Here is a 144,179-nt window from a genome sequence, read left to right as displayed (position 1 = left end):
GACAGGAGAGGAGATCTGGGCTCACATCTTCTACCTCTCTGTGAATGCTTTAACCAGCAAGCCATTGGGTGGAGTATCTTAATCCCCAAATATTTAGCTGCTTATGATTTCGGCAATAAAGCGTTTACTATTGGCACCCATGTCCTAACAGGCCAAAACTGAACACTTTTATTCCATTTTTACGCATACCTTATTCAAGCAAATTCCCATCAACTTCAAAGGAAGCCTAAAAACTTACAGGCATTCAGTTCTCACATTATCTAAGGCTGTGTCTATATTTATGTTCCCATGCATGCCTTGGCACGCCCCAAGGTCCTGCTCCACAGAGCGTTCAGACCAACGCCTGGTTACAACATGCCATGGCTCATGCTCAGGCTCTGGGCTTGAGCTTTCCTTGGCATGGGAACTGGGCCAGAGAGGTGTGGGGACAGGGGATTGGCGCATGGCTGGGTATTGCCCCAGTAGAGCAGAGGCATTCAGCCTGCATCTGCTTGTGAGCCCAGGGAAATGGGAAGGACTCCCACATACCATGACACAGAAGTAGCCTACCTGCTTAAGAAGTCTCCATGGGCATTCAGCAGAGCACAGCTCTCAGAAGATACTAACTGCAGGAAAAAGGCAAACACTAAAAAAAGTGTACCTGAAAAAAAGTGTACGCAGCTTGGTTTTGGATAAAGTGGAACTATGATAGAAACCCACTTAACTGTCATATTCAAAATCAGTGTATGAACCAAGCCAAAACACAGTCACTCATTAATTTAGAATGTAGGGCATGCTAATTATTCAGAGGGGCTTATTTCTTTAGTCCTTACCATACATTTTCTCCCTAATAGAGATGCTAAGTCTAGTTAGGTAAGATGTGTGTATTGGACTCATTACAATAGCATATATATGTTAAACATTGGGAAGTGTGCTTTATTTCATTAATCCTTTGAGGTGGAAAAGTGCTGTTACATCCACTTTTATCAAAGAGGCCTAGAAAATAGTGACTTGACGACATGACATAGGGAGTTCCCTGTGGACAAGAAATTTTTAACAGGTTGCAGTTTAGCTCTTTGTACACTCAGTTGTAAATGCGCGCTGAGAGAACTGGGCCATTTTTCTTCTTTGTAATGAACGTTTGTTTCTAAAATCTCCAAAACATATAATGGATATCATGATCACAGATAGAAAGTTTCTTTAATCATAAACATATATTTAACAACTTCTGATCTTTGTTCTATGTTTTCCTTAGTGTTCTCTTACTACTTTCATTTTCTTTTTTCTTTGTGAAATTCACCTTATAATTTTTTCTTTGCTGTCTATATCTTAATTTAGTTTGGGGGTTTTAAAATCTTTTTTCTTTCTACCTCCAAGTGCTTCTGGCCTTCTAGCTTATACATTCTCCCTGTGAGATGAAGTACCACACCTATTACCAGCTTCTGTCTCCCTCAACAATAAGTAAAATTCTATGTTTTCAAGAGACTGCTTTGCAATTACATTTAGTTTGTATACAGCTATTATGGAACGGAGTTTGTCACTGCAAAACCTGGTCTTTTTCGTTTGTATTCAAATTGACTAAAGATTTCATATTAACCTGAGTATCAATATCCAATTTATAAGCAACAACAATTCCATTCATGTTCAAGGGGTCATTTCAGTCATCTGAAATAGCTCTCTGTCTGAGCAATTTCCACAGAACAATCTTCTTCACTGTGCAGAATACTTACACTTAAATTTCTTTTAGGTACAGTTTCCCGTGGGTAGTTTTGTTTCTTCCCAAAAGAGTAGCTCTACTGAAGGCCAGGCATTGTTTTGTTCCCCATTTTTTCCTTCAGATGTAAACTTTCACATTACTACTTGCAAATTCACTCCACATGAGAATTGATCTGTTGAAGTTTTTTTTTACTTGTCGATCCATTTTTTTTTTAACTAAGACTCGTCTGTCAGACAAATCTACTGTGCCATCATCTCTTTTCTCTCTAAAACTTGTGTTCTCATCCAAGAGTGTTCTGCAGCCTGGCAGACTTGCACAGCTGCTCCTTAACATAAGTCAGAATCTCACACAATGTTTCTCTCAGTTTTGGTCTCTCTACTGCATTCTGATCTCAAAATTAGGATCCCATCAACAGGGAAAGAAGCATGGGAGTTTACAAATATTAATAAATTTCTCTTTTGGGTATTTCACATGCAATTAATCCTCTCAGAATTTCATTCTTTCAAAGAGTGTGACTCTCTCAACTTTTTTTTAGTGCAAACGGGTAATTAGACTGCTCTTCTTTAATTGGAGGTTATTAAATAATATCCACTGCCTCTGGCCTGAGGTTACTGGAAAAATGAGTAGCTAGCTTTTGTCCACCTTTCTCTTTAGAAACTTTTCTTTTTGAAGTGACAAAATTCTCCTTTATTCCCTCTGCCTCATGCATTTCTTAAGAACCCCAGATGCAATAGCTGTAGTCCTTAGCTGCTATTCCAGGTCCTTCATCCCTCACATTTCTTCTATTTTTCTGACACTGAATGCATGTTTCTTTTTCTGTCTCTTCTTCAGGTACCACAGAGTGCTCTCGGTGGTAATTAATGCAAGTGCCCAGGTTGGATCTTGTAACTGTGATGAATTTTTCTAATTATAAAGGGTAAACTGACAAATACATATTGGGTATATGTAACACTGGAGCTTGTGAGGGAGGGAAGCTGATGCTTCTCTTCTTGTTCCTCTTGCTGTTGATCTGTTCTGGTTCAAAGCAATACATTGCACAGGGAACATTACACTTCTGCCTAAGACTATTCAGGGTCAAATTATCCTTAAACCCTTGCTTCAGCCTGAGTCTAAAATAAGCTTTGTGGCCATAGGAAGGAGATTCTTATGAGCAGTAAGTCTCCTATAAGTGAATGGGGGGAGTTAGCACTTTCTGAAAGGAACCCAAAGTGTCCAGTCCCAGAGCCACCAAACATCACACATTTGGGGTACTGATTCTTTGAGACCCACCTACAAACAGCACTACCCATGTGGGCCAGTGCATTCTGATTCCTGATCCTGGTGTTATCACTGTATGAACACAAAGAAGTGCCACATAATAAGCTAGGCCCTTCTAGTCTGTTTCAAACAAATTTATTAGAAGTCCTGTTAAATCCACCATCTTGTTTATACTGATTATTTTTGCTAGTATCAACAATACACAGGAGGTGGGGTTTGGCCAACAAGTGCTATCGGAGTGCTTCATGCCAGACCACGGTCTCCAGTTCTAACCAGTACTTAGTTCTAGTCATTGGTGATCCACAAAAGTTACCCCAAAGAGAAGCAGAAAAGATGGATTGTGTCAGAGGAAACTGGAATAGCTTGACTCACTTATTCTAGCAAAATGAAGGCTAAGAAGACATCTAAGAAGATCAATCAAAAAGACTTTTTTGAGCTAATGGATCATGTTGGCACAAAACCAAAACCATTCTGTGAATAAATTTTGGCTGGAAATCACAGAAAGCATGAGAAGAGCCAGCTTCTGGAACAAACTCTCAATAGGGAGGATGAGAACAAAAACCTAACATTGTAAAATAGAGGCTGGTCAATTTATAAAAAAGATTTATCTGACATGCTGCCTGCAAAAACAGGAGATTGGTCTCAGAGCCTCAGTGAAGAGATGGTCAATCTTCCTGACCTCACAAGCCACATTCTCCAGTCTTCACAGAGCCACATAGACTTCAGAGAGCTGTGGGGAGAGTGGATAGCTCAGCAAGTCCCAGATCTTTTACTGTTCCCTTGTGGATTTGGGCTGGATGGCCTCTGCATCCCAGACGAAGTCATGTGATTTGGCTCGTGTCCCCCGGCAGCCTCCAAACTGATGCGGCCCACTGCCACGTGAGCACTGTAACCCCAGCATGGGAGTTCATTTGGCATGCAGCTCAAAAAACCCGAGACCTTCATCCTAAACCCTTTCAGTCACACACACTGAGATGTAACATTCCTCCAGCCCAAAGCTCTCAGGTATCAGGCTGTCCCTTCTCCAGACTAAGGAGAAGAAAAATAATCTGGAAGAATTTATTTTAAAATAAGCATTTTTTTTTAAGAACTTGTTCTCTGATCTCCCATATTTTTAGTGACAGTAGCACTAAGAACCACAGTGAAAATCGAACATTTTTATGCTAAGTTATCATCATCAGGGTGAAACACTGTGCTGATAACTTGAGAAAATTTGAGATTTAAGAGGCAATAATGGTGTCCTGGACTGCATGTTCTACCAAAGCCAAACCACTTGCAGCAAGTAAGTGTCAAAGCCAAGTATATGTGCCATTTATTAATAGAAGATGAAGCTATTGCTGAGTTAAGAAGTAGCCTCAAGTTACTAGTGTAATTAAAATTGTGATTAAATATTAAGATGAATGAAAAAATTTAAATTGTGAGCTGTCAAAGTGCCAAGTAAATAATTTAAAGACAGATTTAAAAAGCAGTGGGAACACCCTTTTTCTGCTTTTTCTACTTCATATTACTAACCCTTTTTTACCCTTTCTAATATAATCCTCACACTCTTCTCTGATATTTGCATAGGTTAGCAAGGTTACTTTCCCCTACAATATAGTTCTGTTTATAATACGTGTTTGGAAATCACAGAAGAGGCTGTGCTTGTTCCCATGTGAAATAGAAAAAATGTCATTGTGAATAGGAGGACAACCCTTACTGGGGCAGTCACAGGGAACAAAATATGTGTTTGTGGATAGAGCTAGGAAAATGAATCAGAAGAGTGGGCATGGGCTGACTGTGGGTTGTTCGGTTATCCAAATGTTTTCTTTTCAGGATTTTTCCATCTCCATTTTTTCTGTTGTTAAGATTTATTCTTCTTAATTTGGGTAAATAAAAACCTTTCTTTGATTCATCTAAAGGGCATCAGAGGATGATATGACTTATTTGCTGCTGAGGAGGATCTAAGACCAGGCAATTGCTGAAGCTAAACTAAGAAGGCAGCGCATGCAGTGACTGCACAGATAGTCAGAAGCTGGATCTTCCCACTCATGTGAATGCCCTCTTCCACATATTGTGAGAATGAAAACTTTTTAAAACAATTTTTTTTTTCTTTTTTTTTTTTTTGGTTAAGAACTAAGTAAAAGACCCTCACACATCCTGCAAAAGCAACTAAACTGTAGGCCAGGACTCTCAACTGGAATACGGAAGAGTCAAGAGACAGCATTAATCTGCTTGATCCAGCACCTTAACTAGCCTGGCAGTATCAAGTAGTTGCACTATTGTGTCCATGGTGGAGCCGAAATGTAGGTTCCCATGGGAAGTTTCAGTTAGACCGGTGCTTTCCTGTGAGCAAAGGGATTTCTTCTTGAAGAACTGGCTTCTGTCATCAAAGACATTCTATTACACTTCAAAAAAATTTCTCACCATCTCCAATTCATGGTAGCAAAGAATAGTAACACAGCCTTGTCCCCCCTGTGTGAGATGTGCATTCCTGCTGTCTAGTTCTGTCTGCCACCAACCTGGATGAAGGCATTAGTCTTTCATGAGTGTTGTACATCCCTATTACTATATGCTATCTGTGCGGTGATGCAAATAGACTCCCATAGCTAGAGTACAGGGTATAATTACATCCATGCACAAAAGCTGTGCATGGCTAAGACACTGTGCAGTGTTGAATAAACTCAGTAAAAATAAAGTTGCCACCCCATCATTTTTCCCATAGATTATGGGAAACAGCTCTGATGCACACTTTAATGTTAATTTAAAAGTGAAAGTGTACAGTGCCCAATGGATCAGTGAATACATTTTGGAGAAGCCAATACTGAAGTTCCCAGACAAATGCCTACCTAGTTGGATAATTTCAAAAGGATGACTGGGAGTTCAGTAGAGGAGACAGTAGACTTCCCCATCCTTAACTCTGAGGACTGCCAACCTGTGCCAGGAACAACCCTCAGCTTAAGAGCTGATGATTTTCCATCTAGAGATCTGTCATACAGGCTGCCTTACAACACACTCTCAAGTCATACAGCTGGAAGTGTCCGCAGTTGTACCATCACTGTCCTGTTACAGTCCTGTTTCCCCATAGCTTTAAATATACTTGAGTTTTTGCAAAGAAGTTGTTCACCCACAGCTGAAACCAGGATTTCTGCAGTGTCTGTTATGGTTTACCTGAAATCCCAAATGCTTTTGCAAAGTCTGTTGATAAATGTGTTTCCTGGATATAGCTGCATTCTTCTTTCCTGTCATTACATCTCTGTTGAGAAACATTTTATATCCACCAGTTTTCAGTTTGAACTTTTAAGCCACCCTATTCCATGGCTTTGCGCTTGTGTTAAGCACGTTTGCATTGTGAAGATGTTCTCCTTGCACAGGTGCTTAGTTCTCTATGGAAGCAATAGCACTGTAACTTACAGAAAACTTCTATACAGAATTTCATTCCTCATCTGTGTGCCTTCGTTTTACCACACAATAGCAGTCTGGGTTAGCTCTTTATGGTGGTGTTCCCTTCTGCTAGATACTTACTTCAATTGAATAGAAACCCAAAGTAGATATTTTAAGTATCCCAGCCTCCTTACAGTCTGTGTGAGGACAAGATTAATGGAATGAAGTATATGAATGACCAAAAATGTATATTTTGCAAGGTCAGTAGAATATGGTTTCTTCTCTCTGAGGATGTTACTTACGCTAAAACAGTTTTTTTCGCCTTATATTCTTAAAGGATAGGCTTTTCAGATGCAATTTTTATACATATTGTATATTTTTCAAGAATACCAGAAGCATACCATTGCTACCAATTCCTTGTTCATTAAATTAGTCTTTTCTTACTCTTGGTAAAAAGGCACAGGTTATATATGAGCTTCTTTTGGATTTTTTAATATCAGGTTGCATTTATGTAACAAGAGAACCAAGACACTTCCAGCAGCTCTAAGTAGCTAAAGAAAAGATTCCCAGAACACATGCTATACAGGCAAATGGCAACACAGTTCACAGGTAGCGCCCAGGCAACAACAAAGAAAAACTGTCTAGTTAAATGTCTGCAGTGAAACATTAGTTTCACTGAGTTTCAGTATTGATTTTGATGGAGTTTTATGCTTAATTTTACTTTTGTATCATACACTTTGGTAAAGGCAAGAATTGTGTCCCACCTTGAAGAAGACAAGTAGTGTTACTTTCTACTTTGGTTCAGTGGCCTTTATTGCACAGATTGAGAGCTGACCATTTCTCAGTAAGTCCCAGAACCACCATAAAGCCATTGCTGTCACATTAGGTGGTAACTGCCTCAAAACTGTCTCAAAAAGAACTTAACTCTAAGCAGCATATACAAAGAACAAGGGAAGCGTTAGCATGCAGCATCTCCCAAGTGTCTTGCCTCTCTGTGTTTGCTGACAGTATGAAGAGAGATGATTGTGGCCCAGAAGACAGATGGCAAAATATAGCTCATATTCTGAAATACTGACTACAGTGGGACTGAGCTACATCAGCCGAGCTCTTCAGTGAGGCCCTTCTCTGCCATTTTCTTGCAACTGTTCTGTTCATAGGAAATTGCATTCCAGAGGTCATCAAATCCAAGCAGCAGTGACTCATACATTAATAGGATTTTACTTTCAGTCTCCTACAGTTTAATCTTTACATGGGTTTACTGCCTGCCTGGACTTCTTCAGAAGCAAATGCTTATTCATGTTAGAGATCAGACTATGTACACCAGGCTCAGCCAGCAACATGTGCACACTACAGATGGACCCTGCTGATCTGCCTCCCTTTTTACAGGAGAGTTGGACAGCAGCAGTTTGGGCAGCACTGGTACTAGAATAGTCAAATACAATCTCTTACTCGAATATGTAACCAGATGTTCAAGGCTCTGCTTTCTCCATGTGAGAGGAACAGTGGGGCTGAAGGCAGATCTCTTCCAGAATATGTGTGGGTTAGCATGTATGGCCAGCAGCATGTACCGCCATGGCCTCACTGACTTACACCATGAGAGTGCTCCAAAAGGGGGGTGAAGGTTCAACTCTCAGAGCTATTGAGGCTGCACAACCTCAAGCCGTGTGTTTATAGATGGGGATGTAATCTGAGCTCCTGTCTTCCCTGTGACAAAGATCACCTGCATAACCTCTGGTACGGTCTCAGCATCCCTCCTGACACTTCTGGTATGGTGGTAATATCTCTGAAGCTATCCTCATCAATGAAGGAATGGGGGCAGAACAAGACTTTGATGGGATCCTGCAGCAGCCTCTTAAGAGTCCTTTGGAGGTAAAGTTACAAGTCTGAGAAAACAGAGCATGGTGTCAGCGCCTCCTTTAGCATTCTACTAACTTTCCTCTGTGTACATAAACACACACAATACACTAAGTTGTGCAATTATAAAGCAAATGGTAGGTGGGAAAATTGAAAGATCTATTTGAGGTAATAATGGCAACATTAGCAAGATAAAATCATTATGTAGGCATGTCTCCCAGTGAGGAGTTTTTGTTTCGTATACATGTTTTTGTGAAGAGTGGGGGGAAAAAAAAGAGGTATTAGATGCAGCAGAGAAGATCCAAACTAATACCCTTACCCCAACCAAACAAGAGCTCAGCACACATCTAAAGGCAGGTCAATGGGAATTTTGCCTTATTCATCAGTGCTACAGTCCCAGGCACCCTTAATTATAATGTTCTTTATTTTATAAATTATATTACAACCCATAAGTTTTTTATCTCTGATCATATAATGTGGTTTCTATATAAAGTTAAGTTATGTGGTTTTACCAGTTTGTAGGAGATTTGACCTTTCACTTGCCTTTCTCTATTACCTACCAACACATTTTTAGACAGTGATACATTCCTGGTTTGGAACATGATGAAAATGAAAACAGAACAACAAACAGCAGGCATTTCTCAGTGGCATAAGGGATAATAAAACTGGAGATTCTGTGATTACTCTGCAACTCAATGAGTTTTCAAATGAACAGTTCAGCAACCACCATTCCATCATTCAAGTGACTGTTAAGAAGGATATTCTTCTGGTATTAACAGACACTTGGTTTATAATATGATACAGCATCTATTACTCCAAATCTTTGAGGAAGAGAATGAATCAAAATAACTTTTTCCTAAATAATCTACGCATAACGTTTTTAGTACAAACATATGAAATTAAAATAACTTTTTTCAGCTTTGGTGCAAGGCTTGGTCCATGTTAAATACAGAAATAAGCACCATATTTTGGCTTAGAACATAGGATTGGCAGGGTTTCTTCTATTTGTCAACCAGTTCTGAACAGATTGCTGCTATGCTTGTATAGAATCCCACTGATTTTATATATGGAGACATATACTTATCAGGTAGCAGGAAAAAGTGAGGTTATGAGCTCACTTAAGTTGCTTTCCAGCTGATCTATCTGTGTCCAATATATTGTTCCAGTACAACAAGTCCTAAAACTACTAATTCATTTTGTGGAAAAAAATGTTATTCTTCTCTGGGCTTCTCTTCCCACCACATATGATCAGTAAAAAGTATTACATTATAATCTTAATCCTGATCCCAAAGTAACTAAAATAGTTTCCTAATTAAGTTTATGTATTTTGAATCATTTGATTTTGCCATCAATCTTTTAAATAAGCGATTGTTTTAACTTGTAAAGAGTCCAAGACGAAGACAAAAAGTTAACTGAGATCCAGAGAGATATTAGGATATATTTGGAGCTTTTAAATTGTTTTATATGCAGACTCAAAATTAAAAAGAAGTGGCGGGTTTTTGTTACATGTAACCAGCAACAGGCATTCTTCATCTAACAGAGGTCAGGTTAATGTTTCAATAACTAATGTGGGATATACTCATCTCCCTGAAAATCCCCTAAAGTAAGTAAAGTAAATCCCTTTAATTTGACCCAAAAATCAAACCTGGAGTTTTTGATGACTATCATTTTACCAACATATATTTAAATTCCAGGAATCACAATTATTCGGGGTATTAATTCCAAGAACAAATATCCTGTAGTAATGAAAACAACCTTTCATTCTTCATGATAGTTAATTTTTAACATATTTCAGATACGTTTTTTCATTCAGAGAAAAAGTGATGTTCATGAATCTATAAATATATTAAATCATTTGTCTAAAATCAAAACAGTATCCCTAAAATATCTCCATTTTTACCCAAAACAGGCAGAGCACATGAACCAAGCTCACATGCAGGTAGCTTTCCTGTTCCCTCTTTCCTGTGCTGGAGTTTCACCAGCCCTGCGGCCTCACACTTGTACAAATCCCTACACAGACAATGCATTTCTAGAACACAGTTTCTTGCCTGCTGGAAGCAGACTTTCAAGGTAGACTTTTGGCATTGTTGCTTGTTTGTAAATTCCTTTCATAAGCCAGAATCAAAGATGTGGCTTCAAAGATAAAACTAGAAAGCTGACTGAAAGTGATACTTCGTGGCCCCTGGTCACATGCAAAGTTACCTGCTACAAAAAGACTACTCATCCAGGAAAAGAATGAAGCTCTGCAGTTTTAGCTTCAGTTTAAGAAAAAAGGGGCACTCCATCTACCTCAATATTTACTATGCACCCTAGATGGGGAAGAAAATGACTTCCTTTTAACTTAGGCGTTAGTTAAAACATTTTAGATATTATGGAGCAAAGAAACTATATTTATATTCTTTTTCTTTTTCAAACCATCTTGATTCTCCTTCTACTTTTTTTTTTTTTTAACTAGAACTTTGCAAAATTTGATGCTTCAAGCTCACTGGTTGGAAATGTAACGTTTTTGCTGTTTCATATGGGTTCCTGCATCCCGAGTTTTGGTTTTAATTTCATTTTTTTCTGAAATAAATGTAGTAGTTAAAATTAATTTCTGCTTAAAACATTATGGGTTGGCAAAGGAATTTTGCTTTTATGCCTAAGAACAGTGTGTCATTATAGATCTGAGAGTCCAGATTCTTGCAGAATATGTGAAAAGCATATTTTAGAGACCAATATTTAAAATCTTTCTCAGTGTTTCATAACACATGAACACATGAGTCTTTAAAAAAAAAAAAAAACCCAAACAATTACTTAGCTAGGTGTCCCTGCAATGTAATGGATTTATTTCAATAATTAAAAGACATAGTTTTCCCCTTGGAAGGCTAATTTTACTAAAGTTTAAGAAAGAAAAAACCTTATTGTTAATGCTGCTCTTTAAATTATCAGCATTTCAGCAAAAGGATTAAAGTAACAATCCAGAACTCAGTCTGTCACAATTGTCTCTTATTTTACTGAAGTGGGATTGCTTTAGTCTAAGCACAAAAAGGACTTCAATTCTTTGAAGCATACAGGGATGGAAAGCTGCAGATCTGTACTGGGGTCAGTTTGATCTAGTTTGATAGAGGTGAGAGTTAAAAAGCTCCCTGCAGAAAGGTCTATAGCCAGGCACCCTCTTTCTGACAACGGGCTCTCTCTTGTACGGATTACTACTCGGTTCTTCTCTCTTCTTCCCCAGTCCATACAGGCTGAGCACTGAATGTCACAGCCTCATTGCTGCTGGCTCTTGGCCACTCACTTTCTCTTGGTCCCACCACTAGAACCCCTTGCTTTGACAGTGTATCCTTGCACAGCTGCAGAGCAGCATTTCATCTATCACAGTTACATTAATTTACAGAGAACACAGCATCTGCTTAATCCACTAAATGCTAGTCATGCTATTTCAAAGAATAAACAGTGACCAAAGAAAGCTGATCTCCATCTCCTTCCAGAACACTAGCAACAGAAGCTGAACACTGAAGGCAGACTGATGTTCTGCAACTGTTGACACTGATTTTGATTTAACAGGGTGCTATTCCAACAATGCTTCAGGAGGCCAAAACTCAAAGCCGTGGCTATTTTTACTCAGTGCTTATTCAGAAAAATCACACTGGACTCTTTTACCCAAACATTTTGGATTGTTTGTATCAATGGGAACCAGAACCTGCCCAAACTTTATGGGTTCGATTAGTCAAAGTGTGCAGACGGAACAGTTAGGAAAGGAATTTTTAGATCCTGGCGTACAGTCCTGGGGATGTGAAAGAGGATGTATTAAAAAAAAAAAAACCAGCAAACTTGTGCTAGACTGCTGTGGAACCCTGGACTGAAGTATATTTCATTTCACTGTGAACTTACATTTTATCTCTACAGGAAACACTGCATGAATAAAATCACCCCTTTCCCAGCAAACTCTGACCACCCTTTAGAAAGACGTGCTCTCTTTGAGCAACTCAGAAATCATGCATGGACAACACTATGCATTTACTGTAATGTTTCATATAGTAAGTATTGTCTCAAAACATGAAATTGATAAAAAGTGGTCATGACTACTTTAAATCATGTCTTTTTTTCCTCTCCACGAGTCAAAAATAAAGAAGGATGTAATAAATAAAACCGTGGAAGGAGGCCAAAAAGGTATTTGTCTTCATGTTATTTTGTGGTTTACCGCATCATACTGAAGATCTCAGCATTATACCGTGTTGAATGTTATATAAATTTGCCTGCCAGCATAGAGTGGCTCCTTTCTCTTCCAGAAGTGGATGTAGGAAGTAAATCTTCTCTTTTAATTACAGATTAATTAAGATGGGAAGTGGTTATACATACGGAAAACTAAAATACCATCTATTTTATCTATGTCAATCAATCACATTAAAATAAAAGTATGAAAAGTCTACTTAATCTCAACATGATGCCTCTCAGCTTCTCAAACATGCTTTGTCAGTACCGCTTATCTTTTTGACTTCATAATTTACAGGTATTAGGAATTAATTTCCATCTATTTTTTTGCTGTCTTTTTCAAACCCTGTCTCATTATCTTCTCCCAAACAATTTTCAGCTTTCCCCTGTTCCTGCACTTGGTATACTTCTAAATTTAAAATCTTGACCACAGTAGAATTCTCACCAAGGGCCAGGAGAAACAAAAAGCATACATACTAAGCACACATAAATCTAAATAATCTCTGCAAACTAAGTCCTTACAGCTGTAGTGGGCTGACAAATGCCTCGCTATAATTATTGATGCAGCTCCTTAACTAATGTAGAAAACTAGAAAGTTTGAAGACCAATGGAATAATGGAACGGAGGATACAGGAATAAATCCATTTGGCTGGAGCATGATCTAGAATGTACCAAAAATATTTGCAGGTGAACAGTTAGTCAAACAATGAGTGCCACTTCTGGGACAGCCTTCTACATTGACTGCATTGACTTCCCCCTGCCAGGGAAGGTCATGGAGCAGGTCATCTTGAGTGCCATTAAGAGTCATATAATGGGCAACCAGGGGATCAGGCCTAGTCAGCATGGGTTTATGAAAGGCATGTCCTGCCTGACAAAGCTGATCTCCTTCTACGACAGGGCGACCTGCTTATTGGATGAGGGAAAGGCTGTGGATGTTGTCTACCTTGACTTCAGTAAGGCCTTTGACACCTTTTCCCACAGCATTCTCCTGGCAAAACTGACTGCTTGCGGCTTGGATGGGCACACGCTTTGCTGGGTAAAAAACTGGCTGGATGGCCGGGCCCAAAGAGTTGTGGTGAATGGAGTTAAATCCAGTTGGCGGCCGGTCACGAGTGGTGTCCCCCAGGGCTCGGTTTTGGGGCCACTCCTGTTTAACATCTTTATTGATGATCTACACGAGGGGATCGAGTGCACCCTCAGTAAGTTTGCAGATGACACCCAGTTGGGTGGGAGTGTTGATCTGCTCGAGGGTAGGGAGGCTCTGCAGAGAGACCTGGACAGGCTGGAGTGATGGGCTAAGGCCAACTGTATGAGCTTCAATAAGGCCGAATGCCAGGTGCTGCACTTGGGCCACAACAACCCCCAGCAGCGCTACAGGCTTGGGGAGGAGTGGCTGGAGAGCTGCCAGTCACAGAGGGACCTGGGGGTGTTGATTGACAGCCGGCTGAACATGAGCCAGCAGTGTGCCCAGGTGGCCAAGAAGGCCAATGGTATCCTGGCTTGTATCAGAAATAGCGTGGCCAGCAGGGACAGGGAAGTGATCTTACCCCTGTACTCGGCACTGGTGAGGCCGCACCTCGATTACTGTGTTCAGTTTTGGGCCCCTCACTACAAAAAGGACATTGAATTACTCGAGCGTGTCCAGAGAAGGGCAACGAAGCTGGTGAAGGGTCTGGAGCACATGTCGTATGAGGAGCAGCTGAGGGAACTGGGGCTGTTTAGTCTGGAGAAGAGGAGGGTGAGGGGAGACCTCATTGCCCTCTACAACTACCTGAAAGGAGGTTGCAGAGAACTGGGGATGAGTCTCTTTAACAAAGTAACAAGCGATAGGACAAGAGGTAATGGCCTCAAATTGCTCCAGGGAAGGTTTAGACTGGGTATTAGGAAGCATTTTTTTACAGAACAGGTTGTTAGGCATTGGAATGGGATGGCCAGGGAGGTGGTGGAGTCCCCATCCCTGGAGGTGTTCAAGAGTCGGGTTGACATAGCGCTTAGGGATGTGGTGTAGTTGGGAACGGTCAGTGTTAGGTTAATGGTTGGACTAGATGATCTTCAAGGTCTCTTCCAACCTAGATGATTCTGTGATTAGGAAAAAATTTTTCACAGAAAGAGTGGTCAGACAGTGGAACAGGCTGCCCAGGGAGGTGGTGGAGTCACCATCCCTGGATGTGTTTAAGGGTCGTTTGGATGTGATGTTGGGGGATATGGTGTAGGGGAGAACTTTGTAGAGTAGGGCTGATGGTTGGACTCGATGATCCCAAGGGTCTTTTCCAACCTGAATGATTCTGTGATTTTCTCCTCTGTTTTCAAACGTAATACCTATTTCTAAGGCATTTATACATACCAGAAATATTTTCTCTTTTCCATTCTCTTAACAGACTTTTCACCTCAGCTTCTCTAGTATCCTCAGAGAAAGAAGTTGAGGTGCTCTTTGTGTTATTAAATGGTTTACAATTCTTCCTTATTTCTGCTCTTAGTTTACCTTTCTCATTTTAGATTATGGCTTTTCTGGCAACACCCATCTTGCAAATACTGAAACAGCATCAGTAACCCTAAAAATGTACAGATTAAATGTCTATTAGACACAACCTTCAAAGCAAATCATGTCTGATCTTGTTGGCTTGTTTGCATCATGCTTTGTTTTTCATATGAAAAGGGTTTTGTGCTACAGCCCATGGCTAATATTTACCTCCACCTTCCTCTTATATGTGGTGCACCAACTCTCTTTTGGCATGTACTCTAATGTGCCCCTCAGATTTGATGCCACAGATAGATTCAGAAAAGGATTATGTCCTACTAATCCAAGCCCCTTGGAAACTTTCATTTCAGAGAGGACAGAGTTGGTACTTCCTTCCCTTTTCTTCTGAAAAGTACTTTTTGCTTTTAAATATTAAGTTGGTACAATTTCACCCAATAGACATCAAATAACTGAAGTTATATTCACACATTCTATAAAATGCAGATTGCATAGTATATAGCATGATAGCTCTGTTCTATTATGTTTCATTACAAGGTTGAAAATTACTGACACTGTACATTTTTCTCTTTAGTATTCTATCATTTTAAATTATGACTGCACTGTAGGTTAATCTATGTAGTAAATAATCTAAAAACATTTCCTGCCTGGCACCCTACTAACAACAAGCAACACCTTCCTTCCCAGGTGGTCCTGCGGCCTTACTTAAATTCTACCTAAGTAATTACATTCTGCCTGCCTGAGGTCTCCTTTAAACTTCACAAATGTATTCTTCATTTGTCATGAGTTTGTAATGGTGCTGCAGGCTATGGAACAGCTGCACTCAGGTACTACAAGAGTCTTGGTACCTCAGTGTAATTTACCTCAGCTGTTTTCCATACTCTTTAGAATCACGGGATAAAAACTAATAGAAAATAACTTTGTGGTGGTGATGGTGGTGCTTATTTTCAGTATTTAAAAATAACTGAGTTCATCAGCTTCCCAAAGATTCCTAAGCAGTCTTCCTAACTACTCATTCTTCAGCTGTGATGTTAATGGATGACAGGTTATCTAAAGCCTCTGACATTGCTTCAGAGAGCAACCTTAAACTATTTCTAGAGAAAAGTATGTAAACACTGATACTCTGAGAGAGCAGAGAAGGCAAGAAATAAAACAAGGAGAAATCACCATAGGCTGGGCTTTTTAATCAGTAATTCCAGCCTGAGCATCCACATCTATGGTACATGCCTTAAAGCAGTAAAAGGAGTATAAGGTAAAGGATTCAATTAATTCAAGGAAAAGTGGTCCTTCAATAAAAAGGGTTAAGTATTTTGGGAGGCAACATTTCAGCATAATTAATGATTTAAAAGAAAGATAGATTCTAGTTCACTTACAGAAATGTTGAACAATAGACAGGGATCCAAAGGAGACACATAACTGTGCAAACAACAGAACTGCATCAAAGAATAATGTTCCGTTACATGGCACTAAAGGTTCCATTATGAAGGTGATAAATTGTTTATCCCCAATCCAACACAATTATTTAAGATTATATTTACCCTTATGCTCACTGAGGACTACAGACAACCAAACAGAAGGAAAAAATTCCTGCTCACAGACAAAAAACCACTCATAGATCACATTGGAAGGAAGCAGACATTTTCTAAAGTTTTTGGGGAAAAAAGAAAAAAAAAACCAACAAAAACAAACAAACAAACAAACAAAAACAACAAAAAACCCAAAACAAACAAACAAACAAAACCCAAAAAAAACCCAAACCAAAACAAAAAAAAACCAGAACAAGAGTACACAAAAGCAAAGGAAATATTCTAAACCCAGAACAGCTCCTTTTGTGGTGGCGCAAAAGACTCATCTCTAATTCAGAAACCTACACTGAAAGTCCCTAGTCTGATAGAGATCTGCAAACAGATTTTCCTCTTTCATGTGGTCTAAGCACTAGAGCATTAATTTTTTCTTTCTCTGATTTTGTCTAGGATTTTCCTCAGGGCCTGAGAAAACTTTCTCCAGTCAAAACTTACATACCTGCTGATATTCCCAAATAAAAAGACAAGGACATCCAATATCTGATTGCAGTAGGTACTACTCACACTAATGTGTTTAAGTGAAAGCATGTTGTAAGGGATTTTTTTTGTCTCAAAATCACTATTCAACAGTTTCTTAGTAGCCAGGCTCCAAATTAATCATCACATTGTTATATGTAAATAAATATGCCCAGTATTTAAACGATATTTGTGATCAGAGCAAAGTTAAGTATATCTCCAACTTCTCAAATAAGCATTCTCAGTAACAGCATACTGGATAACTGATGTAATTTGCCTAAATTATGCCATTCACATACAGCGAATCTTCAATACATACACAAGTGTTGTGTCTAGCCAGACCTTACTACAAAATCAACATTTCAAAAGAAAGGCCATTAACTAAAATAAGACACCTTTATTTAGAACAGACACGTATGTCATTGAGCCATTTTCTCCAATTTAATTATTAATAAATTAATCTAATTTTACATTCTAATCCACCATCTCAAGTTATGGAAACTGATTAAAAACTGTAAAGTTCAACTAAATTAAGTATTTGTCTATAGTAGTGGTACTTACAGTAAAAATTATGTCTTGCTTGTGGGTTCCTCATTTGGTGATGTAATATTCAGAAGTCACCATGCTTTTGTTCTAAGATAAAGCATTTTCTTTACTGCTGTCTTTAAGGAGTCTTCTGAACAAGTCATTTCCTCATAACATATTCTCTTCCGAAGTACACGTATATTCTCTCTCTGTATTTCCTGTCCAAAATACTCAATGTACACATAAAAGTAAACTAGTAAGTTACTAATTATGATACATGGCATTTATATCATGTTTTATATTTTCATAGTACTTTACTAAGGGCAGCGGATTGAACAGGTTAGGAAGTACTTAGAAACCTGAACCAAAATCACCCAGCGTCCCTTAAAAGATTGAATAATTGTACTTCAAATGTTCCAGAAGGTTTTAAAAGACCACAGCTTCTTTACTATAAATGAATAGATGAAAATCAGTGTTCCCATGAATTCTTCCTTTCTTATGCATCATTCACATGAAACATGCATATGCATCATGCAGTCTAATTGCTGCTGAAAGATCCCCAGTATGTTTTAGAGAGTCAGGTGTGCCTGGAAGTGTAAAATTTGCTCCATTGTTTAAAGGAGGAAGACTTACATTGCTACAATTTCTTTTTTAACTTATGAGTTTCCTAAGTAGCAGTCACAAAATAGGCTTTTAAGCATCTTTTCTCAACTGTATCAATAGTTATTGATTAGGACAAAGGAGAAGGGAATAACATAATCTTTAGAGTTTGATTTTATTTTCTGTAACTTTTTTTAGAAATTTAATTCTTCTTGTCTCCCCCACCCACTTTTCCTCCCCATGGGCTGCAGAATTATGATTACCCCAATTTTAAATTTTTAAAAAGGACCCTGATCTATTTAGATCCCTACCTTCAGTTGCACACAGATTTGCCAAATTCAGATGTCAGTAATTTGAGGCATACTGTTTATATTTTTACTGAATTCCTTAAAAAAAATAATATGGCATAGTTATTACATATTCTAAAAATCAGATCATATAGGATCTTACACAGAAAAAATGGTCTTTTAGTCATAATGTTTGTGAAAATGTAATTGTCACAACAGTCACCTAACAAAGTAGACAAAGAATACATTTTAAGTAATGTGATTGTATGGCAGTTATATAACCTTATTCTTAAATTTCTGATATATCATTTTAAATATTTGAAGATGTAGTGAGGGGTTAAGAGAATGAATGTAACTATCTATCTCTGAAACATTCTGTAATCCACTTATATATGCATCCGCAAAGGAATATTATTGTTGATAAAAGAAAGTCTGACCCTTGAGAGTTTAACAAGTAGCCAAACACTTGTGCTTGCTTGATTTCCAATCTACTACTTATAATCCCAATTCTTTTATGGCCAATAGATGAACTCCTTTAGACAAAAAGAAAACAATCTGAAAAAACTGTTTCTGAAGGCTGTGTCACAGAGAACTCATTCCCACTCTTACTCAATTAAAAAGGAACTCTTTCTCCTGAATTCACAGGTTAGTAATCTGGGCCCAGCCTCTGGAAACAGACCTATATGTGATAGCATCAAAGCAATTATAGTGCTTATGGCCTGTCACATGATGTCATTTCTTAAGATTTTCATAGAACCTCTTAATATAGAGATATACTATATGTGAGTCCCTGTAATAGATACTTCAGTAGTTTCACATATCTAACTTTCAAACTTTCCATCAGGAGCTCTAAAATAGTTAATATTTTACTTAAAGCCCTGATGTCTGAAGTCAGGCAAATATTTTAGAACATCAAATATTTTTCTTTGATTTTTTGTTCTTTTGTTTGCATTGAAGAGCTGGAAATATGAATTGTAGTTGACAAAGACCAAAAAAAATAAGATCATAGTAGTATTTTTTATTAATTTTAAAAATTTATACTTACCAAGAGCATGACAGTTACGATGAAGATGGAGATGCAAATTAAAGGAAAATCTGCCTTGCAGCAAGACTTAGCTATGTATTATTTGTTAATAAGTCACTAGTGCAAAAAGTTCTTTAAATTAGAGAATGTTTTCTATTTTTGTATATTTTAAGTACAGGATCCCAGCTACTCTGTAAGCAACTGCTTACAGTAACAGTTCTGATAGACAATGCTCCTCTGTTCCTATTTAATTTGAATTGATATAGATCTTTTGATCCAGCTTTCTGTCTCTCTGCAAAAACAAACATGTAAATGCTGCCACCTAAGAACCAACAAAGATCAATCCCACAGAAAAGCAAGCCCCAGGAATTTTAGGTCAAAAATAAGTACTAAGTTCTTGGAACCAAAAGAAGCATCAAAGATGGTCAAAGCAAGCTTGACACTGTGAGCTGAAAGCATAAATTATCAAGAGATTTTTCTACATAGCATGTGTTTCTGCTCTAATTCTGCAGAATTTTGATTGCTTGGCTTTTTTTCTATAGGCAAAAACATTTTCCTGGTGTGCACGTCTATGAAAACGCTTTCAGATGATTAATTCTCTTTATTTAGGCCGGTTTTGATCATTTGGTTATTACACAAGCACACGAATTGCCTGTTCTCAATTCCCATTTCTGTAAGTTGTGTACCTCGTTTCTGTGAGCAATTGCCACAACTCTGGAAATCTAGTGTGCCTGCACTTGGGTACTGACAATGATTAGGAATGTATGAAATTAATTCACTTAATATGAGTCAGTTAATGAAGATCTTTGACTGTAAATCCAGAGTGGGGGAAGAGTCAGACTCAATGAATCAGAGATTAATTAACAGGTTTTCTTGGAATTCCTAGGGGAACAGGAACTCTGCTGGGTTATCCCCTGAGAAATAGGGCAGATCAAATTATCTTTTCTTTGATAAAATAATGCAAATCTCATTTGTAGTCCAAGATTATGCAGCCATATCTCTGATATCATCTCTCTCACAATCTTCAATTGTAGTCATCTGAATTTTCTAGACACTGAAAATATATTACAGCTAGTAGATCTTACATTAATTTCCATTTTGTCCTTACTGTCAATTTCCTTCCTTTCTTTTCTTTACCCTTTTCTCTCCAACCCTATCCTCAAAAATGTTTTTTTCAGGATCTTTTTAGTCTCTGCTGTAGAATACACTTATATCAAATGGCCCAGAAGACCTTCGTGTCACATTGGGCAGTTTCAGATTAAAAAAAAAAAAAAAAACAGTAATTATTAGTTCCATAAGTTTTTCTGCTTCATGAAGTGGTTTAGCCGTATTTTTTTTCTGAATTTCATATTTTGTCCATTTGTCTGTAGTTTTTTCCTGTGTTGACTGCAATTTGCAGTTGTAAATATATTCCCCAAAAAGCCCAAATTATTAATTTGAGTTCAGTAACACTCTTAAACCCTCAAAATTGCTTTACCTCTTTCTCCTTTTCCATCAAAAATTCCACGAATCAATTCCAAGTTTCTGATGGAATTTTAGAACCTGAAAATGCAGTCAATCTTGGCTGGTGTACCACAAACACAACATCTCTCACTCACGTGCAATATGCATGGTAATCTATGCTTTTGAGCACTGTAGAAATATATGCCTAGTGTTGCAATAGACCCCAGAAGAATTTTCCCTAATGTATCAGAGAAAGTTTTGCTGTGCTATACTAGCTGATAGAAGACAACACAATAAAACATTCAAAGTTTCAAATGCCTTTCTGGTCTTCTACCATCAGACATAAACCTGTTGATATTGTGTAACAAATAAAACAAATTACTCAAATTGCCCTTCTCTGAAGAAGGTAGTAAAAGACTTTCCTGTTTACAAAGTTCAACAATGTTCAGATGCTTGTCTCACACCTAAGGCATGGAAAGCCACCAAAAAAGGAGCAGGAAACGCTTGTCCCTTTTCACATCACAAGACAATTAACACCCACCAGTTACTGTAAATGCTAGGCTAAAGACATCCACTTACTTCCGCACCTGGAGTAACTGGCCTCAGTTCCCAGTATCTGAGAAAATAGGCCAACTCCAAACATGGCCCAGGTTCAAAGCCAGTGCACAGGGACAAAGGTGCCCTGAGGGCATGGAGTGGTTGCCCACGCAGGCTTCAAGCTCCCATGGGCTCAGCTCGGCACCCCAGCACATGGCAAATTTGTTTACTCAAAGTTTCATCCCATGAGCACTCTCTCTATTCCAGAGGAAAAAAACCCAGTATCAGTCCTCAACATCTTCCTAAAGCCTCTCTCACTTGTACCTGTGAAAATGTATGTCCTTTTCCTGCTTCAAGACAAAGTCAAACAGATGAGTTTCAGGAATTGCTGAAGTTGATTTTAACTAAACTGTCTGACTTTGACCTGAAAGAGTGAGGAGTGCTCACACACTGCCTTTTAGTAAGCTGTTGTTTGCTACCTCTTACCTTCTAGCTATCAGTTCTCATGTCAGACACAATGCCTGAAAATAGTCCTACAGGTAGGCTGTAAACCTGCTAATCCATGAAATGTAGAGGCAAATTTAGCATTTTAGCAAGCAAGCCCTAAATGGTCTTGGGTAAATAAACCAGTAGTGCACTCTTTCACTGAATCTGTGGCTATCTTTAAACACCAAATGTTTTCCTTATTTAGATAAAGACATCAACTCTCTTGCCTTGTGAAGATGTAACTTTCCTAAAAGTGTAATGTTTTATATATTCATACCAGATATGCCATTTATAGGTATAAAGAAAAAGTGCACAACTGAAAGAGTGACATCGTTATGTCATTAGTAAAATATTCAAAGTAAGTATTTTTCTTATAAAATCTTATCAGATTAATTCTTAAAGAGTTGGAAATATAAACTATTTTCCTGAATAAAAAATTATCTCCTTTCAAAGACGTACGAATCCTACCTAACCAATCCTCTCTATTTTTTACAGGTTCCATAATGTTTCTCTATTTAATCTCATATCATTTTACTGAGGTAATATTGACTCTATTCTATTATACAGATACAAATACTTGGGCAAAATAAGGTACCTTAACTGTGCAAGAACTGAAAGAATTAGGGATAAAACTGTTCCTGCTCTATACTTCAGTCCCTGAATTACACATCAATTACAGAAAAGTCATGCAATGCTTACAGAATGCTGATCTACTGATACTGTTGGAAGGTAAAAGTTTGAATGTATGTGCCTTCAACAGCATCACAGGCATAACCACACTAGTGGCATCATCGATTTCAGGTATAATTAAACTATTATTTGAGTTGATGATTTTGTTTTAATGTAAGAAATGGGAAACAGGTCCACAGGAATTGAATTGTGGGTTTTAGATGCAAAATCATATTTTTAAAGGCACAGACATCTATGTCCACACATTGACACAAAAAGTATTGCTACAGAATAGGAACATCATACTACACTGACACACAACCACAGCTGCAGAGAAGGTGATGAACTCAAAACTGAAGAGAAAATCCTTTTCACTCAGTATAACAAGAATTTACAAGATCAAAATTAATTTAAGCATTTATGTAACTACTTTTATGTAGAAGAACGTCCAGAATTATGTACTTATTATAAAAGTTACAAAAGAAATTAAATAATTCATAGCAATTCTTAATAAAATTTCTCTTTACTAATATTTAAGATGAGGACTTATTTAAAAAGTGTGAAAAGGCCACAGGACGAAGGATGAATATGAAGAAATAGCACTATGCAATAACAGTCAGAAAGGCTAAGAAGCAAAATGAGTTTTAAAAGCAATGATAAAAAACAAAAAAGCAACCAAGAAAAGGTTCTATTAATACTTCAAAATTAAGTAAAAACCAAAGGAAAGTACAGATTCATTACTTCACAAGGGAAAAAGCAAACAACAGATGACTCAGAGAAGGTTGAAGCCTAAGGTAATTAGGTAGACTATGCAATTAACATTGTTTCAGTTTTAACACAGTCTTACTCACCTTGCTAAGCTGGAGTTCCCCCCAAGAATAAGACGCCCCATGTCTCCATGGAAAATCTATGTAACTGTGAGGTAAGTATATTGGCAGTCACAAAATTGGTGTTAAAATAACATTTATGCCGTGGCCATAAAAAGGTCTGGGAAGGAAAAATGAACCATTACAGCCATCTTACAGGGAAAGTGTGGCATGCAGATGTATTTGGGTTTTAGGGGAAAGGATAGGAGTATGACAACAACTTGTGTTTCTAAGAAAAGCACTCTCATCCTAAATGATATTGCATCAGTCTTAGAAATGGCCTCTTACCAACAGTTAGGGGAAGGAATGAGTGTGTTCATGAAAACAGCTGCCAATTTGGAGGAGAGAATGGAGCATGAGAAGGGAGAAATTTGGGACATCAACAGTCCCATTCTGTCCTGTTTTAGTCTGGCGCAGCAGCTTTCAGCTATTTACTGCATTCATTTTTTCTTGTAAGATCATCCTCCTCCAAAGAACACAGAAACAGCCTTTCCTTAAGCAGTTGATCCCTTCATACATGCTTGCAAACTGCCAACTTCAGCCCAGCCAAGGACGGATTTTAAGAGCTGGATTCTGTTCCTCCTGGATGAACAGAATCAGATGGATGCTGTCTGCAGCTAGATCTGCAGTAACTTGCTGTGCCCAACAGGTCTGCAGAGACAGGATTAATTTGAAGACTGTGAGACTGTATCACTGGAAAGAGACAGCATAACTCAATATCCCTAGCATGAAGATGGAGTTATTTACTGGCACTTTTCAGAAAATGACTGGAACTTTTTTTCAGTTATAAAAGAGCACACTTGAGTTTTAGAAAATATGGGTGCTTTTGCATACTTGAGGCAGATGGATAGCTGCTGCATCTTAGAAAAACAGAACTGCATGTTAGAAAAACAATATCCCATAAGTTAATATTTAAATATTTATATATCAAATAGGTGACACCAGACACTCAAACATCTTGCACATGTTGTTCACATTCAATTAAGCTGTTTTGCTTGATGATGGGAATGTGACATTAGGAGATGATAATGAGCCTTTCTGATGTCTGACTGCCATCCGTGTAGCATCTCTAGAGTAAGACTGGCTTCATAAGTTGCTCACATCCCCGCCACCCACTCAGCATTTCTGCCATAAGGCTCAAATCTACATTGGTATTATAGAGAGGTGAGAAATCTTACCCAAGAAACATCAACACATAAATGTGTTGAACCAAGAGCTAGTCTAATAGTTACATTTCACTTTCAGTGCTGCTGGGCAGTGTATTTCAGATGGTGTGGGTGCTGTGAACATCTCTGACTGCTTTCATCTGAAGGAAGGCAAAAGCTCCATAGTACTTTGGAACGGCCAAGAGTAGTAGCTCTCTCAGTAATGGCGTTAAGAAAATCCAAGCCTGCAAGTTGCCTATTATTAAATATAACGATTATATTAATGGACAGCCATTACAGATGTACCTCAGCCTTTCTAATGATTTCATAACTATGAGGAACAAAATGATTTCTATTTCCATGGAGTACATATGTCAGATCTAATGGCCTGAAAGATAAGAACTGAGCTGCTAAACCCATCCTAGCATTCAGCATCCATGAAAATCAAAATGTTCTCCATTGCACTTAAACAGAAGGCATTAGATATTTTCAGATCATAATCTGAAACTTAATATAATCTTTGCCCAGAAGGCAACAGGAGTAAACAAATATTTCCAGTCATTTCTGTACAAAGTATAGAGAATCACTGCTAAAAGGTGAATTTGCTTAAAATTGTACCCAAACTACTCAAAAAGACAAGGTACTTCAAAGTTGCTGTGAACTGTATTGTTCTTCTTTGGACTTATAGACAACTGGGCTCTCACGGATATTTGGTTTCTATAAATAGAGTGTTGAAAGCATGGATTTCCTCCTACTACGAGACAGTGAGATGCTGCTGACTGGTATGCTTGAGGAAAAAGAGAATTTATTCTCCAATTCACCAGGTGAGGGAAGAGTCATACCAAAAATAGACCCTGTTCCTTCTTCTTCCTGTCATGTTAGTTCCAGAGTCAAGAAGAGGTCTTATAAGGATACAGAGGTGTCCTCCTACTCCTGTGCCACATAAACACATTTCAAGGCCAGCAACAATCAGACTGGATGGGAATGAAGAAATACAGGCAAGGGTGAATACAAGAGAGGACTCCATCTCTATTATGTGGACTGCAGCAACTCAGAAAAGTAAGCTGAAGGCAGGGCAGGAAAACTGCAGAAGCTTTCATGCCTTTTGTCTAACCCAGAGCCTTTGTAAGCTGAGATGGTTGCAGTTGTCCCAGGGAGGGTTGGGGAATACGTTGAGAGGGCAATTGAAGTAACCAAACTCAACTCAAATTTTCTTGCTACCACCTATTATCATCAGGACAGGAGCAGTTAACCCAATTCTAGCCTTAGCCTCAACCACTAACTTTTCCAACAAATAAACATTATTTCCCACGTTGCTGGAAAGCTTTGCAGCAGCTCTGTCACAACACAAGTAGCAAGAAAAAAATGGTCTCCAGCTTCTTTTAGCCTATATGTTCTCTCGATGTGAAAATTACATCTCTCTGACCTTCCTTCTCACCAGCCTGTCATTTTACACGTTATTTCTGCATTTCATCCAAATGTTGTCAGATTACCAGAACAAAAAAAACAAATCATCACACATATTCCTAAATCCACTTGAAGGCACTAAATGTAACAATGTAATAAAATGGTACCTATTACATTACATTAAAAATCCAAGCACCTAAAAGCATGAAAATGAATAATTAAGAACATCAATCTGCTGCCCACAATATAGCCACATTATGCCTATTTCATCATAACACCATTTACTGTCACACCTTGATTGTTTTTAAAATGTATGATTTTGTTTTCTTGGTGTCAGTAGCTAAATGTGTTCACTGAAAGGAGTGGGATCTGGATGGAAGGTACATAGAAACATTAAAAAAAAAAAAAAAAGATTACTCATCTTTTAGAAATAACATGTATTGAATGTTGCTCCTTGGCTTTTACTGATGTCTAATAGGGAATGAAAGACATGAGGCACGTTAACTTGAACCCATAATGTTATGGAGGTCTAACAGAACCAGAAAAAGTAAACCCAAAATACAAAGGTCATCAAATGGTCATCATCAGGATGGTCATTTAGTCCAGATACAGGACTGCTATAGAACAGCTACTCCAACAAAGACTTTCTAAATTAACAAACAAATGACCATTCCCATCACTTAATCACAGCATTTTCCACCAAGTTGCTATTGCATCTAAGCAGACATGTTTTTAGAAAGGGGGAATGAATTGTCTGTTATTATTTTACTCCAGGTCATCTGAAATAGAAAACTTAATCTGACCTCATTAATGTAAAGAAGTTATATTTCAACCAGACCAACCTGAAGTTTTTTGCATAAAACCAATATAAAAGAGTTTGAATATGCATTCATACAAATATATACAATGCAACTATATCAGTCATTCTTGCATTCTCTTTCTTTAAACTGACAAGAGACATTTCATAGAGCTGAACATGGAAAACACATTTCAAAACTGCATTTGCAAGTCCGAATTTTACATTCTCACATGCAGGAATTAGGATCTAGTCTGAAACCATGCTCTTATCCAAGTGCATGGGAGCAGTGCCATTCAGTTCAGCCTTCACTTCACTTTCAGAGACCGAAACATCAGGACTGAATTTTGCAGGTTTGCCCTTGCGCAGCCTTTTTGATTTGTTTCTGTTTAAGCAGAAATCTTTGCAGAACTGAAAGCCTGCTCATGTTATCGGAACCATCATCCTGACGGGAGACAAGCACAGCTTTGAAAGGATTCAGGTAGTATCTGGATAAATACATGAGGGAGTTGAAACCTGAAGATGGATTTCACAAGCTGAAAGAGAATAGATCAAATTGAATTATTCATCCAGCTCCAAACATTGATTAAATCCATAGCTGGTGGCTGAGGGCTCAAGCCAACACAGATTTACAACTGAATAAAATTTAGTACCAGAAATAGTTCCATCAGTAGTGTTTGCAGAGCAGGCTGCAATTTCCCCTTCTCTCATTTTTGAGATACACTCAGTTAATATCTTATTATCTTGCTTATGGAAAGGAGGGGGGGAAGAGGACTTACATTTTTCTAACCTGCAGTTCAAGGACAACAGATGCCTCTTTGCTTTTACAAAAGAGAATTTTCTATAAAATTGTGTTTAATTTTTTGTAATAACAGAAGTATATAAATTCAGGAACTATTTGGAGCCGTTTTTAAGATCAACTATGGTTTTTAAAATTAACTAACAATCAATGAATATGGATGGTTTGTGTAAATTCTTGAAGCAGTGATAGGAGGACACAGAAGTTACTTTCTGTCTTTAAGTTGGCCACATCTGAATAGTTGCTATTTGCAACTGTGAAGTATTAGGTTGTGACCATTGTAGGAAACAAGATATCTGACTTGATCAGTCAATACTCTAATGTGATTCAGAAAGTCATATGTCCCTATCTCCTCTAAAACTCACAGATAGAAATGTTACACAAGTAGACTTGATAAAATCAGGCTACTTTCATGGTCTATTTCTAGTGCACAAGGCAGACTGGTGCACCAATCATAAACTCAATCATATCAAATGGTTCTTGAAAGATGCAGATTGTTGTTTATGTTCTGCCTATTGAGAGTTTTGTTAAGAGAAGGCAGGTACTGATGAAATGTCATGGCGTTGCAGGCTCCCCTTTTTCTGATTACTATTTCTTCTGAAGTCTAAGTCTGTCAAACTGGAGGAGTAAGAGGCAGCAGAATGCCCTGCAAAGTGCTATGATTTCTGTACCAGCAGAGTGTATGCATATATGTAATTCATACTGAAATTACATTTGGCATGCCACACACTCTCCTGTGTTGTTAAGGGCACAAAAATAAACCAACGAGAGGCATATTTGTTTTGCTTTATTCAACACAGAAAATAGAAATGTCAGACTTGACATGTGCATAAAGCATTCCAAAGGATAAGATTCTCTAGGTTGATTCTCCTCCTATTTACATTTGGTTTTCTACTGGCAGAATTATATTTGCTCAAATAGAATCACTCTTGATTTACTCAAGAGTGAGAACAAAAGAATCTGATTCCTCTGTTCCAAATCAGCATTGTTGTGATACTCCCAATTCTTTCAACACTTTTATGATTTTCAAAAAATATCCTGGTCTTCCAAAACCTGGTCTTCTTTAATCTGTTTTATCTTGGTCAAGTTCCAAGCTTCATGTAATTTGTGTTGCTAGTATTACCTCATTTCAAAATAAGGCTTTGTACATTTTTTCAGCTCATAACCCTCCTTAATATAATCGCTATAATTGTAGTTCAGCAAGAGCACTTGAATGGTTGAGAAAAATATCTTATTAAATCTATGATAAAGTAGGGGCTGAGCAATTATATGCTGGAAGGGGAAAAATCACCAGCAACTGCACATTACAAAGGTTGCAAAGTGCCTTGATGAGCTGACTGTGGCTCTCTGATGAACAGCAGTAGATATGCATAAAAGAGTGTGGGTGCCTCGAGCATGTCCCTGCCTTCAGTGAAGTCAGAGAAAAGGGAAAACAAAGTGCTATACAGAAACTCATTCTCTTGCTTGGACTGATAAGCATACAAAATAAATAATATACATTAAACATAAGTGGAATGCAGTGAGTATATGTCCTCAGCATATTAATCCAAATTAATCTCCTGTGCTATTTCTGTGGAGCTATTTAACACAGGACAAAGGTGGCTCACTATTGACTTGTATTCTGATCTGAACCAAATTAGTGACAATAGCTGTGTGAAAACCTAGGACTGAGATCCAGTCACTTAATCACTTGTGAAGAAGTGGCACAGTTTGAGGTGAAAGGGTGCCCAGTTACCCTGTCAGAAGCAAGCAGGGACATTACTACAAGTAGCAGAAAACATGTAGACCCAATGGCAGAAGACACCGGCAGTGACATACACTCCCTCTGCAACTGTACAGTCTTTGCAGAGGCAAGTACTCCACTTATTTCCTAGACTCTGTGGGAAAACCAGATGTCAACCTCACACAACTTCAGCCACAACAAATGTGGAAAAAACTTAACTATAAGAATTCAGCAGGAAAGGAGAGCTGTGAGAATCTGCAGAACACAAGAATCACATAAAACACTTCTCTCTGTAGTATCTGTATACACCAGTGCCCACCCTGCAAAACACTCCCAAAGAGCATCCCCTAGAAATGGCATTAGTATCTGCAGTTGCTAGTAGAGTACCTTAGTCTTTGCAACTGGTGTTTTTTAAGGGGTACATGGCAAATATGACTACAAACTTTGCCCAGTATATGAAGGAGATGTGAAAAACAGCATAGGAGAACAAGTTTTTAAAGTTTAGGGAAATAAAATGTTATAGAATTTTGGAGGGAGGTGGGCTATTGTTTATTTGTTTGTTTTGGGAATGAGTAAAATCAGATGATGGAGAACGGATATTTGAACTCTTCCATGTTAAACTTTAAACATACCCACTGATTTCTTACCTACATTCTGCTGTGTTTCATAGAAATCCCATGCCAATATTATTCATCTGTAGCAGGCTACATTTTACCCACTGCTATAGCAACAAGTCCCACAGTTCTCTCTCCTCCGATAATTCCTACAAGGAACTGTAATTTTCAGCAACACACAGTTGTTTTCTATAGTTCCATCTTACAGGTCATGACTAATTACACGCTGCATCAATGGCAAAACTCCACTGACTGGAAAACAAGGTACCAATACTGAGTTCCCTGGAGAAAAATCCACATTTGTGTTGGTAAAGAAATAATCAAGTTCAGCATCTGTAGCTAAGGCAATACTATTCCTTGCTACTATATCACACAGAAATTCCCACTAAATCACTCCTGTAGCTTAAAACTTAAACTCTATGGTGACTCAAGGAAACGGAGGATAAAATTTTCACACCTGTTACATATCAGCAATGGAAGAACCATTCCTGCCATGTTTTTTGATCAATATCTTTCCACTACTGTGTCCTTCTGAAATTATAAATAAATCCCTGTGAAAAAAACACATTGCATACTGGTTCTTTTAGATTTTACTATTTGCAAAGTTGTATATCAGATTCATTTATTTTTAGCACAAGTTGTTTCAGTGTTTAACTGTGATCTGACCCAGATATCACAAAACCTAAAAGTAGCTGCATTTATCAATGCATGGTCATGGAAGAAGCATCACATCGAAATAAAATTAACATGCTTTCAGTTGCATCCTGCCTTAAAACTCAAGAGCCCAAGCAACTTCTAGACCATCACAATTGAGTGGACAGCTCTCACCCTCTTGCACTCTCCACTCCTTGTTTCCCTCCATATGACCTTGCAGATGTTCCCACAGAAATTTATCCTAAAAAAAGTCAATTATCATCTAGGAACTTATATCTAGAACATGGTCCTTTTGTGCATGGATACAGTTCAAGGAGGATATCAGCACGCTGTAGTGCAGCCATGTAATCAAAGAAGCTCTTTCGTTTGCAATGAGATCAAAGGTATCTCAGCTTTGGCATTTAGAAATCTGGATACTGAATAAAATTCTGGAATACTCTGACAACAGCTGCTTTAAACAGAAGTTACCAGATGGTAATATTTGTGTGGGTACCACGTCGTCTGGCAAGGAACAAGCTAATGATGCACAAAATGCTTTGATGCACAGCCTTCAAGCAGTAAACTTAAAGTGATATAAGGCTTCATACAAGGACTCAGCTATGCTGCTTTGCAATTATGTGTGATACAAATAATTTTTACCAATACAAATGTACAGATAAGGAGGCACAAAGTTATTTGACGCATAAGTGTTGTTGGGATTAGAATGAGTATCATCCCTCAAAATTACTACTATTTGGGAACTTCTGCGTAAATTTGCAGAAAACTATAGATCATATTTTAAATGTATTGCAGTTGGGGTGTTTGGAATATAAAAATCCAGCAGTCATACAGAGATTAGAGCACAGGCCTCTTTTAGTCATATTTTGGAAATGGAACACGATGACAGCCTAAAACCCAAAATCCAACTAAGCCTGTCAAGTTTAAGGAAAACCACTGGAAAACTCGGGAAATACTATTCATATGGGTATATCATCAACACAAACAAGACTAGAGCTGTTTCCTACAAAGAACAACTTTGTATTTCAAGGCAGCTAATTTCAGAGCTATCTGCTACATGTATATGCATAAAAGGCTCTGATTAAACTCCTTTGGTATGACTGATATGATCGATAACAGAAAACTCACAGAAACAGTAAGAGGATTTCTTCCACTAGTCTTGAAAGGATGTGTAAAGACTCCGAAGGCTCAAAGCATCATCACTATCCCGGTTTTTTATTTACTGAAGAAATCCACAGAGCATTGTTCATGCAGAAGTAAAAGTAGCAGTATCTATTAAACTGTGTGCTATTTCAAGAAATGTGTGGTTGTGGCCTGCATTTCCACTCTTACTCTAGAGTTCACACACTGTATTTGCAACCAACCTGGCCATGCAAAATGAAAAACTAAAAATAGACCTTCACATGTACTTTGATTTCACTTTTTCATTTGACCCTTAAGCACTTGCACTACAAAAATAGGAACCTATTTAAAGCATATACTTTTACAGATCAGGGCTCAGTTGGAATCTCCCTGAAAATCATGTTGAACAGGTACCCTGCTGATTTAAATTGCAGTGTTGAAACCTTTATCAAAGAACACAAAATAATGTTAAATGATTAGTTCAACATTTTTGTGTGCTGGGAAGCTCACTGAATTTGTTGTGAGTCTTTTTGTTTGTTTTGCTGGAAAGTAAGTGTGGCAGGCTTGCTTTGAATTAAATACTCTATTTCTCATAAAATGTATTTTTCATAAAATAAGAGAAGTCTGCTGACAACAGATAACCAAAGCTTGACCAAGGTCAGATAAATTATGTTCATGAATATATACCTCTATAAAGCACAAATATATTTCTCATCAGTATTATTACTTCTCTTAGGAGAGTTCCTTAAGTACATATATGCTAAACAATCAATTGTTTAAAATAAACTAGAGCAAAATTCAGTCTAGATGGTCTAAGTCAGTTACTGGTCTGTGACTCTGTTGATCATCCTTTGTTCCTCTATCTTGCTATTTAGGACTTCTGAGAAAGAAATTAGAGTTATAATTGTTGTCCCTAGAAATTTAAGACAGAATAATCATATCAAATCATATAAACTTATTTATGTATTTTTTTATTTGTTCTGTTGGACCATTTCTCCAGGACAACTATTATATTCAATATCCTCAGTATATTAGCATCCTGCAGTAATGTATTTAAGTTGGGCATGTTTATTATATTTATTAACCAAAGGACAAAAATAACAGAATGAGATGTAATAGAACACATACATCTTGTGTGTAGTTAGCAAGCAATATATTTAATTGTTTCTCCTTCATGTTTATTGATTTAAATGAAAGTCAACAACAGATTCTAAATTCACTACAATTTACTTAGTACAGACCAAACTCTGTTCCAGGAGTCTGAGCAAGCCTGAACTTCAAGTACTACTGTAGCCCTAGGAATTTCTGCAACAACAGTGAGGAATTCCCACTGGAATGCATCTGCATGTCTGCACTGGGGAAGAGAGAAGTGTCCTACACAGCCCTGTGTCCATCAGCAAGAATGTGGTCACATAACGTCCTGCCTACCTGGTGTATGTGGCACTGACACATGAAGAAACCTGGCCCACGTACTCCATTTTCCCAACACCTGAAGTGTGAGAGCAGCTCTTGTGCAAGAGTGAAAAGCCAGAGTGCAACTATGCTATCTGGAATGAGCCAGGGGAATAGACAAAAGTAAGTGAGAGCTACAACTCACCCAGAATACCAATGGCAGAAGGTCAGGAGCTCAGTATCAGCAGAAGCAACAAGTGCCTGAGGTCACCATCACTGTCCACCACGCCTGATGTGAAGCTATCAGGTCAAAGATGTGATAGAGTGCCATACAGCAGAGCCTATTCCCATACGCAGAGGGGAAAGGGTGCAGCTCCCGAAAACTTCCACATCCACCCAGACTAAAGCTCCAGCCAGGTCAGTATCTATCTTTGATAATGGACACAAGTATGTACATGGAATGGAGTACAAGAACAGGGTAAGCAAAAATCACCTCTCTTGGCAGACCCTCACAGATCTATCACAATACGGTTACCTGGTTTTAAATGGGTGAGTTGTCACTGTTTTACCCTGACTTATTCCATCAACACTTCTACTTTCCCCAGAGATGGGTTTAAGCCACAAATTTCACATGCAGCTCTAAATTCCCCTGAATTTTCAGATGAAGACATATGCTGGGAATTTTAAATTTATTTTCCCGTAGCTGGGAAATTATTCTTCCAAAACAATAGTTCTCTCCTGTCCAAATACAGTAAGCGAGCACAGGTTTTATTCTCCTAAACTGTGCGCAATTGTACAATTAAGCTGTTCCTATGCCATTTATTTGTCATGATTTCACTTTGATCACATCCACATACTGAAATATTCAGCTGACACAACAACTGGCTTTCTTTTTAAGTAGTGGATGAAGTGAAGTAAGTAGAGAAAATGTGCATCTGACACAACGCTGGAATTTAGATACATGGTAAAATACCTAAAATGATAGAGGATGTCAGGGCCTAAGGAGCTTTTTTGTCTCATGAACTATCATAGGACTTTTTTAAATGTTACATGGAACTGGGGTTGGAGACAACACCAAAAGTAATTTAGACCAGGCATTGCATTCTTCAAATAAAATGTAGATGAAAATTGTAGAAACTCTGGAGGTCATCCTACCATCATTAAAACAAATTGCAAAACTGTTGCAAGACAGGGGGAGCAGAAGCCAGCTATCTGAAAAGTTATTAAATACTGAGCCCTATTTAAAAGTATGAAATTTCTTCGATACTCAATCTTCAAAGCAATTTGTCATACCCTATCTAATTAACCTTCATAATATGAGCATTGGTTCTACATTTTGAAAATAGGGTAACTAGGGGTGATTTAGTGATCCTCTAGCAAAAGTGGGGTAACTGTGCCTCAGGAGCTACCTCATTCTTTCTGGCTCTGAGTAAATGTCAGTATCAGGATTTAAAAACAGAATTTCTTGGCTCTTCTTCTCAGGACAATATCCAAAATGCTATCTCACTTTCTATGCTGCATGAAAGCAGAATTAAAATAACACCAGTATCTTCCACCTTGTACTACACATATCCCTTCATTTTAAAAATATTTCATATAACTCTATGCAAGCCCAAAGAAAAGAACCTGTGACCTGAATCAGAAAGTACCAAGTCGAGTATTCACTAAGGTCACACCCATGTTAGCTTTATTACACCTGATCTATGCCACCTGCTAAAATAGTTATCTTATAGGCTAACTTCTGGAGAAACTCCTGCAGATGTATTGTTAGCATGCAATAATATCAAAGTCATATAAGGCTTGCCAACCTTTTGATCATCTCTTTACACCCTGTGGGCAGACAACAAGTACAATTAACGCAACTCAATGCCTTAAGTCAAAACTGCTGAGATCCAAGAATTTCATATTTTTGTAATAGCGAATCCATCTTTAATCCACAGCACTGGAACATGAATTGAACATAGAGTAGGCATAATGCCTTAGCAAATATCCTAGATTAACATTTCAATTACTTTTACTACTTTAATAACAAAGAAAAATTAATAAAATAACTGCAGGATTAAGCAGTTACTGTCTAATGTTTCCAGTCTTATTATGATTTGTTCAAACCCATTACAGGTACTTACATATCCCAGTTCTCAGAGAAGGAAAATGCAGCCCATTTTTCTTCAAAAATAAAGTATTATAACAGGAAGCTCTCCTAGTAACGCACAGGTGCTATCAAAACCAGCAGCTGGATAGAACAGAGGGAGTGTCCTCCTTAAAGGCATTTAGCAAATGTGATTTTCATGTCAATCTGGACCTGCCATTTTGAAATGACCCCTCCTGACTCTCTGCAAGAATGGGCAGATTGTGTTAGATGTTTCCTAGGTTTTTTGACACAAATGTCTTGAACTAACCATAGCTTTTTATGTTTATAATAATGTAACACAATATTTCTTTTAACAGACTAATATAAAAATTATTTCTCATTTCTTTTATAAAGATGCTCATGGGGTTTTTCATTTTGTTTATCTCTTATCCAGTACAAACTCAACTTCAGCATGAAGCTACTATGACCAATTAAGATAATGACAACAGCCTCCTTTAAATTACTTGTTTCCCATTCTGTTTACACCAGTAAATTGTATTAAAACATATCTTTCGAGTTGGGGTATTCCATGTCTTTTTAAAAGCTTCTGACTCTAACAATTTTATCCACTTCCAGATCCCTTTGTAGCTTCCTGTGTAGGTAAGCAGGGTTTAGCACAAATGAGAGCCCAACTCCAAATATAGACAGTTGCGTTTAGCGCTGTGCTTGTTACCACATTAATTTCCTGCATTCCTGTTCCAACATGAATGTCATTTCCCAGTGCAAAGAAGCCTCAGTTGTAGACAGTTTACAGAGATCAGCTTCAGGCCACTAATACTCTGGAACAGAAATGTTATTCTTTCCTTGGAGACCCATGCCATCTCTGGAATGAAGGCTGATTTGTCAGAATACAAATGAGGATGCTAAGTGTACTTCTTGGAGCAGGCATTCCTGAAATTTTCCCAGGGATGGGAAAGATTATTCTTTCTGTGGTATCAGTACTGGAATTACATATTTTCACCAGCAAGGAAATTACTTGGGAAGTGATCAATTCTTCTATTTTATTTCCCACTACCACCCAGCAGTGTCAGACCCTTTCCCTTGCTCTTGGCAGGCTGATCACTATCTTTATCCCCCTATTTAAAACTGTGAGTGAGGAAAGAATGTTTTATCGCTGCTGGGGAGAAGTGGTGGCACAGGGGATACGAAAGGAATCACAAAGGAAGGAAAAAGTTGTATGGGTAGGTTTGGTTTTCTTTCCCTATCTATGCAATAGTCCATAAAGATTCATTCCACAGCAGCATCTCATAGCACATATTGCCTCATGTAGAGTTAAATCATTTTTTAATTTGGAAACTTAACAATCAGCAAGAATGCTAGCTGGCAGTACACAGCAGCTCCTTCATCCAAGGGAAGATTCACATCTCCAAGAAGAACATATTCCTTCTGCTGTCAGTGAGCCATTTTCTACTTTGTGCCAAAGAGTCTGCAGAAGGTCTGTCAGTCAAGACAAAACACATAGATTCAAAAACATGGTGTATACTTGGCCATGCCATTCTCGTCAGCTACAGAACCGAGGGAAAAACATATAGCATCTGTGGAGGATATGGAAGAAAAGGTGATCTCCAGCTCACCAGGGTGTGAGAACAGGTAGGAGAGATGTATCGCTTCTACTATCCTGAACACATCTCACCCCCACACCCACGTTCACACACATCCATACAAACCAGTGCTGAAACCCACAACTCAACATGCTGCATTGCATCCTTTGCATGTTCATTCAGGACATGCCAAGAATGACAACTACCCGTCCTCCATGTCCAGCATCACACATGGGACTGTCCCTCTCTCACACTGCCATTGTTACAGTTCTGGCCTTTCCTAAGCTCTCCTGCTTTTCTCGGTCCCTCTACAGATATCATTGTATCATTACAATTGTCCTAGGGCAGCCATTCTTACCTTCACATCTTGCACCAGGGTCTTCACCAGCAGCAGCTGACATAGCTCATGTGACTCATGATCATAAGCCATGTATATCATATGTAGCGTTGGTTTGGTTGGGAAGAAACTTTACTTGGAAACAGAAGAGTGAAGAGACAAAGATGGATGTACCATTCATCTCTCAGATATGTCTGGAGGTACATGTTGCTGCAACAAATTTACAAGTAAACCAACTTTTTTTTTCTCCAATTTGTTTTCAGTGCTCAGGGTTATTTTTGGCCAAGAATGTTATTCTTTGGGTGTCTGAGCTCCTCTGGAGGCTTCTTCTTCCTGTGAACCATGGACTGGTTCACTGAGCAGCCTCCAAGTCCTGTGTGGTAAGCTATCAATTCCAAGAAGAATGAGTCAAGTGTTTGCCCACATGAAATTCATTCCCTGTTATTTTAGGAAGAGGCAGAGAGGCTCATAACTCATTCTCATCACTGCTGGGAAGCAATCACCAGGTCTCTTGCACAATGCAGTGAACAGGGCTTTCATAGTGATTTAGGCAACATAATGTTACAGCCAAGGTAGCACATGACATGGCAATGACATGGAATGTGTCCTTGTAATACAAATTAAATATTTCAGCGGATATCCCTGCACTTCCAATCAGATCATCCATCTGCATCCAGGTTGAGATTTGTTGAAAATATTATAAAACAGATTCTGCTACTGATTTTTAAACTTGTTAATGAAATAATTGCATTACTAACAACAACAGTAATAATTTGAATTGCTGTCAATACCATGAATTAAATCCCATAGATGTCCATCAGAATCTATGTTGGTCACTTTTCTTTTGAATGTGAAGGGCTTGGAATCCCTGGGTCATGGGTTTCATTTTGGAAAGGTGAAGCTCAATCTGCAAACCTATATTTGATTTTGCCTTTGTCTAAAAAAGACTGAATCTATGTTAATCCTTCCTTTAGCTGTGCAGATGCTATCTTCTGCAATGAACACAGAAAAGCAATACTCAGCAGAGTCTCAGGTGAAGATGTTAAATCACAGAATCATAGAATGGTTTGAGTTGGAAGGGATCTTAAAAATCATCTAGTTCCAACCTCCACTCCAAGCCCAAATTGACACAGGGCCTAGAGATAATCTCCTTTATCAGACTGCAAATTTGTATCTTGAGTACCACTGCAGAGACTAAATTACTGCAGTGCTCCATATGGCTGGTGGATGGGTTCATCCAGGCTGAGGTACTTTATAACTGTAATGCCTAATTACCTTCATGACTTCAAAATGTCTAGAATCCACCAGCCCTGCTTGCAAAGTCCATATCATGAGTAAAGGTACTGATGGTGTACCCCCAAATGGTGGCTTAGAGAACAGACTTCTTGCACCAGCTCCCAAATCCTGTGTTCTCTTACAGGGTTGCATTCAGTCATGTAGTTTCTCATGAAGGATCAAGGGACAACGTCTGCTCTACAGACACATGACGAAACAGTAAATAGCACAGAATACAATGCAAATGGTCACTGTAGCTGAAATTGAGGTTAAATTTATTTCCAAAGTTTCTCTGTCAACAAGCTATTTAAGGCTCGCATCTATATTTTTATCCTTCCTGCTGGTTTGAGTTTCTGGATCATTACTGCAAATTAATGATAAAGATATCAGTAAGATGGACTTCCTTCCAGTGGTTGGAAACACGTATTTTAGAAACACGTTCCTCTAACAGTTTATTGCAGCCAGAAATTAAAGGTTTCCAAAAATCAAATCAGGCTATTTATATATTAGATGAGAAACACAAAGGATAGATTTTATTTTTAAAATTTCAGCAACAAGAGTAACTTACAACTGTGCCATTAAGATGTAGTCTGGAGATAAATGAACAGATATAAGTACATTTGTAAATACCCATCAGTTTAGCTCGGTTTTGAGTGAGAATGCAGATTTTATATGTGACATATAAAAAAGAAGATGATGGAAATAATTTCAGCAGCTTAATTCTACAATCTTTATATTGTGCTTGAACTTGCAAGATGCACAATCTCCACTGATGTTCACAGGGTAGTATAAGCACTGGCAGTTAGTACGTTCTCTAAAGAGGTAAAACTTGTGCTTTAGAGAGCCCCTTAAAAGAATGGTCTCCTCCCTAAGTGATAGTTGTATGTGGCAACCACAGACACTAATACTTTTCAATTGCTGTACTATAGTAGCCTTCACCTAATAGTTTGAATCTCACATTGATTCAAATGTGATCCTTTGCTAATGCGACCACTTCACAATGTAAGAGGTATGTTGGTTAAACTCATGTGACTGCAGCTTCCTGGAAAGAAAATTTAGAATAGTAAAGCCACAGAAAACTGCAGAGAAAACTCCAAACACATTACGGTACACCCAGCTTACAACAATATCGACTGAAAGACACACAGAGGGAAAGAAAGCAGAGAACCAAAGAATAACATGAATTCTTACTAAAATCCCACAGATATAATAAGATTGCCAAAGGTTGGGAGTATTCAGTTATTTCTGATATTTATACTTCTGAAAATTAGTTTCTAAAGCCTCTAAGAAGCTTTTGCAGCACAACTACATTTGAAGTCTTAGTCCTGATGTTTGTTTTTACTCCAGCATTGTCTGCCATGGTTGGACTAGCCCTATATACCAAGATGGTGACTACAAAATTCAGTAAGACAGCTAGAGAAGCTCTTTAGACCTCTTTAGATCTCTTTCCTTTCAGTGATTCAGCAAGAGGGAGACTGTCACAGCTTGGTTTAGGTTTTAAAATGGAATAGCATCTCACTTTTGCCTCCCTTACCAATTCTTTTGGACGTACCATTTGCAAGTAAGAAAAAATTCCCTGGTGTTGATCTGCTTGTGCTTTTAAGATAGAGGACAGGGAGAGAGGGAAGTAGAGGGGGAGGGAGGGGAGAAAGAGAGGAAGGGGAGGGGGGGGAGAGAGGAAGAAAGGGCAAGCTGGTTAATGTTTTTCTTTCGGCTTGTTTTTATGAGTCACTCCACTAAGTATTTGCATTAGCAGGTCTCCTGCTGCTGCTAGATCATTCAACTGTTTGTTTAGTTGCTGTGCCTCTTGAAAAGTCCAACAACACCAAATTTTTATACATCTTCCTTGTATTTTACTTTAAGAACCAAATAACTTCCCATCACTGTGGTCCCTATAGCAGTAGCAGTCCCCCCAAACTCAGTGCTATTACTCAAATAAAGGTTACAGAACCAGACTGATATTTATTGTTGCTTCTTCATATGTTGTCTCCTGACCGAGCTGTATCAGAAATATGGAAAATGACAATATAACTGGAATGTCACAACAGTAAAGTTTAAAGTTCAGGTTTTTATTCCCACTTGTGAACTGAAATTAAAAAGTTGCTTAATCTTGAACGACATTTGCAACCCCAAACACTGAATATAACTTTGATCAAATCACTTTGAAAGAGTTGTATTTCAGTCTTCAGGTATGAGACTAATGTTGGTCAGAAACATATCAAATCAGAAGATACATATGCACTAAGACTGACATTGCCTTATTCCTGCAGAATAGGGTCTTCAAAAAAATCTTGCTACTGAGTTAAACAAGAGTAGGGCTGTAAGCAAAACTCTATCATGGCCAGTATGGAAATAAACTGCTAAGTCTGAGGAAAGCAAAGGAAGAAAGAACAGCAGACAGCTTTTTCTGTCTTTATGAAAATAACCAGCAATTTTCTGTTTGACCTCCTTTATCTCTTGCTTATTCTTCATCATTCTGAATTTCTTTAACAGTTTGCTTTCCACAAACCTTTTTTTTTTTCCCTTTTCAAGAGTGCCAGCATATGTTAATTAAATACAAGCTAGAAACCTGCCCATTAGATTAAAAGGCAATAAAAGCATCAGAACTTACCTGTTCAGAGAGAAGGATGGTTCAGACAAGAGATCCACTCTGTGTGAGAGGCTGGGTCCCAAGAGGAGCATTTGTAAAGGAAGCTCTTCAAAATAGCTTTATATCTTCTGCATAAGGTGTTTGTTTTGGTTTTCCTTCTCTTCAATCAAAACAATGACTGATAGGAGAAAAGTGGGTGTTTAAAGGATGTAAAAGCCTTGTCTTGGTTCTAAAAGAATCTGCACATTAAGAGCAACTTTTCTTGACTGCAGGCTTATGATCTGCGCAACTTTCTCTTAAGCACAGTTCAACCTCAAATAGCGACTGTGTATAAATGGTATCTTCTTACTTATTACATCTGTTCCCTGTGTGAATTCGGAGATGCGTGTGCTGACTTCAGTAACAAAAATACTTTTTTTTAAGTTACTTGTTATTCTTGCTACACCAACATAACTGAGGGAGTATGAGCTATAGCTCTTGTCTATCATCAACAGAACTATGGGTTAATTAAAGGACTAGTCAGTTATTTGTATGCAAATTAACTGCCTAGATGAAATTTAAAGCATAGCTTGCCCTTCAGAGCATTTTTCACCTGCTAGAAGACACGAAGTTAGAAGATAGAACTGTTTAGTTGCCTGATTTAATCTGAAGACTTTTAGGGAAAGAAAGTCTGTCTTCCACTTGCCACCTGGGCATATTTTATTTTGAAGTGTCTGGAAACATTAAGCACAATTTTCTGAAGCTGGAAATTTAATCTCTCTCCTGTATAACTGTTGCTTTATACTAGATACATTCTTGCCCTATATGCCACTTGGGCTCAAGACAGACTTTAGAGAGAGAACGTCACTAGGATGACTCTGGAACAGTAGTGTCACTCTCTACTTAAAACTTATGGCAAGACACTGCTATAACTTGTGTTCTGCAGTTTATACTATTTTCCGGAGCATGGTATTGATGTTTAAATCTCTTCAACTATACACAAGGAGCACCAATCATCAATATGCTATACTCAGAGTGCCCTTCCTCATCTCTTGCTCTACAGCAGGTGAAACTCACTACCTAAAATCAAGATGTTCCTCTCTAGTGGCTAGGGCACAATGAATAAGAGTATACAATAACTAGCAGTTAAATAGAATGTTCCTTAGGTGAATTGCTAAAACACTATCTGGGCTCTGAAAAGGCTAGATTTAATCCCTGCTAATAATCCCATGAAGGATTTGTTTCAAAATTATGTGAGCCTGTGCAGTTGCTTTGCCTATGGTATAACCTTTTTGCCTGATAATGTGGTCTGTAATTTTTCCACTGCGGTTCTTCGGTTCCAGTTCCACCCTGTGACACAGCTTCTTTTGGAGCTGCATAGTCTGAAAGGCAGGAGACACAGAGGTCTGGATAAACACATTGTTAAAGAACTGCAGAAAATATCAGGGTAGTGCTTACATGAAGACTAATTTATCCTCTGGTCACTTAATGCGGATAATGGACGCTGGTGATGGAATGTGCCTGCCCTGGGCTATATGCTGGTTCATTATGCACACAGGGCTCCCTTTAAGTTTAATGTGAATTTAACGTACCCAGGAAAGGGAGGACATACCCTTCAGGGGGAACGCACGTTCTCAAAAAAGCTAATGGGCTCCTACAATAATGCCTGTTTCTAAGACAATGTTAAAGATTGCCTATTGATAACTAAGCACTTTCATTATGGATATATATGCTTCAATTGTTCATCTCAATCAATAGCATGTTATTGACAGCACAGAAATATGTTTTTCTGGCAGCTCTTTACCCATCCCATATCACTCAACATTAAATGTGTGGGGAGCATGACTGCTTCCGAGATCTTATTTTTTAGAATGCCTCCAAAGAGCCAGATAGTTCGGAAGGGCTCAAAGGCCCAGCCCTCGCAGGCCGGGCTGACAGGCAGTGTTGCCCTTCGGGTCGCCTCAGCCTTTCTTCCACCGCAGCCCCTCGGCGGAGGGGCCTGCCCGGGCCGCGGCGGGACCGCGGCCGGCGTTCGCAGCCCCAAGCCCGCGCTGAAGCTCCAGGTATTTCACGGGATGAGCCGCCACCTTCCATCGCTCACCCTTTGCCACCCCGCGGTTCTGACCGCGCCGGGGGGGATGCGCGGGCTCCGCACCCTGCACACGCTTCGACAACCTTTGCTACCGAGACCCAGGCTCGGCTCTAAAAATAAGACGGGAGAGCTATAAATAGAAGACGCTTAAAGCGGTTTCAAAATGCCCCGTCAACGCAGCTGCTTCGGAGTGGGGAGCGCCTTCAGCAGGCGCCCCGAGGCGAGGCAGGGCGGGCGGAGATGGCCGGCGGCAGCGAGCCCGCGGCGGGCAGGGCAGGGCAGGGGGAGCGGTGGCCTGCCCCGGCCCGGCCCCACCGCAGGGCTCCTCCCCGGGCAGCCGCGGTTGCCAGGCGGATCCCCGCAGGCCGGCGGCTGCTGCTGTGCGGGTCTGAGCGGCGGGACCTCGGCGGGCGAGGTAACCCGGCACCCGCGGGCAGCGGCCCGGGCCGCGGCTGCCGCCGGGGGCCCTGAGGCCTCCCCGAGGCTGTGGGAGGGCGGTGGGCAGCTCCGGGTGCCCGGAGCCGGGCTGGTGTCAGGGGTGCCCGGAGCCGGGCTGGTGTCAGGGGTGCCCAGTGGCTGGGCCGGAGGCCGTGGGCACAGACTGAAACCCAGGAGGGTCTCTCTGAACATCGGGAATCACTTTTTTCCGTGAGGGTGACAAAGCACTGGCACAGGTTGTCCAGTGGAGTCTCCATCTTCGGAGATATTCAAAATCCATCTGGACATGGCCCTGGGCGGCCCTGCTTGAGCAGGGGGGCTGGACCAGCGCACCTCCGGAGGTCCCTTCCCACCTCAACCGCTGTGGAATCCTGTAGAGCCTCGCTCAGAGGTACCAGAGCTGAGGATCCTCCGTTGCTTACGACTTCCAGGGTTATGCTTAAATTTAGTAAGAGCTTTATAGTCTGCTGCTGCCGTTGCTTATGGCTTTATGGTGGAGAAGGTCTCTTAGGGCAAACTTTGATTGCAGCTAGCAGGCCTCCAGTAGAGAGCTGCCTGTGCCTTAAGAGAGTGAGCAGCAGGGAATTACATTTAATACCTCCTCCTTTCAGTTCTGACGTTCTTTCAGCAAGTAACAGCAGGGATCCCCTACTATGCTGTATGATCTCGCTCTGTTAACTAATTTCCCCTTGTAACAGGAATGCTCTTGCTTGCACAGTGGGGAAAAAAAAAAAAAAAAAAAAAAAAAAAATCACATGGCTGCTGTAAAGCCTGGTGGTTTGATGGTGCTGTAGTTCTAAACAATGTTTTGTCCTACTGAATGCTCTGCTTGCATTCTGATCTAACCTGTGTCTTGCATCATTTGGGAAGCTAAGAAAATGCAAATAAACAAAAATCAGAAAACTGTCGCACTTCAGTGTAGGTCATTTTTTTTACTGAGAAGAAGAGCTGGGTCTCCATGATGAAGACAGCCACTGTTTTGCTGCAGTAGCATAGCCAGTAGTCTATTGCAAATGTTCATGCATCTGAAGATAGATACGTTTCAGAGAGATTCATTGTAATGAGGTACACTTTTTGTTGAAATACTAGCAGAAAATGGCTTTTTTCAGAAAATGGAAAGTTTCATTGCAATATTCCAGTTTTTCTACACACTTTGGAGGCTTCATTTTATGAAGTCTTTAGCTGCCAAGAAAGTCTTTCTCAGCCAAGCCCTGATGGTATTTGAAGAGACTAGCTGAGTACATAGTTTTTGAATAAAAGACAGAGATGTGGCCTCTTTGTTGCTCTCACAAACACACACATATATGCCCATATTTCTTCACACCTTCTGCTTGAAAACACCCATGAGCTTCTAGAGGATCAAACTGCAATCTTGTTGAAGTCAATGTCAGCATCATTATGGACTTCAGTGGGTGCCGGAGCTGGAAGCAAATTTACAATGGTGATTGAAAATCAAAAGTAAAATATACTTGCTTATTACAATCATTATACATTTGTTAAGTATTTTACTGGACAATTCTGTAAAGGATAAAAATGGAAAACAGATTTAATGGGGTTTTTTTCCTACCTTTTTCTAATTACAAAGATATGAAAACACACAAAAAGGTGTCCTGATGATTTCTTGACTAACATAATATGAAAAATACCAAGAAATTGCAACAAATTAAAGAAGTTCCCATCTAAATAAATTAAATGGTTACATAGCTGAGGTTATGAAAACATGCTCATTCATGTAGGAAGAGCTGTTGGTTGACCAAAAATGTAGAGACCTAAGATCTTTTCTAAGAAACACCAAGGAATATAAAGGTGCAAGTAGGTAAATAAAGACAAAGATCTGGCTGGTGCTGGAAGCCCGATCCATTAAGATAATGAGAAGGTCTTAGCTCTTTTAGTTATTTACAGCTGGTTGGCCCCATTCTGCATGTAAAGTGAATTCCTACTGAAAGCTTTGGTGCCTGTCACTCTGGAAAGAAGCATTATAATATCATCATTTTCATCCTTCAATATCTTATTAGTCAAGCCAAAACCACACAAACATGATGCTAACTTTGCAACTTATAATTCTCCCAAAAATTTGTTGGTCTCAACTTTGGCTGAGTTTATCATTAATATCTGATAGCATATTTTTCCCTGTCCTTCAATACCACATTAGCTTTGTAAGAGTATAACTTTAGAGAATTCAGCTGTAAATCGTGGGTTTAATTTTATCTCAGCAGATTAGATATCAGTGGCTGTCTTTAATTATTTAATTTAAAACTTGGAAGTTGTTAATTTGGCCTCATTAGTCGAAGTGTCACAGTATACAGTTAACAGGAGGACTATTTGGAAAATGTGCAAATGTTGAGTTAATATTACTTAGCGATTTAGAGGAATTGAAATGCTTTCAAGGCAGCTGCTGAAGTTATTGCTAATACAACAAAGTATTGATAAATACCAGGATCTTGTTTCTCATCCTTTTAATTGTGTTTAGAGATGACACAAACTGATGTGTCAATTACTCTGTAATGAATTCTAATAGATTTCTTGGGAAGAATAATAAATGTCTTCCTTTATTCAGAAGGTAACTTCTGGATGTTAGAAGATGTAGTAAGAGGACAAGAACAGATTGGGTTTTATATATATACACTTGCTGAGGGTTTTTCCAGGTACTTGAAAGGAAGGATCCCAGTGGCAGGATGCTGAACTAAATGTACTGGAGTTCTGATACAAAACAGCAATCATTTTGTTGACATATGTCACTAAAAAGTTACAGAAAGCTCAGCTTCTTGAACTGGCAATGTTCATATCCTGAGTGATTTATACTGGCTCTGTAGTTATCCCCTGAATTGGGCTTCATACATCCTTCTGTGGGATTTTTTTGGCATTTAGGAACAGACACAGATAGCTGTTCCTGTTATCCTTATGCTAGAGGCTTTATGACTAGATGGAGCAGAACTGTTTTATTGGCTTTTGGCCACCAGGAGCCTTTTGCCTACTCTCGAGAAATCTCCAGTTTGCTAGCATCCAGTGTTTCACCCTCTCTTGTCATGGTTGTGGCCACAGTTGTGGCTGATCTGGACTTTCCTTTGTGACACCTGACACTGATTATTCCTCAGCAATGCCGAAGGTGCTTCCTGGCAGCCCTGCCAAGTGCACAGCATGCCCCCGAAGTGACATAAAGAAAATAAAAAGTTCCCAATTTTTTTTCCTCCTCTTCAACCATCAGTCTGTTATTTCTATCTGCTGCAGCTGCTGCAGGAAGAGGCTATATTACCTTTGTGAACTGTTGAAACTTGTAGCTAACTGCTGTGAGCCAGCAGGTTTCAAATGTGAACTGTAGTTCCTTGTGAAGATCTTATGTTCAAGATGGTCACCTCTGACCTACCACATGGCACATCAGTGATGATTTACAGTCCTAGGGATTGAAAAATGGAACACAGAAATAATAGAAAAATAATAAATACCATGACAATTTAATTGAATTAAATTATTTTCTTGTCAAAGTCCTAACAAAATAAATGATAGACTTACTCATGTAGTTCATTCATGTAATATTGTAGTTCCAACAACTCTGCTGATGACTCGTTATATCTGACAGTGCATTATACCTGACAAAAAGGGGGAAAATTCAGTAATTCCTCACTGCATAGAACAGAAATTGCTTTGTCGGGCAATAGCATCCCTAATGTCCTGTAGAAAAAATCAAAGCATGTGCATAAGCAGAGGAAACCCAGTTGAGTAGAGGAAAAAATACCTAAAACTCAAGGGAGAAGAGACAGCAATTACTAGCTGCTCTGGTTAAATATTCTTTTCTGTACTCTTTTTCATCCCTTTGGTTTAATTTATTTTTTAAGGTACATTGTTATTTTAAAATTAATATAGATCACACATGTCCCGCCATTCCTTGGCATCTAAACACTAGGATAAAATTAATAGAATATGTTATATGAAGGCCTGTTAATTAAGAGTGTGTTTGCTCTGTCCTTTTTTCTTTTTTTGCCACAAGTCATTAGTTCCAGTTTCAGCTCTTATAGGCAAGAGGAGACCAAATAGTAAATAAAACATGAAGACTGGTAGAGTTTGGGTTTCTTCTGGGTGTACCTCAGTGGCCCTGATGCAGCCTGTGGCTTTATCTTGCTCAAAACAACAGAGAGGAGTTATCAGGCAAACTATACTGACTGAACAAACTGAGTCTGAATAGGTTTTTTCTAATTTATAACTTACATTATATATAATATTATTTATAATTCATAAGTAAAGAATGCTGTAAACTGGCAAAACACTTTACCAGTGCTGCCCTGCATCTGACTAGAAGTTCATCTAGTCAAATATCTCTCCAATACTGGCCATAAGTAGATGCCTGGGAAAGTATAAGAACAGGACGAGAACACAATACCTTCCCCTAACATTTTCCCTCCTCCCTTTTTCCTTTCTCAGCCCTTTGGGGAAAAATGGCCTTCAATCTTTGGCTAACCAGTGTGGTGGACACATAAACCTCAGAGTTTTCTAACGGCACCCATCTCATGTTTCAGTGCTTATTTGTACTTAGATTATTTCTTGTGACTTGCTTGTTGTGCTGTGTTAGTGTTTAAATGTGACAGAACAAGAATCATTTTGTGAGGCACATGTCTGCATAGAGTGACAGAGAACTATTGCCCTGAGAAACTTTAAACCTCTGGTTTCACTAGACAAGATAGACTGGAAGGGAAAAAGGTACACCTTGTGGTCTTTGATGCTCTCATTTATGCACTAATTATGAATATATTCCTAAAGTCATTTCCAGTCTGGTAGATAGAACATTGCTGCAGAGTTATGGCAGCAGAACCCCTCATAGCAATTTGAAGCTTCAGGAAATGTCCACTGCCACAGCACTCAATCCTCTTTACAGGGACTAGAGAAAAAGCATTTGCTTGCTGTGGGGGAGAGCAGAGCATGCTGGTGGAGTGGGTTCCGTATCCTTGGCTGGATGCTGCCACCAACCTCCTAGTCAGCAGAGAAAGGGATACTTCCAAGGTATAGACCATGTCCAAGGCGGCTCTTGGGCACTGGGAGAAGGAAGAGGCTGTTGCACCCATCGTGCTAAAGTCACCCTTCTCCCTGCTGAGAAGAAGAGAAATAGGGTTTTGGAATGGGCAGGGGGGTAGAAATGATTTTAGGGCTTGAATTTTCAAAGGAGTCTAAAATAACTGAAGTAATGTGCCAGCAGCAGGTTTGTATCCATCAGCAGAGACAGCATAAATTTATTTATATCTTGCTTTTATCTGCCCAGGATGGGGCTATATTTTTTTGTGATAAATGCAATCTAAAGTGCTTAATTTACAACCTGCTTATTTTAGAAACTCAGAAAAGGGTTCCTACCTTTATTGAAATAACTACTTGTCTGTGTTGCCCACTGAAATCCATGAGCTACCACAGCATGGCTGCGTACTTGAGAGGTAGCTCAGTTACTTTCCCAGGCAATCAAGTAATTTGTTCTTCATCAGCTAGAGTTTATATATTAATGAATATACTGCCTGCTGTTAAGAAGTTATCTCATTTGGATACCGTGTAAAATATAACAATTTGTTGATGAGCTCTGGTCCATGAAAAGCCCAATAAGAGTGATTCTTTATCCCGCGGGGCAAGAGTATAGGCTAATCAGTACTTGAGCAACCGTCAGTTTTTTAGTTGGGATAAAAAGGTTGATACAATTATGGTGCTCTTTCTATTTATTTAAGAATCTTGAAAGTCTTACTAGAAAATCATGAATCTGTCCTGAATGAGAAGAAATAATCGATCTGTAGGCAGCTACCCAGAAATGACATGCAGAAGTGAGTGAAAATATCTGAACTCTTCTAACAAGGAAGACAACCTCCTAAAATATATTGCTAGTTAAACCCTGTTGTGTTCTATTAATGAAAAAAGATAAAGAGCAGAGTCATAATTTTTCCACACGCTTTCATGGTTTTCTTATTATTTGTCTTCTGTTCTTGTTTTTCTGCCTGTACAGGTACCCAAACTATAACTTCTCCCTTTAACATCAAAGGGATTTGATGAAGGACTGCCCTGATCTTTCTTCCTTTCATCTGTCTCTCCTTGCTTCTCCATGTTTTCTCTGTAGCTACAAGTGGATACCACCCAATGACAGCAAAGGCATTTGAAAAGGAGCGTCTTTGCTCTGTTGAGGGGCCTGGCAGCTGACAAGCATACTGCTAAAATTGGATCCTGCTGATCAGTGGGAGGATGGCCTGGGTACGGGTTCATAAATATCTTCATAGGGGCTCTCTAAGTTATTGCTTATACAACCGTAACAGTTGCTTAATTTGCCTCCAGCTCTTAATAGTTAATCATGCAGTTTAAAGTATCAGATAATTAAATACCACAAAGTACGAATATCAGAGTGTTCATCCAGTACAAGTATGGTAGGCTTTAGTAGAGACAGTTGAGTGGCAGAACTCCTGTTCCACAGGAAGGTCCTAAATTAAGGAAAATAAATGATGCCTTATTAGAATGCGTATTTGAACCCCTCTGCTTGTGCCTTTAAATTATTTTTTTTTAATTCATTTTTTCAAATCCATTGACTCTGGAGGCTCTGTCTCGTAGGTTCCCAAATCCCAGGGCTTTCACATTTTTTAGCTATTCATACCAGAGTGAGTCCCAAGAAGCCCAGAGGAGGGTCTCCCAGGGCTTCAAGACTCAGAGCCTGGGCCCAAGCTGAGTTCTCAAAGGACTCAGGTTTCCTGCTGCTCAACTGGAAGGCCAAATGTGACATGTAGCTTTCAGGTTCACAAGAGAAAGGATGGCCCTGCTACTTCCACAGAGCTGGCGGGCCTGGAAATGGCAGGTGGTGGAGCGGCCACAGTCCCGCACAGAGGGGAGGCCACACTGTGGGACTGCTTTGGCGCTGTGGGTCCTGCGAGCCTGTGCTCTCCCGCAGCCTGCCAGGTGAGCCAGCGGGATTCCTTGCAGGCCTTATTTCTGTTCAGTGAAACCCCATTCTTTAAGAAATACTTTTATTTTGATAACTGACAAAAAATTCCTGTGAAAGTCCTGTTTTTCTAGATATTTTTTAAGCAGCTTTAAAATGGTGCACAAACAATAGTCAGGTTTGGTTTGTTTTAACATTCTGAATTAAGTTTATGTATGCTGCTTTCATATCTGATGCCTGATGAGGGATGCAGGCTCCTGCAGATATTCAAATATGTATCCAGAGTGATTCCAGTTCACGAGGAAATTAATGTGGATTTTAGGATGCTTGAAAATAATGCATATCTGATAATCAGTTCTGAATGCTAAAAGCCATAGGCATATTTCAGACATTTGTAGTTCTGCATTCTTACGGATGAAGGTCCACTCCTTTTTACCCAAACTTACTCTGTCAATAGAAAACCCCTGAGAAAGTTTTCAAGCATAAATTCCTTTGTTTAATGTGTGTAATGAGATCTGTTTCTGTTTCAGAACTATGCTAAACTTTCCACATTCCCATCAATGGGAACGGCCTAATATATGGCTAATTTTTAACCCACTATAGTATGCAGTGATAAATCCTTAAGTATGAATATGTGAAACAGGATATTCTATCAATAGTGAATAATAGTACAGGAGACTAGACTGATGTGGAAACCTTCTAAAAAATTGCATTTGTCACTAACTTTTGTACTGAGAGTCAAATCTTGCAACACACAGAGCCCTGCAAATCTGGGAGCTGATGCTGCTCAGCAGCTTACTGGAGGCAAGTACAAAGCTACAGAATCAAACCCCTTGTTTTCAGAGAATGATCCTCTCACAGCAGCAACTGCTGAGATGTATGCTTTAATATATTTCATTGTACATCATTCAAAATATTCAGAGTCTGTCTTATGTCTTTTGTGAATGCCACTAGCAAAGTCATGTTGTGTCTGCATTATTAGCTAAAATGTAAAAAAGCATCTCTCGTTTCTCTAACTTCCATTCAGCACTTTTATTGTCACCTTTTTAGGTGTGCTGTGTTTTATATTCAATAGAAACAATTCCCTGTAAAGCATTTTAGTATCTGCTATAAGAAAAACCTGATTTTTCTTCCATATAATATAAAGCCTGGGTCTCCTGTTAAAAGAACTGCGCACTGATGTAAAATAGCAAAGTATAACACTTACTGATTGAATTGTTTTATTATAATCCAGTGAAATGAAAGCAGTTTGGCACAAATGAAAGTAACTGCTGCAGTGTTTGTGTAGGAGACAGATTCAGGTGTTACAGAAATGCAGAAAATACAAAGAAAGGGAAGAGACTATGTTGACAACAAAACACATCATTAAAGAGAAATGAGCCCCTGCTAGCTCTGGAACTTGTTCCCTTACCTAATGACTGCAAAAACCAGGGCTTAATTTATAGTTGGATACGTAACTATCAAGTATGCAGTATAGATTCTCTACTGTGTCTTATACAAGTTTAACCGAGGTGGTCATAAATTATGACAGATTTAGGAAATCCTTCTCTTCTGAAATTATCCCAAAACACAGCAGCTTCTGTTACTATACCTGAGTTTAAGCAGAGATGAGGCAGAAATTCTGCTCTCTCTCTGTTTGCTATGGCTCAAATATAACGCTTCACAAAAATTAACACCATTCCTTCAAAGGCTATATAATACTTGTGTTCATTCTAAGAAAAGGCAAAAAATTATAACATCTGCATAGCTGCTGAATTATTTTAGCAATAGTACTAAAGTATGATTTTACGAAGTCTGTGTGTAAAGCCAACAGGACTTAAGCTTGCAGTAAGGAACATTGCCAAATTACTGCTTTTAAGAGACTGTACCCTTCAGATTCAGAAACTCTGTCAGACAGTTCCCTTGTTTCACTATCACACTTCACTCTGGGAAAGGGTGTTCATCATTAGGCCTGATCTTGAAGTTCACTGGAGTATATTGCTGGTGGCATCACCTTGGATATGCTCTGGCTCTGTGTCCACCACAATGAATCACCAATAACTTGAACACAATAGGTTTTATACTGTTGTCTCACTGGTCTTCAAAATACCTCTTGCCAATATAATTTCCTTTTTCATGGCTTTCTGTGGGGAAACACACTGTTCCTAGAAGCTTTTAGGGCTCTGTAAGTCAAAAATGGTTGCAGCTATGGAAACTATGCAGTGTTTCTTCTCATGAGAAAGAAAATTTCACATATTAGATATTTAGATAAAGATGAAAATAGATGTCCTGAGATTTAGGCACTGGTCTGGTACTCGGAAAATCAAGTTTAATTTCTCTGCCACTAACTTTCTTGATCTTGTTACAATGAACAAATCACTTAATCTTTTTCAGCCTCTGAAATCAAGACAATGCTTTTTCCCCAGCCTGCTGTTTATCTGGTTTGCAAACTTCAGCTGTAAACTCTTTGGGTATGTTAATGAATGACTGACTATTTGTACAGAGCCTGGGACAGTGATCTGATTGAGACTTCAGGAAGTCACCAGAGTTCAAACAACAGCAGCAACATTATTGCATGAGTTAACCGCTGTAAATGCACGTGCAAAGGAGTAGTTAAAGATCTGCCATTACTGTGACTGTGTTCAGTTGTAACAACTGTTTAGTGCCTGAGTCATGTGGTACACATAGCATGCACATATGAAACTAAAGGTATTTGGGTCAAACAATTACAATTTTTGATACGTGCTTGTTCCAGTTTTATCCGTCCTCAGTCAGAGCAGTTTTCCACTGATGTTTTTCCACTTCAAATCATAGCGGAGTAATTGTTGAGTTAAAGTGGTAGAAATGGACACAAGAAGATAAAAAATTACTCTGTTCTAAAGTTGCACATGATTAAGAGCTCTTTTCAGTATAGTATCCTTCGATCTGTCATGCCTTTCACGGATGTTTGACATATAAAAGAAAAAGCCAGAAGAAGTAAGGATTTAGACAGAGATAATTTATATTTCAAAAGAAATTAAAGAATCAAAAATATTTTTAGTAATAAACAGAGAGATGTAGCTAAACTTTTAAGCTTTTAAGTCGTTAGCCAGTATATATGAAGCTATGATTAAGTTTCACTAATTTTCAAAATATGAATAAAAGTGCTTAAGAAATATATCTAAATAAATAAATTTTTAAAACAATAATCAAATGTTTTGATGTGTTACCTCAGATTTGAGAGCGGTAGCTTCCTTTGTCCATATCCTGTTGTGACTATAGAACGATGTTTTCAAAAGACAGAAAAAAAAAGCTGACCTTTTGATGATTTTATTAACTTAGGGACCCATGACAATTAGAAATATGAGCACAGAGGAAAAGCAATAACATTTACTCAGCTCCCATTTATTTCATAGAGGTTTTATTTTAAGCTTGTGGTCTAAGGTGGCAGAATTTGATCCAGAAAAGCACTGCTCATAATCTTTCCAGCTTTTGTTTTCTCAGAACACTGTTATAATACTGTTACCTGCATATTTTATCTTTAAGAAGGCTGTCCCAGACAGGTGATTTTGCCAAAACTTAAGTTACCAGGTGGTGAGGCCTGAATTTCAGACCCAGTTGAGAATGCACTCTCTGAAAAAACAGGCTCTTTATCAGGTGGCACCAAATCAACATCCAAAACCTGCAATCACTTTCTAAAGCCTCTGCCCTTAGGTTTTGGTTCTAGCTGTATAAACACAAGGTTTGCGGAGTTGCAGCAATGCCTTTGAAGCCAAAAATTATCCTGAAATATGCGTATGAGAACAAAAGTAAAGGTTTCATTGTTTAAGAGTCAGACACTCCTGGTTCCTCTCCCAAATTACAATGTTGCCTTGAAACCACCAAAGAAAAAATTACATTGATTTTTCTAGTTCTGATGGCACTTGGCATGTCCTTTGACATTAAGGATCATCTCTAAGGAGATGTTTCCTTTGCAACTCACAAATCTAATCAGGCAAATAGAAGTTCACAATTAAGAAACTTCTGCTGGTAGACAATCCTTTGGACTATAAAGCTTACGGAGCTTTGGGCTCCTGTATGCCAGTCGGTTTATCTGTTTAAGAAGCATGAGCTTTTAAGTGTGGGTTTAAAATGATAAGATTTATCTGGTGGAGAAGATTATGTATGCACATTGCATTGGTGTCTGGCTTGCTTCATGTTAACCAAGAATAGGTTTAAGCTGAACCAAAATAAGTTTTTCAACTGGAGAAAGTCTATTTAAATTATAGTTCAAATCCTTGCTGGAACGTTTGCATATGGACAAATCATTTCACTAAGTTAAAGTGAGTTAAAAATGAGCACTGAAGTTTAGTCTCCATGATCAGACTTGCAAATTAAGGTACCAGGTCCTCCTTGATTTTAGTGGGAGTTAGGAACGTGATTGTGTTGAAAACCATACCACTGGACAGGTAGTGACTGAATTCTCCTGGATTTCCTATGAATCTGTGTCAGTCTGACTCCTGTGAACCTAAGTGACTTTTGAAATTGAGATTTTGCCCTTCAGATGTTTAAGGCATACAGTAAAATTTACCCTGAAACTCATCTCAGATTAATTCAGCTGTCAGCAGTGGGACATATCTTCATAATATGGGTGGAATTCCGTGTATTTGAAATCTGTGTTCTTGCAACTTGCCCTTAGTTTGAAATGAGAGGGGGCTTGTTTGCTTACTTTGCTGTGTTGGGCCTGGCTTTTCTAGGTCTGACTTCTGTGATGTTAGCCTATACTATTTTGTAGAGTATCTTTAGAAAATCATTGATGTTGTGCTTTTTTCCCCACTGATTCCCTTGGGCACAAGCAGCACAGTAGCATACTGAGCTGCTCCTTCTTTTGCCTTGAAGATTTATGTTTAGCAGAGATGATTTTTCAGATTGCAAAATATGTGACATTTGCGCAATGCCGTGGCTCATTTTTGTGGCCTGCAGAAAATTTTCCTGTAGATGCTGTTGTAACAGGGAATTTTCTCTCAGAGTATTTGGTCGAAAGGGTCCTACTAATTGGTAGGAATTAAAACAGAAGTAATCTGGTGGGGAAAGTAAACTTGAAAGTGCCAGCCTTTTCATAGAATCATAGAATCATTCAGGTTGGAAAAGACCCTTTGGATCATCGAGTCCAACCATCAGCTCTACTCTACAAAGTTCTCCCCTACACCATATCCCCCAGCATCTCATCTAAACGACCCTTAAACACATCCAGGGATGGTTGACTCCACCACCTCCCTGGGCAGCCTATTCCACTGTCTGACCACTCTTTCTGTGAAAAATTTTTTCCTTATGTCCAGTCTACACCTCCCCTGTTGGAGTTTAAAGCCGTTCCCCCTTGTTCTGTCACTAATTACCTGTGAGAAGAGACCAGCATCAACCTCTCTACAATGTCCTTTCAGGTAGCTGTAGAGAGTGATGAGGTCTCCCCTTAGCCTTCTCCTCCTCAAACTGAACAGTCCCAGCTCCCTCAATCTCTCCTCATAGGATTTGTTCTCCAGGCCCTTCACCAGCTTCGTTGCCCTCCTCTGCACTCGCTCCAGTACCTTGATATCTCTCTTGTATTGAGGTGCCCAAAACTGGACACAATACTCCAGGTGTGGCCTCACCAGTGCAGAGCACAGGGGGACTATCACCTCCCTACTTCTGCTGGTCACACTGTTTCTAGTACAAGCCAGGATGCCGTTGGCTTTCTTGGCCACCTGGACACACTGCCAGCTCATGTTCAGCTGCTTGTCAATTAGAACCCCCAGATCCTTCTCTTCCAGACAGCTCTCCAGCCACACCTCCCCAAGCCTATAGCGATGCAAGGAGTTGTTGTGGCCCAAGTGCAGGAGCTGGCACTTGGCTTTGTTGAAACTCATCCTGTTAATGTTGGCCCACTGATCCAACCTATCCACGTCCCTCTGTAGAGCCTCCCTATACTCGTGCAGATCGACATTCCCGCTTAACTTGGTGTCATCTGCGAATTTACTAATGATACACTCTATGTCCCTATCAAGATCATCAATAAAGACGTTGAACAGAAATGGTCCCAACACCGAGCCCTGAGGAACACCACTTGTGACCAGCCACCAGCTGGATTTAGCTCCATTGACCACCACTCTCTGGGACCGTCCATCCAGCCAGTGCTTGACCCAGCAGACCGTTCGCTCATCCAGGCTATGGGCAGCCAGTTTTTCTATGAGAATCCTACAGGGAACTATGTCGAATGCTTTTCGAAAATCCAGGTAGATAATATCCACAGCTTTTCCCTCGTCCAATAGTTGGGTCATTTTGTCATAGAAGGAGATCAGCTTTGTCAGGCAGGACGTGCCTTTCATAAACCCATGCTGACTAGGCCTGATCCCCTGGTTGTCCATTATATGACTTTTAATGGCACCCGAGATGACCTGCTCCATGACCTTCCCTGGCACCGAGGTCAGACTGACAGGTCTATAGTTTCCTGGATCATCCTTTCTGCCTTTCTTGTAGATGGGTGTCACATTTGCCACCCTCCAGTCCACTGGGACCTCCCCAGTTAGCCATGATTTCAGCTAAATCATGGAAAGCGGCTTGGTGAGCACATCTGCCAACTCTTTCAGCACTCTTGGGTGTAACCCATCCGGTCCCACAGACTTGTGTGCATCCAAGTGGTGTAGCAGGTCTCTGACCACCTCCTCTTCATCTGTGCTGACCTCATTCTGCTTCCCCTCCCCGTCTCCCAGCTCATGAGGCTGGGTGTCCAGGGAACAACCAGTTCCACTGCTAAAGACTGAGGCAAAGTAGGTGTTGAGCACCTCAGCCTTTTCCTCATCCTTAGTTACCATGTTTCCCTCTGCATCCAATAAAGGAGGGAGATTTTCCCTAATCCTTCTTTTGCTGTTAACAAATTTATAGAAACATTTTTTATTATCCTTAACAGCTGTAGTCAAGTTGAGTTCTAGCTGCACTTTGGCTCTCCTAATGTTCTCCCTGCATAACTTCACTACGTCTTTATAGTCTTCATACCTGTATTGGTTGTAGTGTAACATTCTGGCCAGGAGATGACTCTTCTGTAATCCCCATAGGACCTGCAGAAAGATAATCATGTTTCTTAATGCTTCCATAATATGTAACCGATACATTTTCCTTCCCTGTCAAGGGTCCCAGATAGCCATGATGCCTATGTACTCCATGATGGGACCTTTCAGAGGACACTTGAGTCTCAAAAGTAGCCGTAAGTATTCAAATTACTTGAGAGGAGCCTGTGTGCCCTAATTTTAGAATAACAGCATGAATATTATAAGTTTATTAAAAATACATATTTTATTACTGAAACAATATAAAGTAGATAAATGTTTCTAATATCTGCTCTTACAAAAATCTCACCTTCTTAATTCAGGCAAGCAGCTTTCCTGGTCAGGATCTTTGCTGAGCATCTGTAGAAGAATTACTAGAAAGCTGTTCTGCCTGAAGCTTCCCGTCTTGGAAATGCTGTTCCACCATACCTTCTCCAGATCCATATACTTTCAGTCCTTAACTAGATGCTGGCAAACACACCACCACCACGTGCCTTTTTTGTCCTTTTTGTCTTTTGTTTCTCCCTTGACAAAGCCCAGCTGCAGTTGGAGGCATTTCACTCTCTGCACATAGGGAATGCTGCATGTCATGGCCCAGAGGGTATTATCCTACTATCCTCTTCTTCCCATCTTTTCAAAGGAACCCCAAAGGACTGAGAGAAGGACATCTACTGTGTCCCCACCTCAGCAGTCTGTCATACTAGTTGCCTGTATGAAGTGATATATATGTATTTTCTGAAGGGAACAGAAGCACAGACACCTCTGTTAGATGCTCAGAGCAGAAGCTAAAGCTCAATGCCTGCCAGTGCTTTCTGCAGCTGAAAATAGGCAGAAATACTTACCCAGAAGGGGAGCAGCTTGAGATAACTATGCAGCTGAACGTATGGAAGAGGATCTGCAAAACATTAGTCAGCCATTGACTGGGCCACTCTGCTGAGAGATTATCTCATTGGTTAATATAGTATCTGCACTGAAGATAGCCATGGCCAAATGTTGCACCTTGTTAAGCATGAGATGAACACAGAGCAAAGAGGTGGTCCCTCTCCCCTCCAAATTTAGGCTCTAAATACAAGATGAGAAAGTAGACAGATACAAACAGATGCAGGACCGTAACTGTGAACTACTGCTTATGGTACGAGATAGCTCTTTCCTTGCAGTGCTAGATAGATACTTCTATCAGTTTAAAAAAGGCAAAGCATTGCAGAGATGGTTCCCACTTATCGGTAATGTGAAGGGTAGATAAGAATTTAATATTTCTAAGCTTCTGAGGCTTACTGTCACTGAACAGTTTTTATTTGTTGATTATAAGCACACATAGCTTTGTCCACACATTGTGAAATTTCCACTTGTAGGAGTTAGCAGTTAGCAATGGTATAAACTATTTTCAGTATAGCAGCACTGCAGTTATACTAGTCTTTTAAAGAGTAAAATAGCTGATATGTTCTTGCTCCTATAGGAGGCAAAAAGTAGTGGCTTTGAATTAGTAGTCTGGTGAGGAGCAAAGTCACCTCTTGTGTTTTTCAAAAGCATATTTTTGTTTTTCAGCTACATGGAAAAGACATGTTTTATCACTGTCATTGTGTATCAGTCAAACTTTAATACTGCTACGACTGGATTTATGATATGACATTATACCTCTGGACATGATATATTCTCCAGACATGATTTGCAGAAGTAATCTCTTGCAATTCAATCAGTGGAAACTAGGTAAATTAGTCAGCATACAACTACACATTCAGGACTGTAATAAATTACTAGGAAAGTCATTACAAAATAGGAAATAAAAAGAGTCAGTGTTGAGGGAGTTGTCACTGTTCTTTATTGCTTGTTTTTGCATCTGTGTTTCCTGGAGATCTTGCCTTATATATAGAAGCAAGATGTAAATGTCTTGAAAGTACAGCAGTACTCAGAGTTTCGAAAGATTTTCAAAAGAAGACAACTTTCTGTAGGTAGATCTGTGCTCATATATAGAAAATGTTGAAACTCTGCAATGTTGAAAACTTGGATAAAGCAATTTGTTAAATGTTGCACGTAAATGAGATCTATGTAAGACAGCAGAAAATGCACAAGTTTGATTCTGTTCAAACATGGGCTTGAGAACTCTGCCTGTCTTTACAGCACACAAAAGGTCTGTTTCACTTTGACCTGACATGTGTTTGCCCCATCAACAGAGCCTCATAACATACTTAAAATTCCTGGAAAATTTCTATTTAACATTTCCCTCAATTTGAAGCTATTCAAAGATGTAAAACAAAACAAAAGAAAAATCTGTTAAAAAGTGTGAACCTTCCAGTGAGCTTAAATAAGATCACCCTCTCTAGGGGTGGGAAATACTTAGATGAGCACCCGCTAAAACTCCTCGTTTTATTTTTTTTATCCCTAAAATATCTCTTTTGAGAAATTTATGTGTTTTTTTCATGTCCTCTTTTCAGAGAGATTGAGACACAGAAACACAAAATGACTTGCCAAAGTTCAACAGAAAGTCTCTGGCAAAGAAAAGAATTTGCTTTTTTTTTTTCCTTACATAGGAATAACCACAATGCTGCTTATTGCACAATGTTAGCAATTTTCTGGACACAAGATAGAGTTAGATTTTATGAAAGACAAAAAATTAGATTAAAATACTAGTGCCTTGTATATCTTCAGCATTTCAAATTTGAGGCGGTAATTCATTTCGAGAAGAATGTTCTTTTTATAAATGGATTTTCCATCCCTTTTTAATCCTGAGGTATTGTTTGGATTATCACATTGTTCTTCTGTCATGTTGTCTTTTTCACTGCGTATATTGAAATCAGGCTGTCACTGCCAATCAGGGAAAAATTTGGGGCATTTCCCAATACTATTTTCTTTTCCTTCGTGACAAGAGCCTCTAGCTGCTGTGGTTTAAGGCACTGCCATTCCTTGAACTCAGTAGAGCAGCCCCACTTAACACCAGTTAGAGATGGTGCTGGATATTAATGAAGAGCTTGTTCCAGTTGCTTTTGCCAGCAGGAGGTTACAGCACGATTGGCAAAATTCATGAAAAAAAAAAAGTTTTCAAAGTTGTGGAAGTGAACAACTACTGATCTCAAGACATACAAGCTTTGAAACAGAATAGTACTGATTTTAACTATTTGATTTCTTAAGTATGGTACTGACAGCCATAAGTGGCTTCCCCGATTGAAGTTGGTCACATGGTAAAAGTTCATGATTAGAAATTCCATGAGCTTTATATTTGTCTGCTTAAAGTATCAGATTTCATCGTGATACCCGTACTACTCATGCTAAATTTAACTGAGACGAGATAAATGCAGTTTGGTCATCATTTTGCACCAAGTTCTCCATTGCTTTATAGCAAACATAGTCATTATTTCTGTTGATGTCTCTGCACCTCTTTGTGTCATGGTGTAAACACTCTGGCTGTGCCTACGTGTTCAATGAACAATCAGAATGGATGGTCCTGGAGCTGAAGGAACGCCACCTTTTTGCAGCTGGTCATGTTGGGATGTGATGCTGCTCCTGGACAGGCTGTTGAAAGCGGGTCTTCACACCAATGCCCTTCTGGCAGGCTTTTAGTGACTTGCAGGACCCCAGTAGTAAATAATACTAAATGAAGCAACTAATATGGCATTAGATGTTCTGTCCTGCTCTTTCTTATGGTGCCTGTTCAAAAGATGACACAATAAATTGAATGTAGTCAAACTCCTTGGCAGTGAAAAACAGTTTGTAGCACTGTCTCACTTGGTAGGCAAGAGATTTAGACAAGAAAAAGCAACACAGCAAGAAAGCAGCCAAACCAAGGTTAGAAGGATTGATTCCCAGACTCTCAACCCAATATCTCCTACTCTTTCAAAACACAGTAAAAATTTTGAAACTAAGTCATTAACTGAAATTGTACACTGGGGACATGAACGACGAAACAATCATTTACTTCATTGTGTCAGAAAGCCAAATCTGAATAGGTTGGATAGGCTGATCATCTCAGTGTAAGGGCTATTCTGGGTCTGTGGATGGAAGGTCAAAGGCACGTTAGGTTTCTGATCTCCAGTATTCTGTTTATTTTTAAAGGTCATTTGCTAGCAACTTTCTATCTACATATCCTGTCTGATGATTTCAGAAGGAATCCAGAAATAATATTTTTGTCTGGAAACAGGTTGAAAGAAAATGATCTCTCCCAGCCACTCTACCAGGTTAAAATTTAAAATAAGTAAATGCTTATCTGCTTCCTGACTTTTTTTCCTGGGCTAATGAACTTATGTCTCTGTAAAGAATTTGCCTCTGTAGACAAATTCTTTCTAACCTGAGAAGTCTTGTGGGTTAGAGATTCAAAGGAGTGCCATGGACACTCTGTGCGTAACACATTTCTGTTCCACGTTCTGGCTACTTTTCTGGCCCTACGTCTGTCTTTGTGTGTATCCAGTCCATTTTCCTCACTACAGAGTACTAGAGTTAGGCCTGGTGTCACCAAGAGGTAGGATATTCATATGCTGTTTTTACAGTACATTGTCCTACTCTCTAGTATTAAATCTTTCAAAATATGAATGCTTTTTATTATATCAGATATTAAACACTGAGATCCTCTATTATTCTCCAGAAGTCTGTAATATCCAAGGCTCATACATTACTTATTGCAAGCCATAATTCTCAGATATTCAAAAACATGCAAAATGAGAATAATTTACCACTTTTTCATGTTACATTTTGTGTTACCCTTACTTTTTTAAATAAATGAGTGAATATCAACTTGATTTTATTGCAAGCAGGAGAGAATAAATATTAAAATCTTTCCAGAGCTATTTTTGCCTGAGACATTTCTTGCCCTGTTGAATGAACAAAGATTTTTCCCTCTTGCAGCTTTTTCTCCTGGAACTTCCTGCAAGCTCTCCAACCAGTACATCATTCAAGATCACATGGCTGCTCATTACAAGAAACTGATGTCTGCCAAAGGTATATACAGTCTTTAATGACAACAATATCTATGTAGCTGAAAGATTAAATCATAGTCAAGGGTATGCTGGATGCCCTTAGTTTTGACTGGCTGCTGAATTTCTTCCCTTTTCTTTCCTCCCTTTCCCTGTCACTAACTCAGCAGGTGTAGGAGAATTTAAAAGTGAGGCATAACATGGTGTGCCCTAAAAGAGGAGATATGTAGAACACTTGATCGGAACTGTAACCTTGTCTTAGGAGAAGCAATCCTAACTGTTGAGAGGCGTAACTGTCTACATAGTCAAACTGTTCCACAAAATGACAAGTTCATGTTAGGAAGGGAAATACTATTCAATTCCCCTGTGTTATTTTAATAATGGTTTCTGTTTAGATGTGTATGGCAGTTGGCTAAAAGGAAAGGTAAAATGAGAACTAGGGCAGGTATTTGTTTAATTGGGAGAAACCACTGGAGAGTAACAGTGAGGTTACAGCTTTGATGTTTAGAAAGCTACAGTATCGGAACTAAATAACCTAGAGGGAAGTCCATTAGCATGCAGTCATGCTTGAGAGCACTCTTCAAATACTCTCCCTCCTGTAAAAAGCTGCAAACTGCTAGAAAGATAATTTGGAATAAAAATGTCCTCCATCAGTTGTCTGGAGCTGTGTGAACTTTCTGGTGCTTCAGGTGCAGATGAAAACTGGAGTTGAATGGTCATAGCCATAGTTAGGTTACTGCCAGACTTCCAGTCCTTGGGCTCCCAAGGCTTTCTACCCAAACAATTCACTGGTAACATGCAGTGAGCTTTATAATAACACACAGCTGTTGAAAAATAGTTGAGATTTCTGCTGCATTTTTTGCCCAGAGACCAATGCTTTCATCAATTTGCAGTGCCAAGGGCTTCATCTTAAACTACCTAGCTCAAATGTAGCACATCTTTTTATGATGATATCAGAACCACTATTTAAAAGTTTAATGACCTCCACTGTGCTATGGTTCACGACCATCCCACTCATACTGGGAGCTGGAGGCTGGCTTGCTGCTGCATACTTTTGTCCTTAAGTGACTTTTGCTTTTGCATGGCTAATGTCACAGAAACAGTGAACTCTAAGGACTTTAGAATTCACTGCCTAGTGCATTGCTCATAAATATACAGAAGCATCAGGACCAATTAAGAGCAGCAAAGACTGCCATATATAATTGAAATTTGTTTTATTCTCAGCTGGTGAAGCCTAAATGAGGGAGCAAAGATCAAAAAATAAAAGGAAGAAAACAAAGGTGTTTTGCAGTCCTCTTGTCTATTACATTCTTAAAGCTTAGAAGAAAATACACAGAAGATATTCTTGGCATAAAAGGAGCCGAATGCTTTGTTCCCAAGCAGGTTTCAATTTTCTTTTTTTTCAAATGTCAGTCCTTCTTATCTGTAGCAGAATTCAGTCAAGCTGGAAAGACCTTCTCACAGTAGTTACTAATCAAAATTTCCAGTGGCTAAAATTTATAATTCTTAGGTGTTTCACCATCTGAAGTTACAGTTCTCAAAAGTCAGATTTGGAGCGTACTAGAGCAGGAATCTTTAATATTAAAACACTTATTTTACTTATTATAGTGCCTCATCATTTCTACAAGTTTTCCTTGTAGATCTAAACTTTTGCATGCATATCAAAAACTGCAGTATTTCAGGATATCAAGGGTCTCTTCTGTATATACCTTGATACTCTGAAGTGCTGACTTGCCACATGTTCTGTACATCCTTAGAGAAGCTGATAGAATTTTGTGCCTCTGAAAAATCTAGTCAGGGTTGTCTAAAGGCCTTCTCCAGTATCCTTCTAAATATTCTCCAATCTTTTTGAAATACAGCTGCTTTTTTAAATACAACCTATTTGGCCTCACTCCAGACAGTAGCTAGCCCTGCATGTCTGAAACTTCGTTTGGAGCACTTGTACAAACTCCAATTTGTTGTGACATTTGGCAGTAATCACAGAAGCATCTTGGATGGAAATGGAGTCAGTGTCCTTCAAATGAAAATGGAATATTGAACTTCTCCGAGGTGATTGCTTTTCCCTCCACATAAAAATAGTATTTCCCCATTTACCTCAGTTATATCCAGGTATATACAATCAGACATACACTTCCATTAACATCTACACAATCCCCTGTATGGACCCATGACTTAATGAAGACTGTGCAGCAGTAGAGTGACAGTTCCTTGAAGCTCACTTGATTTAACCTTTTACAATGAAAACAAATGACCAAAATACAGAAAATTCTGTGTATGAAACTGCCTATGTAATTGTATGATCAAATAACCCCTATTGCTAGAAAGATGATGAAGAACTGATGACCTTGAGCCTAGGGACAACTTGAATCTCACTCTTAGAGCATTACTTGGTTATTTACCCTGGCTGATAGCAGCTGTACTACTCATCCCTGAAGTAGAAACTTTCTGGATAGCAGTAGATGCCAATACAAAATTAGTACACCTTATCTTAAATAGTAAACTAAAATGAAGGTTAATAAATGTAGCTGTACTGGCTCTTATTTCTATACTTAAGTAGAGATGGGCGAAAGCCACAAAATTCAGACCCAGGCTTGATACTGAACCAACAGCAGCACTGCTGAGGCACTTATCTTATACTTTTACCCAGATAAAGACAAGGGATCAAATCCTCAGTTGGTGTAATTGCAGTGGGTGTTATACCTGGTGTGACTCAACTAACTTCACTACATTTAAGCTATGCTAGCTTTGGAGAGCTGACCATTTGCAAAGATAATAGGAAATAAGAAGAAAATAGTATATATCACTAGAGAAACAATGGGATTTGGTGGTTTGTAGATCTGCATTATTAATAATGCTAATATTATGCAGACTGATACCACATTCCCACAGGGAATTCAACACCTTAGGATGATCAGTTTCATCTCTATTCATTTTGATATGATTATTTGTGGTATTAGTGGATATTATTGGACTGAACCTTCATTTTCTTAATACAGCTGCTGTTGATTCATCTGCACCAAAGAGTTTGCATACCAGTGTTAAATGTGAGTAGTTTTGTTTTGTTTTGTCTTGGTTTGGTTTGGTTTGGTTTGGTTTGGTTTGGTTTGGTTTGAAAATAGGTCTGACTCCATTTGTTTGATTTGGAAATACTTGTCTTCTTTTATGATGAAGGTGTTCTGAAGAGGCATATACATGCCAAAAATGTGCATCACTGTGGTTAATAGTATCTAGTATCTAATATATAATCTAATATCTAACTTAATAGCTGTGTCTAGCATTTGGTTCATGTTTGCACAGATACATGGTATCTTGCAGACCGTGGGACTCATACACATACTTCAAGCAACATGGTTGTTGGAGGCATAAATTGCTTTAGTTTTCCAGACTAAACTCAGATCACCATCCCTTTGAATTCCTTGCTAATCTACACCGTATTTTTCATTTCCTTAACTGCTTCGTGTATCTCTGGGCATCAGGCATACTACAGTTAAAACAGGTTTTGAGGCATGAATGGGGTTTGGTAAGCGAACATTGCACTGCACCTTAACGCCACCTCTTGGCTGAAACCCGCAGTCCCCAGTGTGTAGGCAGAGTCTCTCCTGCCCTTCCTTTTCTGAAAGGAAGATTGATGAAAAACAATACCTTCATCCCTTTCCCTGGAAACAGAGAATTCACTTTGGAATATGTTTAGTTTCCTTCATTCACCAGGTTGTGAGTTTAGTTTCCTTCATTCACCAGGCTGCTTCTCTGTTTGATAGTTACGGACAAGGAAGCACAATCCCTTTCTACCCAGAAACCCCCCATTTTAAAATTAAATTTAAAAAGATGGTAAAAAGAAAGCTTTTATTTTTCCACAGTGCATGGATAGTTGGAACCGTGTATCAAAGATCTACAGTAGGCTATTGCTCTGATCAGGGTATAACGGACTTGGAAGCAAAGATAGCTCAAAGGCAATGGTGGGATGCAAGATATACAAAAGCCAAGAAGGCAAACATAACTCTTGCCTGTAAAGATTCAGAAAAAGATGTATCATATGAGATCTTCAGTACAGAAGAGCGAGAGAACAAGTTCAGGATCATAACACATCACAATCAATATTCCCTTCTCTTTGTTTTTTAACTCCTCATGCTTAGCACTATGTTTTTCTTTTTCCAGTGCTTTTATATAATAATTTTAAAATTAGTATCTTTGATAAATCACTTTATGAAGACAATGCTGTAGTAACAGAAAGAAGTGCCACAGAAAGCTTTCTGAAAATGTTAGTTTGACAGAGAGGTGATCCTGGCATAGAAGTACATGAGTAGAATCTCACCTACTTGAGAAGATCAAGAGGACACAGAAGTTGTTCAGCTATCTGTGTTAGCTACAATAGCAAGTTTTCCTAGATGATGTATCAGAGGGAAACATTATCTGTGTTTCTTATAATGCTTTCTTAGGAGGGTATTCATCTTACACAGCTAAGCAGGATTGTACTGTTGGGTGGAGCTGCTGTTAATTTAGAAGCCCACATTGAGTACAAGGCTCCTGGTGCACACAGAAGCCATAACATGAGATTCTCAGTCAGAGAAAGTGAGGACCCAATATCATTTTTGTCAGTAGACCACTGAGGAAATGCAAAGCACCTTTGTAGTTTAATATTTATCTTCACTAATAGATACTATGTACCAGCTAAGTCCTTTTTCTGACAGGTTAGCTCCAGAAATGTCTGTCTTGGCAAAAGAAGTTTTATCCCTCAATGGATAAAACTCAAAATTTATAAGTCATGATGAAAAGGTGCATCAGAACTTATGTCTTCAGAAGTGTTAAGTAGGGCAGTAGCAGAATGGAGGTACAGTTGCTGCTAATGGGTTGATGTGCAAATAATTTGAGCAGTATAAAATGACTTTATGCCTACAAAAATAGGCTTCTGTTTATCATTTGTATATTCAAAGACACAAAATAAATGAAGGCTGTTTTGCCAGCCTACTAGAATAATAGGGCAAAACTAATTTTCTTCTTAGTACAAGATTACAGCATTTTCTTCTTTTCATGTAAAATTTTCTCCCACAACAATCTCCCACTATTGCTATTACTAGTTACTAAATGTGGTGTGCTTTTAAAACCTTGAAATTTATCAGAGCTTGACAGATACACATTCTGATGCAGTATAATTTCTTACCTGTTCTCAGTCCATACACTCAGATAGGTATAGCCTCGTTTTCCAAATGTATGATCTGTGTTGGATATCACGTGTTTCAATGGTAGGTTGCAAGAAGAAAATTCAGGTCACTCGGTGGTGATGCAGACATATACAAACCTGTTAAAGAGAAAAACTCAAACAGCTACAAAGATCAGCTCTGAAAAGACAGAAGAAAATACAGTGTGCAATACTTTATTTCATTTTAAGAATAAATGCACTGCAGATAAAACACTGTAAGTAATTAGCTTTTTTGACAATCTGAAAATGCACCATTTCACAAACTGTCTGTACTGTTGCACTTCAGATTAAGAACTGTATAGGCAAAGTGGGAGACGTGCAATGTATACAACTTTCTTCTGAATGTCTTCAGGAATATCTTGGATTTTCAGTTCTAGTGTTTAGAAGGGCACTGTTTTAAATTTGGTGCTTCATTGGGCTTTTTGCTGGTTTAGATATATTTCATGAAGATACCAATATTGCAGTTGGGTTGTGTCACTGAATTAGCTGGGTTTCCTATAAAAAGAATATTTTAATGACCTTTAAATATGGTTTATAAAGCATTACAAGTGCCAGCTTTCATCCGTTTGTGAGAATAGAATAGAATAGAATAGAATAGAATAGAATAGAATAGAATAGAATAGAATAGAATAGAATAGAATAGAATAGAATAGAATAGAATAGAATAGAATAGAATAGAATAGAACTGAACTATTTCAGTTGGAAGGGACCTACAACAATCATCTAGTCTAACTGCCTGACCAATTCAGGGCTGGCCAAGTTAAGAGCATTGCCCAAATGCCTCTTAAATACTGACAAGCTTGGGGCATCAGCCACCTCCCTAGGACACCTGTGCCAGTGTTTGACCACCCTCTCAGTAAAGAAATGCTTCCTAATGTCCAGTCTAAACCTCCCTGGCCCAGCTTTGAACCATTCCCACACATCCTCTCACTGGATCCCAGGGTGAAATAATAGTTGCGTCTTTTTACTGTCAGAGTAACATCTGAAATGCTGTTTGAATTGCACAAACTTATGACAAAAGTTAGGGAGAAACAGCTAACACTAAGCCTCCTGAGCAGTCCTTTCTCTCCAACAAGGAGCTGGCTTTGTTGTAGCAGTAAGACTGCATCTCTGGTGTTCTCATACTAAGAATTATGATCCATTTTTCAGCTCTCATCAAAGGATGGAAACATGTATCTGTCCCCTGCCTTAAAACTAGATATATTAGCTGGAGATGCATCAGAGATCAAGAATATGGAAGATATATTTCATCATCATAAGTGTTCTTCTGGAGATAAAATTAAGCAGAGATGTTTTAAAAGTCATGAGAGCAGTATTACTTATGAAACTACTGTGAAAACAGTGATTCCTTGGCCATTCCAGTGTGGAAAATGTCTGACTAAGAGGATATTTACATTTCTTATTCTAAGCAGAAGCCACATTTGCTAGAAAGAGCATCTAACGAGTATGGAAAGGACATAAGATGTGCTGCTGAACACGCCAGTGACCAGGTTTCAGAAGAGTGTCTTAACAATCAAATAGAAGAATTTCTGTTCCAATAGAAATGTGAAAGTTCCAGGGGAAAAAAAAAAATCCATTATGATTTCAAAAAAAGGAGAAAATTCAAAATAATTTTGTTTGAAGTCAGATACCTTATTTATTTATTTATACAGCCTTGAGCCTGAGACTTAAACATACCAGTGGCACCCAGTAAGTCTTCCAAATTTCTTAGTTATTAGGGATTAATAATTAACAATTAATTAAGAATAAGGAGCTGAATTACATTCTTAGACCTTGGAAACATAAGACGGTGTTCCCATGGCCAGCTCTAGAAGTCTCTTCCAACCATTATTTCCATGATACTATGATGCTCTGCCCCAGATTCACAGAGCCCAAGTTTGAGTCAGATCTCCTGAGACTGATCAGCTCAGTAAGAGGAGCAGAAACCTTGGCTGATGTGAATATGAAGCTGTCCCAGAAGAGCTGGCAGGAAACTAGGAAAAACTTAACACTCATGAAAGATTAATCAAAACCAGCCTTAAACAGGGGAATCCATAAAGGTAAGCTACACTTCATACAGGAAGATGAGCCACCCAAATCGTTAGTTGGCCCTGCAGTTCTGAAAATCCCTTACTAAATTTCAGCTCTTTGGCTCCATCACAGACTCAGTCCACCACTCCAGGGAAGCGTGGTGGTCCAGGGCACCCTGCCCTCATTCCCTTCCTATTCTCCCATTCCAGGAATGAGATCGACTCCACCAAGGCCTCCTCTCATGTATTGTTATTCTCCTAGTTTTGCAGTATCTGCTCTGCTTCCATTAGCAGTCCAGCAAAATAAGCACACCAGCATGGTGAAGCTGTGGTAGGAAGTGGCCAGGTGCGTCAGGCTCATTCTGCTCAAGTTAACGAAGCTCCTGAATGAAGACCTAAAGTAAATCTGGCTCTCTGGGCACACCTTTAGGTCTCCATGATCTTGGTCTTAAGACAAAGCAATTCCTTCTCCTCTCTGTTGAGCTATGATTTGATTACCAAGCCAAGGTCAACCGCTTACGATGGCAAGATGAGCTATTCTGACAATCGCGTGTTCTGCACAATCCCCTTGCTCTTTTAGGAGTACAGTACATACATTTACCCAAAAGGAATTACAAGTAATATTATACTACCTGTAATATTATATGTAAGTACATGAGACCATGTGACTGTTTCTTGTTCGCCTTTTACGGAGTGGTGATCATATAATTACTCCACGTGTTGTGACTCATTTTTATAATATGAAACCCAAATGCACATACAAGTGTGTGCAGAAACACATAGTTTAGTAATTGAAAAAAGGAATAGTAGCTTTCTTTAAGAGGAATTTTATTTTTCTCTGTACCAGCAGAGTACTTAAGTGCTTAGATATGGCACATAGTGGTCTTTTTATAATCTGTGTTTTTCACTTTCTAATTCTCTGCATGAGACAGACATTAGTCAAAATAATAATTTCCATTCAGGTTTTAACCAGTTTCAAATGAAGTTGCTTTGTGACTTTCAAGACCATAACACCTGTGAAAAAGAACAAGTTGTTTCTCCAGACAGTGCAAAGACATACAGAATTGCAGCATTTTATCTACAGCTTGTGTGAATAATCTATACAGTCAATTATATAAACATAATTTTATCCTTACAGATATAGGATCTTAGTTGTCACTAATCTTAGGCAATTGAATAGATCATTTAGCAATCAGTGGAAATTAATGTGTTTATATATGCAAACATCAATTTTCTATCATTGCAAGTTTATGGAGCATTAGTGAGATGGTTTTTAATAATAAATTTTGCAGTCTGTAAAAAATAAATGTGTATATGACCGTTACAAGGGAGCTGCAGTGAAGGGAATATCAAATGTATGACTACACTGCATCATTCAGCTATCAATGATTAAACAACTAGTCTGGTTCATAAATTCTTTTTCTCACACTTTGAATTCTACGCTATGCTAGCAGCTCCATTTAGGATCTGAGTTCCTTTATGGTAGCCACTGCACAGTTTAAAGATCATCTCCTGGGGATATCCACCCAAAATGATGTGCCAGCTAGAACAGAGTAAATGTGTGCTATCATCCTCTTCAGGGAAGAAATTAAGACACCAGAGATTAATTAACATACCTGTGATCACACTGGAGCCTGTTGTAGAGCTGGGAATTAAATGATAGTTTTCTAAGTCCTATCACAGTGCTTTAATCACAAAACCATCCTTCCCATCAATTTCAGAGCCAATGCTGTTGAAAGGAGTATTCATAAAAGGGGAGGAAGAAGGTAGTGGGAGCTACTGGAGGATGCAGAGAGCAGGAGTCTTGTCATAACAATTGTGCACTGACTGTTTTAACTTTGCATTCCTACTCCGCTGCCAAAGGAGAAAACAACATATGTCAGCCATCAATCAGTACTTTAAACAGGGATGAAGCATCTTGACATTTCTCTTGTATTCCAACTTCTGGAATTCCTTTCCTCCTTGAATACCTTCGTGCAGTATCAGTGTAAAAAAAAGTGCCGTTATCCCTCTAGAGGCTTGTGCGTTCCTGTCAGTGATCTGCAGACAGATGTTATGACTTCTATTTCTGGTCTTACCAACAATATCTTTTCACCACAAAATATAGAATCAGTTCAAATAACAAGTGACTTAGCTGTAGGAAATTTTGTTTGCCAGTAATAGAAATTCTAGAAAAAGTTTTTGATTGCTCCTTGGCATAAAGGAGAGTTGACAACTGAGCATCCCTCCACCTGCTGTCTCTCAGCTTCAGGTAAGACACAAAAATCTGTAGCTTGGCTAAAGAGGTTTGACCAATTTTTAGTAATTTTTAGAATCTTAAAAAAAATCGAAAGCACTAATGCTGGATATATTCTTCTGTTGGACCACCTTTTCACAGTATAAATTACCTTTGTAAATCTGTACTGACACAAGGAAGGGAGGAAGGTCTGGCCTTTTGTATCAGAAATGTGCTGAGACATGCTTTAGATGAGAAACAGGCTGCAAGAATGGGAGATGCTCTAAGTGTCAGAGTTTGCTCTTACTTGCTTATGCAGGAAGTTGTGAGTACTTAGAGGTTAAGAACAGGTGGTAGTTACCGGGCTGTGAACCTCACCATTGGAATATATCTTATTTATACTCACTAAAATAGACTACTTCCCCTACATAAGTAAAACAAATGTTAAATTTGGTCTTTGCTCAAATAAGAGAAGAGAATGTGTTCTTTCTTTATTTTGATGCGCTCTATGAAGGAATTGTGTCAAGTGCTGTCAGCTCCACTGATGTCCATTAATTTGTTAGTAAGGCAGAACCAGTCACAGCAGATGTGGGTTACAGTCAAAGATTTCAAGCAGTTCAATATTGCTGGACTGAGTGGCTTATTACAGAGAGCTTATTCCTTCTCGCCTTCCTCCTGAAGAAATTTCTGTTAATGTCAGCGTGAGCACCCACATGTGCAGAATTTAGCATGGGATTAAAAAACAACATGGCAAACAACAACAGACAGTGTCGCTCAGCAATGTTTCCTGAGCATATCTGACATTTCACAGACTTTTCTTTCCCTATAAAATTGCTGCTATCCCCTCACTTGATAGTGTTGTGGCATTTCAATACTGTTGAAAACCAATAATGCTGAACCAGAGCTTAGGGCTTAAAAAACACCCATGTGCTCTAGATTAATGTGCCAACATAGGCTTTTCATAATGATGGCTAGCATGGCAAAGAGCATCTGAAATCAAATCTAAGCACTTGAGCCTCACTTGCCACTGGTTTCTGCTGAAGGAATGGTCTTGTTTGCTCTGAAATGCCAAAACAAGCAGTCCCCACAGCAGACAAACTATCACCAGTGCAGACTGTGGTATTTGGCCCATAGATGCAAACATTGTGAGTAACTGTCCTCGTATCCCTTTGTATTGCACTGGCCAAAACTCTGCGATTACATCAGTTAACAATGGCAGCAAAAATTGAGAAAAAATGAAATTTCACAGAAGATGATAGGTGATCCATGATTACTGACACGTATCTCAGAATTCCATAGACACAGCAAGAATAAACTGCTGCAGTTACATACCTGTTTTTTCTGTAAGTCTTCTCTCCATTCACTGCTGTTTTACAGAGTTGGGGGGAAAGGGTTTAGATGTCCAAACCTTATTTATTTACATCCCACTTCTCACTAAACTGTTTCAAAGGCTGACTTACCTTGCTATGAGGAACATATGCCTTTCTTTTAGGATTAATTTGTCCAGTCTTGGTAAATCTTTGTTTGACAAACTGTATTGTTTATTTTCTCTTCTTCTGTAGGTGCTTGTAAACTAGAATAAAGTTACTTCTTAACCATCCTTTTGAGTAACTAAGTACATTTAGCTCCTTAAATCTGTCACCATGAAGAGTGTTTTCCAGACTTCATCGTTCCTATGGATCTTCTCTACATCCCACCCAATTTATAAATGCTTCTTGAGTAGCAAAGTTTTAGAGCAGGATATATAATTCCAGCAGCAACCATCCATCTGTCAAAGGCAACTGCAGTAAAGGCTCACTATACTTACACTTGAGATTTCCACTCTTTATAGGCAGTGATATTACACTAGTTTTGGCTACACTGTCGCTGTGAGAAATTACAGGCAGCTGTTTGTCTAGGAGAAGGTATGAAGGTTTTTCAGCAACACTGATTCCCCGATAAGACTCACCTTTAAGTAAGAGTCTGCATTTTCTGAACAGAGATGTTCTGTTACCCATGCTGAAAAGTATACTGCTTGACTACATCTGCTTGCCTACCTCTACCTTGTCGAGCAATGCAGATCACTTTGTTACAGTAAACCACTGCTTTATTATTCACAAGTTCCCCGGCTGTAGTTGGTCAAGCTTTAGGAGGAAAGATTTTATGTTTTCTTTCAGATAACTGAAAGAAATAAGTTAATAACACAATATCAAAAATGATCCTTGCATTAGAAACACCTGCCTTGCAAGGAGTCCTCACTTCTAATTACATTTTCAGATCTGCCAGTTAGCCATTTTGTAAACACATGTAATTTTGTAGTGTTCTAATTTCTTGGTCAAAATGTCATGCAGAACAAAGCCAGGGAGCTTACAGAAGTCTTTTAAACCAACACCTTTATCTCACTCAACCACAATCAGAATGTCTCTTTTTTTCTTATCAAGTTATCATGGTGATTTTTTTTAAAACCTTTTTGACTGGTGTTGCTCACATTATTTACTTTATCTGTGTCTTGTAACAGCCATTCAGTTGTTATGCTCAGGACTGATATCATCCTGGAGTTCATTTACCACTTTTGCTCTTCTTTTTTCCCTGCAGTCCTTTGAAACTTCCTTGTTGTTTCAAAACTCACCAGGAGTTAAACATCAGCCAACTCTCTTAAAACACTTGGTAGGAATTAAACCAGAACTCCCACTCTGAGCCAAAACTGAAGGCATGAGCCAAGGTGTGGATTCTATTTCTAACTATAATCACTGAGTTTTATAACATCTGGTAAACAACTTAGGGGAAGCCTGTTCCGGCTTTATATCCCGTGTTCATACTTGGGCCATAATGTTCTTTCTTAGACCTGAAAATAACCTTCTGCTTTAGGAGGCAGCTGTGGAATCAGGCTAAGGTGTTTGCCAGCTCTTCTTACTATTTAAGATAAAGATAAATAGAACTGAAAGGCACTAGATTTTTAAATAAAAATTTTTTAAAAAATGGTTCCGTTTGTTTCATTCTGATTGACCAGTCTTACCAGCTGAACTGCTCCTACTATGTCGAGTAAGTTTGTGTCCACTCATTGTACATGGGCCTTTCACATAGCAGCAAAGGAGAGACAAGATGTTTTATTAACTGGCAAGTAACAAGAACTGCCAGGAGAACAGAGTGGGGGCTATAGTATCTGAATCTTCCTGTGTTGTTAAAAGGACCAGATTTCAACTAAATCTCTTTTATTTTGTGTACTTTTGTCACACTGACAAGTACCAGACACCAGTACAAGTATCAGTGAACTTGTACAATAGCACTGATAAATTAACACCTGCCACAGTAGGAAGGATGATAAATTAGAAAATAAATGAGCTTAACACAAAGGTTGTTGAATACATTTGCCTAAATAACTGCAGACTGGCCATACCACATGTTTCTATTCCCTGGGAAGCAGCAAAAAGGCAGTCAAGAGATATTGGCTGTTGCAGGAATAAAAATAGTCATGTCCTGGGAGGATTCATGTGACACACTGAATCATGATATGCTTCTATAGGTGAAACCTTGCTCCCTGCCCACCCCCCTCCAGTAATTATTCCCAGTTATGGTTTTAACCATGAAATACAGCTGGTTCTTAAACACTTCAGCTAGGACATGAGATCAGAAGGCAAGGGATGTCTAATTTTTTCATTTTCCAAAAGAAAAAGAAAAATCCCCAAACACCTATCATTTGGGACAGAAAGTTTGTGTGTTATTTTCCTTCTTGTTCTTGGTCATTGCTAGTTGTTATTAGAAAATATTTGGAGAAAGGCAGAATGGTCAGGTGATCCTTTTCTCCCTGTGTAGCTCTTGCCAATGAGCAGTCCATGTGGCTGGGCCAAGCTGCTCAGTGTGGCATGGTCACAGCTCACTTTCAAACAGATCTGTAAGGAACACATGTGAAAGCCAACATGCCCTGAAAACCTAAGAATGACTTCCACTCTTAGCCGCTTCATTCATACATGTGGGTAGCATACCAGGTCACCATGGGCAAGGTCATTTTAGGAAGGAAAGTGGCTTAGAAAGGAAGCAGCTTGAAGCACTACTGGCAGCTGATGGGCCCTGGGAGTAGGCAAGACTCAGCAGCCCTGGAATCATGAGAAGGTGCATAGGGAAAAATGTGAATGAGAAAGAATAGCAGTGAGAAAAGAGAAACCAGAGAGAACAGGGCTAGAAGATGGTGAGGCATGTAAACCCCTTAGCAGACATGTCAGCAAACCAGGATGTGCTGCAGGACCCCTCAGTCTGCCTCACATGGCTGAGGCACATACAAAACCCGACAGTCTGGGCAATGAGACCTGGCATCTATTAGGAGAGGGAAAGGAGAGTTGCTATGAGACATTCTGGCCCAGGAACTTTTGCTAACTACTCAAAACATAAAGCTATAATACAGTGGAATAGTACTTATTTGAATAGGCTTAATGCCACATGACATGTTTATAACCCATATTTATAGTAAAAATATCAGTGAAATACTAGACAAAATCTGTTTTAAACCTGTGGCTCTTTGACCTGAAACATTTTATTTTCTTGTCCTTGGCAAGGCTTGGTGAAGGCTCAGCCGTGACTTGGGTAGACAGTTGTTGTCCTGCCTCACCTGCACACAGACAGACGGCACATGCAGAAGAGCAGAGAGGCACAAATGTCACTTCTTCCCAAGGCCTCACAAGTCATTGGCACTGCCATGAAAGCAGCCAGGCATCCTGACTGGTGGTACTGTTGCACAGACACTACAGCAAGCTGCCTTGTCTGTTGTTTTTCATAGGACTGCAGAATGCAAAGTCTTTAATCAGAATTGGGGGGTACTTTGATTAGGCACTGTACAAACCTAGATAAAAGGCAATGGTATTAATCTCTGTATGAATGCGATTGAGCAAGTACATTTTGTTATTTGTTCCAGTGAGTTGTATAATCCTGCTTCTCAGTCATCCAAATAGGATTTAGCATTGTCAACATGTTTTTCTTAATAGGATGATGCTATGAACTCATGTCCATGCAAGACTGGAAAGCCAGATTACATGCCTCGGGAGACTATATTACAGATTTAGCTGTTAGCGAAATCTGTTTTTTTCAATGACCAGGCCACAGCCTTGAGGCCATCTTACAGGGGAGTTGTCAAGAGATGGCGTGCCCTATACAAGAGCCATCACAAACTTTGGAGGAGCCAACCATTTAGTGCAGTATCTAGGTGGGGATTTAAAAAAAAAAAAAAAAAAAGTCTCAGCTATTCCTTTTCCGAAAGAAATATTACTTTAAGACTAACTAAACCCCTGTAACCCTTCTGCTAACTCAGAAATGTGTAATACTAAATTCAGGTTGATGCATCTCCCCCTCCAAAAGAAAATCTCCAGTAAGTGCTGCTTTGCCAGGTTTCAAGCATTATTCTGTCATATTACTGGTGAGACATGCTGCAATTACACCACTTTGGAGGAGGACTTGCTTCTTATTAGAATAAAAATTGCAGCATATTGTGAGCTTGAGTTCTAGTACATTGCCACAATAGCAGTGTAAGAGGGCCCTAGGCTAATCATGAACCAGTCGTGCATTTTGTCAGGAATAAGTCAGTATTAACCAAAGCAACATCACACTGCCAGATGTCACCTTTCAGCAGCCCACCTGAAGCCTTGCTAGCCCTCTAGAATTACCTGCAGCTGCACCCAGAGGGGAAGGAGCAGAGCACATCTCTCTGCTGGCCTGTCTGGCTGTACTGGCACGTGCTACCATGTGCCAGAGCTCCATAGGGCAAGGAAATTCTGACAGAGCTACATTTTCAATCCAAAATAGCCATATGCAGCTTGCAAGACCTCAGTGGATCTGACTTTACCAACATTTGTGTTTGAATCCTTAGTTTCAGCTTGAACTGCTGGGGCTAATATTTTTTATACACCATCTACAAAGAGAAAGGTGATGTTCACATCACAATTCATATCCCTATCACAATGCATATCCCTTTTCTCAGAGCTATGCTTGGAAGGAACACGGCAGGTAGAAGAATGTTGGTCATGCATCATTCTTGTTTGCATTGCTAAAAGCAAGGTTCTGACAAAAGTTGGTGAATTGTGAGAGGCTTTGCATTACCCGTGAATATGCCCCTGTGGGCCTCTCTGGTCCTGGGTAACTCATATCCCCTTCTTATCCCTATGTATTAATATTATTTTATAATATTTCATATATAATATATAAAAATATATCATATTATATATGGCAATAATGCTTATTATGAGAATAATTATTCTTACTACTACTCTCACTAGCATATTTTCAGTAAGATCAGAAGATCCAAAGTCTGTTTCTGTTCTTTTTGGATGTGAGGTGCTAGCAGAAGCATTGCCCTCCTCTTTTCAGCCTGAGTTAGGCCAATGGCATCCTGGCTTGCATCAGAAATAGCGTGGCCAGCAGGGACAGGGAAGTGATCTTACCCCTGTACTCGGCACTGGTGAGGCTGCACCTCGATTACTGTGTTCAGTTTTGGGCCCCTCACTACAAAAAGGACATTGAATTACTCGAGCGTGTCCAGAGAAGGGCAACAAAGCTGGTGCAGGGTCTGGAGCACATGTTGTACGAGGAGCGGCTGAGGGAACTGGGGCTGTTTAGTCTGGAGAAGAGGAGGCTGAGGGGAGACCTCATCGCCCTCTACAGCTACCTGAAAGGAGGTTGCAGAAAGCTGGGGATGAGTCTCTTTAACCAAGTAACAAGTGATAGGACAAGAGGTAATGGCCTCAAGTTGTGCCAGGGAAGGTTTAGACTGGATATTAGGAAGTATTTCTTTACAGAACGGGTTGTTAGGCATTGGAATGGGCTGCCCAGGGAGGTGGTGGAGTCCCCATCCCTGGAGGTGTTCAAGAGTCGGGCTGACATAGCGCTGAGAGATATGGTGTAGTTGGGATCTGTCAGTGCTAGGTGAATGGTTGGACTGGATGATCTTCAAGGTCCCTTCCAACCTAGATGATTCTGTGATTCTGTGATTCTGTAATACAGAAAGCACACCTTCTTGGCATTACAGTCTGCACAGACCACAGTGGCAGCCTGACTTTGGTCACTCAACTATTAGCACACAGACTTACATCCTTACTAGATTGCCTCAGCTTTTCTTCTGTTTTGACCTGCCTCAGCTCCTGTCTAGGGTAGAGGAAAGGGCACGCAGAAGGTGGAAACAAAATGTTGCCATACTCTCTTATCCCACCAGTAGCTCATTACTTACTCTATGAGTGATATAATGGAGTCCTTGCTTGCATTTATTTCAAATTCAGATGTGTGCTAAGCATGGAAGCATCAAGTGCCAACTGTAAAAAGCAGAGTGATTGTCTTCTCTATCTGCTACTTCATATTAAGAGGAGAAGACAGAATAGTCTAGTGGCAAAAAGAAGAATGTGGAGTAATACTCTATGACTTGACCACTGATTAAACTGGAAAGCGTTGTGTTTACATATTTACATGTACAGACAAGGATCAGCAGAAAAGAGACAGACTAATTCAAGACCTTGAGAAATATAAGAAGGATCTTATACATGATCTTCCTGCCTCACCATTCAACTCCAGAAGCATTTCTCCAAGCCAGCAGAAGGTATGTCACACAGGTAGTACTGAGTCATATGAAAGGGACCAGTTTCCCCTTAAGTTAGGTGTACTCTGAAGTGCTGGGGAGTGCCTGTAACACAGCAGTTAAGTGCAGGTTTATTCAGTGTGGCTTTTCATAGTCTAGTCAAACAGAGATAATATTTGACTCTCAGTTTTGCCAACTGGCAGCTATCCTCTCATCTAACTGTTGCTATACCTACATGGCCTACAATGACAGGTACCCATGTCATGGCTACATGGATTTGACTAAAATGTGTCGCTGCACTGCCAGCATGAATGTGCACATGCCACTCACAAACCCACAGCGTGCTCCTTTGGCAAATGGATTTAGAATTTTTAACAAAGTATTACATGGGTGCCCAGAAAAAAAAAAAAAAAATTGAGTGAATTTATTGAAACAATTTGCTGATGTGTATGAAAACATTCTTATTAGGATGATTCTGTACACAATATTTTCAAGAGAACTAAATCCCAATGATTTTCTTAGCATTCCCACTGAACACAATGCAATAAATTTATATTGTTTTACAGCATCCTTTGAATTTCAGAATGCTGTTTACTGGTAAAAGCAAGACCCTAAAGTAAGTAATCCCAATTCTATGTATTCTGCCAGATACCAGAAACTGTACAACCTCATGCTAGTGTGAGTGGGTCTGTTCTTCACCAAATTCTGCCAACAGACCTCACTTCAATAGACAAAGTCTTGCAAAACATTTCATTCTGCCATATTCCAGAGTCTCTCTGGGGCAAAAATTCCTCAGCAGACTATATTTAGACTGGAAAGCTTTCTATTTGTTAAGAATTATAGTGGGTTTACCACTAGATTACCAGTGATGCTGTTTATAAAGAACGTCATCCAATTCAAACACGGGCATTATTTTGATTTGTAAAATTTTGCTCCCACTGAGATAAATAGCAAAATGAGGGGCCACAATTTCACTTATGGTATTTGTGAGGATAACAGTGGTTTTGTTTGACTTCAAGCTCATGAGATGGAGTTATGCTCACACCTGCACGGGCATACAAATTGAGAGAATAGAAGATGCCATTGAAGATGGGCCGTGAGATTGCCATTGAGACATCAGTACCATAGATGAGAAAGCACAGAGTCCAAGGAAGAAAAATTCTCCTATTCTCCCTCTGTGGGCCCTGGCAAGCAAAACAGAATTTCTGTAATTCCCAAGACTACTTGTCATTAGCAACCTCAACCTTGTAAAGAGAAGGAAGGAAAAAAAACTCTAGAAAAAGGACTCATTAACTAGCTCTTGCACAGTGTCAGGGTAGCTTTACTCCTAACTGCAGTTCCTGAAACTAGGCAAATCATTTAGACCACTTGAGACAGAAAACAGTTTCTTAAAATTCCTTCTGGGTGAATCAATTTGTAGGAGACACTGTTTTCGGTGGATTGCTTTTGCAATTTTTCTGTCAGTTATTTTGTTCTTTAACTTACAGGTGAGGTGGTCACTATTGGAAAATGGTCACCTATATTTGACATCTGGTCAGAACAACTGTTCCAGGGCAAAGAGAGAGCAGCCTCCCTCCATATCTTTTCAGAAGCTCACTTCAAGGACTCTGACACCAGCTCCTACTGCAAGAAAGACTGTCCAAAATACTGCTCAGCGTGCTTTGTCTCAGACTCCTGTTCACAACTCTATTACAGACAGATCACCTGCTTCACCACTTCTGCAGTCTCGCATGCATTTAGGCAGTTGCAACACGAAGATGGCATTTCAAAACTCTTTTAATAAAACATACTCTGGGGACCTCCTTGACAAACATTCAATTTACTTCACAGAAAAGAAGCAGCGTTTTACCCCTCGAATCTTAAAGACAGCACACCAATCTTTTCTTGTAAAACATAGGTATTATAATCCTCCTCCCCAAAAAAAGAGCTCCTCCCTTGGCAGACCATCACTTAAATCAGCAGACATCAACAATGAAAAGAAAAGAAAGTTGCACAGGTACTTAGTTTGCTTATGCATCAGAGCTAAAAGTTAAGCAATTTTACTCTCAAATATATCATTTGAGGCATAACCATTTTTCACTGTGCTTTTAATCTTTCAGATTTTTAGAAGATGTGTATGTGAGACCACATTCAGTTCACTTTTCTGAGCAGCCAGTTGGTGTACCTCGTTTGTTACAAAGAAAAAAAATGGAGCCCACTGTTCATACACATAAGTTATCCATCTCATTTCCACGCAGCAAGGACAACGGAATCATTGGCTTTGGGAGTGTATGTTAAGAGTAAAACCAAAAAATTAAATCATCTTGTGAGAAGTCAGTAAGATTGCAATTGAGAAATCTAGCATGTGTGGCTAGATAGGATCAACAGACTTCCGTGAATAAAACAGGAACAGCTAAAGTAACTGGTCTCTAAGAAACACGAATGAGGCGTTATGCGATGTGAAAAACAGTGTATTCGAACACAGATCTGCTCTTCTGAAAGAAGAGCTTTTTCCCACTTGACTGACTTCTTGCTGCACTCTTAACCTTTCAAGCAGTCATTTCAGATTTTGGTTGATTTACAGCCTTACACTCCATCCAAATAATAACTTGGAGCCCAGAAGCATCCAGGCAAAGTGCTAATCACTCGGCCTACAGTCAGTACGGTAGTATGCCACACAGAACTTTGGAAGTTGCACTCCATTAGTCACCTGGATTTTTAAGATGAATGGGAGATTGATTTAGTGAATTTTATTGCTTTTAAAATAAGGGATGCTTAACAGGAGCCAGAGTAATGCATGATAGAGAGGTTTAGTACAATTCCTTGGTCCACTTGCTCATTTACAGAATCAGTGTTGAATTTATACACAGCTCAGCCAAGGCACCACAGGCATGATTTGTGATAGCCCTGTGCTAGATAGGACTATTCCATGCCTTGTTCCAACCACCAAAACTTTCATTTTACAACATTATCAAAAGAAGCTCCTATTCTCATTTGATAATCTGCAGCAAAAGATAAATTCATTATGTCTGGTTTTCCAAGTCTTCTTTCAAAGATACAAATGTATTTTGCACATCCTTTTAAAGAAAAAGCTGTCTTATTTGAATGAGGTCTGCAAATAATTTCCATTTTGTCAGAACTTCTGATTTCCTTTATAGCATTTTCATCATTTTTCTCAGGTTATACAAGCTTGTTTCCATTTCTGCTAACACAAACCTACCTAATAATAATACTTTTTCTTTATTTATATGGTGATTGACACTCAAGACATTTATTTCACATGAGCTGGCATGTCACTTCAGTATGATGATGATGTGATTTTGATATGTTATGAAATCAGATTATTTCCCCCTCATGCTCTGAATGGAAATATAAAATTCTAATACAAAGATAATAATTTTTTTTAAAAAATCTACTTTTCCTCTTTACTTGTTTGTGGCAGAACCATGAATTCTGGATTCCCGATTCTGAAATGCCACTTTCTCCAGGATCACAACTTGAAGAAAAGTAAGATAAATATTTGTTTATGCCTTTTAACTATTTCTAAGTTTTATATCAAAATATTAAATTATGAATCTAGTGGAAAATTGAAAACGTGGGACAAGGGCCAATTACCAGTGGCGTATGTTGTGAGTAGAAAAGACTCCATTAGGGATACAGGATTCAGCTACTTACTTGAGAAGTGTGGGATCAGAGAGTTGGAGGAGATTTTCTGAGTCATGCCACCCAATCCTCTCTTACTGTAGGCAAGCTAAATATGTTAAGAATAAGTAAATAATAAATAAATAAATAATGTTAATAATAATTTGTCTTCTAATACCTACACTTTGTTCACTGGAACTATTTTTTTAACTGATTATTCACAAAAAGCATAGATATTATTGATTAATGAAACTAATTGATTAAAGTAATTAGGGAGTTGACCAACAGAGCTGTGAAAATCAGTCATTTAAAAAAGCATAAACCTGAATAGTTAAAAAATGCAGACTAGTAAATAGATTCATCACTTTTGGACATGTTGGCAAAATTCTTTATCTGAGTTAGTTTAATTACTGTAAAACTGCTACCTTTTTGGATGGTATTGTAAACCTTACTTGTATTCAGTGTATGTGAAAGAAAGATGCTGACAGCTTGTGTGTTTGTGTAGAGAAGAAGAGTATCTTCATTTTCTTCAAGATCTTACAAATGATATTTTGATTAGAAGTTGTTATCACAAAGAGTAAGTGCTTCGCGTTGCTTATTTATTCCCTTGAGTAACAAAATTTTGACCAATTGTTCAGTCAGTGTAAAGAATTGCTGGTTTTGATGACATTAAAGTGAAACTTAAAATAAGTTTAATTTGATTAATACTTTTGTGACTGTACTTTATAGGAGTCATGATTTAGACTGAGTAGCTGAACAGAAAATATTTTCAGCCAGGCTCATATTTCCCATTTACTTCTGGTAGAAACATGGACACATCATGTTCTCTGACCCTGTTCTCAGACTCGTTCCTCTATATAGTATGGTGATAGACATTATTGTTACAACAGTCTCATTCCAGTTCCCAGTCAATCCTGAACTAGCCAGCCATGGAGCTACAATGAGTCTTCCCTAGCAAAGTGCATCATAGCAAGATTTGGTATTTAGAGTTCTTCCTCTCTCCTGTAAGAGCAAAATAAATAAATGCAATAATCACATTCTTTAGGATGCATGCACTATCAAGTTAATGATCCACACATAAAGGCTAGAGCCAAATGCAGCCAGTGCTGCTAGTGTCTAACTGCAGCATCCTTTTCTGGTTTCATGTTCTGTACATGACATCCTGTCTCAAACACACACTACCATGCACTCCCATTTCTAATAGAAATCTATCACGTTTCTAATATTTAGAGAGCTGTGAAAAAACACAGGTCTGTTTGTAAGCCTCCTAGAAGTGACAACACTGTGTGCTCCTTTCCTATGCCATTTCCCAGCCTGCATCTTAAGTGGGAGAAACTCTTCCTTTGATAGAGGATTTAACCCCAATGTTTAAGATTTCAGTCTTTGTCAAGTGCTGTGCTTTGATTCTGGAGAGGTACTAATGCCCTAAAATCAATTAAACTCAGTCTGACTCCAAACCAAGATATTTCCCTTTCAATCTGGACGATTTCAGTTAAAATCCCTAAGGCTCTTTTAAAAATATTTTTTTTAAAGTGGCTGTTAACATAAGTGGTTAGTTTGTTTTCTGAGCAATCAGTTAAAGATAAGAGTTCCCCTCCTTCCTTCTAGGTATAGCAGTTTTCAGAAAAACTTCAAGGCCCAAATTAGAAGTAAATTTTCTGGTTACACTGGGAAGAACAGTGGTAGATTTGAAAAACACCAACTCACCACACATTGAAAAGTTTGCTAAGTATCATGCCCGCCCATACATAAAATTATAAAGAAGATAACATTAAAATAAAATGAAACCTCAAAAAACTACTGTGTGTCAGCCTCCACATTAACAGGAGGATTAGTATCCTTCAGAAAATAAGTTTTTTCTCTATAGATAATGAAAACCAAATGATAGAACACAAACTTGTACTGGTATGATGCAACAGCAGCAGGGGTCGTGTGTGTGTTCACATTGAGCCCAACTCAGAACATTGTGAAGCACCAGGGTGTCTGTGCTCAGGCTTGTAGGGTGAAAGGACCACTCTCTGTTGACTTTAGATGGAGGTTGTTTAGAGGCTGTGCACTCTTCCCTCAAAAATAAAGGTTACTAAAAATATATGAAAAACCATCCATTGTTTTCTTGGGTAGTCTCTAATAACAGAACTTAATTCCTCTCCAGAATGAAAGCAAACAATCAATAATGGCCTTTCATTTTAAATCAAAAGATGAATTTCTAAATAGATTTTGTGATAGAATAGAAAAGACACAACTAATGGCCTTAGCTAACCTGCTGCAGGATTAATACGATAGACACATAGTTTAAAATCTTCATTTATTTAGACCAGTTTCTCTACAGATGAAATCATAAATGCCCTCCCAATTCAAATATACAGTATACAACCAAAACAGCTCTGCTGAGCCCTCCAGCTCATTTCAGATATTTTCATTTTTTATTAATGTCTGAAAATGCAACCATTGGGTTAGATTTAACTGAGTTGTGATTGTAGAACCTGGAGACCTCATTTCCCTAGTCAGCCAGGTCTTTATTTTTACCAGGACTCATCACCACAAGTACATCTTTTGCTTGAAGCTGGTCATAGCCATAAAAAAAAATATTGAGAGCACTTTCTGAAGGCATCTCTCTTTCCCTAATACACCTAGTTAACAAAACTATGACCATGAAAGTTCAACCTTCAGTGTTTGCCTTAAATGTTACTGAAAAGAGGCCCAAGAACAAAGACACCATGCAAATGACCTTCAGACATCTAAAACGCATTGGCTAGAGACAGTTCAAAAGTTCTCTTTGAGTAATGCAGTATTCTGGACAAAGGAACAACAGCTATAAATGAATCTAGGAGGCTGCTTGCAGTACTGCCTAGCACCCCAGTACCCTCAGCAGTTTCACCCAGTTAATGTGGTGGGACAGTACTTGACAGTAGCAACAGAGAGACTTAGGCCCCACCAAAACACAGAGGGGGACTATATTGTGTCAGAGAGCTCTTATATTTATATTAAATGTGGAAGAACAAATTGGAATTATATACATGAAAGACTGTCCCTGGCACAGTCCCTGCCAAACCGTACGCACCTGGAATAAGAATATTCAACAGGCTTAAAATATTTAAGAATTTATTTTTTAAATCCATTTACAGGGATGGTAGGGATGGGGAAGGGATGGAACAAAAGTGAAAAGTTGGGATGTATTTTAAGTGATCTGAAAGACAGGCTGAGTAGTATTTTTTATTTGGAAATATATGGCCTTTGAACAGTCTTTTTTTTTTTTTTTTGCACTGATGTTCCTTTTTATTCTTTTTTTAAGGGCATTAGAAGATGTATTTCAAATGCACATTAAAAGTAAGAAGCATAACCTTGATGAGGTGAGTAAAAACATCTATTATTAAATATTCTGTCACCTCCAGTAGAAATGTTGTATATCAAGGCAGAGCCACAATTTATGTCCTATTGAATGCTACACAATTTAAATACAAGGCGAGGAGAAACTGCTTCTATAAAAGCAGCAGTAAGGGTGTTTTCCATGGAGGACTGGTAAAGAGAGATTTTTCTGTACCTTTTTGTGTATTATTCTAACAAGGTTTCTAAAAGACAGATAATGTACTTAATGTGCAGAATGGCTTTAATTACATAAAACGTGTTTACAAAGAACGTTTGTTGCTTCACGTTTTTGCTGTGACTGCTATTTTCTGGACTAGACCAGCAAGAGAGACTTGTAGGCTGTGACTAGATCCAGTAAGAAGACTGTTTTTTAGTAGCTTGCTTTTATAAGTTTGGTCACCAGAGCAGAACATAAAACTCAACATTAAAAAAAAGTTCAACATTAAGGCTCCCCATGTGGTGTCCTCTGAGAATTACACACCTCAAAATGCTTATCTGAACATCTCACATGCTGAGAGGGAAGGGGCCTGGGGAGAGACAATAGGAAGTGCCAGGGACAAATACACGGCCACAGTCCTGCCTCTCCTCTGCAAATCTGGCATCTTATTTAGGATGAGCAAAAGCACCTCTGCCTGTTTTAATCCAGTTCTTAGAGCCCTCTCCTGAGAGCAGAGCTTATAACTGCCCTTTGAAAAATTGGAAAGAACACACTGGTTTGCTTTTAAGTCATTCACAGAGAAGATAGTATTAGCAATATTGTTATCTTTGCTGTTATCCCAGATTGGTTGAAGCATTTGCCCATGAAATGGGGTAGGCAGATTCCAGTGCCTTCTCCAGGCTGGGGACACTCAAATCCAACACGACACCTCATGAGCAGATGACTCAACTGGGCTTTTGAACTAGTTCCTCTAGGTTAGATAGTAGGAGCAAAATGGGTAACACCATCACTATAAGCTGAGGTTGCAGCACTCGTTTAAAAGGCACTAGGTTGTCCTTCTTGCCAGTAACTGTGAAATACAAATTCTTTCTTCTTTTCAGTCTCTATTAAAGAAAAAAGAAAGAAAAACACATTGCTAAGGGCCTGGAGCAGAACTGTGAGCTCCAGAGGGTGCAAGAGTTTAGTCACAGTCTTCCACTTGCATTGCCTGCCAACTTGCTTGTTGGAGGGTCCCTGCCCAGTGCACAGGGCTTGGGTCGTGGGGCTCTTTCATCCCACACATCTCCCCTATCCTGCAGGGAGTAAGGCTGCTTTCTAGCCTTGAGAGGGATTTGATGCTTGAGTCCTCCTCTAGATATGACTTTAAAGGCCTCTATACAAGAAGGCATTTAATTTGGTCTGATGATCCAGAGGATTCATGGTCGGGGATTTGGACTTTGCATTCTAAAACTCGTATTGCTGCACCAGATTCAGGTGGGAACATTTCTGAGGAACTGCATAATGTGGCTTTTAAATGGGCTACCTTTGCTTATTTGTTTCTACAAATTTGTAATACTGCCATTTAGTATTGTACTTTCTTCAACACTAGGCATGTGGGAGTTACACATATGCTTTGCACAATGAATAAATAACAATCAAAGGAATTACAAAATAATTAGAATGCAGAAGGTTATTTTGTCTTTCAAAGTGCTACAATTAGGAGAGAGATGGTGTTTTGGTATGTTTAGATGCTGGTCTGAGTGACAGTCAGTAGGTGGCAAAAGTGTTTGAGGAACAATCAGAGCTGAAATTAGTGAATTTTAAGTCGGTTTTGTGGGTAAAAAATCAACAACTGCACCTCAATTTGAGACAATATGTAATTTGCATCTGATTAGAGGATGCTGAGCATATTTGTAAGGTCAGCTCTTGCAAGGCTCTGAGTGTCTTAGAGATATAGCTGAGATCCCTTAATAGGAAACTGAAGGTACCTGATTCCTTCCAGAAGGATGAGTTTGTAAACAGTAGTGGATCTTTACTATATGCTGTTGCAACATGTTGGATATCTAGTAACACTGTTCTGCACCTGAGTCCAGCTTAAGCATGGTGTTTTCCTCTCCAAAAATACTGATGACTATAAAGAAACTCAGAAAAGAAGAATAAAATTAATTGGTCAAGAACAGATTTAAAGGATTTTTTAAACAATATATTTGCCTGTTTAGTCATGCAATGATGGAAGGAAAAAGACCAAAACTGGTCTTTAGAAGGACGTAGCATGCATGGGAGAAAGAAGTGTTCTTTGGAAAGATTAAATGAAAAGTGCAAGCACAACCTACACCAGAAGAAGCTTGTGGGCAATGACATTTATTAGAACAGGCACAGTTCTCACAAGAGAAGTAATGGAAGCTGAGTTGCTTTGAGACTTTTGAAAGTGAATTGCCCAGTGGATGGAAAGGAATTCCAGTGAGTGGACTTTTTGTCCTACAAAAATGTATTTTTCTCTTTTACTTTGTTGTCAAACCACTCTTTTTATTCACTGTCACTGTTTTCTGGACCAGACAAAATAAGGAGATGGAAACATTTGTCAAGGTCTTTGCAGTGGTTTTTTTTATTACCCATGCTGGATGCCTGCCAACTTGCTATTTGGGTGCTTCCTTCCCTGGACTCTGCTCTTCTGTGTACTTGCTATCCAAAACCTACATCCCTCTCCAAGTTCCCGCTGGCACTTACTCCAGCATAGTGTCTGAGATCTGTTCCTTACACAACCTCCACGCTGGTCCTCTGCCAGTTCATGCTTCATGAAGATGTTTAAACGCATCCAGCTGCATTGCCTGACCCACTGTCCTTGTTTGGCCATGCATCACAGCCAAGCAGTCCTCACCACTTACCAGGGAATTCATGGCTGTAGTACCTGTAGCCTCTTCTCCAGCTTTGAGAAAGAGATTAGCACCATTGCTCTTCCAGGGAGAAGGTTACACACTCAGTGGGATGTTACATGGTGACTGAGGGGAAGAATAAAGCAATTAATTGCCTCATTCTGTTAGGAAAAAAAAAAAAAAAAAAAAGATGGTAACTGCACAGCAGGGAAGGAGAGAGTGAAGAAAAAATATAGGAAACATACATGGAAGGAAGAAGGACAGTACCTCAAAAACAAGAGCGTTTTAAAAATGACTAGCGCCTGCACCTTTCATGTTATTCTCTGGGTACCTACATGGCATAGTTATTGGTGTGAAGTGGGGAACAGAGGGCAGTTCTTTCACTGGACTCCAGCTCAAGGCAATTTTCAATCTGGTTCATCAAGGTATGTCTGAGGAGCAATTTTCTTTGCTTTCGAACATGCAATTTCAAATAGTGTGCCCTCAGAGAAAGTCAGTCCTCCCACCAAGATTTATCTCTGCTGTTCACACTGTTTTACTACCTCTGCAGACTGCATTCTGTGGTCTGCTTAGAAATCTGCAGCTGAGGGTTCTTTTCACTTACCCAGCCCTTGAGGTTCAAACTTTTTTTTATGTTTTAGAACGATAATTTTTTTTCTAGCACACTTATTAAGAAACTGGAGAGTTTTTCTAACAAATTTTCACAGAGCACACAGGTTCTCCCATTTTCTGTAGCAATGAAATGGTCTCCACTCAGGAAAGCTTGTAAAGGATTTTTCATCTAGCCACTTGCTCAAATCCAACATCAGGCAGTTTTATACCTTTAGAAATGCAAGGATGATATTTCAGCTGCAGAATAGTGGTCTCAGAACCTGATCCACACTCAGATACAATTCAAGCAGCCATCATACCCATGAAAAATATTTCCGTAAAAAGCAAAAAACCTGCTGGTTCTTGCTAAGAGACACAGGTAAAAGACTAGCTCTTAGAATCTAGGAGCCTAGAAAAAATGTCACTCCTGGGCTTGAAATAGCCACTGAAATGGGTCTGTAAGTGCATCATTTCAGCAAATTAATGGGAAGCTAACACAGCACCTGCAGGGGTGCAGGATCCGGTGCCCATCTGTCTTCCAGTGAGCAAACTGTTCCAAATAACTTATTTCCTGGAATTTTATCATATAAAGCCAAAAGCTCCTGAAGACACAAAGTAGTATCTTACACTTATTTTATGCCTTTGCTTTTAGGAGGCTCATAAAGCATTCATTCTCAAAAAAATGCAGTGTAAAGATACCAAAAGATTTACCTCAGGTGAGGGGGAGGTGAAAGACAGCTGAAAAATGGCATCCAGCAGTGTTACCAAATTATTTCAGGACTGGAAAATAGAACAGCATAGGCAGCTGAATGCCACAGTGGTGTGGAAGCTAAAAGACCATTTTACTCAACCAAATAAAATTATTTACTTTGATTACCGTGTGAGCATAACCTCAGTGATAAGACCTGTCAGGAAGTGTCGTCGGGTCTTTCATAGCCAGTAGTGGAAATGTCTATTTTTACATATCCAAGGCAAAAAAATCCTTTTTGATGTACCGCACCCCACCACTATCCTGAGTCACACTGAAGCAGACATGGGAGAAAGCAATCTCCACTTAATCCCTGGCACTATCTCCTACATGTTTCTTGCACTTTCCTTCTTCAAGTGCCATACCCTTTCTACTTAGCCCATCACATCTCATGGGATTGCCTTAGGAGGAGATACATCGGCAGAAGAGTGTGGTTTAGGATGCTAATGCAATAATTATTGGCTTAATCATCAAAGTGAATAAGCAATTTACCAACAGTCCCTTTCAGCACTGTGTAGTGTTACCATTTAAATACAGATTTTTGTAATGTACCATAATTAGATACTGCACATGGGAAAGTTTTAAATGTAAACCAGTAAAAATGAAAATGACTGCTCTGAGATGAGCACAGGACCCAAGTTTATTCTTCTCACAACAGAAAATGTCAGTGATCTGGTATGTGGAAACTTTCTTCCAAACCAGTACTGACCCAGTGGCCCCATCGCAGGCAGAAGGGGAAATGTCCTGTGAAACAAGTTCTCTTCTGCATGGGACTTAAAGTAGGATTCTTCTATTTTGGCAAAGTGGCATGGCTCATATTTTTAGAAATTCCAGCAATTTCTAAATTTCTTCTGAAGTTTCAACTGGACATACTCATTTCACTGCCTGCTCTGGCAGTATATACTGCATAGCTGAGTATACAGAAATGTTGCTCCAGCTCTTCCCATTTCATATGCACAGTCAACTGGGTGTGCACAGCGGCAAATACCAGTTTCTTCACGTACAAAGATATCTACCTATGTAAACAAGGGTTTCCATAAACGAAGGCAGTTGGAAAATAGAAACGGATGAGTATCATGTAAACATGGTCCATCTCACAACCACAGGACATGTGTGCGATAGAATCTTCACACCTGTGTAGCTGACAGCTTCGATCACTTTAGCCACTGAAACCAAGCCTAACCCAAACCATGCTTTAGCTATATGTCAGCAAGCTTCAAAATGAGATCTAGAGGGGAAGAGAGGAAAAAGTGACATTCACATAGTTCAAACACAGGATCAAATCTGCTGGCTCAGCACTGTGCAGGCCTGGCTACAAGCTCTCACAGTCCTCAGCCTTCTGTAGCCTTGGCTGCTGTACCGGATTTTTCCCTTTTGTTGAAGGTTCACTTTAGCAGTCAACTCAGCAAAACAGAACACAGAAGATATAAAATTACCTTATAATATTTACAAAGAGCAGCCTTGTGGATAGGTTTTTATAACTTTTAGATTAGTTCAGAAATTATTATAAGAATTGCTTTAGAGTCATGGAAGAGGTTTTAAAGTTGCTCTTTCACTGTTCTTGGGCATTTCTTAATGTCTATCAAGGCCATAAACTGAAAAGAAAAAGAAACCCCTTGACACTGAAGACTACAAATTTTCTCTGTCAGTTTGACAAAGCACATGCACAGAGAAATCCATTGGATCTCTATCACAAGGAGTTTGGATTGCTCCATATTTTCTGAACACTAGTATGCTGTGCTAGAAAAGTGAAAAAAGTGCTTTTGAAGCACTGGACATTATGTGTTTCCAAGCTCATGGAGAGTAGATTATCCATTGTCCTTAATACGTTTCAACAAGAACAACTAATTTTCTGTTAAAGTGCTTAAGATTGAATGCCAGTCGTAATGACCTTCAAATTGAACTAGAGTTTCAAGATTTTTCCAATAAGTTCCTCAGAATCTGCCCATCCTTTTTCCTTTTCTATATGACAGCTTCTAGACTCCATTTTTTGTCATGAATACCCACAGGTCTTCTTTCACAGAACAAAGAGAGGCCATCATGATTATTATCTCTTAATAAGGCAAAATTCCATGGGGATGCTCTAGCAATCCTAATTGATTAACCCAAATCCATTTTCTACTTGATTCATTCTCACTGTAATATTAATAATTTTCTCAGACTTGAGTGAGTCAAATCACACTGGTCAGGTGCTCTCAGTCCATTCTACAGTCATCTGCCATTCAGAATCTACTCTTGTATTTTTCAAGGCAAGTGAACTTTTTGACTGCTTACTAATTAGCTGGAATCCAAACCACAGTCTGCCTATTTTCCCATCTCCCATTATGATTAGACTGGATCTCTGATGCATTTAGCTCAAATGGTCTTGGCTCTTTTTGTAAGGCTGAAACAGATATACACATGTGGTCACAGGAAAACATTTTTTAAAAAAGTCTGTTTTGCTCCAATCAATTCTGGAACTTCAAGTTGGTGTCTTACCTCTGAGGAACCTGTGTATGTGGTAGGCATATCTTTAGACTATACGGCGTCCTAGACTATGATTTAGTAGCAGTCTTCCACATTTTTCTTACAAAGAAAAGGTAAATTTGCTGCTACCTTATGCAACGTGTTTCGTGGAGCTCTGCTCCATGGTAGCTAACTGCATGCAGGCTCTTATCTTCCCACAGGCACTTACGACAGAACAGGTCACACAGAGAGAAAGGGGATAAGGATGAGAGCCAAGTGCTTTCAAGCAGTTACCTGCACTGTAGATGCCTCAAGACATTCCAGTACCCCAGGTGTTGCTCAAGCATTGCTAGTGCTGTAATAGCTGCAATCTTGTAAAGAAGTGCTTGCTCCTGACTTTATCTGGTATTTAACGTAGATGGAAACTGCATTTGCAATGTTAAAACTAAACTCTTCACTGCAAAGTTCCCAGAACGTTCCTGTAATGTGTTGTGACTCCTGATTAACTCAACTCTCGTGTCGTTAGTGCAGCACTGTTTCAGGCACATGGCCTTTTGCCATGGCTGGCTGAAGAGTCTTTTCAAATGACCAGCTGTGTTTTGCTTACCTACACTCACTGCAGTTTTGGTTTGATATTGGATGGCTTTTCACCACCTTTTCTGCACTCTTGCCTCTGTGCTTCTTCCCAGCATGGGATGCATTTAATAATAATGCATAATAATAAGAAGAGAGATAATCTGGAGTGCAAAATTTCTTGCAAATGAAAGGTAAAGTCTCTGAGACTACTTGAGTGAGCTAGAGGAAATAAATGAATGAGGATAGTGGGGACAAAAGTGAAACACCTACTTAACTGAAACCTCATTTCAGTCTTTTTCTCCAGTTAATTAAGTATTGAGGAAAATGGATGCAGAAAGCACAATTTAAAGCAATCAAGTACTGCCAGAAATCAAACCAGCAATTTGAAAAGAGAACAACACTGCTCTCTGCCATCTGACAAAGTAAGATATTTGACAGGGAACAATATGTGCTGTACTGGTTAATTGAGAGGCGAGGAGAAGAATAATCACAGCTGCATTACTGAATTTACAGAAGTATCTCCAGTGCACCACAGGGACGATGCGAATTTGTGGAATCCTCCTGCCCGCTACAGCAAGCCAGCAATCACTTACGTTCCCATCAACATTTTTACAACGTACCCTAGGCAGCAAAGCAGAAATAGCAACTGTGGTGGCTGAAACCGGGAGATTTGCCTTTAAAATGACTAAAATCCCACACTTTACTCTGCTGGTGAGGAGATATGAGATAAGAAATAAGTGGGGAAGAAATCTTCATTAACGCTTGTTGTTCTTTGTTAGATTTCATCGGAGCACAGTACAACCCTTTACCAGTTCACAGGGTATGGAAAATGGCTATTCCTGCAACAGGTTAGGTTGACTGTGTGTTTTTTCAAAGCATCAGCTTTAGAGCAAAGACAAGACCTTAGTTTTCCCACCTTTTAGTTCTAAGCTGTAGCCAAACAATGTGAACTCTTCCCACTAACTTACCTACATTTTGGAAGCTCTGGCAGAACTTTCAAGGCTTTATTCTTTCCCGCACTTGATTCACTAACCTTCCATTTTTCCCATGTTTTTTTAAAATTATGCTTACAACACAGGCAACGTGCTGCTGTGTTAAAGAAGCCAGCAATGGGGATCAAGACACCTGAACAAACCAATCATTTGGTACCCTTTCCATTCATACTAAAAAACACAGTGTAAGGGGATGTGCAGTTAATAGGAGATTGTTATTTAGATTCTTGGATATAAAACAATACTTCCACATCTAACAGCCTGTATCAGCAGAAGATTTGTTGATCTGAAGGTAATATCAGGAGCCAGACACTGAACGCTTAAATAAAAAGAGAGGTAAAAGAGCAGTTAACCAAGTTAAACAAGCAGTTAAGCAAGTAGGAGATCTGGGAATCACAAAACAGATTCTTCCCCTCTGCAATTGCTCACAAGAAATTAACAAGAAAAAAAATCTAAAAGGATGAAGTATCAGTCATCCCCATTACTACTTTTAACCTTCACAATCTGAATCTAAATTAATTAAAAAGGATCCAAACTATGCTCCTCAGAACTAAAATCTTCAGTTGCTTATTGCCAGACAATGACTAAAGCCACACATATCTTTAAATATCAACAATAGTATTGAAAACAGATTATTTTTTAGCACAGGGTCAAAAGAATACAGAACACTTCCCTTCAGAATGAAAAAAATCAAAGCAGTTCCCAACCACAATTAATAATTTTCCACTCCCCTGCTTTGCCTCTAAAAAAACCAAACAAACCCATCAGTAATCTGATGTGGATACACAGACTTTGTGAAAAAGGCAATCTTCCTTCACAATATCAAATGCATTTACACTGTATTTCACGTGGTACTCAGCAGACCTTCTAAATAGAGGAACTCTGAAACACCACCCAGTACTGAGAGCAGATTCTCACTAAGCTTTCATCTGTTTAATTTATGAAGCACAGTAGCAGAAAAGCAAAATACAGAAAGCGGCTGATTTTTCTGTGCACCCATCAATCAACAGTGCATTCACCTAAGTATTTCAACAACTGGATTGTCAATAGAGATTATGATTTGGCTGCTGTTGAAAAAGCTTCCAGGAAGTCAAATAAAACAATGCATAAAGCTAAGCAGATTTTGCTATTTTATAGCTACATCCTGTTTTCCAAAGTTCCATATAGTTTCTAAACTCTACACTGAAATGAGTGTTTGGGTGTGCCTGTAAGTGTGTCAGAGAATATGCACACACACGTATACATAACAAAGCAAATATGCCTATCTCCTGTCACTGGAACTATAGATATATTAGTCAATATTTTAAGCAAATCCACAACTTTGCTTTTGAATACGGCTATTGCAACCTGCTTTCACAGTAGTCCACCATATATTCAGTTGTCAACACCTTTAAAAAGTTCAAACAGACATTTTCAGTTACTGTTTTCTGCAGAAAATTACTGGCAGCCTTTTGTAATTTGTGGCTATTTATGATAAGGTAGCAAAAGCAGAGGGAGGTGAAGTCATTGTAAGGGTTAAACAGCTGAAATCTCAAGAGCCAGAAACAAGGATCAGGAAGCTGAAACCAGTTCTGGGACAAATTCAGAGTGTTCTCACCACAGAGGTGGCACCTGGGCCATGGAGTGACACTGGTTTCACTATGGTACAGTGTTTACATTGTTCAGCTGTTTTCCTGTCTAAAAGGAACTCATTTGGAATGTATAGTACAAAGAAAATCCCCATTGGATGTCTGTTGCACTTTCCTCTGTCATTGCTCAGTTTTTAGGGCACTGTAGGATTACTGTCCAATACACATGCCTGAGACTAGACAGATTTGGATTCACCACGGCTCCACCTGATATTTTTCTTCCTCTATTTCAAATATATTAATTTGCATCAATTGTAGGGCACACCAACAAAATTAGTAAGCTGGGTAGCAAGAATGCGTTTCTTCTTTCAGCTCCATCCTTCCCTCGCGCTGGTCATTACTGGACTGGCAGACTGAGTGATCCTGTGTGAGCCAACAAACATTAGTGAGAGCAACACTGTACCCAGGAGTGGAACTGCAATGCAATTGCAGAGCAGCTTCTGGAGGCTGATGCTTGAGAAAGTAGCACAGGATCATGTTCAATAAATGACATTTCTCCTACTAAGGATTAATTTAAAAAAAAAAATTGTACAAACTCTACCCAAATGGTAACTGATTAGACTGCAGCTGTCAAGAGAAGCGCAGGGGTGTCTCAGCCCTGCCACTGCTGTGCTGTTCCCACGCTCAGGGAACTCCTGATCATCTCTCCAGTGGTCTCCTGAAGTCAGGACAGGATCTGATCTGGGGGACATTTTAAGTTCTGAGATATAAGAGATCTGTTCAAACATTGGCCCTTAATAATAATCCTGGAAGAGCAACAGCCAAACAAATCTCCTTTCATGAGTCCCTTTCTTTACTAGGTAAAAAGGAGAAGAATAGTTCAAAGCCTGAAGAAAGAGCTGAACATCACAAACCAACCAGACCCTTCCATCAGCTGTAAGGGCGCACGGCAAAAGGACGCCAGCATTCCGGCAACATGCTTTTAACTTACAACTCTGGGCATTTCGGAGAGCATTCAAAATTATTTAGGACAGCAAACTAGATTTTACAGCAATTACAATGTAAACCTTGGGCAAACAGGAAAATGAAGAACAGATCCAACTAATGCATCTTCCAGGGATGTAACACAGTATCACCATGGCAACAATCAGGTTAGCATGAGAAGAACAATACCAGAGCACCAAAGACATTTTTACAGGGACCTTCACAATCAGAATAGAAAGCCAGATACAAGCGTCCTTTCATTTGTTACAGATAGCTGACACTGACAAAATATGTCCTGTGCAATCCTCCTACTAGGAATTCTGATGAGGCATTTTGATTTTTTCCTGCTGCATGCTTGATTTACATATAGGTTGGAAATTAAGTTTTCAACACAGCTTTCAAAACCCTACATGAATTGTGACCTGAAGTCACATCAGTTTGCAATAGGATGTGGAATATTAAGTCCCATTTTCAGGTGACTGAGGTATTAATCTATGTAATTTAAGAACTCTTGATAATCTTAACCTGTATTAGCCCCTACGCCAAAAAGCTAAGATTAGCTACTACTACAATACATACTTGTTACTGAAAAATAACAGGTGTTATAATCTTTCAAAATGCAAACATTTCACACTTACTGAAATCTAAAGGCTTATAAAATACAAACATGGCCAAGTAGGAAAATATGTAATTACTAAAGCCTCAATCTTTTCTTTTAGTGATGATATTTACTTACTTCATTGTAACATAGTTGTTTAAATTTGTCTGGTTAAGATTAGACAGCTTTCTAAAGATAGATGTTTTTTCCACACTCTCCTCCAAGTGGGACACTTTTCAAGGCATCAGACTAAAATAGAAAAACAATGATTGGGACAAATAAAACACACCAGTTTTGGGTTTTTTTCTATCATCTACTACCAGTGTGTTTTCACATCCATGCTTCTACCTCAAGAGAATTAATTTTTTTTAATTGCTACAATTCCACACATGATCCCAAAATAATTTGAAGATACAAAACCTTATCAGAGATAATTTAACTTTTATGAGCAGCTTTGCTGGTATACTGACAGAAGATGAGGCAATCAAAATGCATCCTTTAAGATGGGCCTCTTTCAGTCTTCCTGGAAGATGCCTCTAGGCATCATGCCACAAGGACTGTTTTAATTACCTAATACTTGAGTTAAACAACTAGAGATGTTTAACAAAAAGCCACAAGATCTACTGATCCAACCTCAACCATAGATATATCTAGTTACTGAAGGGTATCTTGTATATAAAGTTTTTGTTCTTTTGAACTATATGGATTATTCTGTTAAGATTCAAGACAAATGCTGAACTTCTTTAAAAATCTTTCAGACTGGTGAGCAGATTATTTATTCTCATAAACTGTGTTCTAACAGACAATGCTGTAAGCAAGGCAGAATAATGGTGTGTATGAATATGTAAATAGAAAAAACACTCCACTTTGCAAAACTAACTGCCTTCAAGCTTCATTAGAGAAGCACTGGTTATACTTTGAAAGTTCAGCTTGGAACAAAAGTATGGTCTTATTTTAAGTTAAGGAATTTTTTTTCAAAGAGTAGAAAACATCATTACCCACATCTTTCTGATAGAAGAGTGACATGAAAAAGCCTCTCCGCTGTGCAACTTGGAGTCTTAAGGCACTACTGCTCATGTACAGTAGCTTGATTTTCCTAATACCTGACCTGGGTCAGCAAGCATAAGTAATAAGAATTATTGGAAAGTAATTTCTGTTCAGTTGGATAATGAATGATTTAGTTGATGTCACCCTTTTTTCTTGCACAGAATTGCTCTCTGCTACTGAGCAAACCCAGTTAGACCTTTGAAATCCACAAGTACAAGCTTGTTCTGGTGAGCTTATGTGTAATGTATCATCCTAAATTCAAGTGCACTATCATGAACTAGATGGAGTTATTTCCTGATATTGATGATACCAGGTGAGTTATCTTCTTTGGGGATATCAAATAGGATTCTTCTTGAAAAGGGGCTAACTCAGGGCGCTCTATGCAGATTTTTTTTTGATACCTGACCATTTCTCCAACATACCCACTCTCATTACATCAGGTACAAACCTGCAACAATTTTCATCTAAAGCAACACATTTAAGGCCAGGCATTGTCAAGGTGAAGGGTGACCTGCAGAGAATCGGCAGACAGCCATTATTGGTAGAGCAAGCACAGTTTGTTGTTATGGTGTCCTTCCTGGCCAGATATAGTGCCCACACCCAGCTTCCTGAGGACTACTGGCTGGCCAAGGGCCATTTTGCAGAGGTGAAGATTAATGTTGTAAGACCTTCAGCTACGGTCAAAGCCAGAGCGTACTGGGAAGTGCAAAAAGATGAATTGGCAGATGCTTAGTTTCAGGGAAAACAGACAGGCCTCCTTGGGTTTGTTTGGATCAGGTCTCACTCTGCTTTGCACAATGTTATATCTTCTGGAAGAAGGGATACCAAGACACAGTGCACTGGTCCTGTGCACTGAATGCATCTTATATCTGGTTTTATATTTGGTTTTGCACTTACAAATGAAGTCACTGCTTCAATAGTGCTTGCCTCATTTTTCCTGGAACCTAATATTTTTAGATACTTAGGTGAGTTTAGTTTCCATTTGGAAAACAACCTTTGCTACACAGAAAAAAGGCAACAATGAACTACATGCCAACATGTGGTCTGCTTTTTCCATGGTTTAATTCTTTAACAGATTTATGAAGAATTATTTACAGAAAATTCTACAGAAGATCAATTATATCTGTCATTATCATTCCACAACTTTAAGTGACTATTGATATTAGTAAATATTCAAGAACAAGCTCTGCAGAACCCATATATTGTTAATCACTGGATAAGAGAAAATGGTGCCCTCCATATAGTTCTGATATTTATTTCACAAACTGGTTTTTGATTGTCAATTATTCTGAATTGTGATTAAGTCCACACAGATTTACTGCACCTTACAATTTTCTTTTTGCTCATCATGCTCAGGCAGTCCTTGTTCATTTAGAGAATTCTTGGCTTTGTGCATCATACGACTCTCCCTTGTATTATCAGAGGCAGTTTTTGTGGATTGCTTATATGGGCAAAGTGTTGACCTTGAAGTAGATTTCATTGGTGGAAGAGCTGTCACTGCTTGGGACTGCCGTTCATCATTTATCTGTAAAGACAAATAAAAATGTCCTATTTTACTGGTAATGGAAAACCGTATTAAGTTCCTGCAGTGCATCAAAATACTTACTCCAAAAGACTAAATACTGGGAATTTGCAAAACACATATACAGACATATTGAAAACAGGAAAAATTATTTTGAAGACATTTATCACTTTGAATATACAATACAGTGAGACCTGATATCAATTGTTTTGGTGTGGTGTAATATGGAATATCTGCTACACAGCTGGCAAGCTATTTGCTAGGAGCAGAAAAAAGCTATACCAGGAACAGACAATACTCTTAATCTGTTTACTAAAGTACCAGGGACTGTGTAAGAAGATCTGTATTTCATATTTCACGTAGATATTCTGCAAACATAAAACGTAGTTGTCAATTTTTTTGTTGACATCTGGACAGAAACCACTGCTTTCACATTTTAACTGATGTACAAAGCACTCAATTTAAATTCTACATTACATTCACATAGGAAAGTGAATAAATTTGTGTATGAAAATGACAGGGCACATTTTAAACACCCTGAGAAATTTGCAACAGTTTGAAATGGGGTGTCTGAAATGAAGTACATAAGTACCTGTCAAAGGGAAGGAAACAAGGTTTATTTCACTTTTAAAATAAGACACACTGTTTACTGTATTAATATAAAGCATGAAGCAACACATTTTGATGGTTTCAACAAACATTGAAACAATAGTATGAGCGATTCCTCCAGAAATTCCCAGATGTACGTCATCTTGAAATAAGCCACACACATACATCCAGCAATGTCCAAGAAAGAAAGGCACAAATTCCTGGAACTGATGACTTTTGCATATTTACACTTGGGGGGAAAAAAAACCAACCCTGAAATCTTGATTTCTCCTATATAGTTGAAGGTAGGGATTAGCTTGTCCTTAGACCTAGACAATACAAGCTTAGGCAAAGAGAAGGACTGTTTGGAAAATCCCTCCCCCAGTTAAATTAAAAACAATTTATTACTGATTACTTGTTATTTGCTGTAACGTTGACTATGGTCACCGAGAGCCTACAAGCAGCTTACACCATCATGGCAGGTGATTACTACACAACTTTCTGCAGCTTCCTTTCTTTTTGCACTGCTGAGTTTCTTTACAAGCAACACCCTCCATTTGTTTCTAAAGTTACAGGAAAACATACATAAATTGGTGTAAATAAAATTTATTGGCATCACTTAATGAAACAGTAATAAAACACAGACCTCCAGGCAATGTCTGTAAGAAGCAGCAAATTTTGGCAAGTAGGGTAACTAACCCTTGAAACAACATACACTGATTCAGTGGATTCACTCTCACTTCAATACAGATTTCCTATTGCTATAGCTCAGAACAAATTATGGCTCTGATCTGACTCGTCTTCCCAATGGTGCTTGCTGGCCTCAAAACCTATACATCCACCAAACTATGTGGCTCTTGCCTTTACTTACTTTTGGTATCTTGCCAATATCCTTTATGTGCTAATACAAGATAACTGCATTTAAAAAACCCAAACAAAACCAAACCCAAAAGTTGTACTCTTGCTTTATGGCTTCACTTCTGGCTGTGCAGCACACTCCACTGATTGCCAGGAGAATGCTTTTGTGTAACCTGGCAAACGAAGAATTTTTATCTACTGGCATATTTCTATGGAGCCCTCATGTAAAGAAGTATCAATCTATAATAACTATTCTCTTATTGCTCAGCTTGAGATAGCATGGTTAAAAACTTCGGAGGAGACTTCAGACAACAAAAGGTTTATTTCTGTCCTAAAGCTGGAACATTTTTCTATAATCTGCAAAGCATTTGCATCAGCTTAGAAAGAACACCTTATTCTGATGTACTCAAATATTCAGTAGTGTGTCATATTACTGAGAACACTTGCAAAGTTAATGTAAACTTCAGTTACTTTCAAACCTTAACTCTAGTATTTATTTGCTTTGATAACCTTATAATTTGGTAAGCACTAACATTAAAGTCTACATTCTTTACCATCTAAGTGTTCGCTATTTACGTGTTTAACAGCCTCTCAAAGATCTGTAGTTATTTTATAGCATCTTGAATCTGGAATTCCAAGAAAAGTTGTTAGCAGAAAACATTAAGCCTCAACTGAGACTCCAAGAGGTAAATTATTTTGCCATTTTTCCTGTAACCTAAGAAACCACAGCACAAGGAATATCTGCTTTTTAATATCCATTAAAAGAAATTGAAAATATACCTCTAATTTCTGTTTCTCGATGGGTTTCCCTATGGAGTCACAAATTAAAACACAGAAACAATTTGCAGATTGCTAGCATGGTCAAGACCTCTGTCATGTTTTAGTGATTCAGTATTTATGATCTTATCTTCACTGTATTGCTGAGAAATGTAAAGAATGATGATATGTCCCCAAACCTACTTGGCAAGATGAATACATTTAGTAAATGTGTTAGTTTTCCCGATGACTTTCATACCCAGATAATTTTTTATAGTTACCTTTTGTGGTTTGCTGCCACCAGGTGTTGAACAGGAGAGCTCACCAAGATTATCTGGTCCGGATTTTCGTACATCTTCTGTAGGCAAAGATGATTTCTCACTTGAGGAAGCCAGATGAGGACTGGTTCTTAGATTTAGGGTTGTTCTACGTAGGATGTAAGGGCTAACCTTTCCAGTGGGGATATCAGCAAACCCTGAAAAATACACAGCTTCTATTAAAAACAGCTAAATAAGCTACACTTTCTCAAACAGATCTTATCTTTTTTCACAACAGGGATAAAAATAGCTGATTAAAATAAATAATTTGTTCTGTTGAAGAAAGTGGATCAAAGAGATTTCTGAACAGATCTTGTGTATTCCAAAATTCATATTGCAAGCCCTGGAAACTGCAGACAAGGTACAACAGTAATTCTATAGCAAAGTTTTTCAAACAAGTGTTTGGTCTTTTTCTTTACATTATTATTATTATCTGAAGAATACATTATTATCTGAAGAATAATTTCAGTCTGAAAACTTGTACTGATTTTACTAGAATTCAATCAGAACACAATACCATGACATATTCTTGATTTTTCATATTTTTCTCTACATAGAACTATTTTGTCTATTATCTCTCTATTTAGCCTAGAAGTAAAACATTAACTGGCACATCTGTCCTCAGAACAGGTGTACTTCCAGAAAAATAACAATGCTGAAAAGAAAATGAAATGCAAATAACGTGTAGACCTAGAAATCCTGACTTCTGGGAGTGATCACTGACGTTGAGGCGATTCAATATCCCTATGGCTTGTCTGGTAATGATTGCAATTGCAATTATTAGAAAGGGGTACTTTAATAGGTAGTTGAACGTACAATATATTTTTCAATATTTGTGAAATCTTCTCAGTTATTTTCTGCTACAGTGAACCCTTATATGGAATATCAGGCCACCTAATTTCATTGCATTTGTAGTAGAATGAAAGTGAACTCTCACAAAGATGGCAATATATTACTGGTGTGGGCAAGACAGTTTCAACTCAGGGAATTTTAATCGAATAAATGTATTGCCAATTAACACACTTAATTACTGATTCCAGTATTGAAAGAAATAACAGCACACAAATAAGCAAACATTTGGGGAAAACATCTCAGCTTCCCTCCAGACACCTCTCCTCCCCAGTTTCTAGTCTCCAATTGCCTCTTCGCAAGCAACACCTTCAGTGAAGTGATGGGAGTGCAGGAGATTAGGGTCAGATCCTGCTCCTTGTTTTTAACTCAATTGTTTTGGCATGGAGGAACTCACTGGCTGTAGTCCCTCTAGGGTCATATCTCCTCCTAGTCTCCTCTCAGCCCCCCTTGGGCTGCCCTCCAGCTCTTGCCCCTGCTCAGGCCACCACTGCACCCCTCAGCCCCATGCCCTGCTCAGTATGATACTTTGCTTCAGTGTTACTCCTGTCCCTCCAGCCCCAGCACTGTTTTTCCCTCATCTCAGCATTTACCGCCGCTTCTCACTCATGTTTTCAGAGGCATGACAGACACCTCTGACTGGTTCCATTTTGGCACACAGCTCTGTCCTTTGGAGCCAGCTGGACCCAACCATGTCCAGCACAGAGCAGCCCTTACCTCCTTCCTCAGAGTCTCCCTGCAGCCTTCACCACCAACCACTTGCCTGTCAGACCCCACAGAGCTATTAACCGCCTCTTTGACCTCGTAAGGAGTAATACTGAAGGAACTGTGGCGATATGGAGGGAGCAGACATGACTCCATAACAGCAGGGTACTCTATCACTCCAATCCTGTGGCCTTTAAGATTAGATTCACTCCACATCTATTTTCCTATAAGTTTCAGTGAATGGGTCAAGTAATGCTTTTAAATGACTAGAACAAGTCTTCTGTCAGCAAAACTTTGTTGCTGTTACATATCATATGCTTAGCCTCTAATACACTCATCATGAGGAACTACAAAGTTGTGACTGCCAGGACCATTTAACTCTTAGCAGAATGGTAGTTATTAAACCAACATAAACTTATTATGCTAGTCTAACAGCACTGCTCCACAAACACTAACTTTGCACTAACTGGCACATCTCCCATTGACTACTTTCATCTTCCATCGTTGTCACCAAAAATGTTTGCATAGTCACCTACTCACCCAGAGTAAAACTAATTCAGCTAAACAAAAGAGAAGAAAATCCACCTGCCATGCTCAGAGACTGTTTGCCTTTATAAAACACTATAAATACCTTTTTTCACTACTTCTGGAAGACCATCTGGCTCACCATCTGTGTACTCCTGACCCAGCAGATTTTGACGGATATCATCCTTCCTTTTTTTTTTGGATAAAGTCTCTGGCACAGGGGATCTTGGTTCTCCATTATCTTTCTTGTTGTCTTCATATCTCCGCCTTTTACTTGAAAGCTTCGTAGTGTCTTCATCTGACCTCATCTCTTTGACAGACTGATTGCTCACTGTTAATGAGTTATCCAAATTCAGCAAAGGAGTGCTGACAGCATCACTCATTGGCTGTTTCAGCCGAGCACTCAACAAACTGACTTGTGTTTTTAGCATCTCATTTGCTTCCTCTAGTTTATAATATTTAACAATTAAAGAGCAATATTTCTCCAAGTTCTCATTTGCTTCTCTGGTTTTCACTTCTATAGATTCCTGTAATTCTTCCAGTTTTAACTTATTTTCTTCTGTAATGACATTCTCATCAGAACCTTTCAAAGCAAAATAACATTATTCATGTAACTGACAAAAAAAGATGCATATATAAAAGTCTATAATGCAATGGTCACACATCTTTTAATTAATTATACACGTTCTATAACTGTGCAACTATTAAAAAGTGACACCATATAGCAAAATCAGTAATAAGTTAGACATAATAATGTATTTGCTAAATGGGGAACAAACATGCAAAATTTGAAAAGAATCCTTGACTAGTGCATGGGCAAACATTTTCCCTGTCATTTTGCAACTTCTCAACACTTGAGTTTGTACCCCTAACTTTCTTTAAGTATCATTTACAATTCTGTGCATCTCATGAGATGAGCCAAAATATAAAGAACAAAGCAGGAGAATCAGAGGGGAAAGCTTGCTGGAAAATGATAAAAGAACTTGTATACAAACTTTTTGAAGAAAAACACTCCCCTTCTTCCTTAAGTCACCTTTAACCACAAAAATTTAATATTTAATATTTAAAATACATATTCATAATCCAGAGTTGCCTCTGATACTTTAGGAGAAAGAAGATTAAGTAGATTTGAAAATGTTTCACACATTTGCAATTGCACTTTACACTAGTTAAGAATCATGCTCTGTATTAGGGTTGCATATGCAAAATGGACATTTTAGGGAAAGAAAGTTTTGCAAACTGCTGCACTGCCAAGAAAGCATTAAGATTGAATCTAGATTCAATTACCTTCTTCCTTATACTTCGATGTAGTTAGATTTTTCTTCTTTAACAGTTTGTCACATTCAACTAGTTGTTTCTGCAACATTTCCTTTTCCTGTTCCATCTGCTTACATGATTGCATCCACAGCTGTATTTTACTGTTGGCAAATTCATTTTCCTTCTTCAGTTGAACTATAATGTTAATATTATCAGCCTACAAAATAAGGAATGTAGTTATTACACTAGAAATATGGTTCTTACATTTAAACATTACAACATCAAACAGAAGCTCAACTGGTATGCAATATTAGCTGTAGAGCCTGGGTGTAATGTATACTTGTTTGCTTCTTTCCGTACAACCTTATTACAGCAGCTCCCTTGCTGCAGGAAACATGAAAGTCCTCTTACTCGATGGGTGCATACAAGGCAATTAACTCGGCAGAAAAACAAGCCTTCAAATACCAATAAGGGAGACTTACTCTCTTCAGATACACCAATAAGTTATGAATGTTCAGATTACTGATGTCAAGACCAGCATCCTACCTATGAGAAAACTGTATGAACTCTGAGGCAGTAGTCCTTTTTGCACCTGTTATCACTTCATTGATGTGGCATAAGAAAGTGCTGCTTTCCAGGTAACAGATTTCAAACCAATAGTCTAAATTGTAAAGTGCACTCTCCTAGTCTGAGTCTCCTTTATTCTTCTTTTTGTCCCTAATGCATCTTATTACCACAGAAGGAAGATAACCCAGGCCTGCTTTGCAGTCTGAATTCCAGTTCAAAAATATTATGCTAAGCAGCAGCAGATCATTCCTTTCCACCCACTTCCGCTCTCCTGGGCTGCTCCCTGCTCACCTGCTCTGGTACCAAGCTGTGTGTAAATACCACACAGTGAGCGTGGCTAGAAGCCTTGTACGCTACATTTACACTTCCATGGGTACTGGTTTTTGTCACTGGCACATATCCTATAGTACTATATCATTGGACTGCTGGTATTAAACAAATTAACACCACAGTGGAGGGCCCTATGGAATAAAGAACTGTTGAGCAAGATGAACGTATTGAAATTCAGTGTTTACTTGCAAGTAAACTGAATTGACTATGTTTCTTCAAGAGAGCACTTAAAGAGATACTCATTCCTGAAGTGGGAGTACAGAATTGGAGCCAGCAATCACAGACAGAAGCAGGACCAAAAAAAAGTAGATGAGAAATTAAAAAAGGGAAATTAATACAGAAATTCACTTATATAGACAATTAAACTTCACCTGTGCTACTAGAAAGCAAAAACACATCCAGAACTGTTCCCAGCTACCAGTTGTTCACAGTATGTGGAGCTCATGTTCTATCTTCGCTGAGAACAGTTCTGTTGTTTAGAGAATTACACTAGTTAATAATTGTAATGAGAATTCTGTGTAAGTTGGAATTGATGAACTCTCATGAGTCAAGAGCAATGTATCAAGACTAATGCTTAAGACAGAACATGGTATCTTTTATCATCAAAGTAATTCACAAACAGCAAATAGAGGAACTCCAAAGTCTTTGAGTGTATTCTAACCACGTTATAACCCAGTTGCAATGTTCAGTGTAGACAATAGACCGCTGTGTTTAGTATCATATAAACCAATTCTAGGTGATCTCAGTCGTGGCATATGTAACAGAATTTTTCTAATGTAGATCAATGTTTCCTTCATGCTCCATATTCTCATTAGTGAAACAAAGGCTGTATCAAAGTCAAGCCAAAGCTCTGTCTGGAGTACTGGTTCCCAATCCTAAGTTTATTTTACTACACAGTGCCTTAGGTCTCATGTAATTGGCAATGCTTACATATTTTTTTCTTACCTTAGTTTTTAGGAGTTCTCCTAAGGTTTGATTAGCTTCCTTAAGGGAATTATTCAGTTGTTCTTTATTTGACTTCAAATTCTCAATTTCCAATTTCTGTGAGCTGATAAAGTGCTCCAGTGAATTCATCTTATCTTGACAGGCCTCAATTTCTACTTCATTCTAGAGAACAAAAATGTGCCTAATTACTACGATACTTAAAAGGACATTGAGTCGTATTTTAAAGATGTACTTCAGAGCATATCACAGCCCACAGGAACTCCACAGCAAATTTGCTTGGTGTGTTTTAAGGAGTTTAAAACTGAAAGAGCAATTTGTCTCAAGTATACATTTTGAATACCAGAATCTTGCCTCTAAGTAGTCTGCCATTAGAAGGCCCTTATATTTTACTATAACTTGCTCTTAAATTTACTTTATATTCACAAGACTTAAAATTATTAAGAAATAATTATAAGTAAATTGTTTGCCTGTGTCCTACTGGCTACAAGCCCATATTCATACAGATATTTCTGCAGAAAAGATGATGGCTCTTTGTATACTGCATGGCTGAAAAATGCATTTCCAACAAATTTGCCCTTATATCCTAAAGCAATTAATCTTTCTTCCCCATTCATACCAGAACACAACCATTACCTGGACTAAAACATACTGTTGCTTTCCCTTTTTCAAATGTACAGTCATAGATAAATTATATATACACTTAACACTGAGTTCTGAAGTAAATTCACCTTTCACTGCTTGCTATATTGAAAAAAGTTAATTTAACACTTTCTGAGTTCCATGGTAAGTATATCTAGAGTTTGGCAATATTGTTAGCAAAGACAATTTCTTTTTCAATAGGATCAGCAAAATTTTGTAAAATACATAGAATTTAATTAAAAACTCACAGCACCATTCTTCCCATTTTCTGATTTACCTTTCGGTTTGCTTCTGTCAGAGCATCCTGATGCTCTTTCTTTGCTTGAAGTAGTCTGTCTTTGTATTCTGATACTTCTCTTTTCATTTCACTTTCTTTTTCTTGTAGTTCTTTCTGGACCATCTCCAAACTCTTAGTCAGTTCATTTTTTTCTGACATAGTTAGATGCAGCTGAATCTGTAAACAGTAATAGCATATTCTTTGGTATTTAGAATTTTCCCAATGGAGAAACAGTTGACCCATTAAACTATTTGACTTTACATCTGAAACATCTTTGAATTTCCAAAAACAACTTGGTAAGAAAAAAGTATTTAACAGTGGCTAAACACACTGTAAGCAAAGAAAGCAGGAGAGGAAGCAATGGAAGGTCTTCTAAAAATAAACATTATGATCTGAGAGGTATGCCGAGCATAAGTTTGCCAACACTGTTAAATCAAGCAGCACTCCCAAAAATCAAAGCTTAACCTCTCCAAACTTTGTTCCCCTCAGAGTGACTTCAGAGGTTAAGGGTCACTTTCCTCACCCTCTTTAAGATGACAAAGCTTTCTAAGCATTTTCATTTTGATCCACTTTTATATCTCTACTTTTTGGACAGCTAGCCTGTATTTCCATATGGGATTTCTGAAAGTTGCAGAAATCTCTCTTCTTTTCCCACTCAAAATCCTCAACACTACAACAGAAACAAGGCCCTAGTTAAGAATTTATACATAATGTTAGCAGGACAGAAGACAGCTTAAGCTGGTTTAAACGCACAGTATTGTTCACAAATAAGACCTACAGTCATCTAGATAGTAAAACAGCCTCTAAGAATTAAATATGCATAAATTAAAGACTCTAAAACTGTTTTTTTCTTGACTGACCTGAAAGTACTTTAACACTACTGAAACACTGAAAGTAGTTTAGTTTTAAAACAAACTTGAAAAATGTTACATTTTTCTATCCAACATCCTCAGTCTGATGATTGAATGCCTGTAGAGAGAATTTCTTGGCACTGAAAGACTTCTAGACAGGTGGGTGCCAAGAAAACATAGTTTCAATACAAGGAAGAGGGAAAAAACTATTCACTAATTATTCTGCCTCAAAAGAAACATTTGGAAGCAAGAACTTCTGATACTGTATGTTAGCACAACTCCCTTGACCAACCTCCACACATTTACTGTACTTGAGCATCTGGTCTTAAACACAGAAATACTATACATGAAGTAACTAACTTTGTTCTTTTCTGAATGCTCTTGAATAAGTTGTATTTCTTCAGCAAGCTTGTTTCTTTCTGTGGTAAATTCTTCCTGTAATTTGGAAATCTTCTGTTCAGTATCACTTAGCTTCACTTGCAGCTCAGTACAACTTTCAGTCAGTTCATTTACCTGAAATTAAATTTTCCAGAATTATTTTTAATACTTGTGTCATAACCTCCAAAAAAATTTTCTTATATGCAACAAGCAGTTTTTAAGATGGGTTGTTTTATTGCCGTAGCTGGTCCAACTCCAAGCAAGAGTCACAACAGGCTAATGTTGTTTTCACATGGCAAGTGTCCAATTGTTGTATCACTTTCTTTTGAGCTCTCAAAGTACTTATTCTTGATATAAAAACTCACTCACCCAATAATAATTTGTTTTTCTTCTTTTTCTTCTACAGGAAAGAGGAAACTATCCCACATTATTCAATTACTTAAACTCCTATGCCTACTTTCAAGCAACCTTCCCATTCATCCTACACAGAACAAGGCCATGCTTTCCAGCTCTGTAACTTCAATGCAAACTCATGATTGCATTGAAAACATAATTTTAAAAATAGGATGTTTACTGTAAAAGTCTGAGGTCTAAATTATTTTAGGATATAATTTATTAAGGAAGTGGTAAGCCCTGAGGACACTATCCTCACTCCTAAAAAGGAAACTCTGCCCTAATGGAAATGGTATTACCTTTTTATATAAAGTGCTCTTTTCACAAAGCGTAGATTCCAGTTCCTTCTCAAGGTCCTTATAAGACACTTTTAGAACATTCAGGATATCCGGAAAGCTTTCATTATCAGAAAAATGTTGCTCCTTCAGCTTCAACTCAACAATCAAATTCTGCAGCCTTTTTTTTTCCTGGTGCCAACATTCATGCTCATGTTGCATGTGTGCCAGCTGTAAAGACAGCTCCTCTGTTTCTTTCACCTGCTTTTGAAAAGCACTGTTTTCCTGCACCTTTTCATCAAGTTTTTGTTTACAATCCATCAATTCTTGAACAAGTACATGCCTCATTTGATCCAATTTGATATTTTTATTTTTTATTTCCTGACATTCCTGTAATAGCATTGTTTTATCTTGCTCAAGACAAGCCACCTGATTAATCAAGACTTGCTTTTTTGCTCTAGCATCTGCTTCCTCCTTGCAAGAAAACTCTAATTTCGCACTTATATCTTTGAGGTCAGATTTCAGCAATACCACAATATTTTCAAACTCATCCTTGATTTGTATCTTTTCCTCCTCCTTTTCTTCTAACAGTTTTGCTGTAGTTAAGTTTGAAGACTCTAGTTCAAGGATTCTTTCCTGCTTTTCTTTCAAATCTTTAGCCAAACACTCTTTTTGTGAGGTGAGGACGTCAATTTGTAAGTTAAAACATTTCAGCTTTTCAGTCATCTCTTCCATCTCTATTGTTAATGTTTCTGCCTCTGCTTTAGCAGTCTCTGACTGAATAATTGCATCTTCTAGATTTTTCTCTGACATTTCTAGTTCCCTTTCAAGCCTCTCTATTTTATCCAGGAGAGAGTCAGCTTTCCGTTCACTCTCTTTCAGCTTTTCAACAACATGGTGTTTTTTCTTCTCATCGGATTCAATTTTTACTTTCAGCTTCTCAATTCCATATCGCATTTGGTCTACTTCCTTCTGGGCTGAACTGAGTCTAGCAGCAAGTTCACCTTTTTCCATTAACAAGCCTTCCAAAGATCTGGAAAGTTTTGAGTTTTCTATTTCTGATGAACTTAATTTACTCTGCATCATTTCCAACTCTCTTATAATCAGCTCTTTCTCGTTCTTCAAATCTGCTGCTTCATTTTGGAGTTTTCCTTTTTCTAAGGCGAAAGACAGAGCATCATTTTCCAAACTTTGCAGCTTCTGCAGAAGATGATCTTTTTCATTTGATAATTGATTTACATCAGATTTTGCAGTCTCAAGCAACGTGGTTTGTGTCCTCACTTCACCCTCTAACCTTCTAATGAATTCAGTAGAATGCACCTTAGTTGACTCTAGCTCTTTTACTTTCTCTTGTAGCTGCTGATACTTCTGATCCAGTTCTTTTTTATTTTCAGACAAAATACTCAGTTCTTGGCCAATATGGTTTCTCTCAGCTGTGACTGAAACAATGTGCTGTTGAAAGCTTTTCAGGTTAACCTCCCTCTCCCTTTCTAATGGCTGACATTTTGCCTGAAGCATTTCAATATCATGCTCTACGAACAAGGTATGGTTCTCAATATTAACTTGCTCAGATTTTGGACTCTTCTGTTCATTTTCAGATGCAAGAAATTGTTCATGACAATCTCTCTTGGTCATTTTTATATCATCCAATGTGTCTGCTGCATTAGACAATCTAACTGCATGTAACTCCAGCTCAGACTTTATGTTCTCAGGCTCTTTCTCTAACGAGACTACTCTAAGAGACAATCGCTGCTTATTGACAGAGACTGATTCCAGTTGTTTATTTATGTCACAGTTCTCTTCCTTAACAACTACAGTAGCTTCCTCCCGTTCTGCAAAAGCTGAGCTCTTCGGAATTGATTGTGCATTCTGAAAGTTCAGCTCTGAGTTCAACTGTTGAACTTTCATTAATAAATCAACGTGTTTATGGCTTTCTTGTGTCTCATAGATCAGCTTCAAATTTTCAGCAGTCTGTTGTTTCACCTCCTCCTGAAAAGTTTCAGTGGTTATTTGATTTTCACAGAAATCCCCTGCACTCAAAAACATACTACTAGTGGAAAATGACAATGCACTGGCATGGTCTGAAGGGCCGGTCATTTTTCCTGATGTATTTCCACACTCATTTTCTTCAGAAATCTTCTCAGTATAATCTTCCATTAATCTTGCTTCAGCAGTCTCAGTTCCATTTTCACACACAGAGGTATCTCCTACAGACATTTTCTCAATGGGGATTAGTTTAGGTTTACTGCTTTTCAGAGCTGAGTTTTCAATAAGCATCCCCAATTGATAAGGACTATTGTTTTCTTGTTCAGTGTTCTGCAAGGGTTAAGAATCAATCCATTAAGAAAAGGAAAAGAATATATACAAGAAAAAAAACAAGGTGAGGTTTTAAAGTTTTCTTAAGCTAGTAAAGCTCCTCCTCTTAAGCAAAATAAATAGATAACATCCTTCTCTACTTCAGAAGCTGCTTTCTTATGGAAAGGATTTACACTTATTTATACACACATGCATTTTTGGCCAAAAGGTTTTAAAGATACTGAGGGAGAAATTTCAGCCATATTTACCGAAAGACTAAGTGCAAAGATATCACATACCTCCATATCTTGGAAAAACGAGTGTCCACGTGACAAAGTGAAAAATTACTAGTATCACTAATGGGGGAAAGGTTTACTGCTCACCTTCTATTAGACACCAGAGAATCTTCAAGGGACACAAGCCCAAATCCTCAAACAATCCCTCTTCCAAATTACCGCTGTCTGTCAGAGCTGGGCTGAGATTTGGCGCCAACTGATGCTCTCATTTGTAACAATACAAACAAGTAACTTTAAAACTTGAGGACTCCCAAAAAAGATCTGGGTCTGAAGGCAGCACCTGAATGACTTGTACAGAGTACTTCATCTTAAAAAAGCTCCAGCTACATATGGTAAGGAACAGTATTTCTTTCTTCAAGTGTCTATGTATCAGTATGGATGCTCTATATGAATTGCAAGCAACACATGCAAGTGAAAGATATTCTTCTCTGCAAGGAACAGTTGCTCAGTGTTGCACAGATGCCCAAAACGTAGAGCTTCAAGACGCTCTGTGAGAGCAGCGTTAAACTTTAATTTCTGAGTTTATGTTGACGAGGCACTGAAGGCCACTTGCACAGGACTTAATGGTCAAAACTGGAATTCTCACAAGCAGAAAATGCACCTGTTAGATTTTTTTTTTTTTAAGGGGAATTAGGTCTCATACACATGCAAGAATTAAACTGATTTTCTCCATTCTAAGTGAAGTTTTGCTTCTGCCACTCCTTACAAGAAGCAGCAAAATCTAGTTCACTGGTTGCACGCCATCTACAGCACTGCAAAATACCAAAAATTTGGGACTCAGCTCTATCTCTTTTGAAGGAATTCATGAAGTGAAAATTAACTGTTCTGCTACCAGCTTGTTCTGTTCTGTTGATGGTACTGAAAGGAATTAGAGGGGTGGAAGCAGTCGTCATTTTCTTGTCCATTGGACATGGAAACATGGGAAGTGTGTGCATCTTTAACTGACTGTGTTAAATCAGAGATCTAAGCTTGTAAGCACAATACAGATACATACAGTGCCTGCACACCCACTAACACAGCAGGATCCACACTGACACAGACCTGAAGAAAACCCAAAAAAGTAACACAGAGTGTTGCACAACTCTAATAGACTAAACTTGTTGGTTTTGTCATCATTTGTAAATTTTCATGATCCCTGTGATATATAAACCAGAACTAACAGTACAGATTATTTTTCTACTTTCGCTAAAGAACAGTACTGCTTCTGTGGGACACAATTTCAAACACATTTAATTCTAAAATTTAAATTTGGCTTACTATAAATCAAAGGGTATACATAAAACTGATTTGCATGACAGCAGTTACTTACATTTTCAATATCCGTGCATAGCAGTGAATGAGAACTTAAATCAAGGACTTGTAGTTGGAGTCTTGCTGCTTCCAGCTCCAAAGACAGATTCTCAGTTTGTTTTCTTTCCGCTGCCAGTTTGCACTCCATCTCCATAGTCACATTATTCAGTTTCTGCTGCCATTCTTTCTTGTCAGATAGATTTTGCTGTTTGAGGTGATCTATTTCTTTTCTTTCAGAAAGTATAACTTTGTTCAGCTCTTGTATTTCCTCATTTTTCATATTCTCTTGAATGTGAAATTGGTCTTCGAGCACCTTGATGGCCTTCTCATATGTTTGACAGAGCATCTGAAGTTCTTCAATTCTACTCTCAAGGTTAGATTTTCTAGGAGTAATACTCCCGGGCTCTCTAACAGAGTCCAATTTGTGATCAATATGACAGTTCTCAACCAAAACTTTTGTTGCATCTTCTGGAATTATTTCTGCAGAACTCTCCAGCTGATTCATTTCCTCTGTCCATTTGCATGTACCACTGTTACAAGAATCAGCCACCTCACTTACTTCTATAAAACAGGGACTTTCACAACAATCTGAGGAAGAAATCGTGGACTTAGTTTCATCTAATTTCAACAGCGTGTCATTTTGGTTAGAAGATAGTGGCACTCTCACAGAATCTATAGGAGCATTGCTCAGACTTGTTGACAATTCAGAATTTTCTGCCTTCAGTATTTCAATACAAGACTGTAGCTCAGATATCTTTGAGCTCATACTGCAGTGTTGTTCATATAATTTTATATGCTCATTCTGGAAAGACAAGAGCTTCTCTCTTACTTCAGCAAAGTATATTCTAACTTCTTTGCTGGACAATTTTAAATCTTCATAGTTAGAACTGGCTCCAGTACTGCATTCTTTAAGTCTGAAGGCTGTTTCTTTATTATCAAAATACATTCTCAGATCACTGTCATCACTTTGATCCATAAGTTCATCAGGAAAAATAGCTTTGTCCGCTTTTAAATTTTTATCTGCATTTATTATGTTCACTTTATCCTCTGTCACTTTATTAATACCTGTGATGCCATTGGTTTTTGAGTCTTTAAATCCAGAGGCTAATACAGTGTTCTCACTCTGCAACCTCTCACACATTTTCTCAAGCTCACTCAGATTGTTTATTGTTAACTGCAAAGAAGATGCCAGCAAAACCGAAGAATAACTTTCATCCATTCCTCTTTTGCCACAATTCTGGGAAACACTATCATAATTATACTCCAATGAGTGGCCATCTTCATCTAATACTTTAAGTGGAGAATCTGAAGTTTTCAACTCTTTAACAGACTGTAGTTCTTGCTGCAGTCTCTCTTTCTCTCTCACACTCTTCTCAAGTTCTACTTCCATGCCTTTTAAAGCAGTCTCCAGTTGCATCACTTCTAACCTGTAGTTCTCTAGGGAGAGTTCTCTGTCCTCAAAATCCATTTGAAGAAGTTCAAGTTTAACTTGGTATTTATTCAGCTCAGTGTTCTTTTCTTCCATGGACTTCCTCAACTGTTCCGAATGGAGTCTCCGTTCACAACTAACGTCACACATTAGAGGTTCACTTTTTGTTTCTAGTTCCTTCTCCAATTGCTCCTTGTCTTGAAATATGATACCACATTTCTCTTGGCTTGTATTGTGTGTTGCCCTGACATTTAACGTTTCCTGTCTTAAACCGTCAAGCTCCATAGAAGGCACATGTTGGATATTGGAAAATTCTGACTGCAGCTGCTGAAGTTCTTGAACCAAATCCTTTTTTATTTCTTCTGAGGCTATTAGTTTATGTAAGATATCTTTATTCTCACTAAATACCTGATTCTCTAGTTCTAATTTTGCTTGCTTTTCCTCAAATTCAATTCTCTGCTCTCTCAGAATGTTTATCATGTTTGCATTTTCTTTTTCCACCAATTTATACTTTGCTTGCAAAACTTTAAGCTCTGTTCTGATTTCTTCAGTTCTTGATTCAATACGTTGCCTTTCCTCCTTGTGTTTTACAGACATTTCAGAGATGATTTCTTCTCTTTCCTTTAAACTGTCAGAAATATTTTTATTTGCTTCCAGTAAAGTTATTTGGTCTTGCTCTAAAGCTCTGCTTAGATCCCTAAGGGTTGCATTTTCTTCAGTAAGTTCCTCAATTTTTCTGCTATATGAGCAAATCATTGAAGACATGTCCTCCTTCTCTGAATCCCATGTTCCAGACATGAGCTTCAGCTGTCTTACTGAATCCTCAAGTGATTTATTATTGATCTTTAAGTCCTGAAGCTCAGCTTGTCGGTTTTCTAATCTTTCATTCAGAGTTTGCAGTTGCATGTCCTTTTCCTCAAGAATAGCTAAAGTTTTTTCAACTAATTTCTGACGTGCTGAAATATCTGCTTGCAAGTTACTAATGTGCTGTTTAGTTTCTGTCACAAAGCTTTCGTGCATCTGTTCTACATTAAATAATCTTTCCTCTGTTTCACTCTTCATTTGCAGTAAGTCTTCATACTGCTGCTGCTGATTTGAATTCAGCTGCCTTTGAGCCACTAAGGAAATCTCAAGAGAAGAGATATGGTCTTGTAAAACGGCCAGATCTTTAGTTTTTCCTACTTCTAGAAGAGTAGGATATCCGTGATCCTCAGCAATGGAGTTATTTGCTGCAAGCTGCGTATTATCTAAAACAGCTTTATCCTTATCACTTTGTAAATTAACATCTTCTGTCATTTCTGAAGTACCTTTTGCTTTTACAAGACAACAGATTTTTTCATATTCACCAAGCAGGTCATGGTAACTTTGTTCCCTTTGCAGTCCTTCACTTGCTGCTAACTGTAACTTTTCTTCTAGTTCACCTACTTGGTTGGTAAGCTGGAATATTTTACAGGACATATTTTCTATCTCTTTACTGTACTTTTTATCAGAACATTCTGCTTTCCACTGAAGTTCATCAAAAGCTTTTTTTTGTTCTTCTAATTCTGCAGTTTTACATTCCAGCTTGTCTTTAAATTCTTTAATCTCTGTGCTTTTCCTGCCACTCTCAGTTTCCATCATTCTGAGTTTCTCACTATGTTCATGATTTTTCATTTGCTGACTTTGAAGGGAACTCTCCAAGTCATTAATATGAGCCAGCATACCTTCCTTTTCAGACTTAAGTTCATTTATAAGATGATCATTTTCATGTTTCCATTGAGAAAAAGCAGTAGCCTCTTTTTGCAATTCTTCACATTCTCTCTGCTTGAATCCAAGGAGCCTCTGCAAAGCTTCTGATTCTTCCTCCATTTTACTTATTTTACAGTTTTGTTCTTTAATATGATTATCTCTTTCCTTGAGCAGGTCTTGGGTAGAATCTTGTTGTTTTTCCATGTCAGCTAAAGCTATTTTCAGCTTCTCCAGTGAAAGGGAGCTCTCTTCCTTTTTAAGTTTCTCCTCCAGTAACTTCATCTCTGCTTCCTGAATAGTATTCTTATCTGTAAAAGAAAACACCATCAAATGTTTGCCAGTCAATACTGGCAATTCTACCGATAATTTTCTAGATTAAATATTACTATTTACTTTTACTATTTTCAATTCACATTCTAGTGCAAAACATTACTCTCAGGTTATATCGCTGGATAAAGGATTGTTTATTATCACCTTAGGCTATTGGACACTATGTACTCATAGACACTGTTAACTTTCCACTCTGCAGTCTGATACACGCCTGCACTCCAAGCTGTCAGTCCTTACTTCTCAGGTATAACTACCTGTTGTTTCCATGTCTCACTTTCACCAAATTCTTATATAAAAGTAGCACTGCATTTTTTTTTTTTTTTTTTTTTTTTTTTACACACACAGGACAGGTCTAATTCCAGTACGTGACCTTCTTGTGTATCAGACTTATACTCCATTTCTGCCAAAGAATGTCTAGTTATACGTGGTCATTTTCCAAATTGTCACAATTGTTTCCCTGCCTTGATAGGAACAGACTAAGAACCACCAAGGATAAGTACAGGGCAGGGAGAAGCGGGGGGAAGGCATTACATTCCACTAGCTAGTTGGTAAAGGCTGCACATTTTCTGTACATTCAAAACCAAATCATCAGTTGAAAGGCGATGAAAAAGTTTGGTCATTAATTTTAAGGAGAACAGAATCAAATTCAAAAGCTTCATTATCAAATCTTACAGGAAGTTTGATGGATGCACAGAAACGTGGTACGCACAGAAACAAGTGGGAATCTGTCCCCTTTTTTTAGTCAGATCCCACAGAACTGCAAGGTATATTTCAACTCAATTCCTGAAAAACTGTGTTCTCAATTTGAAACAAACACTGCAAACAACACTCAATGATCAGTGGTTATGTAACATTTTCCACCTCTTTTTTTAAAACACTGTGAAACACAAAAGAATTACAAACCAGAAGTATTCTGGTTTAAATAGATACTATGAAATTCAGTCTACTGATAAGTTCAGTACACTTTGATTAACTTCAAAACTGTATCTTCAGGAACCATGTATGTTCATAGACAAAAATTCATTTCCATTTAGGACAAATTCGATCTTGGTTAAAAACACTAATCATATTCCACAGTGGAAACCTTTTTGCTTAATTCACAATGGAACTTACAGGATTGCAGGGAATATACATCATTAAACACACAACAGGAGTTCTGCAAATTTAAATCCATAACTCACTTTTCATTTCTTCTGCAAAATTCTGGCTCTGCTTTAGAGACTGCTTAATCATATTTAGTTGTTCTTCAAGTTGGTGGATCTCTTGTAATTTTTTTTCAAGTTGACAGTCAAGAAGGTTTTTCTCCTGCTTCACTTCCTAAAATAAAACCAAGTAAAACCATATTTCATGTGAATTTCCAAGAAGATCAAAGAATTCAGTTCATTTAAATCAAGAGAGATATTCCATTAGGTCCTATTAAGTCTTTGGGCAGCTATGCCTAGGTTCCTAAGCAGTACTTGGGAACATAAACTGAACTATTCTTAACTAGTTGACAGAATCTGAGAGATGCTGCCAGTTGACGTAGTTAGCACGCTCCTTGTTTGCACAGAGCAAACGGCTCCACATGACCTGTCCCAAACAGATCAGGACAGGACAGATCCTCCAAAATCTGAGCTGATGAAGTTAGGCTACATTCCCAAAGCAACAAATGAAACAAGTCCCTGCAATGGCATCAAAATTAACAAAAAATTTATAGATCAGATTTCACCTATCACCTCATGTAGGGACAAGTTCTCCTTCCACTGAATATCATCATCATGGCAACACTGGTCAAATTTTATTTATAAGTGTGTACTCTTTCAAAGTGTTGTTTTGTCATTAAGAGTATTTTTTTTCAAATAAATTGAGTTTAAAAAACAAAAACCAAAACAAACACAAACAAAACTATGTAACTACATTGCATCTAGGAAGCCAAATAAAAGTCCTTTTAAGGAAACTAATCCTTTTTCTCCAAACTCCTGTGCTGCTGGACAACAGATGGCATGGAACTGGCATGGCCCAATTGGAAACAGGCCGTCAATTATTCATCCATTTACTACTAGCAGATGGGCAGCAATTCACAAAAGCCAAACTCAAGAAATGGAAAGGTCTGGATGAAAAAAATTAAAAGCTTGCTGGCATGGCAAGCTTGTTTTTGCAACAACATAAATAAATCACCCTCAGAACATGATTAAAATTGTCAATGTCACTAACAGTTAACTTCCCTTCTACTCATAGCCTTCCCTACCCACAGTTTAAAAAAAAAAAAATCAAAAAACAAGTCACATGAAAGTTTCAATGAAGAAAGTTTTCTAGTAATCTTAACAACAATTTTTCAAAGAAGTGTAAGTGTCCAAACTACTTGTATTCAAAGCGCCATAAGCAGACACAATAAAAGTAGATGAACTAAACAAGCCTGATCATTAGAAAATCTACGGTGATCTATGGAAAGAAAACCAAACAAATTTAAACAATTAAAATGGCTGAAAGGTCCAATTATTTTGATTTGGTGCAAACATTCCCAATAAGCAGCACTCAGCAAAACCCCAGAACCCATCATTTAATAGGCTAAGTATCTGATAGCAACTAGACATTTACACTTTCCAAAGCTATAAGCAAAAGAATAGATTTGGTTTCAATCCAGTTATTGATTCTACTTGTACATTGTATTATTCCAGTTAGTCATTCTGCAATTGTCCCTTGAAAAAAGCAAAAACCAAACCAAAGCAAATTCCAGAACCTATATACAGGTAGCACTATTATTCTGGAGAAACTCTTCACGGGGCAGGCTTATGAGCAATTTTCCCAAGGATAGTTATGGGCTTGCTTGCACCATCAAAATGTAAACCATATGCTAAGAAGCCAGAACTGCTAAGCTAATGAGATATCACCACTGCAAAGCTTAGTAGTCCTTCGACTAAGCATATCCTGTATGTCTCACAAGTATATCTGTTTCGCAACTTTTTTTGAACGCCAGGCTTCTTATACAGTAAGGACTAAACGCAGCAGTGGATTAAACAGCGGAAAACAACTGTATTCTCCACTGCATAGTTAGACCATCAGTGTAAAACCACAGCAATTTCCCTTTAACAAAGGAAAAGAAATGCCAATCTCACTCTTGTTTTCTTTTGCTATAAACTCTATCTACTGTCAACAAGTCCTCCAAGACTTCGAAACAATTCAATGCAATTTTTTGCATTATACCTATTTATGAGTGAGGAAGACAAACGATGCCCTAAGTTCTGCTGACATGTACCATGCTTTCTCATGTTCAAGTCTTAAAACAGAGTACTGTAGTGTTACTGAACTCTTCAAATATTACAATCTCCCCCAGATTAAGCTTATTTATAAATTTATTGGTCACATTCTAATACAACATCACTGTCACCAGCTGTTCCAACTGTCTGACCAAGACAAACAAATATGAAGAAAAAAATCTGACTATAGGTACAGCCTAGTAAGATAGATACAAGACTGATAGATAAAATGAAACTCTCCCAAGGATTTGCAGCAAAAAAGGTATTTCCACAGATTAGATGCTCTCTGACAATGGGATCTCAAAAAACTGTATCAGATCTAACCTCACTCCATAATTTCAAAGCCAGAAGGGGCATGAGCCCACAATATCCAATATAAACTACTTTTTTTTTTGTCTAAAAATATTAAAGATTACATTAAGAACATGCAGAACCTTGATGGAGGCTTTCCTCTTCTGGGATACATTGGAAGAACAAATATTATCTTGATTAGCCTTACCACTGGAAGGCACCGGTAACATTTATTTACTAAATAGGCTTCAAGGACCACTATCTGGCATCAAGGCCAAGTGGCATGGAACAGCTTATATCTGTACCACTAATGCCTTCTATATCTTCCAAAACAGGTGGCTCTAACCAAACCACTTGCTGGGAATGGTCCCAGGCTCGTGCAAACTCCCAAACTGTGCCTGGGAACTGTATGAAAGAGTGCTAGTCAGCTGAGCCAAAGCCATGAAAAGTGCTGTTCTAACAATTAACAGTATAAATAGTCACATTCCAATAGCTGGGAATGTTCCCAGACATTGTAATCTACCAGCATCCAGGTACCTAAAGCTTCGCAATATACTGAAGCTGGACCAACGTTTGTGCTGATCTGAACAAAACCCACTATTTTATTTTAAATTTGTTCATAGAATTTTGACAGATAAATTTTGGGCAGAATTTATGCCGGATTATTTTATATCTGCTCATAACAACAGGCAACAAGCAAAATAAGAGAGTTTAAATAAAACAAACTGTGACATGGATTACATAGGTATTGAGCTCTCTTTTACTTCTGATTCTCCAAATAAAATATAAAATTTGCATTGAGAGGTCTATAGTGGCACAACTGTAGCAATTTCAAGTGTAGCTTCTCTAATTGCCAAAGCACAACAGTATAACTGAGAAGACAAAAGAGACATTAAAGTGAAAAGATTCCTCCATGTGTGAACATGACATAGTACAGCAGCATCCAAAGACTTCTCTGAATTTATCTTCATTTGGGGGAAAGTTTTTACAGCAGTGTATATTTGCTGGACTGTGTTTCTTCTAAGAAAAATGCTTTTTTTTAAAAAAAAAAAAGAGGATATAGTAAGTCTTTGTACAAAATTGCTGTTTGGCAGCATGCATCAAAGCAGTAGTCAATGATTCTAGAATTTACTTTTAAAATCAGACAAGCATTGATATATTTTTATTTCAGGACCAAAAGCAAGAATCTCTTGAAACAAAAACCTACGTTTGATAAAAGATAAGTCCAACATGAACTAGAACCATATCAGCAGCATTACAGCAATGAATCCTAACCACGCAGCCAATTCCACAAATTGCCTTAATCTACACGATGTTAGTGAAGACCTCATTTTGTGTAACAACTAAGATACATTATTAAGATAATCCACAGAAGTGTTTAAAGAAAATATGCTATGTGAGTTAATGCTCAGCAGTATTAATGTCTACAGATTGCCAATTTATGCTATTAATTCTATCAACTACTCATCTGCATTGGTTACCTCAAATCTTCTTGTCAAATCAGTTTCCTTAGCCTGGGCTGCTAATAAAGCCTGCTCTGCTCTGCACAGCTTCTGGGTGAGATCACTGGTATCATTTTCCAAGCGTTTTTTCACTGCCATTACCTGTAAGAATGTTGAAAATCGACATTTCATTCACAGGCATATATAACCTTCTTTTTTTTAAAAAAAAACCAAAACCTCCCAATCATGAACTCCAACCCTCTATTACAAAATGAAACTACATTATGTTACCCCACCATGAACCTAAGGTTGCTTTACTGTGGTTTAGAAAATAGCTGCTTACTGCCTTTCCACTCCTTTGCCTCTGACCAAAAAAGATGGTATGTGTCTAAAATACATATATTTCTAGACTGTCTAAGATTGGAGCTACATCACCACAATGATATCTGTAGGATACAAATGAGATTGGGAATGTAAACACCTTTTTGCTAAACTATGAGAATCAGAAAGTTAGGATCATAACTGTACTTACTGCTCCATTGACACAGATTTTAAAAAAACTGAACAGGTTTTAGCTCTTTCAGAATAGTCCAGATTTCAAAATGCTCCAGATTAAAAAGGAAGGAAATGCCATTATCAGGTCAAAAAAAAGGAAAAAAAAGTCTACTTTGAGGTCATTGGATAATAAATTAGCTTTCTTGAAGAACTAAAAGGCACGTATTTTTCTCTCTGTGAAATCAATTTCTTCATTAACCATACGCAAAAGAACGTGCATATAAAGAAACCTCCACTGAAAACATTTGACTGAAATTATTCCCATATTTCTAAAATAAAACAAACCTGCAAGAAAGCTGTTGTCAGTTTTAGAAATGTTTCAGTTCAGCCTGCCTGCTAATGGGGCTTCTCAATATAACTTTCAAGAACTTTTGGCCCTTTTCAGCAATTCAGTAAACTCTGCTGCTTTATAGCTGCTCTCAAGAGATTTTTGAGGCTTTTAAACATTCCTCTTTTCTGGTCACCCACTCTTCAGGCTTGTGCTGCTTTCTAACTTCCTTCAAAACTGTGGGTTTGTGACAACTCATGTTGTAATAGGTAGTTGCTCCCAAAGCTGTGGAAGACCTCTTTCGTACTGATGTTCTTCCTTACAGAAGCCCTGACACTCATCTGATTTTGTGGAGAACCAGTTCAGGGAGTTTAAACTGATAGCAAACACTTGTGCCTGTGTACACATATGCTAATTTAGATATAGTTTTTTCTTTGCTCTTTTTGCTCCTGTATCAGCTCTCTGCAAGGTCACATGAGGGGTAGCACTGCTAAAAAAGAAGTACCAGGAGCACATGACCAGGGTATATGAAATGGGGCTGTTGTTCCAAAGAGCAACTACCTGATGATCAGTTTAGCTCTATCATCAACCTTCACCTCCACACGTTTTCTATATAAGGTGTCTCTTGTGATCAGTCTTAACTGCTCCTCTCTCAAACAGATTTATTTTAGGTGCACTGTTCTGCATTCACATCTCCTTCCCTCTGGGAAATGAACTAGCCCCAAACTTTTAAAAGACTGTAATTCACATTTAAATACATAGTATTTCAGTGAGAAATGGTAAATAAAAAACAGGTAATACAAACTGTACAAAACATTAATACAAGTCCCCTCATTAACTATTTTTTGCTTTACATATAATTAAATAAAGGCAGTACTGCTGAGACACCTAAATACCAGCTCTAGTAGAAGATTTTCATATAAAAAAGCGTACTTTGTCTAATTCTGCCTGGAGAGCGTTGAAGTCATTTTTGGCTTGCTGTAGCTCCTGATTCAGTTTGTTTCTTATGTGGTTGCACTGCTGATCCAGTGTTTGTAAGGAACGTTGCTGACAAGAGAGTTCCTAGAAAACAGTGGTACAGTAGCAAAGAAATAAACACATAACAGCAGTAAGTCTCTGTTTTGGTTACTGGAGCAATAACAACTGATTTTCATTAGCAGATACTGCCTGCTCAGAGTTTAAAACCAACTTTAATGCATACAGCAAATGTCACATGGGCAAGAATGGCCTTAACCCCATTTATGTCATCTGCTGAAAAACTTCATTACAGCAACATTCCCATCACAGAAAGGGGAAAAAATAATCTAAAACTAGTGAAAGTAATGGTATTAAAATTCTTCATCTTAAAGATAAGTTTCATATAAGAATTATATTACACTACAAGTGGACAAATTAATCTCTGCTATTATTTACTTACCATACTATACGGTTGATTTTTTTTTCTAGAAAAATTTTAAAAATAGTCTTAAAATAATATCTAGCATAGGACTGAGCAGCAAGATAATCTTACAAGGGCAGTCATGAAAACTGCTCAAAAAAGTAGAGTTCTCAAAAGAGACTTCCTGAAATCTGTAGGACAATATAGTTCATGTGGATCTTATGACATGCCAAGTAGGCATCCATTAGGATAAACAGCTGTACTTGTCATTTCTCACGAGGCCTGTTCCCATGCCTTTGGATCTTACAGTTCTGATTCTGCACAGATTTTTCAGAGTTTTATTAGGATGTAAAACAGTAAGAGGAATGAGGATAATGAAAAGCAATGAAGGAAAAAAACAGGATATTTACCAGCAATAACCGCTGTGCAAAAGTTGCAATATGCTCTACTGACAAATGTAAAATCCTTGTGAAGGGGAAAAGGCAATAAAGCTCTTATGCTTATCTTATTAGAGTATAGGCGCAGTTACTTCATACAGACAAGCTGCTTCACTAAAAGACACAGTACCATACCGTCACCAGTGAAACAAAACAAAAGAAAGAAAAAAACCACAAAAAACCCAAAGAAAGAAAATGTTCACAGTGACAGAACTAGAGCTGACATTTTCTGCAATGGGGCTCTGGCTTCCAGGTGCATGAACCCCCTACAGACAAGTCAGTGTATTTTAGTCCATCGTATCTGTGAAATGATGCCAGCACCCCTTACATTCTGCTCGAGAGCAAAAACAGCACAAGAGGCCAAAGTACTTCCTACACCAGTAAGGCATCCAGGAAACAAAGCTCTCTTGTTTATCAGGGTGTCCTGGCTTGAGTGAGTGGGGGGCTTTTTTGGTAGCAGGGGAGGGGATTACAGCAGTGACGCCTGTGAGAAGCTTCTCAAAGCTCCCCTGACTCCAAGTTGGACACACCTTTGCCCCAAGGCCAGGCCAATTAGCTGCACCTCTTCGATAACATATTTAAGAAAAGGAACCTGGGAGGAGTTGTGAGGAAGAGTTGCGAGGAGAACATCTATGCAAACACTGAGGTCAGTGGAAGAAAGGAGGAGAAATGGGGAAGGTGTGGTGGAGCAGAGCTGCCCTGTATCTCATGGTGAGACAGCAGGGCCGCCCCCCACCACCATCCGTGGGGGTCTACAGTGGAGCAGATACTGATTTGCGACCTGTGGGGGCCCCAGCCAACCTAGGTGACTGCGCCCAAAGAAGGCCAGGACCCCGTGGGAAGAAGGCCCTGCTGTTGTAGTTTAGCACTGGGAGGACTGCAACAGAGCAGGGACCCACACACCCATGGGAAAGACTCATGTCAGAGTTGGTTTGTGGAGGACTGTCTCCTGTGAGAGTGGGATCATGCTGGAACAGGGAAGGAATGCCAGAAGTTTCCCCCACTGAGGTGGAAGAAGCAGCAGGACTGACTGTACCCCCATTCTGTGCTCCCTGTGCTGCTGAGGGGAAGGAGGTAGAGATACTTGGAGCAAAGCTGAGCCCAGGAAGAAGGGAGGGATGGGGGAAGGTGTTTTCAAGATGTGGTAATGCTTCTCACGGTCCCACTCTGTTAAGTGGTGCTGTTGTTAGTGTCTGTATTATGTTCTGTTTTTCTTCCCCTAATGAGTCCATCTTTTGTCTGTGCCTTAAAGGAGAAGATCATCCCTCCTTGTCCTTATCTCAAGTTCCTGAGTCTTTTGTTTCCCTCCTTCTCAGTGCTGGGGGGGGGAGGGAAGGGGGCAGTGAATGGCTGCATGGTGCTCAGTTTCCCACTGAGCTCAAACCACAACACAGGGAAAGTAAGGATGAGTGTAGAACTATCATAAACAGTAAACCCAGAAAGATCAATGTTAATATATGTGTGTATATATCTATATAATTTAGCATTTTTCTACACAGAACCCAATATAGATAAGTCTACAACTGCAATACCACACAAGAAGGTGACAGAAGCACTGTACAATTTAGAAATGAAAGATGTGACACTGGCTGGGTATCACAGTAGCTAGTAACACCAGTAACTAACACTGAGTAAAGTATGTATTAGCTCTAAAGAGCTCTTCTGCAAACCTCTGGTCAGGAGCATTTCCTGAGCTCAGGCAAGGAGGCCATTTGGACCCTAGTGCACTCATTAATGAAATTATGAATTCAATGGCTTTATGTCCCAAAGCATTCCAATAATTATTTCTAAAGCTGATGGACTGAAAAGACCCTGCTTTCTAAGCCCTATGTGTTACAGTATGAGAGAAACTGCAGAAAATGTTTGGGGGTTTTTTTGAGCCTTCATCTAAAGAAAGTGCTTCCTCTAGTTTTAGATGTCAAAAAATTAGTTATGCCCATCTAAAAGTGGAGGCTCCTTCCATTGCCAGCAAGCAAACACATAGCTCCAGAGTTAAGACCAATACCCAAGGTGTCTGGAATAACCTGCCTTCTGAAGGTGCCTCTGTCTCTGCAGAGTAGAGGCTTAAGTAACAAGCTTATACTGACACCTAGATTGCAGATGTCTGAAGGCGGTATCAATCTCACCTTTTCAATTTGAAGCTTGGATTGAAACATTTAAATAAAATTCAAGAGAGAACATTGGAAACCATGCTCTGATGCAAGTGCAACTCTGAAACTGGCCTGTGTTACAATCTCAGAACAAGGCCTGGAATTTCTCAGGCCTCCCTGAAAGTTCATTAAATGCATTTCTGGATCTTGCTGGCCTTCTGGAAACAGAAGTGTAATAAAGAACACACCAGCAAGGCTTTACAGGATGGAATTCAGTAGGACCAGCACCAGTATCTAGGTTTCACAGAAGGGAAGAATCCCTCCCTGAGAAAAATGCAGAGATCAGAATTTCCACAATATTACACAAATTTGGATGCCAGTAAAACAGAGTCTTTGAGTTGGATTTGACAGTCAACTATTGTAAGTAAATGAACATTAAACAAACTTCATAAAAGCCTGTAACAGTCACAGAACACAAACATTACAGGGAAAAAAAAAAAAAAAGAAAGTTCTTCACAGTTAACAGCCTTGCTGAAAACCTAGAATGACACTATGTGGATTTATGCATTATTCTTATAAAGGCCTTTTTGTTTCAAACTAAAAATAAATTTTGCTTCACAGGAGCAGTTCCACAGCATGGCATCTAAACTTCCTGACATCCAAGCTACCAGCTATTGACACAAGCTGTAGCAACAAACAACCCATGTGACGGACGATGTGCTGCTTCTCTGAAAATGTCTCAGAATTACCATATTCTTAAATGATCCCACTGAATAGAGTGCCAGCGCCCAAGGGGCATGCATCAGGCGTAGTAGAGCCAGTACAGACTAGGTTTGTAAGGAGAAACCATGAGAGAAAGTTCATGGGCCTTCAACCAATCGTTTGATGAATACAACGACTGCTATATTTGAATCTTTCAACAGTGTTTTTTTCATACTACAACTATTCAAATATAAAGATCAGTTGTTCTTATTTACCACTTCTAGACAAGGTGCAGTATCTCTTTGAGATTCTGGGTTAGCATCTAGAACTTTATGAAACCACTTTTTCACTCAAGAGCGTTGGTAGCAGCACTGTTTATCAGCCACTCCAGCAGAATTCCTCTGCCAATTATTTTATCTTTCTGGATATACCTTGGAGAAATGGTTTCAGGTTAATCATTTCACAGAACAGCCTTCTTCGGAGCAATGCCCTTACCCAATTCCCTAAAGCAAACTTAAAACGCCCATCTGAACCAGCACTATCACTTCCAAATCTATGTCTTGTATTTCTTAACACAGATTGTATTATTAAGCTTAAAAAGAGAAGTACAAAATGTTTAGACCTAATGCAAATCAGTGTTAATGCTAAACATAACTTCTAGGTAGAAAAGTTCCTGAGATACTGCTACACTTTGTCTTTCTGAAAGAGCTGGCACGAAGGAAACAGAAGACATTTATTCTAGTCCTCTATTTTACCATCTTCTGAGCATGAACCAAAAATAGAATAATAGAGATGTAATCCTAAAGAAATTATTTTCTTGTGTGCAAGATGCATAAAAAATTAACTCAGATTCCACAGAAATAACTGCGTCAGTTATTAAGTTTGAACTCACACATACATAATTCTGTGAACAATGAAGCCTAGTTTCTCATGAATTTGTATCTCAGTTGGGTCTCTCACATACTCTCTATGTCTAGTGAATAGTAACATAATTCTGTATCTCTCCAACAGCCTCTTCCCTCTATTGATGTTTGTTTTCAATTACCTTTATGACTCTTACTTCCCTATCAAATGTGATTGCAATTAACTGAAAAGCAGATATGCAAAATAAGCCATGTGATTTCATCACCTCAGGAGGTCAAAATTCAGAAGTGCTTCTTGCCTTACCTGTTGGTATTCCTTTTCCTTTGCCTTTATTTTCTGTTCTAAGGACTGACGAGCACTCTCAGCATTTTGTCTTTGGCAATTCAGTTCTTCTGACAATCGTTTCACCTTTTGCTCCATCATTTGGACCTATAATAATTTAGTTATCAATCACAAGTGTTAAAATTGCAAGTGACATTTTATTTAAGTTTATATGCATTCATATAAAAAGACTGATTTCACCTACTACAGTTTTTCTAGCATTCATATAACCTACAGCATAACTTTAGCTGGTACCATACAAATTCTTAGCAATTCAAAGTACTAAACTCATACTTGCTTATGTTAGTGAGAATACATATATATAGAGAAAACATATATACTTTTATATATATAGTAAGGTGTACATACACACACAATAAAAACATCTTCAGAAAAATCAGTATCTTTGACAGTCTACAGAAATGTACTACAACTGACACTAAAAACAGATTAAATATTCAATACCTCAGGTTACTATGAACTAAAGAATAATCACTAACTGCTAAACATCTACATGTTTAGACTGAAAATAACTGGATATTTCACTAATTTCAGAGTGATTCAGCACATTGATTTGGGTAGAAAAAAGAGACAACTATCTTAGTCTACTTCAACAACAAAAGAATGTTTTTCACCATTGAAACTTTAATTAAAAAAATAATCAATAGCTGATGTTCTAGGTTAACCTCCACATTAAGGGTATATCAGCTTATTAACATAATAAACTGAATTAGATAACATTACGTTACCTAAGAGAGTGCAGCAATGTTCACCTAACTCCCTTAACAGAAAAATGCAGGTTTTTTTTTTTCAAAACCAGCCTATTAATGCAAAATATGTACAATTTTTTTTTCCCCAGGTGGTAAGAAAAATGGCAAAGGGTGAACAGGACTCTTCCAGCAACAAGGGCTGTTTAATGAGTTAGTGAAACAATAGTCCACCTGTGTCATAAGAAAATAAGAAGCAGGTAGTAGTATTGGGATGTCTGGTTATTCAGCACAGACTGCAGGGATCGTTAGCTCCTGTAAGATCACATGTAAACTTGCCTGCAGAAGGGCTGCAGACCTCACAAGATGTGAATACACTTGATAGCACAGAGGAGGTGCTATGGTCAAGGTCTGTGAATAGTACTAGTGACAGAGAAGCACACAAGGGGTGTGTCAAAATTAAATTCAGGCTACAAGGCACAAAACTAAAACCCAGAATCCCAATGCAGTTCTACATCCGAAGCCTGCGGGGCAGGCAGAGATCCAGTTCCAGTATGAGAAAGAAGAAACAGAATAGAAAGGAGCAACCTTCAGATAGCAGGACCAAAGGAACCTTCTGAGACAAGATGTTGCGCTGCACCTTAAGGATGGGCTGCACCTCAATTCAAATGGGGCCAGTCAGTCCTACTCCTCCTTGTCCTTCCCCAGGCATGTTCCTAGCTATATAACCTCACCCCTTCCCTTGTGCTAGATTTAATGCCCCTTTGATTCCTTAGTAAAACAATTCAGCTCTCAAACCCATAGAAAATTAACAAGGCAAAATTAAATACGTAAAGTTCTTATCATTTAGGAAGTTGAATCAGGTCATTTGGGGAACCAAATAAATGAAAAGAAAGACTTTTACAGAGGAATTGAGCTGTTAGGTTGGGTCAGCTGTCTTCCCACAAACTCACCGTGATGACAGTGCCTTTATGCAGTCAATGGACTGTGTCAAGAATGTGATTTTACCTTACTCCCAAGTCAAGACTTCCCCTAAACGAGTTCCTCACAGAGCTAGCAATAGCTGAATGCTGATGCCTCTCTCAAAAGAAAGGCTGATTAATCCTCAATGTGCAAAGGTTTAAGGACCAACACAGGAGTTGTAAGAAACAGCAGTTTTCCAATATACTTAAGTATCATCTAGCGACTTGCTGACAGAGATGGGTAACAATTTCTGTACCCTGAGAAAATACACAGAAACATCTTTTTTCCTACCCTGTAGATGAATCAAAGTAGTAGAAAAAAGCTAAAAAGATACATGGAAATATGAAGAGTCAAGGAATTATGACTTTCAAATTTGTCAAATGCTGTGAAAAAGGACTTTAGGAAGGTAATGCAGCTTCATTAAACAAGAAAAAGAGAAAACTCTTCTTACTTGTTACCATCTGCAGTTTGAATTAAATCATTTTAACCACTGGCACTCTCTTCTTTGCATGATTATGAGCAAAAATCTGCACTATTCCATATTTTTATATGTATGCATTTAAATACACTCTGTAAATTCTTGACTAAGCAAATTGTACTATCCTAATGGTTTTTCACTATAAATCCAAACTTCTTAGGATTAGTTCATGAAATCTTATTTAGAAACTATGTACATTCTCAATCTTGCACAGCATTTTTACCTAGATTTTATTTTACACAAGTAGTTTACAATCCAAAAACTATGCCCCCACAACATTATGTAGTATAGGCAACAGATACTGATTTTTAGCCAAAGTTGCATGACAGTCTATTTAAGGTCAGAACTTGCCACCAGATGTCATTGTTGCTCTATGAAACTTGATCAGAAAATATTTTTCAGAATTCCAGTCAATCTTGCCCAGGGATGAAAAATATTTCTTCAGGTGGTATAAGAACCTTCCAGAAAATGGGTGAATGCTTACGAGTATTTACATTTTTACAGGTAATACACATCAAATGAACATATATTTCTCAAAACTTGATTCTCAGCAAATGCTCAAGAAACTTATATGAGAACCTTGGTTCTTACAAAAATGGCTGAAGACTGACACAGATTAATACTGGGAATGAACTGTAAGGACAGTCAGAAGAAGTGTGATGCAACACATTTTACCTGTGTGGCAGCTTGATCAAATTGTGTTCTCATGTGAGTCAGTTTATCTCTGGTTTTGTTCAGAACTTTATCCTTCTCTGTTAATTCCAACTTCATTCTGTCCAGCTGCAGTTCAGTCTCTTGATGTTTATTCATATGGGATTTCATCACTTTCTCTTGAGTTTGCAGTTGTTGTTCTAGGTCTTTAACAGTGGAATTTAACTCTGAATTTTAAAAACAGTAAAGATTAAGAATACTTTCTGCTTTGAAAGGTACATCTTCCAGGTACTCAAATTTCCAAGTGTCTACACATTCTAAAATATTTAGTATGTTTGATAACAACCCAAGTTCCTGACGCAGGCAGACACACTGTAAAACGTTCAGCAAGCTAAAACAAAAGTTTCAAGACTCTTCTACTACTACATCAATGACTAAAACTATCAAGACCAAAAGACAGCTGACTAAATCAATGATTTCCACTTTGTAATATATGAGAACACAGCAAAATGCAAGGTCAGGCACAAACGCTGTAAAGGCAAAGACAGTTTGTTCCTCTGATGGTTTGTTTTTGTTTGTGTTGTTGTTTTTAAACACACAGAAATATGTCACTTGACATATCTATTTTATTTTTTTTTATTATTTTTAAAAGGAAAGAGATGCACTACAAACATTTGTTTGGGAAAACTGTGAGCCTCTGCTTCCAAGCCAAGAGGCTTTTCAGCTATTGGGCATCTGTAAATACAGTATTTTATATTTTAATCTTCTTCCTGTCCCAAAGCAGCATACATGTAAAGCAAAACCAACCAATCTTGTCCCAATATATCAGTAAGAGTTTACCTTCCAAAATCACAACATAATTTTGCAGTAGAAAACATTAGTCAGCCACAGGGAGTGTTATCCAGGATTACTATTATCTGGTAATTCTTTTTGTTAAAAACACCCCTGTCTTTCTGCTGCTGAATTTATATGGCTTCCAAGTTGAAAATGCTGCCTAGATTGATGTTTTACATCTAGGTATTTGAATAAACAGTTTGGAGAGTACAGGAACTTGTAAAACAGTTCTACAGGAGACAGTTAGTGGAAAAGCTGACCCAAATAGTAGGTTTAAGTAAATGTTCACCAAATCCACAACAAACCAACTATTTGCTCTCTTCTCACAATGAGATATCAGGAATGAGTATTTCTTCATGTCAGTACATATAATACAAGATCATATCTTGCTTTTTCATTGTACTTTTCACATCATACTTCATTCTGTGCTTCCAGGAACACCCATTATGACCAACTCAGTTATGCATTAAGCGTGTTCAATCAATGAATTTTTAATACAGGTATTGCTCAGCCATAAATCTCAAGAGTCATAAAAAAAAATTAAGAAACCAATATAATTGAATTTAACAGTGAGATGTAATGAAATCTTGAAGAGTTTTTTAACTCTGTTTTAAAAGAACTGTTCCATAAGCAATGCAATTATTGGAGAAGGCCATTTTCCTTTTATATGATGTCCCCTACCCACTCCTAAAATACAAACCCTTCCCTTCTAACTCTCACACCCTTTATGTAAAAGATACCACAGCTTGTAGATAATCTCTATGTACTGGCTGATCATTGAAAATACACACACCAGCAGCCAGCTGGGCTAGCTGCCAAAGGCAACAACAGGTATCTTTCTCTTTTCCTCACTAAAGCACTAATTTCAATACCTCTCTTCTATCCACCCACCAGCTTTCATGAAACCATATAGGAGACTGCCTCTGGGTTTTAAAGAAATGTATCAGATACCTTGGTTCTGTGCTCTTAGCTGGATCATTAATGAAGAATTACAATGCTCAGCAAAGCTGTTGTCAAACTCGTTCTTCTCTGATATTATACTAGAATTTGTTTCTTTTTCCCATGGAAAAGAGGATGTTGTAGAACTTCCCCTTGCAGGTGTTTCTTGATTTCTAGATGGCGTCTTTTCTTGTTGCCATGAAAACACAGATGAGGAAGCCTGATGCCGAGCAATCTCCCTGTGACTCAAACAGCTTTGAGGATGAGGGTGATTTATTTTCTGTGTCCAAGAAAAAAAGGATCTACCTTTATACAGCTCCATATCCAACATATAACAAAATAATTACTTCATTAAGTAGATAATAGGTCATGGTCATTTTACATTTTTATAACATCACATCATTCACCAGTGCAAACTACCAATTCATATATTTGGTTTTTATACTAGATAAATTAAATAACTTTAGCCCAAGTATCCAAGAATAGCTGATACTTATAAACACAAACCAGGATCTCCAAAAAAGTAGCTCAATCTGTGTATCTTTATAAGTAACATACACAGATATTTGCCTTTTTCAAGAGAGATCCCATCATTTACCTCCTACATTTTTACAGGCAACTGCTGACACAAGTAAGCTGCAAGAAATATAGAAGTCTAGACTATACTTATCTGATACGTGACCCACATTTTTCTTTTCTGGACAAACACAGGTAAATTCAGAAGAGACTGATTTATTTAAACTTATACACACAGAATACCCCCAAATTGCAATAATAAAATATGCCAGGTACCAGTTTTCAGCCTGTTCCTACAGAAAAATTTAACAGAGGCAAAATACTAGGGTTTTTTTCTCCTTAAGTGGAAAAAAAATCCCTCGAACAATAAAGCCCCCATTGTATTTTTTAACTGGATTTTCAAATGCCTCTCATTTGAATTCATTTTTTTAAAAAACTAAAGCCCTAAACCAGGTAATAGCCAGTGTGACTTCCTAGTCCAACTAGAGAATATGTTATGCAGGAACAGCTGAGATAAGACCAGAAATCTATATAGTCCAGAATATTTTGTCCAATCCTGTAAAGGAACTTGTTCATATATAAAGAGCATAAAATCCTAACCATGCACATAGTAATCATTCCCTTTATATGCCATTTAAATTTACAGAGTTTCTGAGACAAAAGTTTGAATCCATGAAATTAAGGGGAATTAATAATCACTTTTAGTGAAATCCTTTACATGTACTTTCTCCTTTGGATCTGTTTGCATTTTGGCCTTCTTACAATGCTCTGTGACAAAGAGTTCTGCCACTTAACACAGTACAGTGTAATAAAACAGTTTTTGTTCTGAGACTGCAGAGCTGGTACTGTAAGCATGCCTTATGAAAAATAGGAAAATGACCATTCCCTGTTCCCTCTCTCGATCCTCACTCATCTTTGTACCATCAACTTCTACCATATCTGTTTGGAGAGGGGATGAACAGAATTTGCAAGGAATATTCAAGATGTGAGAGCCATTTGGCTATATATGGGCAAAGAATATTTTCTCATTAGTTCTTAATTATTTTCTAAAAAAAAAACCAAACAACTTTTTCATCATTGCTGAACACAACATTGAAGTTATCAGACAACTAGCCACAATAATTGCTGAACTGCTTCCTGGAATCATTTCATTAAATTTGGAGCCTGAATGTACCAGGTATGCATTGTTCAGATTATGTTTTCCAGATGCATTAGTTCAGTGTAAAATAAAAAAAAAAGTGAATTTTACTTACCATCTTAATTATTGCATTTATCTAGTATTACAAAATACTGTGTGGTCTTCAACCATATTATTAAACTCTTTTTCAGATCACTAATTAATATGCTGAATAGCAGAGTTTTCTTTACCAATCCTTTTCAGGCTCCACGGTTGATAATTCCCTAGCTGTAAAAACTGACCATTTATTGCCACTGCCCTCAATCTTTACCTTTAAATTCACAAGAACTCCTCCTTACCAAAACTGGTTTGTTTTTTCAGTGTTTTGTGGATATCCAACGATATTACACTGAGTCACACTTAACTCACACATTCTCTAATTTGTTCTTCAAAAAACCAAAAACTCTGAAGATGTGTGAGGCATGATTTCCCTTTACAAATAAATGGTTCATCTGTTCTTCATACACCATACCTACATATGCATCAATAACTGTATTGCTTTAAGTTTCTAACAATTTGCCTAGGACAAAAAGTTGGCCCGACAAAACCACGTTTCCAGAAATCAGCACTGTAAGCTTTTTTTAAAAAAAATGGCATCATCCTTATTTCATTCTTCTCTTGACACTGGAAAGTGACAAGTTGCACATCACAGTGATTCAGCAGTCCCACACTACAGTGCCCTACCAATTCATGGGTAAATATTATCTGTATCTGGTGATTTTTTTTTAATTACTATTCATTTTATCAATCTATTTTAAGACTACTTCTGACTTTCCAATTTGAGCCTGTGCCACGGATTCAACCCCAATAAAGAAAGGCTCTGATATAGAAGACTTCCTAAGCCTTTATATAGTAGATACCAAATAAAAAAATTATTTCAGTTTCTCTGCAATGGCCCTGTTTTTCTTGAGGGCTTTCACACCTATTGGCCTCAGAGATTCCCTAATGCAGTCCCTAATACTTTTGTGTTTGAAAAATTTACTAGTTTTTATTTGCTAGGCAAGTTATTTCCATAATCATTTCAAGGCTATTTAATTATCCTATCATATTTAACTTGGCAAAACTGACACTGCTTTCTCTTGTCCTTGCTTGCACGAGTCTTCCAGTTTTTGAAGGATGTGTTCTCATTTTTATCCTTTGCTATTCAATTATGCTGGCTTTTCTGGATTCTCCAAGATTACTTCTGAATGGTAGTACACACAGATTAATTATCTTTTTTTTTTCCCCCCCAATTGATGTACAATATGTACAATATATTTCACTAGTTTTCCACTCCATTTTCCAAGTTCCCTCAGTAGTTACTTTCTTATATATCACACATGCCCTTCTTAAGAGATACTTACCTTAACCTGAATGGTTCTCAGTTCTAATTCTAGCTTTTTTCTTTCTTGTACTTCTTTCTTGTATTTTTCTTCTAGTTCTTCAAACTTAGCATCTACAAAGACATTACAAATACTTCGTCATAATCTAATTTAGTACATAGGTAATCATTCCTAGCCTATTGCTATCACAAGAATGATAAAATGAACAGCTATCAGAAGTGTCAGATTGTGAGAAAGAAACAACAGTATATGGTCAGTAATTTAGGACCTCAAAAGTACACTGGTGGGATACCTGGAATTTGATATTAGAATGAAAACACAACTGTTAAAAGTAAGGATCTAATGCCAGAATTGTTTTTTTTTAATCTCTCTCAAAAATATGTGTGTATATATAATATAGACATTAAAAAATATATAACTTAGATATATTACATTATATCCACACACACATATAGATTAGATACTTCTTTAAAAAAAGTTTTCCTACCAACAGCACAACAGCATTAATATTACTAAGAAATGACCAGAAAATAAGGCTGGATCTTTTCAAGTTCCTTTCAAATGCAATAGGAATTGGACAAAGAATTTATTTAGAATTCTTCCACTGAAACTGTAAGAGGAACATATTAGTCCAAAGCAAAAGCCTTGCTTCCCTTTTCTTGAATTTGTATATAATTCTACAACTCTCTTGGGAAAGTTCTAGAACTAGAATACTTTGTAGCATTCTAGGGAGCAGCTAAGGGAGGCAGTTGTCCCACTCTACACTGCACTGTGGAGCCCCACCTCAAGCACTGTGTGCAGTTTTCGGTGCCTCGACATCAAACTATTAGGGTGGGTCCACAGGAGGGCAACCAAGATGGTGAAAGGTCTCGAGGGTAAGACTTATGAGGAGCAGCTGAGGTCACTTGGTTTGTTCAGCTTGGAGAAGAGAAGGCTGAGGGGTGACCTCATCACAGGCTACAGCTTCCTCAAGGACAGGGGTGGGGGGAGATGCTGATCTCCTCTCTCTGGTGACCAGTAATAGGACACGAGGAAATGGAATGAAGCTGCGTCAGGGGAAGTTCAGATTGGACATTAGGGAAAGGTTCTTCACTGAGAGGGTGGTCAGTCCCTGGAACAAGCTCCCCAGGGAAGTGGTCATAGCACTAAGTCTGTCAGAGTTCAAGGAGCATCTGGATGACGCTCTTAGTCATATGATTTAGTTTTAGGTAGTCCTGCGTGGAGCAAGTTGAACTCAATAACCCTTATAGGTCCCTTCCAATTTGAGATATTCTATGATCTTAAAGAATTTAATATTTCAGCTTTCAAAGGAAAAAACCTCCCCAGCAATACCATTTTAAATACAGTTAAATCATTTCAATCTAATCCCCATTTCAGGAGTGCCATGCTTAGTGGAATGCTTGACATTGCCACTACTGTACCCCTTTTCAGATACATATAAAGAAATTAAAAGGAATAAGAGTGCAAGAAAGTATCTCAGATTTCCCCTCAGAGTAAGACTGAGATGCCAGACTCAACGTTTCTTCACAGCAAAGCAAGCTATAAACAGCATGCATAATATGGAACCCATCAAAGTTTTTCAGCATAGACAGCACAAGGGTGTCTGGCTACAGAAAAGTTTTCCAGTTAAAGAAACTTCCTTTTGCTTTTCCAGTTCATTTAAATATTTTAAAGCTATTTGATGTCACTAATTTGAAGATAGAAGTGATACTTTGAAATGTATACAGTGCATAAATTGTGCACATTATCATGCACAATAATAGTCTAAATAAAAAAGAATTTTCTCAAGGAATAACACATGTGACTGTTGACTGAACTTTAGTTAAAGTACCTGTGGTACATGAAGGAAGAAATTTGCTCTTCACTCCATGAAGGGAAAAGCTGACACTAGGAACAGGCATTAAAAAAAATGCTGCAGTCTGTTGATGGATATTCCTATTACTATTCCATGTCCATCAACATAGTGCTGAAAAGATGTAATATTTTCAATAAATGTTCATTCTGCAACTAATAATTTTTAAACTTGGAACCTATGATGCTATGAATTAGACACTCTCATAATAAGCTATATAATAGGGACTAGGCAACTCAGTACAAGTGTAATGTTCAAAATACTTCTCCACCTTCCAAGAAAACTGACAGTTAACTATCTGTGCTACAGGAAGAAAAAATATTTTACCGTTATGACTTTGAACTGGTGTTAAAGGAGTAGTAGAACTTTTCTGTGGAGTGCCACTGAATGATAAGTCTCCTGCAATCGATGTTTGCTGACTTCTCTCAAGCTCACATTTGTATCTGTTCAGGAAAGAAGGAGCAGCAGAAGTCAGTAATGGAAACTAAAAGGTTAATTATCTATTTTTAAAAGTCTGGAATACACAAATAAATCATATGATTCTGAGAACTTAGTTTCAAGATCAAGTCAAGATACATCCACTGAAAAATTTTAGGTACTATAACACAGAAATATGAAGATTTTATTTAGAGTTTTGACATATTTAATAAATTACATATGAGTCAAAGCAAAAAAGAAAAAAACAAACCTAAAGTAGGTGAAAAATCAGTTAGAACTGCTTAAGATCCCACTGTATGAAGCTGTAGTCCAGCTAAACACACCCAAATCATTGTAAACACTGACAAAACTCTTACCTTTCAGTAAGCATCTTTATGGTAGGAAACATACTATTTTTATTCTGTTCTGATACTGTGCACTTCGAGAAACTGATGCACACCTCATGAAAATGGAAGGGAATACCCTCTACCTGACAGTGTATTTTTCACACGTACCATCTTCATTGCTACCTAAAACACCACAGCCGATTACCTATTCCAGTGGCTTTTGGGAGCACGGTAAGTTACAAGCTCATCCAGTGAATCCAGATAACTAGTTTGGAGGTTACACAGCAACTTTCATCCTGCCCAGAGCACAGACAGTGGTTCCAGAGTACAGCCCATCACATTAGTGACTCCACAACCTGCCTTTCCATTTCCCCCTCCCTTTTACAGCACAACACCAAGAACACCTCTCCCAGGGGACTGTCAGTTGCTATGAAGTGGTAAACAATGTTATCAGCATAAATCAAAACAGACCCAAATAAAAAACTGAAACTGATTGCCAAGATCAAGCTACATGTAATAACTGATGATCTTTTGTTGTGTACAGCTATACAAAGTAATATAACGGGAAGGAGAAAATTCAGTAAACTGGACTTAATTTGGGGAATGGATAAATGGAACACATATCCTTAGCCCGCAACCTCTCTGGCCCAACATGTGACAGCAGATACAGAAAACAAGTGGTTCTATCAAGCCTATTGAATCTCACTAGTCGTTTTTGATGGATCTCAGCAACTCCATATACAAAGCTGGTGTTTCTACATGCCAGAAATTGTTTTGTTGAAATTTAGAATCTTCTCACAGCAGTCGAATACTTCAACTATCTTTAGTTTTCCCAAAGCTGGGGCGGGAGGCGTGGGGGATAAGCAAAGGGAGAAACCAGAAAGACCAAGACAGCTTCCTCTTTATTTGCTTCTATTAGATCACGCATACCATCCAAAAGTTACAGGAAGTAGACACACTTCAGACAGTGAGAAAAAAAAACACCAAACCAGAACCAAACAATTAAAAAAAACTGGTATCAGACTCGCTCCTCTCTGCAACAGTAATTCTACATTACTAGTACTAGCACAATAGTTTATTGCATAGGCAAGATACTCAGCCTTACTGACGCACACAAAGTTTCAGAAATACTTTTTTTTCCAAGAACAGAGGGTGGCTCTAGTATGAGAACAAGTTTAACAGATGACAACATTCACTCCACTATGGGCAACTGTTCCCTTTGTGTAGCACCCTCAAATGAAGACTTTTAGGTGTGTCTGCATTACAGATTTTTTTATTGTATGAATTGCATTCCACCTCTACAGACAGTACACACATACTGTAAACATTTATTACTGAGACAAGTTGAGCTGTTATGGATTACACACTTCTTTACCAAAGCAACTGCATTTTGTGATTCAGTCACAGCACCATTGCTTTTGGCAGCTTTCTCTTCCACTCCAATAGATGTTCGTGTCCCCTCCTTCTTTCTTCTTCCAGTGGTCACATATTATTGGTGGAATTGATCTTACAGACTGAATTGACCATGTACTTTCCTTGCAAATCCAAGCTCTTTGCAGGTTGCTTTTGCCAAGCAACTCAGTTGTGCTAGTTTTTGTTTGTTTAAACATCACAGAATGAATGGCTCCCTTTTCACATGGCACTGCAAAATTGCCCCAAATTAAATAAGAACTATGGGTGCTAACTGCTTCAAGTGGCACACAGATTTATGTAGAGTCCATATATGCATGTGTGTATGTTACAACAAGGACGATGTTTTGAGATTTTGGTCACAAAATCTAAAAGATGAAGAAAAACTAAAAGACCACGAAGGACACATTAAATGAGCAAAACATGAGAAAATAACCACTGCACATAGGTTAGAGCCATACAGCAAGTCCTCACCTTTTCAGTTCTTGTTCTAGCCGTTCAATGTCTTTCTTGCTGGAATTCAGCTGCCCTGACTGAATGTGGACTTGAGATTCTTTTACTTGAAGGTCATGTGAAACTTTCTGCTTTGCTTTCTCAAGATTATCACACAGTTCCATCAAGCTCTGGTTCTCTCTTTTTAGTGTTGCAGCTTCATTTTTTTCATTTTCAACCTAGATGGAATATAGACCATTTCAAAAATGTCTCAAGTACTCTCTACACTTCTCTGCAATTATTATTAATACCAAGTTTACATGCTGCTGTTTTCTTCCTAGCATTTCAGAATTCTGACAGCACTGAAAACTTCAGATGTACACGTTGTTTAAATATTCTTGAGTGTGAACAAAACCACATTCCCTAAAATTCAACTCAGTGACATTAACAATTTCTATTTATTGACTAGATACAAGCTCATAAAAAAATTCATCAATCCTTAAATACTAATAATCCACACTAGTCCACATTCTTCACTGATCATCTCGCTTCTCTTTTCAGCCTATCAACTTTAGCAACCAGAATACTTTGACTCACTAAAGAATGCACAATGATTATCAAGAGTCACAGCTTTGAAATTGGAAATACAGCCTGGCAGTAGAGATGTCCTTCTCCCCTCCAGCTTCTAAGGGGCAGGCTACATCTTTGCACAACATTATTCTTTTGACTGAAAAGTAGTGAGTATTAGCTGCTGCTTCTGAGTTTTAAGCCACACCTATTCGAGCACACCCGTTCTTTTTGATTGGGGAGCTCAGTAGTTCCTCTGAGTGGTTGAAATAAGCACCTGGAAACTCACAGGAAGAAACTCAAAGAAAACTACTAGGTTTAAGTTCTGCTAGAAAGTTGTAGCAGCCTAAAGGGAATAAAAGGTAACTTTTGAAAATTGCCTCTAAGCTGTATTCAAACACTACAAAACAAAATTCAAACAAATGGATCACTTCTGATCAGAGACATGGCAGGACTGGACCAAGAGGGTCTCTGGTTTCCTGGCTATAGGGCTGACAGGGTAGAGTCAGATGAGGTGTAAAATTACAGCCCTAAAAAAGAATAAGAAAACCAGAATACAGTCTCTGCCATGAAAAAAAACAGAGAATTACATAAACTAAGTAAAAGATGATAGGTATCTGCAGGCAAGGTGAAACAGTAAAAGGCTATCAACTGTGCAGCTCTGTTGTATAACACAGGACTAATCATTATCAAGACTTTTAATAGGCATAACAATACAGTAATTATTTTTCCTAATCATAAACAGATGTAGGAAAGCCTCAAAGTAAACGTAAACACCTGGAGATGGACAATCATGACAAACATGGATAGAAGGCAGGAATTCTATTGACAGTCAATGAGAACTAAACAGAAAGGAGAATGTGATGAGTATGAAGTAAGATGAAGATAAGAACTTTATATTTCTATGTGACCTTCTCAGTCAGGGAGTGGTAAGAAACAAAACACTGACCCACCCCCTAACAACAACCAGATAATAAATCTTTATAATTGTGTTTAGCATGGAGAATGGGATTTTAGGGAAATGACCACAGTACATACGTTACCTTCTGTTTCTGTTTTTGCAAAGCTGCCTCCAAAGACTCTAACTGGAATTGTCTTTGCTGACGCTCCTTTTTAAGCTTGTCTACTTGACTTTCCAGCTCGTGAATCTTCTGAAGGACTCTGGGGGAGAGGCCTTCTTTCCATTCCTCCACTGCCCAACTCATACTGTCAGGATTCTTATTTAATACAAGATGTATAGTACTATGCCTGAAACACAAAGTCAACTACAATTAGACCTTGAAAAATGTTAAATAAGCCTCCTTTTTAAATAAACTGCATTTTTAAGCTTAGCAGTGATTAGAACACAGTATTCCACAACCATGCAGGCTTCCTGTTCTAAATACCAAGCAGCAACTATTAATATTAGGTCCTATTTTGACACACTTGTGTCCAGCTGAGGTTTTAAAAACCTCACGTTACTCAATCTCCTAACAATAGCAGGGTCTATATTCCTATAGTTGTATTTGAGTGCTGTATTTCAGAAAGTTTCTCTCCACATCTTATTTTGATGTTTACACTGCAGAAAGTCATTAGCACTTACGGCTGCATGGTACTTTGGTGATGTTTAACCTGAAAGCCTTGCAAAAACCCATGGCTTTGTTTTAGGTGGCAGTTATGCTTCTTTTTTTTTAGTTTTTCAAACCAATACTGCCGAGCTCGGGGCAATGAGGACGCTCTCTACTGGCAGAGACTGCTGTACGACACTTAGCCCTTAAATACGAGTTTGACACACTCATACGATTTTATTGTTGTAATGACTGCACTTTTAGAGGCTCTGGCATAGATTCACTTTGTTGGGACACCAGCACAGCTCAGAACTTATTTGTGAGAGAGAAGTTACCTCAAAATAACTAAAACTAGAGGTCGACGACGGACAGAGCCCACCCAGGACTGGGGCCTCGGGGTGCCACGAATCTCACCAGACGTGACCCTCGGGGAGCGGCTCCCCGGCTTTGCCACCTGCGGACGGCCCCACGCCGTCCCCTCCCGGGAACGGACGGCGCTGAAGGCAGGTGCCGCACGCACCCCCGCCCTCAGGGAGGGCTGATTCCAGCGCCCTGCTAACGGCCCTCACCCGCGGGGCGCCCCGCAGCGCGCCAGCCCGCGCAGAGGCGGACA

The 144,179-nt window shown here is 38.4% G+C and overlaps 2 protein-coding genes across 2 annotated transcripts; one reads left to right on the top strand and one right to left on the bottom strand.

The window, feature by feature from the left end:
• Nucleotides 1-57,344: 57,344 nt before the first annotated feature.
• LOC141941652 (spermatogenesis-associated protein 7 homolog) lies at nucleotides 57,345-96,780 on the top strand. Its single transcript, XM_074864621.1, has 10 exons — nucleotides 57,345-57,405; nucleotides 62,081-62,173; nucleotides 65,145-65,192; nucleotides 78,997-79,118; nucleotides 80,585-81,093; nucleotides 81,197-81,313; nucleotides 82,506-82,583; nucleotides 83,224-83,295; nucleotides 86,011-86,068; nucleotides 96,655-96,780. Exons 1-10 carry the CDS (start codon nucleotides 57,345-57,347, stop codon nucleotides 96,778-96,780), a joined length of 1,284 nt encoding a protein of 427 aa, XP_074720722.1.
• Nucleotides 96,781-99,468: 2,688 nt separating this feature from the next.
• Nucleotides 99,469-143,224, bottom strand: CENPF (centromere protein F). The gene is made up of 19 exons (XM_074864853.1): nucleotides 143,063-143,224; nucleotides 141,495-141,691; nucleotides 139,174-139,289; nucleotides 137,016-137,107; nucleotides 133,992-134,259; nucleotides 132,231-132,433; nucleotides 129,390-129,515; nucleotides 124,549-124,677; nucleotides 122,832-122,954; nucleotides 119,005-119,140; nucleotides 114,356-117,801; nucleotides 110,480-112,771; nucleotides 109,770-109,922; nucleotides 108,559-108,735; nucleotides 107,643-107,804; nucleotides 105,831-106,017; nucleotides 104,650-105,126; nucleotides 102,429-102,622; nucleotides 99,469-99,948 (listed from the first exon to the last, which is right to left on the bottom strand). The coding sequence occupies exons 1-19, from the start codon at nucleotides 143,222-143,224 to the stop codon at nucleotides 99,739-99,741; spliced, it is 8,850 nt and encodes a 2,949-aa protein (XP_074720954.1). The 3' UTR covers nucleotides 99,469-99,738.
• Nucleotides 143,225-144,179: the final 955 nt, after the last annotated feature.

This window comes from Strix uralensis, chromosome 3 (genome assembly GCF_047716275.1).
Source record: "Strix uralensis isolate ZFMK-TIS-50842 chromosome 3, bStrUra1, whole genome shotgun sequence".
NCBI lineage: Eukaryota > Metazoa > Chordata > Aves > Strigiformes > Strigidae > Strix > Strix uralensis.
Note: the sequence above shows the minus strand (reverse complement) of the source record. Positions and strands in the feature narration are given on the sequence as shown.

Coding starts and splice junctions, on each gene's coding strand:
- LOC141941652 (XM_074864621.1), top strand. CDS start 57,345: ATGATGCCTATGTACTCCATGATGGGACCTTTCAGAGGACACTTGAGT. Junction 57,406..62,080: donor CTTGAGTCTCAAAAGTAGCC/GTAAGTATTCAA, acceptor TCCCTCTTGCAG/CTTTTTCTCCTGGAACTTCC. Junction 83,296..86,010: donor AGAAGTTGTTATCACAAAGA/GTAAGTGCTTCG, acceptor TCTTTTTTTAAG/GGCATTAGAAGATGTATTTC.
- CENPF (XM_074864853.1), bottom strand. CDS start 143,224: ATGAGTTGGGCAGTGGAGGAATGGAAAGAAGGCCTCTCCCCCAGAGTC. Junction 132,434..133,991: donor GCTAAGAGCACAGAACCAAG/GTATCTGATACA, acceptor TTTAAAATTCAG/AGTTAAATTCCACTGTTAAA. Junction 119,141..122,831: donor ATTTGACAAGAAGATTTGAG/GTAACCAATGCA, acceptor GTTTTATTTTAG/GAAGTGAAGCAGGAGAAAAA.